Source organism: Neovison vison, chromosome 13 (assembly GCF_020171115.1).
Source record: "Neovison vison isolate M4711 chromosome 13, ASM_NN_V1, whole genome shotgun sequence".
Lineage (NCBI taxonomy): Eukaryota > Metazoa > Chordata > Mammalia > Carnivora > Mustelidae > Neogale > Neogale vison.
In genome coordinates, this window is record NC_058103.1 from 46,304,534 (window position 1) to 46,448,712 (window position 144,179).

The following is a 144,179-nucleotide window of genomic DNA, read 5'->3' on the forward strand; positions in this document are numbered from 1 at the left end:
CAGCACCAAGTTTTGGCAAGTTTGCCTCCTAAATAGCATTCAGATCTGTCCTCTTCTTTTCTGTTCTCATCTTTCCAATCCTTGCAGAGAGCAAAAATCCTCGAATTTGACTCCTGCTGACCAACCCTTTTTGTCTCTTACAATCCATTTTCCACAGAGCAGCCAAAGAGAGCCTTCGGAATGCAAGGTTCCCTGATGGCTCTCAAAGGGTTCCACTGCTCTGAGGATACACGTGTCCCTGCCGACTTAAATCAGACCTCATTTGACCTATATTCCCCTTCATTCTCTCCAACTAGTTCGCTAACCTTCTTTTCAGTTCTCTTCTCTGTATGTCTCCCTTACCATAGGGCCTTTGACCTTCAATCTGGGGATCCTGATCACATCTTGAAGTTCACTTCGATTCATGCTTCAGATCTTGAGTCTTTTCTTTTTTTTTTTTTTCTTTTTTAAAAAGATTTTATTTATTTATTTGACAGAGAGAGACAGTGAGAGAAGGAACACAAGCAGGGAGAGTGGGAGAGGGAGAAGCAGGCTTCCTGCTGAGCAGGGAGCCCGATGCAGGGCTCCATCCCAGAACCCTGGGATCATGACCTGAGCCAAAGGCAGATGCTTCAGGACTGAGCCACCAGGCATCCTGCAGAGCTTGCCTGTCTCTTCCCCGTCGCTTATCCCAAAAATATTTGTTAAATGATACTGGAGCTCGATGAGAGGTATTCATAAGTGAGACTTCCTTTTTCCTAGCCTGGGCTGAGAGCCAGTTGAGACAAGATATGGAGGGAACAATCAGATGGAGATCAAAATATCAGTTTTATGATCAATAGAGTGGTTGAAAAATGTGGTTTAGGTGTGCAGCAACATTGATATCCCCAACACAAAACCCCAAATCAGGCAGCCTCACTCCCCTAGTCTTTGCTGTACACACATGCCCATAGAAAAGCCCCTCTCAGAACTTACCTCCTAGAGGAAGAACAGAATATGAATCCAAGAGAAGAGGGGAAGAAGGAGGGCAGACTATGCCCCATCACCACCCTCAAGAACCTTTCCCAAATTTGCCATCCACGTAAGCCACCTCCACGGGTCAGAATGAAGAATGTGGGAAGAGGCCAAGTGTGCTGGGAAGATCTTTCCCACAGAAATGAGAGTGAGGGAATCAGAAGCAATATGTCCTACCAGGTCAATAACTGGCTGGACATGTGACTGAATGAATGAGTGAACATACACAGACTACACATCTAATTAGTGGTAGGCACAGTTATAAGTACTGGAGATACAGAAAGATAGTAAATGTATCTAACATTAATCAAACATATGCCATATGCATAGCTCTCTTTTAAGAGCTTTGACTGTATCCATTTATTTAATTAATATTAAACACATTTACTCTATTTAATTTTATGTAATATAATTTATCTCATTCTAATATAATTTAACAAGATTATGTTATGTTTTATAATTATAGAATATATATTAAACATAAAAATAATTTAACATATGTTAATATTTGCAGTGTATTAATACATTTAATCCCCATAGCAACTCTCAGAGACAGAAACTATTATTCTCCCTACCCTCATCTTTCTGCACCACAGGGTGAGGCCTGACCAGTGTGACGATGAGTTTTGAAGGCAAGGTGCACACCTGCCTCAGCCACTTCTCTCTTCTTAAGCCTCTACGTGCCCACAGAAAGGATATATTCTCAATTGCTCTGCCTTGTGTGGTAAGCTTACATTTCATGGACCTCATTTGCTTTCTTTCTCAAAAACATCGCAACAGATTAGGGGTTCCTCACTGGCTTAGTTGGGATAGCGTGTGACTCTTGGTCTCGGGGTCATGAGGTCAAGCATCACCACATGGGATATAGAGGCTACTTAAATAAAACTAAAAAATTCCAACAGATCAGTCAAAATTTCAGATTATGCCCACATTAGAGCCATTCCTCGTTAGTATAGTGGTGAGTATCCCTGCCTGTCAGATTATGCCCACAATGAATAAAAATCTCATAGAGCATTAGTTGAACATGATTCTACAAGGTTAGGCCATTAATAAAAAATCAGCTCTGTCCTCTGCATTATTTAGATCTTTAGTAAACAAGCATTATATCTGGTTTTGATAATTATACTTTGAAAACAAAGCAGTGAATGCACTTAGGGTTCTAAGAAAAGTGATAAAGATGATCATCAAAATCAACAGATAATAAATTACTGCAGTGGAAGTTTAAATTAATTCAGGTTGTTAACTTGTAGAAGAAAAGGCTAAGGAATTCTTAGATTCGCCTTACAATAAGTGAAGTATTTCAGTAAGTGGGCTGGTCTCTCTGGCCACAAGAAAAAATAAACAGATGAGATTGGTTTTAGAAATTTTAATTTTTAAAACTTCAGAAAATTGCACCCAATACAACAAAACCATATTTCTTCCACCCCAAACTGGCAACCGTTACCATTTTGTCTTATTTTGTTTCCAGACTTAAAAAAAGAGTCATAGAGTGCATGGTAGAAATTAGTACAGTATCGAAGAGTTTATAGTAAAATAAAATTAAGCTTCCCATCCCCAAGCACCTGATCTTTCCTAGAGGCAACCTTACAAAGATGTTCTGTGTGCATATAATCATACATATGTTATTCTACTTTTTTTCCACAAATGGAAGCACATTATGTACAACATTCTGTGTCTTATTTTTTTTAAGATTTCATTTATTTATTTATTTATTTGACTGAGAGAGAGAATACAAGCAGGGGGAGTGGGAGAGGGAGAAGCAGGCTTTCCACTGAGCAGGGAGCCCGATGCAGGGCTTGATCCCAGAACCCTGGGATCACAACTTGAGCCGAAGGCAGATGCTTCAGGACTGAGCCTCCCAGGCGCCCGTGTGTTTTACTTTTTTCAATTATCTTTGAGACTGTTGAAACAGGAGAGTTTAAATCTAACATGAGAAAGTACTTGTTTGCAGTCATGTGGATAAAATTCTGGAATGAGTCACTAAAACTGATACAAGTTTCAGCTCTCCTAAGCGACCTCTGTCAGCAAAGAGTTTGAGGTTCCTAGGAAGATGACTGAAATAGGAAAATAATATGCAGGAATTTTATTAGGTAGTGCTCTTGGAATCAATACCTATAGAAGGGAATAGGAAGAGAAAAATATAAAGCAGAAATGGGCAGAGAGAAAGCTGCGGCTGCTATGCGGTCTCAACAACATGAACCCTTAGGGAGCTAAAGCTGGAAGGGCCCATCTGAGTTATCTTGGGATAGGAAGGAGTCCAGGCCTTCCTGCCTCCACAGTAATCAATCATGGGATGCAGGTGGCCCTGGGGAGGTGTGATCTTGGGCTACACAGTCTCTTCAACCAAAATAATTTCCAGAGAAGAACAATGGCTAAAAGCTATATGCCACTTCAAAAATACAGGAGAATAAGTTCTTCATCCCTGAAGGGGATCTAGACAAAGAATTGCAGTATCTGTGGGAGGATGAGAAAGGGAAAAAGACAGAGCAAACTTACAAATGCTAACAGGTAGTGAGTCTAAGCAAAGGATTATGGGTGTTCACAGTATTGTTCTTGGAATTTTCCTATGGCACTGGTGACACAGTAAAAAATCGTGCCTGGAACTCAAATGTTAGAACTAGATGTTGTGGGGTGCCTAGGTGGCTTAGTGGGTTGATCCTCAGTCTTTGGCTCAGTCATGGTCTCGGGGCCCTGGGATCGAGCCCCCGCATCAGGCTCTCTGCTCAGCAGGGAGCCTGCTTCCCTCTCCCTCTCTGCTTGCCTCCCTGTCTCCTTGTGATCTCTGTCTGTCAAATAGATAAATAAAATTTAAAAAACAAACAAACAAACAAACTAGATGTCATGACTTGTTAAAGGCAGAATTTGAAACTATCTAAGGCCATTATGCCACAGTTTCAGGGTAACCTTATTAGGGGGTATGAAAAACTCAGTGAGCCTCCACTAAGGTTTTCCCCCAACTTGTTGGACCTCATTCTGGGCAAGAAGAATTTTCCATTAACCCAAACATGTCTTCCAAATGATAGTGGGGAGATTTGAGAAGCCATGTTCTCTGCACATCACTGTAAAGAGACAGTATCCAAAACTTACAAATGAAACAAAGTACTGTGTGCCCTTTTGATATTATACCAGGGCATTATCTAACAAGACTACCTAACAAGTCCGATTTTCTAGGAAATATAATGTTTCATTTACTATTACTGTTGATTAGAGCCTAGACTCAAGAAAGTTAAATAATGCCTTGAAGAAAATCAAAGTGATTTTTATCTAGTCAGTAAGATAAGTTCAAGGCACCTGGGTGGTTCAGTTGGTTAAGCACCAGACTCTGGATTTCGGCTCAGGTCACAATCTCAGGGTCATGACGCTGAGCATGGAGCCTGCTTAAGATTTTCTCTCTCTCTTCCTCCCTCTGCCTCTCCCACCCTGCACCTGTGATTTCTCTTTCTCTCTCTCTAAAAGTAATAAGATAAAACAATGTAAAATATCTCAAAGGCCAAAGCACTGGTCAGGATCTGCTGTTTCATGCATCCACCATCCATCCACTCTGACTGGACCGACCTTTGTTCTAGTTGCCCTGAGTCCCTGCTGTGTCAGCCATTAAATATTTTGAATATCGTCCTTGAATTAATATAGCTATAATAAGGTTATTGTTGTTTGGGGGATCATTTAAAATCACAGCATTTTGAAGTTCAGAGGTGTCGCCTCCTTTAAAAAACAAGAATGGGGGCGCCTGGGTGGCTCAGTGGGTTAAGCCGCTGCCTTCGGCTCAGGTCATGATCTCAGGGTCCTGGGATCGAGTCCCACATCGGGCTCTCTGCTCAGCAGGGAGCCTGCTTCCTCCTCTCTCTCTGTCTGCCTGCCTCTCTGACTACTTGTGATCTCTCTCTCTGTCAAATAAATAAATAAAATATTAAAAAACAAAACAAAACAAAACAAAAAAAAAAACAAGAATGAACTTCTATGAAGTGCCTAAAATAGTCAAATTCATAAAGGCAGAAAGTAAAACACCAGTAACCAGGGACTTTAGTTGGAGAGAAGGGGGAGTTAGTGTTTAATGGAGACAGAGTTTCAGTTTGGGAAGATGAAAAAGTTCTAAAGACAGAGGTTGGTGAGGGTTGGACAACAGTGGAATGTTCTTAATGATACTAAACTGTACTTAAAAATAGCTAAAATGGTAAATTTTGTGTTACATATATTTTACCACAAAAGAGTCATTATTAAAAAAAATATTCAGGGGCGCCTGGGTGGCTCAGTGGGTTAAGCCGCTGCCTTCGGCTCAGGTCATGATCTCGGGGTCCTGGGATCGAGTCCCGCATCGGGCTCTCTGCTCAGCGGGGAGCCTGCTTCCCTCTCTCTCTGCCTGCCTCTCCATCTGCTTGTGATTTCTCTCTGTCAAATGAATAAATTAAATGTTTAAAAAAAAAATTCAGTCCAAAAAAAAACAAAAAACAAAAAACAGAATGAGACCACAGGTAGAAAATAAGTTCAAACAGACAATATAAGGATAGAAAAAATATAGGTGTTCAGAAAAACAATAAAAATAAATGGTTTGGGGGAAGCCTGGGTGGCTCAGTTGGTTAAGCCACTGCCTTTGGCTCAGATCATGATCCCAGGGTCCTACGATTAGTCCCATGTCGGGGCTCCTTGCTCAGCAGGGAACCTGCTTCTCTCTCTCTCTGCCTCTGCCTGCCACTCTGCCTGCTTGAGCTCTCTCTCTCTGACAAATAAATAAATAAAATCTTTTAAAAAAATAAATAAATAGAGGGGTGGGAGGTTGGGGTACCAGGTGGTGGGTATTATAGAGGGCACAGCTTGCATGGAGCACTGGGTGTGTTGAAAAAATAATGAATGCTGTTTTTCTGAAAATAAATAAATTGGAAAAAATAAATAAATAAATAAATAAATAAATAACTGGTTTGGGGCATTGATTTCTTTGAAGGAACTAAATATTGACTACTGGGAAATTATTAGTATACTAATACCATATTTGAAAATTTTAACTTGTCACAGGAAATATCTCCAAGAGAAAATGATGAAAATTTAAAATTTGGGTTGATTACTGGAAACACTCCCTGTCTGAGAGATAAATATTAAATTATGAAATGGTCTCCTCAGGGAAATTGTGAAAGTCATCATTGAAAATATTAAAAATTAAATCAGATAAAACATTAGGCAGGCCTAATGTAGGAAATGATCCTGGTCTGGTTTTGGGGCACAGACTGGAAGGCTTATTGGGGCTTTTCTATTATTTATTTTAAAGATTCTGCCAAAAAGCATAACCCATATGCTCAGTTTCCGGCAGAAGATAGAAATTGTTGTTCAGTGTTCCTAAAGAAACAAGTGGAGGTAAGGTTTGGGTGCCATTTCAAGTGTATTAAACTAGAGACGCAGACGGCCCAGCTCCTACACCACCAAGCATACTCAGTTGGCTTGACCACGTGAAAAGAAAAAGCCAAATGCAAAACAGACTTCTCCTTCCCTAAAAGCTGAGCAAGCATTTCATAGTCCTATAAGGAGGGAGGAGGTCTCTGGCTGGATTGAAGAATGTAGCTTATGTGGAAGGTCTAGGTGAGGTGTCATTTCTTTGACCCAGATAGTAGAGGCCTGAGTCTCTGGAAGCCATGAGGAATGAAAGAGAGAAAGGTGTGAAGCCTGCCCCAGGTGTGTTACAGCTACTACAAAAAAAAAAAAAAAAAAGTGTATATAGGTGCAAACTTTAACGTACAGTAAACTTACCTGTTAACAAAACAGTCCAGACAAATAATCTGGGCTCTAAACTACAAAACAAACTCCTCTCTTGAGGCATGAAGGCAACAGAGATTGGGTAAAGACTTTAGGTGTGGCGAAAGGGGCACGTGTCCTCATCACCAATTTTTCACAGACCAAATGAAATTATTTATGAGGGCTGATTCAATCTCAGAGATGCAAAATTATTTAATATGTGTTCATATGCTCACCTCCTTTAGAAGTGAGAGAAGTCCGATGGAAGCCTTCAGGGAAAAGCCTTTATAGACTTTGAGGATGAATGGTAAGGAATTTTGTGATTTGAAAATTAAAAATCCTACTTAAAATGGAGTCTTTTCTACAGTTAGAATAGAATAACAAATGTTTTTGTTAGAAAGGAAATATTTTAAAAGATAAATCTAAACAAAAGTAATAGAAAGTAGCATTATGTAGAGAATACCATCATCCTAAACAAGAAACGAAAAAAAAAAAAAATAGAACATTATGAAGGGAAAGAGGAGAAACCTACAAGAAGTATAAAGAAAAATATGTTGATATGTAGATGACAGAAAACCCGAGACTTTCTCAGATAGCCCTTTAGCAAGTTATGCATGAAAGGATACTTACTATCCATTTGTTGTTATTCATTCAACAAACATTTACTGTGTGTCTATTTTTGTGCCAGGCATTGGTAGGCATTGATGATGCTCTCGGGGAAATGCTGTGATGCAAAAGAGAAGCGTGAAAAAAAGCAGGTAACAGAGTGAGCTGATCCAGCCTGGATCATCGGAAAGCTTCCTCCACATGGAGTATTCTCACTCTGTCTCTCAGTATGGGTCTCCCCGTAAGCAGATCTGAAGATAAGGATTTGGGCACAAGCGACCTATTGAAGAGTTGGTTCCAGAAAGCTCTATGGATGAGCAAGGAAGTGAGACAAGGAAAGGAAGGAAGGAAGATCATTAATGCACGAGGTAGCACCGTGGGTAACTGGAGCTTGGTCCTACTGGGGACTTTCTGAGAGACTTTGTGGAATGTCCCTTAGAATGTCTTACTAAGGAGTATGGGGCTAGGCCTTTTATCCAGCACCTCCCATCCCTCCATAGTTAAGGGTCACTCCAGGTGTGTTAAATTCCCAGCACTTGAACCTCCCCTCAGGCAGAGAGATAAAGGACATTTATATAAACATTATAAGGCAGGGGTTCCCAAATCTTCAGAATCATCTAGAGGAACCAGATTGCAGGACCCCATCCCAGAGTTTCTGATTCTGTAGGTCTGAAGTGGGGTTGAAGAATGCATTTCTAACAGATTCTCCAGTGATGCTGATGCTGTTGGTTCAGGGATGACACTTCGAAGACCACTGCTCTATGCCAGCTCTGGGCCAGAGCATCAGTAGTATCTGTGACATACTAATATCTAAAGGATAATAGTCATTAAGGAAACAGAGGGTCAGAGGGAAACTAGAGCTGTCTGGGTAGAGGAAACCCTCTATAAAGACCTGAGGCTAGAGGGAGTCTGCCTGGTTAGAGGAACTGCAAGGTAGTGCCGCATGAGACAGAGAGAGAGAAATTAAAGCAAGTGCATGGGGATGAGGTCAGTCAGGACCCTGGAGGCATGGTAAGGGTTTAGGATCTGTTTCCTAAGAGAAAGGCAAAGGTATTGAATAGTTTTACACAGGACAGTGACCTGATCAGATTGCATTGTTTAAACGTTCATTCCTGGGGTGCCTGGGTGGCTCAGTGGGTTAAGCCTCTGCCTTCGGCTGAGGTCATGATCTCAGAGTCCTGGGATCGAGCCCACATCGAGCTCTCTGCTCAGCAGGGAGCCTGCTTCCCCCCCACCCACCCCCTGCCTGCCTCTCTGCCTGCTTGTGATCTCTATCTCTCAAGTAAATAAATCTTCAAATATATACATGTATATACATGTATATACATGTTCATTCCTGCTACAGCACTGAGAACATTGGGAGGGGCCAAGACAGGTATGGAGACCCCCCATAGGTTTCCATTGCAAAGCCAGATAGGAGACCACAGTGGCCTGCACTAAAGCAGTGGCAGTGGAGATGGAGAGAAGTAGATGGGTCTCATAAACACATCGGAGAAAGAATCAACAGGACTTGATGATGGATTAAGAAGAGGAAAGAGGTGAGAATGTATCACGGATGACTCCTAAGTATCTGGTCTGTTCAGTCGGGTTGAGAACTACCTTACAAGGAGAGATCCAGGGTTCAGTTATGTGCACGTTGAGTCTGAGGCTCATGGGGGACACCTAAGTGGAAACCTGCAGTGAGCAATTAGGTATACAGCCCTAGAGCTCATGGAACTGCTTAAAAGCATAAAGTTGACTAAAAGTCAAAATGGCTGCATTAATGCTTCATTGAAGCTCGATTTTAAAGTAAGCTTTTTCGGGGCACCTGGGTGGCTCAGCGGGTTAAAGCCTCTGCCTTTGGCTCAGGTCATGATCTCAGGGTCCTTGGATTGAGCCCCACATCAAACTCTCTGCTCTGAGGGGAGCCTGCTTCCTTCTCTCTCTCTGCCTGCCTCTCTGCCTACTTGTGATCTCTGTCTGTCAAATAAATAAATAAACTCTTTAAATAAATAAATAAATAAATAAATAAAGTAACCTTCTTCCTCTCTTTCATAAACCTTCCCTCTTCCCTTCTCAGCCTTTTGTTTCAGGAACCCAGTACCACCCTGAAGACAGAACAAAGGAGGCCAGCAGCAAGCAGCTAATTCCTGTAAAAACCAGCTAGATCTTGCATTTCCCTATTAAACACCCCCCCCACCTCCCCAGTCCCTGCCTCTGGGGAAGGCTTGCAGGTTTTTTTGAAGGTCATAACTTGCTGCGGCCTCCTTTGCCAGGCAAAGCAATGAAGCTATTGTTCCTCTTTATCCCAAACTGTCTTCATGTGATATTTTGCGCCAAAGCACAGAGGCCAGTTTTTGGTGATTTAAATTTGGGAATTCTTAACATGTAGCTGGTATTCAAGCCATAGGTCTGAGTGAGCCCCCTAAAAAGAGATCTTTGCATGAGAGCAAAAGGAGGCTCAAACAGAACCTCAAGGACTCCAACAAATCATGGTTATGATGAGGAACTTGAGCCAGCAAAAGAGTCTGAGAAGAAGCAAAGGAAGACCAGGAAAATATGGCATGACAGGAGACAAGGGAAGTGTCACAAAGATGAAAGGGTTAAGAACTGCCAAGAAATCAAATCAGGTGAGGGCATTTAATGTATGTATGTTTGTATGTATGTATGCATGCATTTTTAAGGTGAGGGTTTAAAATGCATTTCAACTTTAGGGAAATGGAGGTAATTCATGAGCCCAACATGAGCCACTTTAGTGGAACAGGAGGCAGAAACAAGGATGAAATTTGTTCCATAGAAAGAAAGTGATATGGAAATGGAGACAGTGAGTATAAAAACAATGCTTAAAATACTTTTGAGAAGTTTTGGTATCTACAAAGGGGAAGACAACAACTAAGATGACAGTGAAGTCCGGGTGTACTTCATGACCTACCTGTCCTCCATCCAGTCTTTCAAATGTTGGGGAAGACTGGAGCATATTTAAATGCTGATAGGAAGTTTCTGGGTCAAGAGAGTCTGAAGACACGGGGCATGGATAACTGAGAATTTATGAATTGAGAGTAGGAGGAACTGGAATTCAGGGCACAGGTGGATTAATCTCTGATAAGAACATGGGTGTCTCTTTTGCCTAATGGCAGCAAAGGAGGAGAGAGCACCTTGTGCAGACACAGGCAGGATTAAAGGTTCAGTAACATAAGTCAAGGGGTATCTCCCCAGATGGCTTCAATGTTCAATGGAAATAGGGGATGAAGTCATGGGAGAGGGAGGAGTGCGTCTAGTTTGGAAGGGGCTAAGGTTGACTATTCAAGGGCAGTGGAGGAGACTGGAGAATGATTTTTTTTTGGGGGGTGGGGGTTGGCAGGAGAGGTGGGGTGTGGTGGGAGGCTGAGAATCCCAAGCAGGCTCCACACCCAGTGCAGAGCCTGAGGCGGGAGCTTGATCTTATGACCCTGAGATCACAACCTGAGCCAAAACCAAGAGTTGGACGCTTAATGGACTGAGACACCCAAGTGCCCCTGATTTTTTTTTTTCAATAATGGAAGGAAAAAACAACCTCATGGCTTGAATTCAAACTGATTTTCTCAAGTGGGCTGTTTTTGTTTGAAGATGAGGACAGTAAACATTGATATACTTTACAGCTCAGAGATCAGAGACACCATGCTACTCAATATGCATGTGTCCCTGAGAAACACACCAATATTTATATGTGGTGTTTATACTTTTGGTTCTAATGATCTTCTACAGTTTAAGTTTCTTGGAGGCATGGATCTGGGATGTGCGTCTGGGATCATCTGGCATGCTACATTTCATTCTTTCATTTCACAATTGTTGAGCACTTGCCATGTGACAGGCACTGGGCTGGATGCTGGGGGATATGACTCTGAATGAGGCAGATGAGGGCAGGTTGCCATAAGGACCTCCATTCCCGTGGACTACAACACTGATGGAGCTAGTCAGCACAATGCAATTGGAAGTTCCCTCCCTTCAAGGAGCTTACATTCTAATGGCAGAGGGGAAGACTGGGTGGGATGGAGACAAGCAAAAAAACACACGAGATAATTTCAGGTTTTGGATAAGATTTATGAAAGAAAAAAAAAGCAGATGAGGATATAGAAAGTAACTTGCAGGTGGGGACAAAGATTACTATAAACTGCATGGCCTTTTTGAAGAGGCCTTTTTGGGGCTGAGGAAGACCCCGTCTTGGGAAGAGCCAGGGCAAGGACTGGTTGCAGGGGGAAAGGCAAGTGCTAAGGCAGAAGAGGGAGGAGGCCTCTAGGACCTGAGACAGGGAGCAGGAGCTCAGCAAGGTAGGTTCACCCAGATCCTGGGCTACCTCTTGAGCCGAGTAATGAGTTTGGGTTTTATCCTAGGCTTGACCGGAAACCCTTGATGTTTCTAAAAGAAGAGTAAATGTTGTGATTTGCACATTTAAAGGATAACTCTAGCTACTGTGTAGGAAATGGACTGGATGGAGAGAGAGTAGAGAGGCCACTTAGGAGGCTACTGAATAAATAATCCAAATGAGAAGACAGTGGCTAAGACTAGGGTGGTGATGGTGGAGATGCAGAGAAGTGGATCAATGCTGGACAGATTTCAGAGACAGACTTGGCATTAAATTAGTCACTGGTGGAGGTGTTAAATTAGTCACGGGGTGGGGAGTGATAAAGCTGAAACCTCTTTTTTTGGGGGGTGGTTTTAGGCTGAGCTAATAGATGGATAGTGGTGTTATTTACTGAAATGGAAAATACCGGAGCAGGAATAGATATTGGGGTAGAGCCAGTCTCACATTGCACACGCTAGTTGGAAATGCCCATTACACATGGATCTCCAACTCGGGAGCCCCAAGGACAGGTATGGGCTGGATATTTGGGAATCATCATTGTAGAGGCAGTATTTTATGTCTAGAGGTAGGAGGAGACCAGCTAGAGAGAGAATGCATATCGAGAAGGTAAGAGTGCCCAGACAGGGTCCACACCTGCTGTGCTGAATTTAGACATGGGCTGAGGGGAAGGAGCCAGAAAGGGAGACTGAAAAAGAAAAAGAGAGGTAGAGGAAAAACCAGGATGTGGCAACTTCCAAACTCCAAGCGGAGCGAGCATTTAGAAAGCCAGCACCATGTGTTTTGCAACACAGAGGTCATTAGTGACGGCAAGAACAGTTTCAGGGGAGTGGTGGAAACAGAGCAGTTTATCTTTTAATAGGTGCAGGGATGGGCCTCCTGGGTGGCTCAGTCATTAAGCCTTTGACTCTGGTCCTGATCCCAGACTCCGGGGATCCAGCCCTGCATTGGGCTCCCCGCTTAGCGGGAAGCCTGCTTCTCCCTCTCCCACTTCCCCTGCTTGTGTTCCCTCTCTCGCTATGTCTTTCTCTGTCAAACAAATAAAATCTTAAAAAAAGAAAAAAAAGGTGCAGGGATGCTGTTTCCATTTACTCCCTAAAGTTCTTCATGAATTATTTGTTGGATGCAGGTCAAAGGAGAGACAAGATTTGCAGTGGCACCTCCCAGGCACCAGATGGTGATGTTCAGCTGCAGTCAATTCTCTGTCACCTGAGCACCTTCTCAGGAGCAAGTAGATAAAAGGTACTTTGTCCTTCTCGGTTGGACTGGGTTAGCCCTAGGGCAACTGGAATTGTAGGTGACTTTCTGGTTTGGCTCTTTTAGTGGAACTGCAACTCCTGTTCTGGGAAGAAGAGAAGGTTTACGCATGCAAAGAGGACATTGTGACACAAAGCACAAAGAGAGTAGGGATCATTTCCCAGAATGGGGGTTAGGAGTCAGTAGTTTACCTGCGACTAAAAATTGGGAGGAACCAGCTAGATGCTAAATAACACTGAAAATCAGGGAGGAGACTAGCGTGCTCCTAAACAGGGAAAACACTTGAACAAGTCAGAGTTTCTTGTGTGTTGTTGGAACTGACTGCAGAAGGCAGCGCTGGGGAAATGGCCTCTTGGCCTGTGGCCTTGGAGTCATCTGTGAGTGGTGGCTATACTGTCCAGGCCGGTGGACCCCAGCAGCACCTCTGGGTTGGGCCCGTTGACATCGCTGCTTTCACCACTGGTTCTCCTTTCCGGGCCTTGGAATCTGCCCTAGTTGTACCGAAATAATCTCTTAATCACATCCTTCCTTTCTTACATCCGGGCCCCAATCTGACCTCCTGGAAGGGTGTCCGCTGACCGGCACAATAACCCAGCCAGCCCCACCCTCTTGTTGGCTAATAGGAACAGCATTTATTGAAATATGTTTATGCACGATTTGCTGTATCCTGCCGTGTGCTTCCACTTGTGTAAGATAGAGTCTTCCAATAACCCAATCCTATCCTTGCAAACTGGTGGGTATTTCTTCTGTTGTGGTAAGGGCTGTTCCTATTGCCCCTGAATCTGTGGAATTACCCCCAAATCTCAGAGGCACCTTGGTTTTAGGTTTAAGCAAACTATTTCCCCCTTCTACTTTCCCTAGTCTTTCTGCATGCTCCCATCTCCTTTGTTTTGAAAAAGCGTCTTTGCTCCTGGGTCAGTTCCATATTACCATTCTAGTTCTTGCTTTCCTTTCACTGATATACATCCCTTTCTCTTCAACTCCTTGAAATCTGTCTCCGCCAGCTATGAAATTGTCCCCTGCAGGGTGAGCAATGATTTTTGCCAGTCCTTGTGTTCTTCAATCGCTCTCTTCTCTTGGACTCCTCCGCATCATTTGATATTGATGACCACCTTTCTTCCTTCTCTCTCTTTCCCTCTCTCTTGCTTTTTTTTCCCTTCCTTCCCTTTTTTAAAAAAAATTTTATTTATTTATTTGACAGACAGAGATCACAAGTAGGCAGAGAGGCAGGCAGAGAGAGAGAGAGAGAGAGAGAGAGAGGAGGAAGCAGGTTCCCTGCTGAGCAGAGAGCCCGATGTGGGGCTCGATCCAAGGACCCTGAGATCATGACCCAAGCTAAAGGCAGAGGCTTTAACCCACTGCGCCACCCAGGCACCCGCTTCCTTCCCTTTTTTGGCTAGCTTGACACTGGATTAACCTGATCTTTTTTTCACCTCTGATCCTTTACTCTGTTGCCTTAGAGGACTCTTCTTCCTGCATCTGCCCTTGGGGAGCAATTAGTTACCCCTGGGTCAGGCTCCTTTGAGGGGTGGAGCTTTCTCTTCAGGCTTGCCTCTATGTTAATGATTTCTCTCTGTGATCTGATTGTCTCACAAGATAGGCAGGCTTATTTATCTAAGTACCCTCTAAATGTTTCTACTGGGATATAGGCTCTCACCCCAAGTTGAATATTTCTTTTTTAAAACATCTGTCTTCCCTTTGGTCCCTAACATCGACTCCTCCCTACTTCTGTTTCCCAGTTCAGTAACTCCACTGTTCTTCCTGCCTGGTCACCCAAACTTAAAGAATTTGAAGCATGTATGACCTTCTTTTTTCAAACCTAGGTTTTGTTTGACCATCAGGTAACTCACATTAAATAAGGATAATCCAAATCTCAGGGTTGCTGTGAGGAACATTTAAAGTGTGCTGCACAGCACTTAGAACATCAAAATGCTCAAAAGTTTTTGACAATAACTCTTTTGAAATTTCCTCCCTCTCCCAACCCCTGTTACTTACCTTATCAGCTCTCCACCCCCTAACCCCTATTACTTTTCTTACATCAAAGTTACAAGCAGATTCCAAACCAGCCTTCTGTATTCTAGTCCCTAGCTCTTCCGATCCATCATGCATATTTTTACTGGGTGAATCTCACTTGTACGTTGCTCTCAGGATAATAGCCACCATGTACCAACTTTTTAATGGCTCACCATTTTCTGTCTCAGAATCGAAACCTCTGTCCTACCTACTCTGGCCTCACTCTACACCCACTCTTCCCCAGAGCATCTCCTGGGCATTTCTTCCTTTATTTTCCCTGGTGGTGAGCATGCCACACTCACTTCCGCCTTGTGATTTCACATACTACTCCTCTTGACAGGCCAAACTTCAGATCCAGTTAAAGTTAACTTCTTCGTAAATACGTTCCATGATTTCTCTGATGACCTTCTTTCAGAGGTTAGGTTATCATAATCCTCATAGTGGGTTTGTAGTTCACCATTTACATGTTAGAGTGATAGTTTTTCTCCTTCTTATTTTAATGAAGCATTTCTTTAATTACATGCACACAAATATTAATGCTAGCCAAAAGATGGAAACAACCCAACTTTTGTTCATTTGTCCCTTGAAACACACTTGGGATGTTTCCATCTTTAGGCTAGCATTAAAATTGGTGTACAAGTATTTGTGTGGATATATGTTTTCAGTTCTCCTGGTATATATCTAACAGTATTGTTGGGTTACGTGGTAGCTCTCTAATGTCCTCAGGAATTGCCAAATTGTTTTTCAAAACAGCTGACCTATTTTGCATTCCCACCAGCAATGAAGGAGGGCTACAATTTCTCTACATCTTAGTCAGCACTTGTTATTTTTTATTATGTCATTCTAGTGGATATGAAGTGTTATCTCATTGTGGTCTTGATTCGCATTTTCTTGATGCCTAATGATGTTGAGCATTTTATCATATGCTGACTGTATATCTTCTTTGGATAACTGCCTACTCAGATTATTTGTTCATTTTAATTGAGTTATTTGTCTTGTTGATTTATAATAGCTATATATAATATATATAATAGCTATATATTCTACATATAAGTCCCTTAAAAGATATACAATTTACAATTTTTTTTTCCATTCTGTGGGTTATTTTTTCACATTTTCCTATTTTTTTTTTTTTAAGATTTTATTTATTTATTTGACAGGAATCACAAGTAGGCAGAAAGGCAGGCAGAGAGAGAGGAGGAAGCAGGCTCCCTGCTTCATCCCAGGACTCTGGGATCATGACCTGAGCCAAAGGCAGAGGCCTAGGCGTTACCCCACTGAGCCACCCGGCACCCTTTTTTAATATTTTTCATGCTGTCTTTTGAAATTTAGGTACTTTTTATTTTTATAAAATCCAATTTAGTTTTTCTTTTGTTGCTTTTGCTTTGATGTCTTATCTAAGAAGCTGTTGCCTAATCCAAGGTCACATGTTTTCCTCTGAGAATTTTATAGTTTAGATCTTAAATCTAGGTCTGTGATCTATTTTGAGTTAATTTTTGTGTACAGTGTAGGGTGGGGGTTTAGTTTATTCTTTATGAATGCGGACATTCTTTATGATGTTTTAAATATAAGCCTCCTAACATTAGATAGATGTTCCTTTAAGACCTTGTGACGTGTTGCACATCTACATGTCTCTCAGTACCCTGCACTGTACTGAGCACACAATTAGCTACCTTGCTTGTGTGAGCCTATGTGTGAACACTTCGTATTTTTGTCAAGGACAGAATATCTCACAAGATGACATGACATTCAAAGTTAAACCAAAGAAAAAAAGTTTTTAGAGTATCCCCCAGCATGGTTTCCTGCGAAAAATTTTCTATGCTCTGGAGCAGTAAATACAAGCAGCATATTTCTTTCCCCTTGAAGTAAATTTCATTGCTGTCCCAGATCCTTCTTTAGGTCTGTGTTGAAACATCCCCACCTCCCAGCAAATCTTCCCTGTTTCTAGGTTTGCCAGTCCTTTTCTTGCTGTTTGCAGTGACTACCACTTCTACTCAAAAAAAAAAAGGCCCGAAGGGACCACCTGCACCCATCCTAATCTAATTACTACCCCTTGATTTCTACCTCCTTAGTAGCTTTACCAGTATGTTCCATTTTTGGCAATCCCTGGGACAAAGAATTCTGCTCACCTGGTATTTGACAGGTAATTGATTACATTTCATCTTGCTGGCCTCAGATGTTGGCTTTAAGTGCAGTTTTAACCCCCGTCCCCCCACACACACATTCACATTCACACAAACCTTCTCTTATTTTTTCCTGTCACCCAGCATCTGTTTCTTCTGAACCCAGTGGGTATACTCTGTATTCGCCTTTTAGAAACATAAAAGCGCAGTTTAGGTAAGCTCAGAGAAACAGCTGAAGTCAACCTGTGGATTAGCCAGCCCAAGGGTTGCATTTGATGGCAGATCTGTGAGGTATCATTTGGTCTAAATCTAAGACCAGAGCTTGGTACCTTATTTGGATATTGCTGCTTTCAGTGCTCGGGCTGTTCTTCCAAACACTGGAGTTCTCGGCTACTTTTCAGCATGATGTCAGTACCACAAGTATTGCATTGTCTTCGAGGTTCTAGTGGAGGATTTCAGATAAGATTTCACATCTGAATACACTGGAAAACATTAGGTAGAAGTAAACATTTAAGAAATGCACTTGAAAGACTCACTTGATAAACTGGAAAAAAAAAAAAATACCCCAGTTTCAGCAATTGGAGTCTGACTCCTTTCATCTTCACAACAAGCACCAGCTTGAAATACTCAAAAAGAGGGCCTGAAGGGACCAGCTGCGCCCATCCTAATCTAATTATTCCTCCAATGGTACTTAACAGAGGGTCACTGCCTTCCGGTGCTCTATACTGCTCAAACATAAACTGCTGATTTTCTAAAGATAGGAAAGTCTCATAACGCTAGAACTACGCTATTTCAAAAGTTGAGAAATGGGGCTGTTATTTACAATATTAACCATCCCCTTCTGTCACTAAATGTAGGGAACGTTCACAAACGTGTGCGGTAGTCAGAGCAGTAGGTACTGAGGTGGGAGGTTGTTTAGAAAGGACTCACTGGGAGGTGAGAAAATAACGAAAATGTGGAAACTGAGTGTTAAAAGCGTTTCTGAGACATGACAGTTAGCTTCGACAAATTTGTCTGAAGAAAGGGAATACTGAGAAAGGACATGGATATTTTTGGTTCTATAGAGGAATATTTGAGAAGCAGGAGTTATTCGGAACTTACTGGAACACTTGCAAAGTTCATTAAGGTACAATGCTCATTCCTGGCTCCATTTTATTTTATTTAAAGAATTTTAATTTATTTATTTGACAGAGAGAGAGAGAGAAACAGCAAGAGAGGGAACACAAGCAGGGGGAGTGTGAGAGGGAGAAGCAGACTTCCCACTGGGCAAGGAGCTGGACAAGGGGCTCAATCCTGGGACCTTGGGATCATAATCTAAGCGGAAGGCAGATGCTTAACGGGCTGAGCCACCCAGGCACCCCCTGGCTCCATTTTAAATCTCTGTCCTGCCCCTTCCTGCCTCCCCCTGCTTCTAATTTTGTGGCATTTTTAATGTATGTTATCTCATAGCCTATGCATCCTTAAACATTGCCACAAATCTTTTTGAAAATCCTGCCAAGGAGGCCGGTAGCTTCTCCATCAGCTATGTTCATTATTGTGAATGTAATGGTATGCATAGAGAAATGGAGATGCTGGATGAGATTTAAGGTAGTGACAGAAAAGTCCTAAATCCAAAGCTTTGGAGTTTGTACAAAAGAAGAGGGGCACCTGGGTGGCTCAGTCGTTGAGCATCTACCTTCAGCTCAGGTCATGAGGCCAGGCTCCCGGGTTGGAGCCCCACATTCTGCTCCCTTCTCCGCAGGAAGCCTGCTTCTCCTTCTCACACTTCCCCTGCTTGTGTTTCCTCTCTTGCTATGTGTCTCTCTGTCAAATAAATAAATAAAATTTTTAAAAATAAAATAAAGAAAATGAAGGAAAAAAAAAAAAAACCTCCCGTGATCTCAACACAAAGACAGCTTCTTATCATTTTGGTGTATTTCCTTCCAGTCTTTTTTCTCTGAATATTTGAGGATAAGCTTGTGATGTTACAGCCACATGTACAGTTTTGAACAGCTTTTTACCCTAACAAGCAATTCCCTATTTTATTAAGACCGTTTTCATGTATATTTTCAGCACTATAATTTACACAAATATCCCTTCCTCTCAGGACATTCATACTGCTTCCAAGAGAACTATCTGGAACCTTCATGAGTAGAAGTAATTGGAGAGTAGAGAGATGACAGACTGGAGGCATCAGTTTCTCCATGATGACTAGCTGAAAATACTGTAGTGGTTTTCCTTTTTTTTTTTTTTTTTGTGCCAGACCTCTGTCATCTGAATTTCGCTGCTCTCCTTTCGCTCTTTTATGGGTCCCACCCTTTCTTGAGGCCTCTAACCTCATTTCCCAAGTGCGTTGATGAACTAAGGGTTATTTACCCAGTATGTTCCTTTTCAAAGTAATGACACAGTTTAAAAACCGGGGTCTTTTAGGGGACCCGACACATCTTGGTCTTTCTGACCTAAACTTTTTGGGTCATGCGTTTGCCAGCGAGGCAGGTTCCCTGGCTAGCTGTTTCTGAATTGAGTGCCACAGTAATGGGTGAAGTGGAAGTCAGGTGGGAAGCAGGAGGACCATTTTCTATCACTAGTCTCAACAGAGTTCTTCAGCTCTTCTCTGTACCTGCTGGCACCATTCCAGGGGTATTAAAATTCTTTCAAGGTGTGGCTGAGGGTGGGGTAGAGGATATTTAGCCATCTGAAAGCCTTAGTAGACTGTTAGTTCTAAGCTGCATATAAAAATACACAAATACGCAAAGAGTTGGAGCGGCTGGAAAAACAGTTTTTGAGTAAAACTCATTCTACTGCATTTCCTCCCCCCTCGAACAAGAGCATCGTAGGGCGTGTTTGACTCGCTGCGGGTCGGAGCTTCCGAGCGGGTTAAGAGCGCAAGCGAATTCTTGGGAGTGCAGTAGGAGTTGCTGGTTGTGCCGGACATTGCTTGCAAAGCAATTTTTGTGGTTCACCTCCCTCTGGGTTTTCTCATTCTTTTGTGGGATGTTCATGGAGCTGGCCCGGGCATTTATTTTCTAAAGTTTTAACGTCCCAAACCCCTCTCTCCAGCTCCCGGAGTGCGGCACCTCTTCCTGCCCCGAGACTTCTGGACTTGCTCCAGGCGTGGGGAGGGGGCGGGGGACTTTGTTCCCAGAAAACGACCTTGCCCTGGGAATTTCCTGTGACCATTTCTCACGGACAAGCCCCCTTCTCCCGCCGGAAGCACAGACACCCACCGCCGAGCGCTCCCGCAAAGTCGGAGACCCGAGCACAGAACGCAGCTCCCCCGCGGGAGGCCGCCCGCCTTCCCCTCGCTCCCCCTCCTCAGGTCCCGCCGCCGAGAGCCCGGATGTTGGATTCAATCCCTACGCCCGGTCCTTCATTTCCATAAAAGGGCAGTGGCTCGGCGGGGCTGAGATTGCTGCGCCGCGGGCGCCCCCCGCCTCCCCCGCACAGCTCCCACCCCCGCCGCGCGCGCCGCCCCGCCCCCAGCCCGGGAGTGTGCGCGGCCCTCAGCCCACAGCGCGGCCGCCGGGGATAGTGTGGGACGTCGGTGAGGCGGCCCGACCCGCTCCGGGCGGCTCCCTGGGGCAGAGGAGGAGGGAGCCGGCGCGCCCTCCCAGAACCGGACTCCGACTGAGGGGGCGGGGAGAGAGGGGTGGAGCGCTGGGAGAGAGGCGAGGGGCCGCGACGACAGGACTCCATTAAGTCGCTCCAGCCGGGAGGTAGCGCTTCGCCGGCTGAGGAGGGGGACCGAAGCCGCCGCCCCGCGAGCCGCCGCCCCCGCGCCTATTGCCTCGCGAACCCCCGGCCGGGAGCGCGAGGAGCCTGCGGTGAGGGGCCGGGATCCGGGCTGGGACCTGAGAGGGAGCGCGGGTGGGGAGGAGGAATGTGAAGCCCGCGGGGCTGCGTCTCTTTGGGCCGGGGTGCGGTCTGCAGGCCGGCAGGTGAAGCCCGTCGCGGTCCGCTAGGCGAGGGCCGCTAGGCTGGGGCCGCGCGGGGCGGACGGGCGGCGCCGTGTCCGCCGGGGGTTGCGGCGGGCGGGAGTGCTGGGCGGTCGCCGGGAAGGGCGCGGGGGCGCAGAATCCCGCCAGCGGTCCCGCCCCACCGCTGCTCTCCCGAGTTCGTGCGGAAACCTTCGGGTCTTCCACCTTCTCCCGCTCCGCGGCGGACTCTGCGAGTTCGGTGGGATTTGCCTTCCTTTGGGGGAGTGACGCTTACGAGAGCCATTTCCTCCGTGCTCGCAGGAAGGAGCCATGGCTCTGGACGGGATAAGGATGCCAGATGGCTGCTACGCGGATGGGACGTGGGAACTGAGTGTTCATGTGACGGACCTGAACCGCGATGTCACCTTAAGAGTGACCGGGGAGGTGCACATTGGAGGGGTGATGCTCAAGTTGGTGGAAAAACTTGGTGAGTAGCATCCCAGCCGCGTCTAGATAGATAAACGACCTCCAGACCGAGGCGGCGGGCGGGTGGTGGGGGGTGGTTAAGGATGGGGGAGGGGAGGCTTTTGGAAATCTTGCTTGGCATCCCGCAAATACTTTTCAAAATTTTAAGATCTTTCAGTATTTAAGCAGAAAGACTTTTTTCATATTTGTATCTTGTTTTGCTATGTTACTGTTTGAAATTTTCTTAATGTGGTGATTCCAGCCTCCCAGTTAATAAACGTAATTGTGTAGTGACTGGCGAGAACGCCTTCAGCGACTTCACGTTAGAAGAAAAGAGAAAAGTGCGCGTTTATGTGGAGAGGGGAAAATTACAGGGCTTGTGGTTATCAGTCACTTCAGTGTACCTGAATGTTGGTGACATCTGGTATTGAGGATGATGCAAAGAATTTTTAAAGTATAAATTGCACTGGAAAATGTGCAACTTGCGACGCCAGTATGCAGGTTCTATAGCTGTACTACTGTGTGATGGGGCGTATTAAAATGTTCCAGTCATCCTCTGTTAACGAGGGGTGGGGCAGTGTTTGTCTGTAGTATGTGCTTTAAATACGCTATTTCGAGTGTTCAGTTGTATAATATTAAGCTCATGAAAGAATGTTGTGCTAAAAAAAAAGGCATAATTAAATCGAGATTCATAGTATTTGCTTGGGTACAAATACTACTGCATTGATGTAAAACTGACTCAATTTTAAATAATAGGGTATCCAACAGTATGGACTGTAAGAAAATTCTGCAGTATGTATTTTGGTTCTGATACATTAAATAATTTGCAGTTTTAAGAATCAACTAAAATGATCATATAGATAATTTTATCCCAAGTGAAATGCTCGGGGCTCTGTCTTTCTGACTTAACATACCTTTTTTATGTCATGCAGTTCTGGTAAGGTGATGTGTGGCACTGCCTTTTTTTTGGGGGGGGGGGATCTTTTTTAATTGAAACACAGCATTCATTCCTGAAACTACTGTGGAAAAATAGAAAAGTGTTTATCAGGAAACGTATTCCTTAACCATGGGATTGTTGTATACCTGCCATGTAAATCTATGAAACTAGAGTTCCAGTGGTATTTGCAAAATAAGGCAGAATTCATTTAGGTAGATCTTTGTATCTCTACAGGAAGTTTAATTATTGAAGGACCAAAAAGAAGCTCCTTACAAGGTAGACTCTTCTTTGGTCTATGTGTTGTTTGCCTCTCTGAGACATGGCCCAGGAAAGCAAGCCCCCCCCAGTAATCCTTTGAAAATGAGATTTTGCTTATTGTTAATCCAGTTAACTGTTGGTTAACATTGCTCTTACCTGATTAGACTACATCAGTCACTGCAAAATACCTGTGAATCTTTTTTATCCAGCATTAGTGTGGGATTAAGGAAGAAAATAACATAAAATTTTTGATGTTTCCTTTGTTTTCAGAGGAAACAAGCATTTGCATCAGAACTTACTTATATATGCTGAATGGACCTTATTAATACACTGGTTTCAATAAGAGATACTTCTTACTGTGAGAAAGGAGCTGTTGAAGGTGATTGAGACAACTTAACAGTTCTTGAAAGCCAGTCTTTATCTGATGAATAAGTAATGACTTCTATATTTATATTGCATTGATTAGAACTGTTTATTACAGAATCACAGGCATAAATAGAAATAAAGAGAATAAACGATTTGCAGACAGAACTGATGTTAATTTTAAGTGACTATAACCTGAATCTTTTAATGTTGATACATTTTAAATTTTTTATGCAGTGAGAAAGAAGCCCACAAGCCCTGTACGTGGAAACCTTGCATTTTTCTTGAACTGAACCAGTACTGATCTCTTATATTTTGACTTCCAAATAGAAAGTGCTTTTCATCATATTCTGATTTATCTGTTTGGTACAAGGAGAGCTAAATGATTTTTTCCTTCTGATTTTAGGATTAGGTACTTTGAATGGTAAGCTGTTTTCTTAACTATTGGTAAGTGAAAAGAGGAGAAATTCAGTAGGGCAGCATTTAAAGTTTAGGTAGGCCAATTAGAAAGCAATTTTATAATTTTTTTTTTCTTAAAGATTTTATTTATTTATTTGACACAGGTCACAAGTAGGCAGAAAGGCAGGCAGATGGAGAGGGGGACTCAATCCCATGACCCTAAGATCGTGACCAAAGCCAAAGGCAGAGGCTTAACACACTGAGCCACCCAGGCACCCCAAGAACTTTATAATTCTTGAGAGTAGCCTAAAACTGCAGTGGCCTGCCTTTTGAAACACTGAGCTGTGTCACTGAAGGTATTAAAGGGTGGACTGGGTGGCTGGCTGCTTGTCAGCAACTACAGTAGATCAGAATAGTTTGCAGGATCTTGAGGATTGGAGGTGTCCATGGCAGAAGATCTTGTAATTTGGGATTGCAGAGCAGGGATGGACAATTGGCAGAATTGGCAGAATGGAAGCTATGGCCTTGGAACAATTATGGTAACTGTGGAACAGAAGGTATCACAGGTTTCTTCTTGTTCTGATGAGAATCTGTATGAAAACCAAAAGCGCTGAGTTTTAAGGCTTTCTTCCTATGTAATCAGTGATAATTATTTCCTGGGGATTGATGGATCTATGGTGACTCCTCCTTTCAAGACTGTATTAAAATTTTGTATGTAGGGCACTTAGTTGTTTCAGTCATAAGAGTGTGTGACTCTTGATCTCAGAGTCTTCAGTTTAGAGTTCCACACTGGGTGTAGAGATTACTTAAGTAAATATTTAAAAAATAAATAAAATTTTGTAAGTATGTACATATATGGGGTTTTCTGAGAAGAGGCTTTCTAGCTTTCATTAGATTCTCAAAGAAGCCTGTGATTTAAAAAAAAAAAAAAAAAGAAAAAGGTTATGACACAGCCTGTGGGTTTGACCCCTGAAGGTCACCCTTACTGTGAAGCGTATAGCGGTCAGATCAGACGTAGGCACTTTAATTAAGCAAGCTTAAAAAATAAATAATGCTTCCTTAGTATGTGTCAGCAACATTATTGTATTTAGTTAGAATTTTATAAAGAATTTTTGCACTTCAGTTAAGGTCATTAAATAATTCTTTGATTCATGACTTTGAGTCAAAGATCTGAAAGGCCTCCTTTAAATCTTAGTGTAAAATTCATGTCATTCTGCACTAACCTTTTAAAAGAAAATAGAGTGTATGCTATGAAGAAGTGGGCCTTAAAGGAATTATATCCTGATGTCGCAGAAAACTTGTTGCATCTGTGACTTAGTTTAGGCTGATATTAGACATTATCTCAAGATTTGTTCCCTCAATGTTTATACCTCATTCTAAAAATGAAAAGTTGAAAAAAAATGAAAAGTTGTTTTCACCTTTTTTATTTTTAAAAATTCAAGTTGAAAGCTTGAAATCAAACTTGAAAAATTTATTGTAGTTTTTGTTAAAAATAATTTCCAAACCTGTATAGTGTTTTTTGTTTAGTGCTTTTTTATTTCAAAGTAAAGAGTTAATATATAAAACATCAGGGATAAAGATTATAAAAATAAGGGGCACCTTGGTGCCTCAGTGGGTTAAGCCTCTGCCTTCTGCTCAGGTCATGATCTCAGACTCCTGAGATCAGCCCTGCATCCGGCTCTGCTTAGCAGGGAGCCTGCTTCCGGGCCACCCCCCCCCCTTCTGCTTGCTTGTGATCTCTGTCAAATAAATAAATAAAGTCTTTAACAAAAATTATAAACTAAGTATATTCAAAAATTTTGTATGGAAGAGGCCCAATTTTATGGGATTCCCTTATGTTCTGGAGATCACCTAATATTCAGAACTAAGTATTGAGGATTCTAAATGCCAAGGAGATGCTTTGTTTCACTGCATTTTGTGCTTTATAAATGTCTTCTGAAGTTTTTCTTTTTTCTTTTCTGAACTGTGTACAATAAAATATTCCCTTTCTGTAGAAATTCCTATTAGAGGATAAGGAATTTATTGTTACATGGTACTCACTGGAGTCTCCAGCCGGTAGCTCTCTATAAGCTTGGAGGGAGGAATAGACTGATTTCTGAGTTTCTTTTCACCTCTGTCTATGAGTAGGAAGAGTATAGAAGTCGGGTTAAATAATAATCCAGAGGAAAAAGTACAAATTGGGGGATTCAGGAGTAACTAAAAAGAAAGGTATGGAGTTGACCTAGAAAGTTTAGGGAATGTTTCTGAATGTAGCTTTTATAAAGATATTCTTCTGGCATTGAAGTGTGTTAGTTCTTGCTACAACTAATGAAATAGAGTACATTTATGTTGGAATTGCATGTTCAGATGCAGTTAGGTTGTGAGGTTGGCACACATGACAAAAAAAGTAGATTTTAGTTAAAATAACCCCCTAAAATCCCTTAAAGTATTTATGAATTATAATATACATTCATTCCATTTCCCAGGAGTGCAAAAGAGCTTCAGAAACTTTAAAAACCAATTTCTTTAGTTGAGCACCACATGAAGAGGTTGGCTTGTGTTAGGGGATTTGTTGCACAAAAATACTTTAAATACTAGGAATAAAGCTTGGCAAGATGAACACAGAGAAAAGCATGTGTAACTGGATAGCTCCCTTCTAGTGGTGCTTAGTGATCCTTGGGGAAGTCATGTTTATTTAGTGAAATGGTGTCTGTGCTATTGAAATCCTGTTTTTTTTTTTTCTCCTGAAGTCTTTATGGTTTAATTCATGGAAATATCTACATGGTGCACATTCACAGCACTTACTTTGAAATATATCAAGATTATAAAAACATTTTTTTAAATCTTTTGGAGTGGGATGGGAGAAAAATTCAGTGGTAAGATCATATAAAAATGGGATGGGGCGCCTGGGTGGCTAACTCATTAAGCGCCTGCCTTTGGCTCAGGTCATGATCCCCAGGGTCTTGGGATTGAGCCCCGCATCAGGCTCCCTGCTCAGTGGAAAGCCTGCGTCTGTCTCCCTCTCCCACTCCCCCTGTTTGTGTTCCCTCTCTTGCTGTGTCTCTCTTTGTCAAATAAACAAAAAAATCTTTTAAAAAAGTGGGTTGAATTTAGTTAGGTATGTACTTTCTGATAGGAGATTTACTCTAATATCCTATTAATGAACTATAAGAACTGGACATTGGATTTTATGTGCTCTTAGCAAATATTAAGCTTCTTAAAAATAGGGGACAGTAGGAATGTCTGGGTGGCTAAGTGGGTTATGGGTTAAGCGTCTGCCTTCAGCTCAGGTCATGATCCCCGGGGGCCTGGGATAGAGCCCCACATTGGGCTCCTCATCCGTGGGGATCCTGCTTCTCCCTCTCCCCCTGCCTGCTGCTAACCCTGCTTGTGTGTGCATGCACGTGCGTGCTCTCGCTCTCTTTCTCTGTCTCTCTCTCAAATAAATAAGGAACAGTATGTAAATTTTACTAAAATTCTCGTAGTACTAAAAAAGTATGAGCTGTTCCTTGGATATATTACTGTATGGTTTGCTGTCATGTCTTGTACCGTTTTTTTTTTCTTTTAATCAACAAATAACTGATTGCAACTAGTGTTAAATAAGTTAGTCACTAAAAAATAATATAGGCACTGAAAAGAATATCTTTTAAAATTCAGTTTCTTGGGGTACCTGGGTGGCTTGTTGTTAAGCGTCTGCCTTTGGCTCAGGTCATGATCCCAGGGTCCTAGAATCAAGCCCTGTGTAGGGCTCCCTGTTTAGCGGGAAGCCTGCTTTTCCCTCTCCCACTCTCCCTGCTTGTGTTCCCTCTCTCGCAGTGTCTCTCTCTGTCAGATAAAATCTTTAAAAAAATAAAAAGTAGAGATACTTGGGTGGCTCAGTTGGTTAAGCCTCTGCCTTCAGCTTAGGTCATGATCTCAGGGTCCTGGGATCCAGCCCTGCGTCAGGCTCTCTGCTCAGCAGGGAGCCTATTTCCCCTTCTTGCTCTGCCTGCTGTTCTACTTAACGATATCTCTCTCTCTGTTAAATAAATAAAATCTTTAAAAAAATAAAATTCAATTTCTTTTCTTTTCCCTTTTTTTTTTTTTTTTTTTTTAAGATTTCTTTCCTTATTCATTTGACAGAGAGCACAAGTAAGGGGAGTGGCAGGCAGAGGGAAAAGGAGAGGCAGACTCCCCAATGACCAGGGAGCCCAATGTGGGGCTTGATCCCAGGACCCTGGGATCAGGACCTGAGCCAAAGGCAGATGCTTAACTGACTGAGCCACCCAGATGCTCCCCCACCACTTTTTTTGGTTTTATTTATTTGTTAGAGCATGTGTGCACACATAAGCTTGTCGGGGGACAGTGGGCAGAAGGAGAAGCAAGCTCGCCACTGAGCAAGGAGCCTGACATGGGACTTCATCCCAGGACCCCTGGGTTCATGACCTGAGCGGAAGGTAGACGCTTAATGGACTGAGCCACCCAGGTGTCCCTTTTATTCAGTTGCTTAACAAAAGATCTCTTTGGAGATGTGTAATAGCTATTGAAGAAAAGTGAAAGAAAATTAATGTTTTTTTATCTTCAGCTCTATTTTTTGAAATTTCAGTCTTACAAATTCAGTAGTAAAAGTAACCATGAGGGGTGCCTGGGTGGCTCAGTCAGTTAAGTGTCTTCCTTCAGTGCAGATCATGATCCCAGGGTCTTCCAGTCAAGCCCCACATCAGGCTCCCTGCTCAACAGGGAGCCTGCTTCTCCCACTGCCCCTCCCCCTGCTCATGCTTTTACTCTCTCTCTCAAATAAATAAAATCTTAGGAAAAAAAAAAGTAACTGTGAGCACTGTATAGTTTTCACCTAGGTCACCAGTTAGCATTTTTAGCATAAATTTTTTTGAACCACTTTCAGTAAGTTGCAGACATCATAACCCTTCATCCCTGAATACTTAAAATAGGTATTACCTAAAAATGAGGACTTTCTCTTAAGTATTATATTACAGTTATCAAATTCAGGAAATCGTTGATTCAATAGTATTGTGTAATATGCATCTGTGTTCAAATTTACCACTTGTTCAAGTAATGGCCTTTGATTTTTTTTTCCTTCCAGGATTCCATTCCACATTTAGTTGTCACTAAACTGCTCTTTACTCAGTATCCTTTAATATACATAATGGGTACCAAGTATTGCTAATATTTTTAAACATTGTTAGGTATAGCTTTCCCATAATGTTGTCTTCAGACTAGTAGTAGATGCTGATGGGTACACAGAATAATACGAAACAACATCCTGTCTCTAACACTTAACTGGTTTGTATGATCTTTGGACAACTAATCTAACCTTCTGAATGGGTTTTGGCATTTACAAAATGGAAATTAAAAACAACAGCACACTTTCTCATAGGTCTTGGTGAGAAAAGAGATAATATGTGTAAAAATATATTTATAAACTGTTAGTGCTATAAAAATGAAAGTGGCTGTTTTCTTGGTGGCATTGAGAGTCCCTGTGTATAATGTACTGGGGGGAAATAAAAGAACTGCTTTTGGGATGCTTGGGTGGCTCGGTTGGTTGGACCACTGCCTTCGGCTCAGGTCGTGATCCTGGAGTCCCGGGATCGAGTCCCACATCAGGCTCCCAGCTCCATGGGGAGTCTGCTTCGCTCTCTGACCTTCTCCTCGCTCATGCTCTCTCTCACTGTCTCTCTCTCTCAAATAAATAAATAAAATCTTAAAAAAAAAAAAAAAGAACTGCTTTTAAAAGGAATTAAAATGTTATCTCAACTATTTAACTTTAATAGGTTCCACCTTTGAAACAGAAATGTACTCAGAAGGGAGTCAGAAGGGGTTTAGTTTGGGACTGCTTTGTGTTCTCACCCCCTAAGCAACAAGAAAAAGAGCTATCATTTCAGCTTTCTCACTTCCAAACACACACCTACCTCTTTAACATAATAAAAGCTATTTAACTGCTGTATTCACAGGATTTCTGAAGTTGAATGGACCAGTAAGAGGATGATGGTATTAAAGGGATTTGAAAAATTTATAACCATGAAGGCTTTAGTAGTAAATTAATTCTTTTTATTAGAGTGGTTTGTTTTTTCAGTTATAACAAAGGAATGATATAAAATTGTTTTTTTGGCACATGAAAACATTGAGCCCATGTAGGAACTAGGGGAAGTGGTTAGTGTATATGGTATTTTTATTTAAATAATTATTTTAGTGAAATAAAAATTAGTGTTAATGACATGATATGTTACAAAATGGTATATATGCCTAGTGTGAGTTAAATGAATATTCTAAAGGAAAATTTAAAAATTTTTTAATAGGGATGGGGTGATGTTCTACACTTGGATTTGTGGTTATAAATTCATATCCATTATAATTCATTGCAACAAATTATTTGTGTAACTGTATTTTGACTAGTTTTTTTCTTAATACCTAGCTTACTAAGATACAATTTATGTACATTAACATTCATCCTTCTTGGTATAATGTGCTGAGTTTTTTTTTTTTTTTAAGGTTTTATTTATTCATTTGAGAGACAAAAGGTGGGGGTGGGGAGCCAAGGGAGAAGCAGACTCCCTGCCGAGTAGGGAGCCAGCTGTGGGACTTGATCCCCAGACTCCAGGATTATAACCGGAGCTGAAGGCACTTGCCCAACCAACTGAGCCATCCAGGCACCTGTTAGGTGCTGAGTTTTAACAAATGTATACCATCATGTTAAACTACCATAATTAAAGGGCGTCTGGGTGGCTCAGTTGTTTAAGCATCTGCTTTTGGCTCAGGTCATAGAGCCCCTCATCATGCTTTCTGCTCAGTGGATAGTCTGCTTCTTCCTCTCCCTCTGCTGTTCCCCCTGCTGCTCCCTCTGCTATGCCCTCTCTCTCTGTCAAATAATTGAAATGTTTAAAAAAAAAAACAAAACCCTACCATAATTAAGATATAGAACTGATCCAGCACCTGGAGGAATTTGTTTTCCTTTATAATCAGCCTATCCCCTTAACCCCACCTCTTGAAAAACATTGATAGTCTTTACTAGAATGTCCTCTAAATGTAACCATAGAGTCTGTAGCTTTGAGTCTGGTGTCTTTCGCTTAGCATAATATATTTAGAAAAAAATTTTTTTAGCATAATACATTTAGATTTATCTATGTATCATGAATATAAAAGTAGTTTTTTCTGTTGCTGTGTTTTCATTGTATGAATTGTATCAGTTTATCCATTCACCAGTTGAAGGGCATTTGTAGTGTTTCCAGCTTGGAGAGATTATGAGTAGGGCTGCTGTAAATATTTTCATTTCTCTTGGATAACAATTGAGGAGTTGGGATTCCTGGATAGTATTCTAGGTATATGTTTATATTTATAAGAAGCTGTCAAGTTTTCCAGAGTGGCCACATTATTTTGCATGCCTGTCAGTGTTGTATGAGAACTGGAAAAAAAAAACAACTTTGAGAGTCCAGTTGTTCTGGGTCCTTCCCCAACATTGATACTGTCAGGTCGTGTTTATATTTTTGTTCAATTTTAGTCAGTCTAATAAAGTTTGTAGAGGTATCTCATTATGATTTTAATTCACATTTTCTTAATGATTAGTGATGGGGAGCTTTATACATACATACATGTATGTATGACATCTGTATATCCTTTTAGTGAAATGTCTTCATATATTTTGCCTGTTTTTTTTTTTTTTTCCTTTCTTTCCCACCCTACCTCTTTTCCCTGTTTTTTGTTTTGTTTTGTTTTGTTTTAGACCGCTGGGCCACGCTACCACCCTGTTTTGTTTTGTTTTAAATCTGTGTTTCTTACTGAGTTTTGGGTATTTTTTTTTTAAGATTTTATTTATTTATTTGACAGAGATTGAGATCACAAGTAGGCAGAGAGGTGGGCAGAGAGAGAGGGGGAAGCGGGCTCTCTGCTCATTCAGGGCTCAATTCCAGGACCCTGGGATCATGACCTGAGCTGAAGGCAGAGGCTTATTAACCCACTGTGCCACCCAGGCACCTGAGTTTTGGGTATTCTTTATATATGTTTTAGATATAAGTCTTTTTTATCGGATACATATTTTGCAGTACTTCCTTCTAGTCTATGGCTTGTTATTTCATTTTCTTCACACAGTGTATTTCAAAGAGCAGAAGTTCTTAATTTGGATGAAGTCCATTTTACCAATTTTTTTTCCTTCTGGATTGCCCTTTTTATTAAGAAACTTGCCTAATCTGAGATGTCCAATGAAAACCAATTTGTTACTAATCTTCTAAAAAACTTAGATTTTTAGAACTTTAGTCGTAACAATTGACAATAATGAAGCATATTTGAATAATAAAAGAAAATTTTCAGGGTTTATTTTATTTATTTTCTAAAAGATGTTGTTTATTTGAGAGCGAGAGACCGAGATAGCAAGAAAGAGCATGAGCAAGAAGAGGGAGAAACCGGTTCCTTGCTGAGCAGGGAGCCTGATGGAGGGCTCCATCCCAGGACCCCAGGATCATGATCTGAGCCAAAAGAAGACACTTAATGTACTGAGCCACCCAGGTGCCCCAAGTTTTGGGGTTTAATGTTACAGGAATGTTACAGAAAGAATTAGGTCTGGGTTCTAATCCTGCCCTACCACTGAGTAGCTGTGTGATCTTTTTTTTTCTTTTTTCTTTTTTTAAGTCAGAGTTTTCAGTGTTCAGAATCTCAATTTCCTTATCTGTATAGTATAGATAAACACAGAGTAAGACTTCCTTTAAATTTGTTTTCTTCTCTATGTAATTTTATTAGAGTTCTTCAAATACTGCTTATGTGGTAACTTTTCAAACTAGATGATACAACATTCTAAGATAGTCCTGTTGTGGATGGTCTACTTTCCTTCCCTGAGACTATTATACTGTTTATTTGTTGTAACACTCCTGGAGTGACCTGGTAAAATGTTTTGAAAACTAAATCATCTGGTATTTTCTCTCATTTCAATACTTCTTATATATGCAAATTCACGAATAAGTGAATTCGTATAAATAAAAGACGAAGAAAAGCAGTAAATGATTAAAATGTGAAGTTTGCATTTGGATTTTCTTTCATGATTCATGTTTTTGGAGTTGATTTTCTACTATCGAGTTGTATAAGAACCAGCAGCACTCAGTATTTTCTTGGACAACCTGTATACACTTTTCAGTATTAGGAAGCTGGTAACCTCAAGCACAGAGGAGGTGAAATCTGCTTTAGAATCTCTTGTGAACCTTTTCTCAGATATTTATCTTATTTTTATATTATGCTGTAACTAAAAACTATATCAGGTATTTTAATTATTGTGATTTCAAAGCATCAGTGTAATGATGATTTAAACATCTTTTTCATAGTGGAACGCTCAGAATTGTGAATAAAACACCAATAAAGGGCCAGCATTATTGATGATAGATAAAGCTTTCTATTGGAAAAGTACCTCCCAGCTTCATATTCCCTAACTTTTGAAATTAAAAAGCAGATGGTTGCTATTAACCAATTTACAGTTTCAGGCAGGGTGTTGAATTCTGTGGCTGTGAGAGAATGCTCTTGTTGGGGAGAATGACTGGGATGGGGGACAACAGCCTATTGGTGTGACAGCCCTGACTTTATTCTAGTTGTACAGCCTTGTGCTGGGTGACCTACCTGGTCTGTACCTCTGGTTGCTTGGCTATGAATTAGGGATAATAATAGTAACTTTGGGGCGCCTGGGTGGCTCAGTGGGTTAAGCCGCTGCCTTCGGCTCAGGTCATGATCTCAGAGTCCTGGGATCGAGTCCCGCATCGGGCTCTCTGCTCAGCAGGGAGCCTGCTTCCCTCTCTCTCTCTCTGCCTGCCTCTCTGCCTACTTGTGATTTCTCTCTGTCAAATAAATAAATAAAATCTTTAAAAAAAAATAGTAACTTTATCATAGCATTATTAGAGGATTAAGTTAGTTGATAAATATGAAATGTTTCAGAATAGCCTTTGTAAATGTACTGATGATGATTATAGTCTGGACTATTTTAGTGGTGAGTAAATTTTTCCCTTTTACTGAACTAGAGAAATAAGGCTATTTTATAAAAGACTGAGAAAGTATCTTTTATAAAGGGAGGCCAAATAGTACTAACTTATTCACTACAATATTAGGAATGTATTTTGACTTTATTGTGCTACCTTGTATCACTGTAGTAATATTATAAAGTTATGACAAGAATGTATAAGAAGCAGTAGATTTTATGCTCTAATATATACAAAATTATAGATAAACTATGCTGCAGCGAAGGTATTTCCAGTAAATTTAATTTCTGGTTTAGGCAGATGCTTTCTTTAAAAGGTAAATTTTGGTAGTGTTTAAGAACTTAGTCTAAGACATGGCTACTCATGGTTATGTTGTGACCTTGGTAGTTCTTTAACTTCTGATTATTTAGTGTTACTTAACCTTAGTTTATTTATCTGTTTCTTGGAGTTAATTATAAAAACTAAGATGTTAAGAGGATTAACAGAATCTCTGGTAATCAGCAGAATGGTTAGGAGGAGCTCAATAAAATATTATCTTCAGTTATACTTCAAATACTATGTAAACTTAAATAAAATGTAAACTTGATTTGTAGAATGAAGCAGTCTAATTTGTTTTCATTGTATTTATGTAGTATTTAACCAGAAACCCCTTCTTATTTTCTTGCTTTTGTAAATTTTGTTGAATGGTTCTAAACTCTCTGAATACATTACCTGAAGCCAGACTATTTGGGTTTGAATACCAGCTTTACTCCCTGTAAGCTTTGTGACAGTGTGCCAAATTATTTAACACTGCTGTGGCTTGGTTTCCCTACAAGTAAAACAGGGGTAATAATATATTTACCTTAAGGGTTTGAGGGTTAAATGAATGTATATGTGTAAAGTACTTAGAACAGTTTTTGGCACATACTAGTTGTTATAATGTTATTTTATTGAGGATCCTAATGGACCTCTGGAATATCTGTCTACTAAGTAGCTTATCTCATGGGTTTGAGGAATAAATAAAATGCCTTAAGTCAGACTAGGAAAGAAACACTTTAGAGTGAGATGGGACATTTGTGTGTAAACATTCCTGTATAAAAACAGTTCTGTATACTCACACTGTATTTTTGATAGGTTATAGAGGTATATAGCAGGACACTTCTATGGGGATAGAAAAGTTAGATGGACTTGATCTCACCAAGAGCAGCAGCAGCAAATGTTTATGGAGGGCCAAGCATTGTATTAAGTAATGGGGCATAGTCCCTGTTAAAATGTGAGCAGCTTTCTAGTACCAAAATGAAAACAGAAGATTGCTTTGAGTTAATGGTTTAGTTGTGAAGTGCCAAAGAAAAGTGTAGGAAGATGATGGAGATTTAGAAGAATGAGCAGTGACTGGTCTTATTTGAAGAGGGCCAGGGTAAAAAGTTAGGAAGAAAGACATTCCAGATTGCAATTGCATTGTTTATAGTGCATTGGATAATAGCGTGGAGAAGTAAAAGATAAGATTGTAGAGAGGAAGGGTGAAAGTTCAGTAAGTGAGGAGATGATATTCTATTATTCCTTCACTTACCTACTTAATATTTTTATTTTTTAATTTTTTTTTAATTTTTAAAAGATTTTTATCTTATTTATTTGACAGAGAGAGACCTAGCGAGAGAGGGAACACAAGCAGGGACTGTGGGAGAGGGAGGAGCAGGCTTCGCAGGGAGCTGATGTGGGGCTAGATCCCAGGGCCCTGGGATTATGACCCCAGAGAAGGCAAGGCGCTTAATGACTGAGCCACCCAGGTGCCCCCCCTTAGTATTTTTAAATGAAAAACTGCTGAATGCTATACAGTGTACTATGAATGGGAGAGACAGGAAGTGAACAAAATTCATTCCTTATTCTCATCGTACAGTCATAGGGACAAGACAGTCTTTAAATATGTAATTGCTATAATGTGATGAGTATCATAATTGAAATAGTTACAGAAGTATCTCCTGGGGAATGAGACCTGGTATATAGGGAAGGATTTTTGGAGGAAATTACTTTAAACTTGAGAGTTCAAAGCGGAGTAGGAATTAGCCAGACGTAGGCAAAGGATGTTAGCTTATTAGGGCATGGGATGGAAGAACAACATGTTGGGGAAATTGAGAAGCCCCAGCTTGAGAGGTAGAGCAAGGGAGAGTGGCCATTCAAGAAACTGAAAGAAATCTAATGAAGAGCAGTCCTAGGGAATCAGTGGCTTGATAGGCTTAAGAAATGAGCTTAAGAAGTGAGTGCTTAAGGGCGCCTGGGTGGCTCAGTTTGTTGAGCAACTGCCTTCGGCTCAGGTCATGATCCCGGACTTCCAGGATCGAGTTCCGCATGGGGCTCCCAGCTCCTTGGGGAGTCTGCTTCTCTCTCTCAAAAAAAAAAAAAAAAAAAAAAAAAAGAATTAAGTGCTTAAAATGCTTTATAAACCAGGTTTAAAAGATTTAGCGTTACATATACTAAGAGCTACCAGACACCAGTAAAAGATTTAAATAGGGAGAGACATCAGATTTTTACAAATTTGAAGCTCATCAAGTATGTGTAAGTCAGTAACATAAGATGTTAGCTATAATAAGCCTCTTGGATTCCAAGAAATATTTATTTCAGTAGTCAGTACTTCTGTCCTGTATTAAGATATATAAGTACTTTCTGAGATAAGTTTACCATGCCAAAACTAATACAGTATTCTCACTAAATTACTTCTTTTTTGAATTATAGAATAGTTAGTGCTTTGATCACCTTTTTTTTTTTTTTTTTTTAAAGATTTATTTCAGAGAAAGCAAGAGCTTGTGCATGGGATGGGGCGGGCGGGGGAGTAGAGGAAGAGGGAGAGAGAATCTGAAGCAGACTCCCCCATTGACTGTGGAGCCCAACATGGGGTTCAATCTCCTGACCCTGAGATTAGACCTGAGCTGAAAGCAAGGGTCAGAAGCTTAACTGACTGCTTTACCCATGTGTCCTGATCACCTTTAAAAGACAAATCCAGTTAGTACTATCTGAGTCAAATACTAATTGGTGAGTTCAACCCTGATGTTACTTTTTGGTATTTCATGGACTTCTAAGTCCAATCTCCTAGGAACTAAGCCAAGTTGAACCAAATTAGTATTATGTCTCCTGGATTGGATAGAAAGTTATCCACCCTCTGGAAATGAATAATTGGCATACCTTCTGTGTGTGGGCATTCTGTAATTTGAATGCATGGTTTATGTGATCTGATAAAGCTTATCAACTACTTTGGGTTAGTCTATTTTGTAGTATCAAATAACAAATTGAAATTGACAGATATTATTATTTTGGTCTTGTGAATAACTTCATAAGGGGATTTGTAAGTTAATTGATTTTTTTTTTCTTTTTTAAAGATTTAATTGTTTTTTTAGAACATGTACAAGCAGGGGGCGGGCAGAAGGTGAGGGAGAGAGAGAAACTCAGGCGGAGTTCCCACTGAGCACGGAGCCCATAACGGGCTTGATCTCACTACCCTAAGATCATGACTTGAGCTGAAATCAAGAATTGGATGCTCAACTAGCTGAGCGCTGCAATTTTGTTTTGTTTTGATGAACGAATTCCTAAATTTTCAATAATGAGCTATATCAAAGATACACTAATTTGTCACTTTTGATCAGTTTAGGTTCTAAATGTTTCCTATAAACGTTCAATCCATCTGCTTTAGTCAGTCATTGAAGCCTTAATGTCAGAATAGTTGTTTAAGTTAAAAATTGAATGGGGTACTTCAATGGAAAGATATGGCAATTTAAAAAAATTTTTATTTATTCATTTGACAGAGATCACAAGTAGGCAGAGAGGCAGGGAGAGAGAGAGAGAGAGGAAGGGAAGCAGGCTCCCTGCTGAGCAGAGAGCCTGACTCGGGGCTTGATCCCAGGACCCCGAGATCATGACCTGAGCAGAAGGCAGAGGCTTTAACCCACTGAGCCACCCAGGCGCTCCGAAATATATGGCAGTTTGAATGATGTACAAACTTTGAAGCAGTTTACAGCATCTGCTAACAGATTAAAAATATTTTTAAGGGTTTATTTATTTATTTTTTAAAAGATTTTATTTACTTATTTGATAGAGATCACAAGTAGGCAGAGAGGCAGGCAGAGAGAGGAGAAGCAGGCTCCCCGCGGAGCAGAGAGCCCGATGTGGGGCTCGATCCCAGGACCCTGAGACCATTACCTGAGCTGAAGGCAGAGGCTTAACCCTCTGAGCCACCCAGGCGCCCCAAGGGTTTATTTTTTAATTTTTTTAAAGATTTTATTTATTTGAGAGAGAGAAAGAGAACAGAGAAGGGGGGAAGCAGACTCCCTGTTGAGGAGAGAGCCCGATGCAGGGCTTGAGATGACCTGAGCCAAAGGCAGATGCTCAACTGACTGAGCCACCCAGGTGCCCCCAGATTAAAAAATTTTAAAAAGGGGGCGCCTGGGTGGCTCAGTGGATTAAAGCCTTTGCCTTCAGCTCAGGTTGTGATCTCAGGGTCCTGGGATTGAGCCCCACATTGGGCTCTCTGCTGGGCAGGGAGCCTGCTTCCTCCTCTCTCTCTGCCTGCCTCTCTGCCTACTTGTGATCTCTGTCAAATAAATAAATAAAATCTTTAAAAAAATTTTTTTTAGAAAGAATATGACATACCAGATAGATTTTTGGAAATCATCAGTGCTTTGCACACTTTAAGTATACACATTTCAGTTAGCACAGTTTAGTTAAGTAGCATCAGTCATCCAACAATAGGATTTATATTTTAGTTACCACCATACTTGATGAATAATTGCATGAAGTGAAAACTCATTTTTCAGTCCCTAGTTCATTATGTAAGTTACAGATGTGCATCATGACTAGTGACCAGTCATGTCACTTATTTCAGAGTCTGTCCATGATTTGTCACTTGTGTATTTGTTACACAGTTCATACATAGACAAAGTGTAGCTGTGTTGCCTCTGTCTCCCGCTGATAAACTCATGAGCTATTTAAAAAAACAAAAAACAGATGATTGGAAGAGGAAATTGCCAACAAAGATAAATGTGCAGCAAAGAAACAAAAAATGGTAATACCAAATGTAAAATTTGAATCTAACGTAGATGGGGAGTTACAGAAGAAATAACTCACTATGGCTGTTGTCATTGGAGAGACTAGGTATGCAGCCAAAAGGATTTAGTAAAGGCAGACTTATTGACATAAGTGAGGAAAATGGTGTGACAAAAAGGATGAACATGTCTCCCAGAAAGTGATACCAGGGCATGCCTGGGTGGTTCAGTGGGTTGAGCCTCTGCCTTGGGCTCAGGTCATGATCTCAGGGTCCTGGGATAGAGCCTTGCATTGGGCTCTCTGCTCAGTGGGGAGCCTGTTTCCCCCTCTCTCTCTGCCTGCCTCTCTGCCTACTTGTGATAGCTCTCTCTGTCAAATAAATAAATAAAATCTTTAAAAAAAAAAAAAAGTGAGGGGTGCCTGGGTGGCTCAGTGGGTTAAGCCTCTGCCTTTGGCTCAGGTCATGGTGTCAAGGGTCCTGGGATCGAGCCCTCTGCACAGTGGGTAGCCTGCTTCCCCCTCTCTCTCTGCCTGCCTCTCTGCCTACTTGTGATCTCTCTCTCTCTGTGTCAAATAAATAAATAAAATCTTAAAAAAAAAAAATGTGGGACGCCAGGGTGGCTCAGTTGGTTGGACGACTGCCTTCGGCTCAGGTCATGATCCCGGAATCCCGGGATCGAGTCCCACATCAGGCGCCCAGCTCCATGGGGAGTCTGCTTCTCCCTCTGACTTTCTCCTCACTCATGCTCTTTCTCACTGTCTCTCTCTCAAATAAATAAATTTTAAAAAAATGTGATGCCAGAAAAAAGAAATTGTGAAGAAACTCTCAGGGATATTTCATGACACCGAAAGTGCAAAGGATAAAATGGGAGTCACCCCAAATTTAGGAGTACAACTTGCCAAGGCATAAGTAAGCACTATTTAAACTACTCTTGATTATACTTTTTTTTTTTTTTAAAGCTTAAGGGACTGAGCCACCTAGGGGTCCCACCAAATTTACATTTTAAAAGATAACTTAGTTTTGCAAAAATGCCAAGTAGTCTAGGAAGGAGATGTTGAGGACATGAAGTAAGGCAGTGTTAAAAGGAGAGGAAATGACAAATTCAGCAGCTGCTTGAAAGGTAAATTACAAGAAAAACTGGAGAGGAAGAAACAGAATAGGACTTGAGATACATTCTACTTCAAAGATTTAAAGGGTACGCCAATATAATTTTTATGTACATGATCTTAGTGTAGTCTTCCCTTAATTTGCTGGATGGGGTGGGGTGGGATGAGGGACAGTTTCTGAGTTATGAGATATTTGCGTGCTTCAAATACCAGTGGGTTGTTGTTTTGTTTTCCATTTTATTGATTACGAAAAGAATATGTTCACTAAGTCAGTGTTGGGACTTTCTTTAAGCAGTCTGTTTCTGGTTTTCATAGCTTGGAAAATCAGGAATATTCTTCTGTATAGTATGTATGATGCCTATATTATAGAAGTTTTTGTAAGTCTTAGTTGATGTAGTATATTTGTAGAATGCACTGCTCAGAATTCTGTTGTTAAAGGGTAGTTCTGGTAGTGGGGAGGGTCATCCTTCTAAAATAAGATTAAGAATGATTTAGACTCTTGAGTTTTAAGAGAGGAAATGACTTAGAAGGTATTCCAATTATTTTTAGATGATAGACTTCATTTTATAGTAATATAAATCTAAAATATGAAACAAAAAGTTGTTAAATTATTTTTCTAGGGACGCCTGGGTGACTCAGTTAAGTGTCCAGTTATTCAGCTCAGGTCATGATCTCGGGGTTGTAAGATCATGCCCCAAATTGGGCTCCATGCCGGATGTGGAGCCTGCTTAAGATTCTCTCTCTCCTCCCTCTGTCTGTCCCCACCCCACCCTCACTCACGTTTGTTCTCTTAAATGAAAAAAATTATTTTTCTGTATTGTTTCTTTGCAGTTTATATGTTAGTGTTTTTCACTTGTTTTAAGCTCATATTAATTTTCCTTACTAGTATATGCATTCTTGAAATACTTATATAGCTGCTAACAGTAACTGTTTTGAATTTTACAGGAATATCTCAAAGATAATTGCTGGCCTGGTTCCAGACCACTGCAATAAAGCAAATATTTCAATAAAGCAAGTCAAATGAATTTTTTTTTGTTTCCCAGCGCATAGAAAAGTTATGTTTACATTATACTGAAGCCAAGTGTGCAATAATAGCATTATGTCTTACAAAACAATATACTTACCTTAATTTTTTTTTAATTTATCTATTTGACAGACCGAGATCACAAGCAGGCAGAGAGGCAGGCAGAGAGAGAGAGGGGGAAGCAGGCTCCCCGCTGAGCAGATAGCCCTATGTGGGGCTTGATCCCAGGACCCTGAGATCATGACCAGAGCCAAAGGCAAAGGCTTTAACCCATTGAGCCACCCAGGCGCCCCTACATACCTTAATTTAAAAATACTTTTATTTCTAAAAATGCTAACCATCATCTGAGCTTTCAGGAAGTCATGATCTTTTTTGCTGGGGGAGGGTCTTGCCTTGATATTGATGGCTACTGACTGATCAAGGTGATGATTGCTGAAGGTTGTGGTGGTTGTGACCACATTTAATTTCTTAATATAAGACAGTGAAGTTTGCCTCATTGATTGGCCCTTCCTTTCATGAACGATTTCTCTGTAGCATGCAAATACTACTTGATAGTATTTTATTCATAGTAGAACTTCTTTCAAAATTGGAGTCTGTCCTCCCAAGCCCTCCTGCTTTATCAACTGAGCTTACTTCATGTTTTAAATACCTTGTTGTCATTTCATCTTCACAGCATCTTCAGGAGTAAATTTCACATCGGAAAACCACTTTCTTTGCTCCTGCTTAAGAAATAGCTCCTCCTCTGTTCAGGTTTTATCCTAAGGTTGCAGCAACTCAGTCCCATCTTCATGCTCCACTTCTAATTCTATTCTCCTGCTGTTTCCACTACATCTTCAGTTACTTCCTCCACTGAAGTCTTAAACTCCTCAAAGTCATCTGTGAGGGTTAGAATTCACTTTTTCCAAACTCCATGTTTATACTTTGACTTCTTCCCGTGAATCAGGAATGTTCTTAATGGCATCCAGAATGATGAATTCTCTCTAGAAGATTTTCAGTTAACCTTGCCTACATCCATCAGAAGAATCACTGTCCATGGCAACATTAGCCCTATGAGATGTATTTGTTAAATAATAAGACTTGAGAGATAAAATTACTCCTCCCTTGATTCATGGACTACAGAGTGGATGTTGTATTAACAGGCTTGAAAATAACATTAATCTCATTCTACTTCTCTATCAGAGCTCTTGGGTGACCAGGTATATTTTCATTGAGCAGTAATATTTTGAAAGGAATCTCTTTCTGAACAGTATGTCTCAATAGTGGGCTTAAAATATTCATTAAACCATGTTGTAAATGGATGTGCTGTCGTCCAGGCTTTTGTTGTGCCATTTATAGAGCACAGGCAGAGTGGAGTTAGGGTAATTCTTGAGAGCCCTGGGGATTTTTGGAGTAGGCTATGAGCACTGGCTTCCACTAAAAGTCACCAGTTACATTATGTAGCCCCTAACAAGAAAGTCTGTCTGTCCTTTGAAGCTTTGAAGCTAGGCATTGACTTGTCTCTAGCTATGGAAGTTTTAGAAGGCATCTTCTAATATAAGGCTGTTTTGTCTATGTTGAAAATTTGTTTAGTGTAGCCACCTTAATTAGTGATCTTGCCTAGATCTTCTTGGTAATTTGCTACAGCTTCTACATCAGCACTTGCTGCTTCACTTTGTACTTTCATGTTCTAGAGATGGCTTCTTTCCTCAAACCTCTTGAACTAACCTCTGCTAGCCTTAAACTTTGGGGCTGCTTCCTCACCTCTTTCAGCTTTAGAATAAAAGAGTTAGGGCCTTACTCTGAATTAGGATTTGGCTTAAGGGAATGCTGCAGTTGGTTTGGTCTTATATCTAGACCACTAAAACTTTCTTCTTATCAGCAATAAACTTGTTTCACTTTCTCTTCATTCATTCCTGTGTTCACTGGAGTAGCACTTTTCTTTCAAGAACTTTTCTTCTGCGTTACAAGTTGGCTGTGTGTGCAAGAGGCCTAGTTTTCAGCCTGTCTCAGCTTTCAACACTAGGCTTTTGATTTAAACTGGGAGATGTGCAACTCCTTCTTTCACTTGGATACTTAGAGGCCATAACAGGGTGGTTAATTGGCCTAATTTCAATATTTTGTCTCAGGGAATAGGGAGGCTGGAGGAGAAGGAAGGAGATGGGGAAATGGCCAGCCAGTGGAGCAGTCAGAACACACACCGGCCACCTTTATCAATCAAGTTTGCCATCATATGGGCATCATTGTGGTATCCCAAAATAATTATACAGTAGTAACATAGGAGGTCACTGATCACAGATCTCCGTAACAAATATAATGAGAAATTTTGGAAATATTGCAGAAATTTACTGAAATGTGACACAGAAACATAAAGTGGGCAATGCTATTGGAAAAATGATGCAGATAGACTTGCTTGATACAAGGTTACCATAAAACTTCAATCTGGGGGCGCCTGGGTGGCTCAGCGGGTTAAAGCCTCTGCCTTCTGCTCAGGTCATGATCTCAGGGTCCTGGGATCTAGCCCCGCGTTGGGCTCTCTGCTCAGTGGGGTGCCTGCTTCCCCCTCTCTCTCCCCGCCTGCCTCTCTGCCTACTTGTGATTCCTCTCTCTCTGTCAAATAAATAAATAAAATCTTAAAAAAAAAAAAAACCCACAAACTTCAACCTGTAAAAAAAAATGTAGTGTCTGCAAAGAGCTGTAAAGCAGAGTACAATAAAATGAGGTATGCTTGTAGTTGCTATTATTAAATCAGTTAAAGACATGCATATTTTAAATATTCCTTCATTCACATTTGGTGTTTGGAGAGTGACCTGATGAGAGAGACCTGTAGTTTTGGCTCGTTCTGGGCAGGACCTCTTAAGATGAGCTCCTCCCTCAGTTGAATTATGGTTTCCATGGTGTAGTTCATAAATTTCTGGTGTAATTTATCTTTCTTAGTATACGTCTTGAATTGATTAGCTTAGGGATGAACTGGTAAATGTGTGGTAGGAGATGGAGTCCATTTTATATTAATAAATTTATATTCCACTATATGGATAATATTGGAGCAAAGAAATGGAATTGTTTGAATGATTGTTTCAACATAGGTCTTGGAGACCCAAATGAAATTGCAGTCTGGTGACAAGATTTCTTCTGTGTTTGCCAGGCAGGGTTTATTTTGGGCAGAGCTGGATGAATATAAATACAGTCTGTGAACCCATTTTTTTGTGCTGGTCACTTACTCAGTCGACAGATATCTGTGCGAACTCTGATCTCACCTCTGCCACTGAGGCACTGTGGGGGCTCAAGCAAATCACTAGCCCCACTGGACCTGGATTCCTTATCTAGAGGAAGAATTTACATTCCTTATCTAGAGGAAGTATATTTTCAGGTCCCAGTTCACACAGCCTTCATAGCATCCCTCTATGGTGGGATGTGCACAGACTAAGCAAGTTGCACTAAGATCTGGTGAAGTCAGACTCAGTGGAAAGTTTGTTGAAACTCTCACCAGAATATTAGTCTCTGCTGCAGCCCTTTGCCTTTGAGATTTCTTGAAATTGGGGCACCTGGCTGGCTCAAACGATGGAGCTTGAAACTCTTGATCTCAGGGTTGTGAGTTGAATGACACCTCACCTTTGACATAGAGCCTTTAAAAACAACAACAACAAAGATTTCTTGAAATCTACTACATAATAGTGCTCTTACCAGTGCAGGTCACTTAGCTTTGAGGTAGGAAAGGCAGGTGCTAAGGAAGGGAAGGGAGGAAATAAAATCCTCATGTGAAAGCGTATCTCACTTCTCATTGCTCCCTCTGGCAAGACCTAGTATTTCCACTCTGGGTTGGTTTTTGTTTTGTTTTGTTTTTAATTTTTAAAAATATTTTTATTTATTTGAGAGAGAGAGAGCATGAGAGAGAGAGAGAGCTAGATCACAAGAAGGGGGAGGAGTAAAGGGAGAAGCAGACTCCCTACTGAGCAGGGACTCCGCTGTGGGGTTCCATCCCAGGATTCTGCGATCATGACCTGAGCTAAAGGCAGATGCTTAATCTATTGAGCCACCCAGGTGCCCCAGATCTTAGTGCTCTTGTTGCTCTCCATTTAATTTTCAAGCTAGGAACTTCCTAGCTTTCCATTTCACCTACAGCTGTCTTCTCTCATCTATAGTCAGTATCGTTAAGACCTGTGATTCCTAGACATATTCCTTGTATTTGGCTCCTTCTCTTCAGCTTCTGCCTTAGGTCGGGTCCTTTTTCCAGAGTGTTGCAGTAAATTTCTTGCTATCAGGCACTTCCTTTTCCTGATTTATTCTCCATAATCCCATCATAATTATCTTCATTAAAAAATCTGATTTAGAGACTCCTTTGTCTATAGGATAGTTCCTCTGAGCACATGTTGGAAATCCCATATCTCTTAAGAATCAGGTAAAAATTTTTTTAAAAGGGGGGGTGCCTGGGTGGCTCAGTGGGTTAAGCCTCTGCCTTTAACTCAGGTCATGATCTCAGGGTCCTGGGATCGAGCCCCACATTGGGCTCTCTGCTCGGCGGGGAGCCTGCTTCCCTCTTTCTCTCTCTGCCTGCCTCTCTGCCTACTTGTGATCTCTCTCTGTCCAATAAATAAATAAAATCTTTTTTAAAAAATCAGGTAAAATACCATCTCTTCTTCAGAGCCCAATTCCTCTTTTACATTAAAATTGGTTGGTTCTGATCAGACAACAAAAAGAAAGAAAAGGAATCCGAATTGACAAAAAAGTCAAACCCTCATTCTTTGCAGGTGATATGATACTTTTTGTGGAAAATCCAAAAGCCTCCAATCCAAAACTGCTAGAACTAGTACAAGAATTCAGTAAAGTGGCAGGATATAAAAACAGTGAACAGAACAGAAATCAGTTGCATTTCTGTACACCAACAAGAAGAATTTGTACTCAGGAAACTGTACAATACCCATGAAAGAAAATGAGGAAGACACAAAGAAATGGAAAAACGGGAGTCTGGGTGGCTCAGTAGGTTAAAGCCTCTGTCTTCAGCTCAGGTCATGATCCCAGGCTCCTGGGATGGAGCCCTGCATCGGCTCTCTGCTCAGCAGGGAAGCTCTTGTCTCTCTGACAACTTACCAGCAGTGTTCTTTCTTCCCTCTCTAACCCAGACTTTACAGGTGCCACTGCTAGCACTTTTCATTCTTTCTCAGATTGAAGCATTGACCATATATTTTGCAAAAAATCTTGTGATATATGTTTAGTGTGGTATAATACTGTTAATAATATGCTTTGGGTTATTTTAGATTTGGGCAACAATCTGATTTGGAACCTACCTATTATTTATTACTATTTCTTTGTGGCAAATCTGAATTCTAAGACCTAAAAATGAATTTTTGGAATATAATCATTTCATATTATAGGGCTTGTCTTAGACAAAGTAATTTGTCCTTTTTAGAAGATGCGAGCAGGAAGAGGAAATCCATTCAGTTTGATTTCCCCACATCTAGGAAAATCTCTTTTGTGCTTCTGGTTAGTATGGAAGCATGTTTTAATTCTGAAGTTGAAAACAAAATGGATTTTTTAAAACCTGTATCTAAAATTAATCCTTGTCCGGGATAATATTTTCTTGGGATAGTAATGAAGGATGTTTAAATTTTTCAATATGAGGATTTATTCATTTATCAGTTACTGTGTGCAGTCACTGTGCTAGCAATATAATGGTGATTGAAATAGAACTTGTGTTTGTTTTAGAGAGTATAGTCCAGTAGGGAAGAAAGACATTTACCCCACGCATGAACAACAATGAATACAAATTTTGAGCAATACCACAGTGTACTGAAATAGAGAATAATGAAGGGACACAGGACATTGGAAGGTTTATCTTAGGGTGATTGAGAAGACTTCCCTGGGAGCATGAAATTTAAACTAGAATTTGAGAAAGAGGGAACTCGATATTCAGAGTGGAATAGCATGTTCAAAGCCACTAAGGCAGGAAAGAACTTACTTATATATATATTAGTTCCTGGAATAAAGAGAAGGAAAAAGTATGGTTGAGGCAGAGGAAGAGTAGCGTAAGATAAATTCAGAGGAGTGGATGGGCCATAGTGTGTGGGGTTTTGTAGACTATGATAAGGCATTTGGATTTTATTTTGAGTGCATTTGGAAGCTGTTAAAGTATTTTCATCAGGGAAATGACAAGAGTCAACGTAGAGTAGATCACCTTGGGATGTTGTTTGTAAAGTGCTGAACGGAATCAGTAGACTTGTCAGGGGGCTGTTGGAGAAATCAGCAGAAGAGGTGCTGGTGACCTGAACAGTATGGGCTCATGCCAGTGGAAATTGGAGATTTTTGGAAGCTAAATAGAAAGGTTGCTGATAGATGTGGGGAATGGTGGGAAGAGAAGAATCCATTACTTCTAGATTCAGGTTTGGCCAACTGGGTTGATGGTTAGTGCTATTTAGTAATAGTTGAGATAGAAAATTGGGTTAAGTTTTGGATATATTAAGTTTGAGATGCCTGTGAGATATCTAGATGGAGATGTGGGATAGGCAGTAGGATATGTAAGCAGGTGCTCTAAGCAGAAGGTTGGGCTGAAGATAAAGCTTAGCAATGTGAGTATATAGATGCCTTTTAAAGCCATGGAAATGGATGAGATCCCTAGGGAGTCAATGTAAGAAGTGTGTGGTTCCTAGAAGGTGAGAAGGGCAGCACAGCATAGTTAACAGGATTGGTTTGAGATAAATAGACAATTATTTTATCATAACTCAAAGGCAGGGACCCATACAGGTAGAATAAATACAAGAAAGTTTATAAATTTGGTTGGCATGTAGGTGAAATAGTTCCAATCTGATAGCCTCTGTATTTTCTGAAGTAGAATCTGTCATTGTCTACTTAGAAAGAGGGAGGATAGTTAGCAATTTGAGAATGGCTATGAAGTTTGAAATACAGTGGTGGACTAAAGAAACATCAGACCATGTTGATCATAAAATTTATAGTGCAGGCATACTTTTAAAAAATTTATAGTGCAGGCAGGAGATACTTTTTTTTTTTTTAAGATTTAATTTAATTAATTAATTTATGTGACACAGAGAGAGAGATCACAAGTAGGCAGAGAGGCAGGCAGAGAGAGAGGAGGAAGCAGGCTCCCCGCTGAGCAGAGAGCCCAATGCATGGCTCCATCCCAGGACCCTGAGGTCAAGACCTGAGCCGAAGGCAGAGGCTTTAACCCACTGAGCCACCCAGGTCCTCCCGGAGATACTTTGAATTTAGTTCCCAACCACCATAAAATGAACGTCCCAGTAAAATAACGTCAAATGAAATTTTGGTTTTCTAGTGCATATAAACATTACATTTACACTGTAGTCTTAGGTGGCAATAGCATTGTCTAAAAAACAATACACATACCTTAATTTAAAAACATTTTTTTAAAGATTTTATTTATTTGACAGATCGAGCACAAGCAAGGGGAGCAGCAGAGAGAGAGAAGCAGGCTCCCCAATGAGCAGGGCCTGATGTGGGGGCTCAGTCATGACGTGAGCCAAAGGCAGACGCTAACGACTGAGCCACCCAGGCAGCCCTTTAAAAGTACTGTATTGCTAAAAAGTGCTATTATCTGAGCTTTTAGCAAGTCATATGAGTGATCACAGATCACCATAAAAAATAATAATAAAGTTCAAAATATTGCAAGAATTACCAAAATGTGACACAAATATGATGTGAGCAAATGCCATTGGAAAATGGCACCAGCACACTTGCTCAAAGCTGGGTTGCTACAATCCCTTCAATTTGTAAACAAAAAACCCCCACAGTATCTGTGAAGTACAATAAAAGGAGGTGTGCCTATAATTGTTTCAATCCGGTTGTGAAATGAATGAGGGAAAATCCTCTTTTAAATTTGGTAGATAGGTGACTAGGTGGTATAAGTAAATGGTGTGATGGGGGCGTCTTATTTTGGAGGTCTTATTTTGGAGGTCAAGGGGACACTGTCTTATGATGTCTGGTCAGTTTGCCTGGCTTGCTCACAGTGGTGTCAGAACTATTTGCTTAGTAGCTTTGTTAATAGCTTACGAGGACTGAAGTATTTTGCTGTCATTAAAGAGAGGGTAAATTCTTGACATGTAATAGTTATATACTACCTAATTTGGTTGTTTTGTTTTTTGTTTTTTTTCCTAATTTGGAGTTTTAAGAGGAATCTAAAAGGAAACAGAGGAAACACAACAGAAAAATCTATGTACAAAAATAAGGCATGTACCCAGAAGGTATTTGTATACTTAAAATTTAAAATAAAATGTTGGGGCACCTGGGTGGCTCAGTTGGTTTAGTGACTGCCTTTAGCTCAGGTCCTGATCTGAGGTCCAGCCCCACAGCAGGCTCCTTGTTCAGAGGGGAGCCTGCTTCTCCCTCTCTCTGCCTCTTAGACTGCCTGCTTGTGCGCTCTACCTCTCTCTGTCAAATAAATAAAATTTAAAAATAAAATAAAATTTTGACTTGTCAAAGATTGTCTAATATAAACTTTGCTTTTGGTTTATGGAAGTTACGAGAATGCTAAACAAATTCTGTATTTCCTTCCTGAATGACTATTATTTCTTAAATATGCAAACAGAAATCTAAGCCACTTTAAAGTAACATTTTGTTTCCTGTTTATTTCAAATTGTTATTAATAAGTTACTTATTTTTGAAATGTGGGTACTTAAGTTAATTCAGTTAACTATTTATTTTATTTATTTATTTATTTTTACTTTTTAAGCAATTAAGATTGTTTAAAAATGGAAGTAAATAACTGCATTTTAGAATTGCATATCAAAATGGTCAAGGAGGAATTGTGGCCCTATAAGGAAAGGATTAAATAGGGTGTTAATAGTATATCTTCTTTCTCTGTGCTCATATTTTCTAGAGTCTAAGGTAGCTATCCTTGCATAAAGATGGACATAGTATTTTCCTTAGCAGGAAGCTTTTTGAAATACTTGATTCTTTTGTGACTGATGAAGCGGGTGTATGCTCCAAAAGCCATTTGGTAGAATAAGCAATGTTTGTGTACTCAGCCTCCCAATAATGAAAGTCCTAAGCCTTCTTTTCCTTAAAATACACACTTGGTGTCTTTGAGGATAAATACTCTACTACTTTTTGAATTTGAAGAGCATTCTATTATAGTCAAATGAGAAGACTTTTATTGATACAGCTAATGTTTTAGCCATTTGAAATTTTAGTGATATGAATTTGAGTGTCTGTCAGGTAGTAGTAGTTTTATGTGAAACAGAGCACAACATAATTGGGTGTATTAAATATGGGAGGAACACAGGAATAATTCTTTCCAGAATTCTGGCAGATTTTAAAAATTAATTTTAAAAGTTAATTTATAAATTCCAGCATAATTAACATATAGTGTTATATTAGTTTCAGGTGTACAAAATAGTGATTCAACAATTCTGCACATTACTCAGTGTTGGCAAAATGTTTTGAGAAATTTACACATATTACTGAAACTTATTATAAATTTTATTGGGTATATGGAACCATAATCTAAATAATTCTTGACTTCTAAAAAGTTACTAAAAAAGGCTAAATTTATGAGAAGGAAAACCATGACTTTATAGTAGTACATTTTCCCCCTTAGGTTTCCTTTCTGAGAAGGTTTATGTTTATGGTATGTTGCTTCTTAAAAATCTGGATACAAGATTTTAACGTCACAGTATACCAAATACAAGAAGGTGGTTACACTGTACCTGGAGCACAACTGAAATCCTGACATTGGACAAACTATCAGAACATGTTGAGCATGATCTACCCCTTGAATGGTTATATGATATTGATGGAGCAAGTCCCCTTTGTGCTGATGCTTGCTAATAAGTTCTACCATAGCAAGTGGCAAGGTGATTATTGTTGTTGTTGTTGTTATTGTTGTTGTTACTATTTTGAGAGAGTGGGGAGGCAGGTAGAGAGAGAGAGAATCTTAAGCAATCTTAACCAGGCTCCTCCGTAGCCATTGAAGAGCCTGACATCTGGTTCAGTCTCATGATCCTGAAATCCTGACCTGAAATGAAATTGAGAGTCAAGTCTTTTTTTTTTTTTTTAAGATTTTATTCATTTATTTGACAGAGAGAAAGATCACAAGTAGGCAGAGAGAGATGGGGGGGAAGCAGGCTCCCTGCTGAGCCGAGACCCTGATGCGGGGCTCTATCCCAGGACCCTGAGATCATGACCTGAGCTGAAGGCAGAGGCTTAACCCACTAAGCCACCCAGGCACTCTAGGCCGGTTATTCTTATGAGTGAGAGTGTGTGTGTGTTGCATTCAGTTGTCCAGTGCTACATTTGGAACACCAAGATTACCATTCTGAAAAATCAGAAATATTTGTTTATTAGAACATGGTGTAGGGCTCAGATTTTGATGTGGAAGGGAGTTAAATACATGGAAAGTTGTTCCAAAGCTTTTTGATTATGCAAATGTAGGGAATTTCAGTAACTTTATAAATCTTCTTACGATTTATAAAGAAAATAAACCATTATTTTAAAAGAAATACACAAAGAAAAACCATTGTTTTACAAATAAGTAGCATTATCATTTGCTTTTCATTTATTCATAATTATTTTATAGATGGCCATTACTTTTATTTATTTATTTCAGAGATTTTATTTATTTATTTGACAGAGAGAGACACAGCGAGAGAGGGAACACAAACAGGGGGAGTGGAAGAGGGAGAAGCAGGCTCCTCACTGAACAGGGAGCCCAATGTGGGGCTTGATCGCAGAACCCTGGGATCATGACCTGAGCTGAAGGCAGACGCTTAAGAACTGAGCCACCCAGGTGCCCTGACCATTTTACTTTTAAAATCAAAGTTTTTTATGCCTCTATTCAGTTTTTAATGGGAGGAATATGTAAATATATATGTTGATATCGGAAATCTACTCTTGTAGATTTATGCGTTGTAGATTATATAAATCTGCTCTTGTGGATTTGTATTTTGTTTATACCAGTTACAGTTGCACTGTAGAGACAAGCTGCACTGTAGTGTACTAGATAACTTAAGTACCAAGTGTCATTACATTAAGATATACTGCTTTACACATAAACACAAAATTCATTAAGCATTTTTGATTTACAGTTGGTTCTTGTACTTGCCTCGGTGAATGATTCTCAACTGATACACCATCATTTTTCTTAGGATTTTGATCAGTGTTTAAAATAAGTTTTTGTTGCATCTGAATAGAACAACTATATTCTTATGATATCCTGGGTGAAGCCAGTTGTGGGTCTTCATGTGTAAGTATTAGTTTCAAAGTAGCACCAGAGGAAGATTTCCTAGAAACCAAGAAAACATTGTTTTGCGTATTTAAGAGAGCTCAGTCAAGTCTCTAAAAAGTTTTGAAGTGAAACTGTGACACAATGACTCTGCTGAGAAGCGGATTAAAGAGTAATTACTATAAATGTGTTTTGAGCTTTATAGAATCATTCCAGTCACTGTTTAATTGATATTGTAGGGACACCTGGGTGGCTCAGTTGGTTAAGCATCTGACTTGATCTCAGCGTCATGAGTTCAGGCTGGGCAGGGAGCCTACTTAAAAAAAAAATGATACTCTAGGACCTCTCGGTGGCTCAGTTGGTTAAGTGTCCCAACTCTTGGTTAGGGCTCAGGTTTCTAGGATAAGGCCCTGTGCGGGGCTGCACTCCCCTGTTTATTCTTGCTGGATACGGGTGTGCTGTTCCTTTGTTGTGAGAAAGGGAAGTGGAATTGATGGGGAGGGTCAGATTTTTAAAAAGGAAAATCAGGTGAGGTGCTTGTTTCTGAGGTTAGAATTTGAAGTCTAATTGATGTGAAGTTGAGATTGTCATTTGTCAGGGGCCCACAAAGTTTTTCTGTAAATGTCCTGATACAAATATTTGGGACTTTGTGAGTTTCCTCTGCCTGAGTGAAGGGTGGTCAACTACATGCATGACATCCAGAAAGCAGTAGGAATTTAATGGCCTTGGGGACAACCTTTAACCAAGGAAGTGGATAGCTTCTCTTTCCTTAGGTGGGCCAAGTGTTTGGCATGTTCCACATAATTAGTCTAGAGGGTCTTTAGCAGGACTGAACTCCAGTTATAAACAGCAGTCCATCTCACTGTCCCTAATCCCCTCAAGTATGCTTCCCCTCAAAGTTTTTATTTCAGGTTTACCCTTGGAGGAATTCAAATGATAGTCGGTTGTTGACAGACTTTTGGTGGTGGTAGTAGTAGTCATAGTATACAGCTTTTTCTTCCCTTCTCCCCGCACTGGAGAGATATAGCTTCCTTAGTGATTGACCCTCGCACGGGAGTACAGCAGAGTGAATGGACTGAGGAATGGGGAAGAAAATATTTTATGCCTACCTACCATTAATTCAGTTCAGCTCAGCCTTACTCAAATTGGTACATTCTTTGTACCAATCTTTTCTGTCTTGGGTTTTTTAGTCATGAAGAAAAAAGTAAATCACCTAACTTGTGTGACCATTTACCTCAGAATAAATGAAAAGGTCCCAACTTTGTTTTTCTGTGAGCAAGATTAGATTTTCTGTGTTTAAAGGTTAATTGACATTTTCTGTGCTGGAAAATAACTTAAGATTCAGGGTACTATACACATTGTGTCACATAATGATGTGAGTAGTTATAAAATAGTAGTTATATGTATTTCTACAGCCAAACTTCAAATAACATGATTGACTGGGTTTTCCCAAAACAAATAATAAAATTTCAAAATGGCAGTGTAATCACAAGTAACTACAGTTCTCCCATTAAAGTACTTGATTAGGAACGCCTGGGTGGCTCAGTCGTTAAGCATTTGGCTCAGGTCATGATCCCAGGGTCCTGGGATGGAGTCAGGCATCAGGCTCCTTGGTCAGCAGGGAGCCTGCTTCTCCCTCTGCCTGCGGCTCCCTCTGCTTGTGCTCTGTCTCTCTCTCTCTAAAATAAATAAAATCTAAAAAGAAAAAAATACTTACTGATTAAATTTCTTTTAACGTCTAGGGAATTGAAAGGGTTTCTCCACTTGTGATGTGTTTCTTCTACAATGAGAAGTTCAAATCGTATGATGTAAGTTTCACCATTAGAGAGGGGTTTCCAGGCACATAATCAGCGCAAAAGTTTTACTTTTTACTATATGAGGCTTTCAGGTATACAAGTTGTGTTTTTAAAAAATTTCATATTAGCATATGCTTTTGAGCTCATTTTCTGAAAGTTGACCAGTGCTTTTAAAATCTCTATTAAAATTGGGATGCCTGGGTGGCTCAGTTGGTTAAGCAGCTGCCTTTGGCTCAGGTCATGATCCCAGCAGCCTGGGATCGAGTCCCACAGCAGGCTCTTTGCTCGGCAGGGAGCCTGCTTCTTCCTCTGCCTCTGCCTGCCATTCTTTCTGCTTGTGCTCACTCTCTCTCCCTCTCTCTCTCTCTGACAAATAAATAAATAAATAATCTTTTTAAAAATCTGTATTAAAATTAGCTTTTTATCAGAATCATGATAATTGGTTTTTTTATTTGTAAGAATGCTGTTTTCCAGGTTTGTTTGTTTGTTTGTTTGTTTTTCCTTTTCCCTGGAAGGCTTTGGCCAATCTTTAAGGATTTATTTATTTATTTATAATAATAAATAATAAATCCTTAAGGATTTATTTATTTATTTATTTATTTTAGAGAGTATGTTCAGAGGAAAGTGGGAGGAGGGTCAGAGGGAGAGAGAGAATCCTCTAGCAGGATTCAGAGCTGAGTTCAGAGTCCCACTCCAGGCTCAATCCCAGTACCCTGAGATCATGACCTGAGCTGAAACCAAGAGTCGGTCACTCAACCAGTTGAGCCACCTGGGTGCCCTATTTTTTCTTTCTTTCTTTCTTTCTTTTTTTTTTTTTTTTTGTTTAAGATTTTATTTATTTATTAGAGAGACCGCAAGAGAGGGAACAGAAGCACAGGGAATGGGAGAGTGGGAAGCAGGCTTTCTGCAGAGCAGGGAGCCCGATGTGGGGCTCTGGGACCCTGGATCCCAGACCCTGATCCCAGGACCCTGGGATCATGACCTGAGCGGAAGGCAGACGCTTAATGACTGAGCCACCCAGGTGCCCCACCCTGCCTATTCTTTTTTTGAAATATCATATCCCCTTTTTTGGTTCTTAGTTTAATGCATACTTATCTAAAAAGTCTTCACTTTTATTGCTACTTTAAAAAAATAGCTGAAGTTGCATTTTATTTTGCAAGTTTATGTTATGATCTGTTTACTGAGGTAAGCCAGATCTTGTGTTTATTCTTTTATTTGGTTTCATTTAATTTAATTGCATAAGGCTGTCAAATAGTTTAACAGGTAATAACATTTTCTTTTACACTTGTATCAGAATATGTTGGGGAAAAAGTTGGGTTGATGTAACTTTTAAGTTACTTCTCTGGAAATGTATTTGGGACAGCTTGTATATTTGGGATGTAGTGTTTTGCTTTGTTTTGTTTCTCTTACTCGTGGACGTTTTTCTCCATACTCTTCACCTAGGATATTGGTTTTTGTTCATTTGGATTCCCCATCTTCGTTTTCACTATTCCTTGTACACCTCAACAACATCTGCAGCCTTAAAAACAAACCTCAGCCTTCTCACCAGCTTTATCAGAATATTGTCTTTTCCTTAAGGCTGGGCTTAGAACCCACTGACTCCACTTCATTATTAATTTTTCCGAGTTTAGTTCCCAGGGTTCCCTTTGTTTTCTGAGTGACTACAGTGTATTCTCTTTTCATCCTTGTGCCCTATATTGTACCTGATGATTAGTTACACTGTGTACTCTGCCTCAGCCACGTTATGTATAGCTTTCAAGGGCACAGTGTTTTCTCAGCTCTTGAGGATTTCTTTTTTTATCTATCACATAACAGACACTTCGTATTTTAATTAGTTGCTTGTATTAAATACTCAATTTAGCTTTCTTCTTATAATTTCTCTCTAGGTAATCTTAGTGATTTTTAAGTGTTTTGTTTATTGCTTGTTTTTTAATAGATGTAAAAAAGGATTGGTCTGACCATGCTCTCTGGTGGGAAAAGAAGAGAACTTGGCTTCTTAAAACACATTGGACCTTGGATAAGTATGGCATTCAGGCAGATGCTAAGCTTCAGTTCACCCCCCAGCACAAACTGCTCCGCCTGCAGCTTCCCAACATGAAGTATGTGAAGGTGAAAGTGAATTTCTCTGATAGAGTCTTCAAAGCTGTTTCTGACATCTGTAAGACTTTTAGTAAGTATCAAATTCTTCATGAAAGTATTAGTGGTGTGATGTATATATGACTGATGATTAACAGCTTATTTCAAAGAGTAGGTTGGGGTGAGCTATGTCTGTATGTATATGTCAGTTTTTTACTTTATTCTTGAAAGTTTTTTTATTACTTTAAGATAAAGAAATATTGAGGTAAGATGGAACAGGATTCTTTCCTTACTAGAAGTGTTATGTAATACTTCATTCTGATGACTTAATTTTTATTTCTTGGGAAGGAAAAGTAAAAAGGCATTATTTTCAGGATATAGGTTTTGCAATGTTTCCTTCACATAAATCACTATTTGATTTTGGTGATTCAGGCACATAGTGTCACTTCCTTCACTGAAGGCCTGACATAGCTCCTAAGGAAATGACCGTGAGTGTTACCTTCCTTAAGCAACTTAAAGTTCACCTACAACTTGAATGCTCTTGTAGTGATTCTGTTTATGCTTTCTGAAATGAAATGTGGACTACTTTTGGCTGACCTAGTTATGTCATATGACAGGAAGTATTCAACTATCAGAGAAAATGAACTGTTGCCATTATCACTAGTACATAATTCTTTTATACCATAGATTTAGGGGAGATGTAGAACATTACTGTTTTTTTTAATGATTTTGTTTTTTGTTTTTAAAAGATTTATTTATTTATTTATTAGAGAGAGAGGGAGAGAGAGCAAGCACAGGCAGACAGAATGGCAGGCAAAGGCAAAGGGAGAAGCAGGCTCCCTGCCGAGCAAGGAGCCCAATGTGGGACTCGATCCCAGGACGCTGGGATCATGACCTGAGCCGAAGGCAGCTGCTTAACCAACTGAGCCACCCAGGCGTCCCAGAACATTACTGTTTTGATCTAATGACTGAAATTATAGTGTTTTTTATGCTTAATGGGGTTTTTAGGAAAAAATAAAGTTACAGAAAAGTAGAAGGAATTATATGAAAATTACCTAATTCCTGTTAGCTTGGAATTAATAACTGATATTTTGCAAAACTTTTTTAAAGTCACAATAATAAAGTTCTTGAGTCACATTCTTACAATTTCCTTTCACAAAGCAACCACTGTCATAAGTCAGTGTGTATATCCTTCTAGTACTTTTAAAAAATACATCAGCACACACATACGTACACATGCATTTCTTCATATTTGTGTGTTTAGATATCCATAAACAGTATGCTGCATAACTCTTTGGGTATTTTTCTTTTTGCAGTTTGTATTTGTATGCAGGAGTTTCTTAAGTGGTTATACAGTAGTCCCCTACTTCTCTGTGAGGGATATATTCCAAGACCCCTGGTAGATGGTTGAAACCACAGATAGCACCCCTATATCTATTGTTTTTTTTCCTATATATACATATCTATGATAAAGTTTAATTTACAAATCAGGTATAATAAGAGATTAACAATAATAAACAAAATAGGTCAATTATAATAATACACTATGATAAAAGTCATGTGAATGTGGTCTGTTCCTCAAAATATCCTCTTATACTGACTCAGACTTCTTTATCTTATAATGATGTGAGATGATAAAATGCCTACGGGATGAGATGAAGTGAGCTGAAGGATATAGGCACTGCTACACAGCATTAGGCTGGATGGTACATCAGAGGAAGTATCATCTGCTTCTAGATCACAATTAACTGAAACCATGGAAAATGAAATAATGGATAAGCGGGGACTGCTGTACCAATTTACATTACGGGCAGCAACATATGAAAACTCATTGTCCCAAATCATCACTAACATTTGAATATTGTCCGTTTTTAGTGTTTACTTTTTTGAGTGAAAAAATACAGTATTTCATTTTAGCTCATAAAGGTAAGTATATTTCTGTATCTCTTAGTCATTTAAGGTTTTTGGTTTTTTTTTGTTTTTGTTTTTACTTACCCGTTTTTATCATTTATCTATTTCTTTAGTTCATAAACTTTATAAACAAAATTGAACAGGAAGTACAGAGAGTCCCACGAACAGTCTGTGGGTTTGGACAAAGACATGACATGTATCCATCATTATAGTATCATACAGAGCAGTTTCACTGCCCTAAAAATCTGTGCTCTTCCCTCTTCCCTACCTCCTGGCAGTCACTGATCTCTTTACTGTCTCTGTAGTTTTGGTTTTTCCAGAATATCGTACAATTGGAGTCATACAGTATGTAGTCTCTTCCGATGGTTTCTTTTGCACAGTAATATGCATTTAAGTTTCTTTCATGTCTTCTCATGGCTTGATAGCTCAGTTCACTTTAGCACTGAATAATATCCCATTGTTTGGATGTACCAGTTTGTTTATCCTACATAGCTACAGAACCTACATCGCTAGTTTTCTCCAAGTTTTGCAGTAACAAGTAAAGATACTATAAACATCTGTGTGGAGGCTTTTGTATGGGCATTTGTTTTCAGTTCCTTTAGGTAAATACTAAGGAATGTGGTTGTTGAACATAGGAAAAAAATATGTTTAATTCTTTAAGAAACCGCCAAACTGTCTTCTGAAGTAGCCGTGACATTTGGCATTCATACTGGCAGTGAATGAAAGTTCTTGCTCTGAATCCTCACAAGCATTTGATGCTGTTATGTTCTGGATTGTGGCCATTCTAATAAATGCGCCATGACATTTCATTGTTACTTTAATTTGTATTTCTTGGATGACATAGGATGTGGAGCATCTTTTCATATGGTCATTTGCTATCTGTACATCTTTTTTATGGAGGTGTCTGTTAAGGTCTTCAGTCTTTTTTTTTTTTTTTTTTTTTTTTTTAAATAGGCTCTAATGCACAATGTGGAGCTCAGTATGGGAACTTGAACTTATGACGCTGAGATCAAGAGTCAGATGCTTAACCAACTGAGCCATCTAGGTGTCCCTTTTGGCCCATTTTGTTAACCAGGTTGTTTGTTTTCTTACTGTCAGATTTTTAGAGTTCCTAGTATAGTGTTTTGGAAAATAGTGCTATATTAGATATTCCTTTAGCAAATATTTTATTCCAGTGTCTGGCTTGTCTTTTCATTCTCTGACAATTTCTTTCAGAGAGCAGAAAGTTTTAATTTTAATGAAGTCTAGCTTTCAGTTACTTCTTTTGTGGATCACATCTTTATTTTCATATCTAAAATGCCATCACTAAACCCAAGATCATCATGATTTTTTTTTTTTTTCTGTGTTATCTAGGGTTTTTATCATTTTGTGTTTTACATTTAGGTCTGTGATCCATTTTGAGTTAATTTTTGTGAAGCTTGTAAGGCCTGGGTCTAGATTCCTTTTTTTGCATGGGATGTGCAGTTGTTCTAACATCATATATTTAAAAATTATCTTTTGTTATATTGCCTTTGTTCTTTTGTCAAAGATCACTCGACTGTACTTATATTGGTTTATTTCTGGGTACTACATTCTGTTCCATTGATCTTTTTTTTTTTTTTTTTTTTTTTTCCAGTAGCACCCTGTCTTGATTATGATAGCTTATATAAGTCTTGAGGTCATGTATCATCAGTCCTTCAACTTTGATTTTCTCCTTCAGTATGATTTGGCTATTCTGGGTCTTTTACCTTTCCATATAAACCTTAGAATCAGTTTGTTGGTATCCATAAAATAACTTGCTGGGATTTTGATTACATTGAATCCGTAGATTAAATTGAGAAGAACCGATATCTTAATAATATTGAATTTTCATATACTTGAATGTGGAACATCTCTGCATTTATTTTTTGATTCTTTCATCATAGTTTTATAGTTTTCCTCATTAAGATCTTATACATATTTGTTAGATTTATATTTAAGTATTTTTTTATGTGTTAATGGAAGCAGTATTGTGTATTACATTTCAAATTCCACTTGTCGTTGCTGGAATATTGGAAAGTAATATACTTTTATAAATTTACTATGTATCCTGCAACCTTCCTATGATTATTTGTTAGGGGAGTTTTTGTTGATTCTTCTGAATTTTCTGTAGGAATGATGATTATATTTGTGAATGAAGACCATCTTCTTCCTTCCCAACCTATATACTTTTTTTTTCCCTTTTCTTTTCTTACTGCATTAGCTAGTAGTTGGAGTAAGATGTTGAATAGTCGTGGTAAGAGAGGACATCCTTACGTTGTTCTTGATCTTAGTGGGAAAGCTTCAAGTTTATCATTGTTAGGTATGTCCTTTGCTAAAGGGTTTTGTAGGGGTTTTGGGTTGGGGTGTTTGTAAGTATTTTTTATCAAGCTAAGAACGCTTGCTAGCTTACTGAGTTCTTAATCATGAACTTGGAATTGGATTTTGTCATGCTTTCTTTATTTATATCTTTTGATGTGATCGTGTGAGTTTTCGTTAGTCTTTTTTGTTTAGTCTTTTGATGAGATGGATTATGTTGATTTTTGGATCTTGAACCACCCTTGTATAGTTCGCATAAATCTCACTTGGTCACGGTGTGTGATTCTTTTTATGCATTGTTGAAGTCTATTTGCTAATACTTTGAAGATTTTGCATAATATTGGTCTGTAGTTTTTTTTATAAAGCTTTTGATTTTGGTATTAGAGTAATGCTGGCTTCATGGAATGAATTAGGAAGTATTCCCTCCACTTTATCTTCCAAAAGAGATTTTAGAGAATTAATATAATTTCTTCCTTAAGTGTTTGTTAGATAGGAAAAAAGCTCCTTGACATGGGTCCTGACAGTGACGTTTGGTTATAACACATAAAACACAAGCAAATATAAATAAGTAGGATTGTATCAAACCAAAAAATTTCTGCACAGCAAAGGAAGGGTCAGCAGAATGAAAATCTCTGAATAAGAAAAAATACTTACAAATCCTATAACTGAGAAGGGGTAAATATCTAAAATATAGAAAGACCTCATACAGTTTAGTAGAAACAAACAAACAAACAAACAAAAATCCAATTAAAAATGGGTAAAGGACCTGAATAGACATTTTCCCAAAGAAGATATACAAATAGTCAACAGATACATGAAAAAGTGTTCAATATCACTAATCATTAGAGAAATACAAACCAAAACCACAATGCAGTGTCACCTCATACCTGTTAGAATGGCTGTTGTCAAAAAGATAAATACTGGCAAGGATATGGAGAAAAAGGAACCCAGCCACAATGGAAACAGTATGGAAATTTTTCAGAAAATTAAAAATAGAACTACCATACAACCCAGCAATTCTACTTTTGGAATATAACTGAAGGAAATGAAACCACTGTTGTGAAGAGATATCTGCATCCCCATGTTCATAGCAGCATTATTTGCAATGGCCAAGACAAGGAAACAGTGTAAGTATTCACTGACGGATGAATGGATAAAAAAGTTGTGATACACATACACAGTTATTATTCAGCCATAAAAAAGAAGGAAATCCTGCTATTTGTGACAACACTATGGACCTTGAAGGCATTATGCTAAATGAAGAAAAGTCTGAGAAAATACTGTATAATCTTGGTTATATGTGGAACCCAAAACAAAAACAAAAAAGCTAAAAGATCATTTTTGTGGTTACCAGAGGCAGAAGATGGAGAGTGGGGGGGAATTGGATGAAAGTGGTCAAAGGTACACACTTCAGTTGTAAGATAAGTAAGTACTGGGGATGTGATGAATGTCATGAAGACTAGAGTTAATGCTGGTATGGCATATTGGAAAGTTAAGAGTTCTAGTCACAAAGATTTTGTGTGTGTGCATGTGTGTATTTACTTATATTAAAGAGTGGTTGTTAACTTACTGTGGTGGTTACTTCACAGTGTACATAAGTCAAGTTACTATGCTATATACCTTAATTGTATAAAGGTATCTCAGTATCTCAATAGAACCAGAAAGGTGTTTGGTAGAATTCACCAGTAAACCAGTCTGGCCCTAGTGCTTTCTGTTTTGCAAGGTTATTAATTATTGATTCAATTTCATTAATAGACAGAGGTCTCTTCAGATTATTTCTTATGTGAGTTTCGGCAGATTGGCTTTCAAGTGTTTTATTTAGTAAAAATTATATTGGCTTTCTTTTAAGTTTTCAATTAGCAATAATTGCGCCTCGGATAAACCTCATTGGCTACGATGTGCAAAGCTTATTGGCTTTCTTTTAAAATTTAACTTAAGAAAATACTTTTATGTAATGATTGAGGTTTTTAGTTACACTCCCTTTTTTTTTTTTTTTTTTTTGAAAGAACCACTTTTGGCTAGGCACAAGTACTTTAAGCTCTTTGATGTAACGTGTGTTTGGAGGTGTAGGCTCTACATTTGTAGAGCCTTATTAAGAAGAAATGAAAATTCTCCCAAAGTTTAACTGATAATTACATGGAGGCACTATGCTGCCATTTCATATCATCAGTACATAAACAATTTGAGTCTTGACCAATACTAATACGTTCATACTTTTTCCTTTCTGTTCTAACAAAGTTCTCTATTTGGTAGGGATAGTAGTAGTGGATGGTAGTAGACAGTAGTAGTGGAACAGAACTCTAACTCAAATTCAGTTGTGTTTAAAAACATTTTTTAAAAAAATTTGAGTAATTTCATTTTGGTAGCCTAATTGTACATAAAGATTCTAATGCAAGGGCTTGTTTTAGGAGTAATGATGATTACTTTTTCTATAATGACAAAGATGAAAAAGAAATGAAGAATTGCTTAAAACTTCTAGCAGCATTTTCTAGTTTTAGCTGTTAGAGTAGTAAGTGCTGGTGACTTTAATTTGTATTATGCTAAAGACTAGTGATGTTGAGGATCTTTTTACATGATTACCCATATGTATTTTTTTGGTAAAGTATCTGTTTAAATCCTTTGCCTCCCCTTTTTAAAAGAAAAAAAATTATGTTGTTGTCATCTTACTGAATTGTAAGCACTTTTTAGATATTCTGGATATAGAAAATTTATTAGATTTATGTTTTGCAAGTACTTTTTGACTGTGGTTTATTTTTTAATTTTTAAGTTTTTTTGAAGAACATAAATTTTAATTTTGATGAAGAAAGACAAGTCTATGATCTCTTTTATGATTTTTATTCATAGACATAAAAATCATTAACAAAATTTTAAATAGGGCCTAGTAATAAAAGATTAACACATCATTGTCAAGTGAGGCTTATCCTCAAACAGGAAACTTTCTGTGTGCATGTGGAAAGAATGTATATTATCATTGGGTGGCGATGCTTTATAAAATGACAGGCAAAGTTGGTTGAAAAGCAAAGGGATGTTGCAGTCTTCAGCTATAATTGTTGGTTTGTTCTTGCTCCTTTCATATCTGTCAGTTTTATCAAAGTAGTATTAATAGGGGCGCCTGGATGGCTCAGTGGGTTGAGCCTCTGCCTTCAGCACAGGTCTTGATCTCAGGGTCCTGGGATTGAGCCCCGCATCAGGCTCTCTGCTCAGCAGGGAGTCCGCTTTCCCCCTCTTTCTCTGCCTGCCTTTCTGCCTACTTGTGATCTCTGTCACAAAATTGTTTTGTCCTCTTTATGAATTTTCTCTGTTAACAATGAAATGACCTGTATTTCTGATAATATTAGCTTTGAAATATACCTTGTCTGTATTTAAAAAGTGCTGCAGCTATCTTTTGGTTGGTATTAGTATTTTTTATTATCCTGTTTCTTTTAATTTATGGCTTTAAATTAGGTTTCTTGTAAACAACGTATAGCTAGAACTTGCTTTTTCCATTTATTCTGACAATCCCTGCCCTTTTATAAACTTAGGCCATTTATATTTAATGTGATTATCACTGTGGTTAGGTTTAAGTCTGCCATGTGTATTTGTTTTACTTACAGTATTTTATTTTTAAATTTCTACATGTTCTATTTTTTTGTTTTGTTTTGATGGACGGGAGGTTTGTTAAAGTTATATTTATTTCTACCCATGACTTGAGTCGATTTTACTGCTTTTTTTTTTTTTTGCCTTTTAATATTCTAGAATTTATAGTATATGACTAACTTAACCACAGCAAATGCTCAAATGGTATAGCATTACATGTACAAAGTATAATAATCTTTCAGTAATAAGTTCTATATCCCCTTTCCTTTCCTTTTTGGTACTATTCTATATTTTACTTCCACATATTGTGAAAGTCACCATATATTGTTCTTTTCCTGTGAAGCAGTAATTGTCTTTTCAAAGTCATATAAAGTAAGGAAATTTTTTTTTTTTAAGATTTTATTTGACAGAGTATGTGCATGTGCAAGCAGAAGGGGAGAGGCAGAAAAAGAGGGAAAGAATCTCAGATTGACTCCATGCTTAGTGCAGAGCCTGACTTGAGGCTCAGTCTCATGACCTGAGCCAAAACCAAGAGTTGAATGTGTGCCCCAGAAAAGTGGTCTTTTTAATTGCTCACACATTTACCATTTTTAAATGGTCTTTCAGAATACTTTTCATTTGGTATCCTTTTTCTTCTATCTAAAAACTTTATATAACCCAATTATAGTTCACGTCTGCTGGTGATACTTTTCACCTTTTGTTTGCCTATAGAAGTCTGGATTTTTATCTTCATTTTTATAAGATATTGCAGCTGGGTAAAAAATCCTAAATTTGTCCCCCCTCCAGTAATTTTCTCATGTCTTTCTGTTGTCTTCTGGTTCATGTAATTTCTGAGAAGTCTTTTATTATTATTTTATTTTTTCTTCTGTGTGCTTTCTCTGTTAGTCTTTCAGGAATTTATTCTTACTCTGCCCTTTTTTTTTTTTTTAGCAATTTAATTTTATGGTCCTGGCATAGTTTTCTTTAGGTTTATTTTATTCTAGGTTCATTGCATTTCTTAGATCTGTGGGTTTATGGTTTTCATCAAACTTGGATAGTTTAATGTTTCTTTCTTTTTTTTTTTTAAGTAGGCTCCATATCCAATTGGAGCCTGACATGGTGCTTGAACTCACGACGCTGAGATCAAGAGTTGGATGCTTAATGGACTTAGCCACCCAGGGTGCCCCAAACGTGGATAGTTTATCAGTTCTTCAAATAATTTTTAGTGTCCATTCCCACAACTCCCATCCTTTGCGGGACTCTAGTTTCATGTATGTTAGGGTGATTATTATTGTTTTCCTTTTTTCCCGAGTCTTCATTCTCTGTGTTTTCATTTTGGATAGTGCCCATTTTTATCTTCATGTTCACTGATACCTTGCTAATCTGCTGTCAACCCCATCCATTGTAGTTTTCATTTCATATGTATTTTCATGACCAGAAGTTTGATTTTGGCCTTTAAAAAATCTAGAAATCTTTCATTTTTCTCATTATGTTTATGCTTTCCTCTATTATATAGAATATATTTCTGATAGCTGTTTTAATATCTTTGATTACTGATTCTATCATCATAGATAGTTACTTCTGTTACTTTATTTTTTTCCTTAATGCTGGCAATGGGTTGTATTTTCCTGCCTCTTTTATATCTGGTAATGTTTGATCAAATGCCAAAATTGTATATTTTGGTGGCTGGGTATCTTTTTGTATTCCTTTTAAGTAATGTTGGCTTGCTTTCTTTTTGGGGGGGAGGGGTCAATAGTTAAACTACTGGGCTGCCTGAGTGGCTCAGTGAGTTAGGCCTCTTCCTTTGGCTCAGGTCATGGTTTCAGGGTCCTAGGATCGAGCCCTGCGTTGGGCTCTCTGCTCAGCTGGGAGCCTGCCTCCCCATCTCTCTGCCTGCCTCTCTGCCTACTTGTGATCTCTCTCTCTGTCAAATAAAATCTTTTTTTAAAAAAAAGTTAAATTACTTGGAATCATTTGGACCCTTTTGATACTTTTAACCACCATTAGCTCTGGACCTTTTCTGAGGATTCTTTTCAATACCCTGTGTTTCAGGAGGCCCTTCCCCCATATAAATACACAGATCAGTATTCAGACAGACTTCAGTGGGTAACAGCAGCTCTTCAGTGTTCTCTCCCTGGTTTTCCCTTTTCTTTAGTATTCTGACTCACAGATTATGTGTCTTGACCTTGAATTCCTGGCTCTGTGTGCCCCTTCCCTGCCCTGAATTACTGCTAAGGAGCGAGCTGGTGTACTGTAAGGACTCATCCTGGTTTTGTTTTGTGTTGTTTTGTTTTTTCTCTTCTGTCCTGTGCTCCTTGTTGTCTAATGTCTGAAAAGTGATTTTCCCCCTCCTTACTGTTTAAATAAAGCAGGAGGGTAAATAAAGTTCCTATTATTCCCATCTTATTTGAGACCTTTCATTCTTTATTTTCTTCCAGCATTATACCTCTCTAGAAAGCCATCATTTGCTCATTGTATTGAATAACAATTTCCTCCCACAGAAATTTCAAGTTAACTATGTTCAGAACTAATACTGTTCCTTCTGAAATCTCTGTACTTCTCCACACTGACCCTCAGAAGTCTCCACAGTAGTAAAAAACACCACTATCCCAGATAAATATACCAGAAACTTGGGTGTCATTCATCTTTAGCACCACTGTCTTTCTCACCTACTCATCTCATCTCATCACCTAGAAGTGCTATTTTGGCTCTTGGACAGATCTTAAATCTTTGCACATCTTTCTGTCTCTGCCATCCCCACTACTGTAATAGACCACATCACTACCATCTCTCCCCTAGACTGTTCAGCAGCTTCTTCTATTCATCTTGTTCCTTACAATACATACTTCATAGAGTAAGCACCAAGATTTTGATTTTTTTAAAAATCAGAGCAGCAGATGCAAAGTTAAAGTTAAAAGGGCTTATGACAGGGGCACCTGGGTGGCTTAGTTGGTTGAGTATCTAACTTCTTTGGCTCAGGTCAAGATCTCGGGATCCCAGGATCAAGCCCTGCTGTGGGGGTGGGGAGGTCCATGCTCAACAGGAGTCTGCTTGTGCCTCTCCCCTTCCTCCACCCCCACTTGTGCATGCTCTCTCTCAAATAAAATCTTTCGTTTTTGTTTTTTTAAAAAAGGTTTTATTTATTTACCTGACAGCACAAGCAGGGGAAGCAGCAGAGGGAGAGAGAGAAGCAGGCTCCCTGCTGAACAGGAAGCACAATCTGGGGCTCGATCCCCAGTCTTAGATCATGACCACAGCCAAAGGCAGATGCTTAACTGAGCACCCAGGTGTCCCTTAGATAAATAAAATCTTTTAAAAAGAGGGGGTGGTGCCCGAGTGGCTCAGTTGGTTAAACACCCACCTCTTGATTTTGGCCATGACCTCAGGGTTGTGGAATCGAGCCCTGCATTGGGCTCCATGTTCAGTGGGGAATCTGCTTGAGATTCTCTCTCTCCTACCTCTGCCCCTCTCTTCCCACCTTGCTCTCGTGTACTCTCTCTATTAAATAAACAAATCTTTTTTTTTTTTTTAAGATTTTATTTATTTATTTGACAGAGAGAAATCACAAGTAGTCGGAGAGGCAGGCAGAGAGAGAGAGAGGGAAGCAGGCTCCCCGCTGAGCAGAGAGCCTGATGCGGGACTCGATCCCAGGACCCTGAGATCATGACCCGAGCCGCAGGCAGCGGCTCAACCCACTTAGCCACCCAGGCGCCCCTAAATATACAAATCTTTAAAAAGGGAGGGCAGCTTATGACATAGGGTGTGGGGGGAGTTAAATAAGTGATGGGCATCAAGGAGGGCACTTGTGACGAGCACTGGGTGTTGTATGTAAGTGATGAATCTCTAAATTCTACACCTGAAACTATTATACCTCATGTTAAGTAACTGGAATTTAAAACTTGAAAAAAAAGAGGGACCTAAAACATTAAAAAACCGCTTTTCTGCCCTCTTTCTCCCCAGCTCTTAATCACATTAGTTCCATTTTCCACTATTTTGTTTGACTTTTATTTCCATAATTCCAAATAATGTACTTTTATTTATTAGTTTTAGATATCTGCTCATTGCTTTTTACCCAAATGTTTCTTTTTCCTCTTCTTACAATTATTAAAATATTTGATTAAATAATTATTGTTTACATTATTTCAATAAAGTTAATCTTTTTACTTGGTGAACCAAGATTTATACTTTATCATCTCATTTGCATATTTATCATTTACTTAGTTTTCAACCTATATCCAGTGCTGATTCTTATGCATTCTCTGTAGTAATCTTCTCCCTGCCCCCTTTTTTTATTCCTAGACAGTCTGAAGCCCCTCCATCCTCCTGCTCCAGTCTGAAGTGGATGCTTTCTAGGCTAAGCTGTGTAGTTGTAGCTCCAGGACAGCCCTTCATTACTCTCCAAGCAAAATGTCTTCTCCTGTCTCCTATTTGATCCTTGCATTTTCCCAGTATTGATTTGCTCACTTATTTTGGTGGACTAGATCCTCCATCAGCATAGTAGGAAAAAGGTGAATGAGATAGAAGTTTTTGAGGTGTTAACCATTTTGTCCTTTGATAGAATTGTTGGGTTGAAAAGTATTTTTCCTCAAAATTGGGAAGTCATTGTTACATAGTGTTTTGCTTTCAGCATTGCTATGAATAGTCCTGATAGTGGTTTTTTTTTTTTTTTTTTTTTTAAGATTTTATTTATTTGACAAGGACATAGAGAGGGAACACAAGCAGAGGGAGTGGGGGAGGGAGAAGCAGGCCTCTCGCTGAGCAGAGAGTCTGGTGTGGGGTTCAATCCCAGGACTCTGGGATCAGGACCCAAGCCAAAGGCAGAGGCTCAATGACTGAGCCACCCAGGCACCCCCTGCTAGTGTTGTTAATTTTGTTTTCATCCTTTTGTAGGCTGCTTTTTTCCTTTGGAAATTAGTTTCAGGATCTTTTCTTTTCCCTACCATGTTGAAATTTCATGGTAATATGCCCTAATTCTTCCCTTCTGTTTTCTCTGTTCTCTCCATAACTAGTAATTAGTCAGATGTTGTTGTTGGATTGGTCCTTTTACCTGACTTAATGTCTCCATTGGATTTTTTTATTGTGGTTATCAAATTTAAATTTCCATCATTCTGTATTTTTATCTGGAGGTTTGTTACCCAAGTATTGATGAATACATTTGATATTTGTGGATTTTATATAAATTCAAACCTCAACCAAAAAGAAAAAAAGAAATTGAAGAAAAAGGACCCTTCTTTCTCTCTCTCATTAATACATAAATAAATTCTTCAAAAAGGGGGATTGGAGGGGAGTGCCTAGGTGGTTCAGCCAGTTAGGCATCTGCCTTTGGTTCAGGTCATGATCCCAGGGTCCTGGGATTGAGCCTCATGGTGGACTCCCTGCTTAACAGAGAGCCTGTTTCTCCCTCTGCCCCTCCCCCTGTTCATTCTCTCTCTCCTTCTCAAATAAATAAAATCTTAAAAAAAAAAAAAAGACCCTCTTTCCCCATTGTTAATATCCAAGATCTTTTTTTTATTATTATTATAGTGGATACAATATTACATTAGTTTCAGGTGTACAACTTAGAGATCTAACAAGTTTATACATCATGTTGTGATCACAAGAGTAGCTACCATATGTTACCATACATGCTATTTCATTATCATTGACTATATTTCTACACTGCCTTTTATTCCCACAACTTAGTATTCATCCACATAACTGGAAACCTGTATCTCCTACTCCTTTTCACCCGTTTTGTCCATCCCCCCAAACCCCTCACCTCCAGCAACCATCAGTTCTTTGTATTTATAGATCTGATTCTGCTTTTTGTTAATTCATTTTTTTTTTTTTTTTTTAGATTCCACAAATGAGTGATATTATATAGTATTTGTCTTTCTCAGTCTCATTTCACTGAGCATAGTACCCTCTAGGTCCATCCATGTTGTTGCAAATAGAAGATTTCTTCCTTTTTATGGCTGCATAACATTCGTATACGTGTGCACCCATGCACACTCCACATTTCCTATCCGTTCATCTATCACTGGAAACCGATTGCTTCCATATCTTGGCTATAGTAAATAATGCTCCAAATAAACAGTGGTGCATGTATCTTTTTGAATTTATGTTTTCATTTTCTTTGGGTAAGTACCCAGTAGTGGAATTACTGGATCATATGGTAGTTCTGTTATTTTTTAAGGAAACGCCATACTGATTTCTGTAGTGGGTATACTGATTTACATTCCGACCAAAAGTACATGAGGGTTCCTTGTTCTCCACAGCCTTGCTAACACTTGTTATTTGTCTTTTTTATTTTAGCTGTTCGGACGAGGTGTTAGGTGGTATCTCACTGTGATTTTGATTTTCATTTCCCTGAAGATTAGTGGTATTGAGCATCTTTCCATGTGTCTTTTGGCTATCTGAATTTTGGGAAAATATCTGTTAGGGTTCTCTGCCCATTTTTTAATTGGATTGTTTTTTGATGTTGAGTTGTATGAGTTCTTTATATATATTGGCTATTAACCTCTTATTGGATATATCATTTGCAAATATCTTCTTCCATTCTGTAGGTGGCCTTTTGTTGATGGTTTTCTTTGCTATGCAATTGCTTTTTATTTTGGTATATAGTCTCAGTTTACTTTTGCTTTTGTCTCCCTTGCCTCAGGAGACATAGAAAAATGTTGCTATGGTCACTGTTAGAGAATGCCTGTGATCTCTTCTAGAGTTTTTATGGTTTCAGGTCTTATGTTTAAGTCTTTAATCCATTTTGAGTTCATTTTTGTATACGGTGTTAGAAAGTAATCCAGTTTCATTATTTTTTTCATGTAGCTGTTCAGTTTTCCTGGCCCATTTATTGAAGGGACTGTCTTTTCCATATACATTTATTTTTGTTTATATTTTTTTGCTTCCATTGTCAAAATTAATTGACCATATAAGCATGGGTTTATTTCTGAGCTCTATTTGTTCCATTAATCAGTGCATCTATTTTTATGCCAATGCCTCTATTTTTATGCCATTTTCATGCTATCTTATGTTTTGATTACTAGAGCTTTATAATAGTATATTTTGAACTGAGGAATTATGACTCCTTTAGCTTTGTTTTCCTTTATCAAGATTGCTTTGGCTATTCAGGGTCTTTTGTAGTTATATAAAAATTTTAGTATTTGTCCCATTTTTGTGGAAATGATGTTGGTATTTTGATAGAGATTGCTTTGAATCCGTAGTTTGCTTTGGGTAGAATGGGCATTTTAGCAGTATAACTTCTAATCCATGAGCATGGAATATCTTTCCATTTGTTTGTGTCTTCAGTTTCTTTCATCTGTTTTATAGTACAGGTCTTTTTCCTCATAAGTTTATTCTTGGGTATTTTATTCTTTTTGGTGCAATTATAAGCAGAGTTTTCTTAATAACTGTCCATTGTTTCTCTTTCTGCTACTTTGTTACTAGTATATAGAAATGCTACTGATTCTGGTTATTTTATATACTGTAATTTTACTGTCTACTTCTAGTAGTTATTTGGCAAAGTCATTAGGATTTTTTATGTATAGTATCATGTCATCTGCAAATAGTGAAGTTTAACTTTTTCTTTACCAATATGGATGCCTCTTATTTGTGACTGTTGTTTCTAGTACTTGCAGTACTATGTTGAATATCTTGTTCCTGATCTTAGAAGCAAAGCTCTCAGTTTTTTATCACTGAGTATACTATTAGTTATGGGTTTTTCATAGTTGGCCTTTATTATGTTGGGGTATGTTCTGTCTACACCCACTTTTTTGAGAATCTTATCAGGAATGGGTGTTGAATTTTATCAAATGCTTTTTCTGCATCAATTGAAATGATTATGTAACTTTTATCCTTCATTTTGTTGATAAGGTGTATTGTGTTGATTAGTGAATGTTGAACCATCCTTGCATCCCCAGAATAAATCCCACTTGATTGTGGTGAATGATGTTTTTAATGTATTGTTGAAAGTGATTTACTAAGATTTTCTTCAGGATTTTTGCATCCATTCATCAGAGATGTTAGCTTGTAGTTTTCTTCTTTTTGTTGTATCCTTTTCTGGTTTTTGTAGCTGGATAATGCTGGTCTCATGATACATGTTTGGAACCTTTCCTTTCTCTTATGTTTTTTGGAATACTTGGAGGAGAATAGGTGTGAACTCTAAATATAGAATTTACTCATGAATCCATCTGGTCCTGGACTTTGGTAAGTTTTTTATTACCTATTTAGTTATGAGTAGTCTGCTCAGATTTTCTATTCCTGATTCAGTTTTAGAAGATAATATTTTTCTAGAAATTTGTGTTTTTCTAGGTTGTTCAGTTTGTTGGTATATCATTTTTCATAGTATTCTCTTGAATCCTTTATTTCCGTGAGGTCAGTTTTTACTTCTCTTCCGTTTCTGATTTCCTTTATTTGGGTCCTTTTTTTTTTTTTTTGTGATGAGTCTTTCTAAGTGTTTATCAATTTTGTTTATCTTTACATAGAACCTCCTCTTCATTTCTTTTATCTTTGTTCTGTCTTGGGTTTTTTGGTCTCTATGTCAGTTATTTCTGCTCTAACTTTTATTATTTTCCTCTTTGTATTTACCTTGGGCTTCATTCTTTTTCTAGTTCCTTTATGTATGAGATTAGCTTGTTCCTTTGACCTTTTTTGTTCCTTGATGTAGGCCTATATAATACTGTATATTTCCCTCTTAGAACTTTTTTTTTTTTTTAAGATATTATTTACTTGACAGAGAAAGACAGGGAACACAAGTAGGGGAGAACTGGTGAGGGGGAAGCGAGGAGAAGCTCCCTAATCAGCAGGGACCCTGATGATACAACAGCATGGGGCTTGATCCTAGGACACTGGAATCGTGACCTGAGTTGAAGTCAAGATGCCCAACAACTGAGCCACCCAGGTGGCCCAAGAACTGCTTTTGTTTTAATTTTTGCCCTTGATTTTGTTTTAAAAGATTTTTATTTATTTATTTATTTGACAGAGAGAGATCACAAGCAGGCAGAGAGGCAGGCAGAGAGGGCGAGGAGGGGAAGCAGGCTTCCTGCTGAGCAGGGAGCCTGATGTAGGACTGGATCCCAGGACACTGGGATCATGACCTGAGCCCAGGTGCCCCTGTTTTGTTTTGTTTTGTTTTTTTTCAAAAAAAGTTTCTAAGTAATCTCCACACCCAGTGTGGGTCTTGAACTTAGAACCCAAGATCAAGAGTCATGTGCTTTACCAACTGAGCCGGGCATTCCTTAGAACTGTTTCCACTGTATCTCCAAAGATCTCTTTGTTAATCTCTGGTTATTCTTTATAACATCCTATTCATCTGTCATAGACTTTTAAACTACATGAACAGTGACATAACAAATTTGTGTTGTTTTAAGCTGCTAAATTTATGGTAAAATTTGCTATGGCAGCAATGGAATGAACGCACAGAGTTTCTAACATGAAAAAGAAAAACGACGTGGGGAGCCAGCAATACTACAAGAAACAGAAGAACAAAAACCAAAACCTTCTTAAATACAATTCTCAGAAAGCCACCCAGGCGCCCCTTTCTTCCTTTTTTTAATGTGATAATTTCTCCTATTTTTTTTTCTTTATTTAGTATCATTTTGGGGAGGATTGAAAATAAATGCACAAGTTCAGTGTACATGTTTAATAAGAAATTCTCTAGACAGAATTTATTTATTTATTTTTAAAAATATTTTATTTAGGGGCACCTGGGTGGCTCAGTGGGTTAAGCCTCTGCCTTCGGCGCAGGTCATGATCTCAGGGTCCTGGGATCGAGCCCCCCATCGGGCTCTCTGCTCAGCGGGGAGCCTGCTTCCTCCTCTCTCTCTCTCTGCCTGCCTCTCTGCCTACTTGTGTTCTCTCTCTGTGTCAAATAAATAAATAAAATCTTTAAAAAAAAATAAAAATATTTTATTTATTTGACAGAGAGGAAGTATAAAATTTAGTATGAATGAAAGACAGCACTGCATTTTGGTAAATCCATTTAAAAATAGTTGTCCAGGTGTATTTTAATTAAGTATAAATTTTAATTACTTTTGCTCTTCACCAGGCCCACTTTTATATTTGATTCAGATTTCTAAATTCACCGTTTAATTCTTTCTTGATACAAAACACAGTAAGTAAATCAGTCCTAAATTCCTGTATGAATGAAATAATCAGTGTTTTATGTGGAGGTGTAGGTTTACTTTACTTTTTGGTTGTAATAAAATGAAAACTTATTCACGAGCTTCATGTATAGTCAGTGGCTACCTTGTTCCAATGTAGAACTGCCTATCATTTGAGAAATAAGATGTCATTCTTCCCCTCCCCCCACCCCCCTTATTCTTTACTTAAGCTACTAGTTATCAAGAAGAAGTTGGAATCAGAATTACCTATGAAGCTTTTTTTTTTTTTGAGATATAATTGACATATTAGTTTCAGGTATATAAAATAATGATTTTATATATGTATACATTATGAAATGTTCACCACAGTAAATCTAGTTAACATCCATCACTAGGGCTTTTATAAAAACAAGCTGCTGGAAGCCCTGAGTCAGTTAGAGTATATGGGGGTATGACTGAAGTATATATTTTTAGTAGTATTTTTAACTTCACAAGCAATTCTCCTGGACACTTATGGTTAATAACTTTTTTATATGCTTATGACTGACCCAAAAGCTAGTTACATTTAGCAATATTCATTCTTCTGATAACATTAATAGCTGGTTTGTGAGCTGGACAGGAAATGACCGGGGAACAAAAATCTCAAAAGGATGAATCATTTAGTATAGTGATTCTCAAGCAGAAGGGACATGCCAGAAACATTTGGGATGGTTTTTCAAATTAAACATGCTTTCTTTCCCCTCTCCCAGTAAACCTGCCTATGATGAACTGTGATAGAAGCATGTCCTATATTTCAGGCATGATTCATTATATGTCCTTTTATACTTCTTTAGATTTTTCACCCTGTACCAGTACATGCTATAGTTTGAACAGAGGAGAGATAGACTACTACCACCACCCTACCTGACACTTGATACTGAAGTAGTGATTATTCAGAAGCTTGGGATTTTGTAATGCCTTTTGGATCTCCCAACCTGGCAGTAATGGCATTTAAAGGCGAGGGTATACTGAGCATTGAAAGTTTAACTCATAAGTGATTAGGTCTCTTAGAACGTTAAATCTTGTTTATTTTAAAAGTACATTGGGAAAGGGGTGCCTGGGTTGCTGAGTGGTTTAGCCTCTGCTTTTGGCTCAGGTCATGATCTCAGGGTCCTGGGATTGACCCCGCATTGGGCTCTCTGTTCAGCAAGGAGCCTGCTTCCCCCCACCCTCTGTCAAATAAATAAATAAAATCTTTAAAAAAAAAAAAAAGTACACTGGGAAATAATGGCTCAGTTCTACTAATTAAATATGGGTCAAAAAATACACTTCGTTAATCTACATAAAGCAGTTAATCCTAATGAATTAAACTTCAAAAATTACATTTGAGGATAAGTTGGTTAACTTCTTTTTATCTGGAATATACAAGAATGAAGAGAATCTTTGATTTAATTAGGGAACTTTAGTTAAAGAGTATGCTACACTATTTTTAACTTTAAAAAGAAATCAAGGGGTGCCTGGGTGTCTTAGTTGGTTAAGTGTCCAGCTCTTGATTTTGGCTCAGGTCATGATCTCGGGGTTCTGGGATTGAGCCCTGCGTTGGGCTCTGGGCTTACCATGAAGTCTGCCTGGGATTTTCTCCTGGTCTCCCTCTGCCGCAACCCTCCCCCTGCTCGTTTTCTCTCTCTCTTTCAGATAAATATATAAATCTTCTAAATTTTTTTTTAAAAAAAATCAGACATCCCTGGAAGCTTTTTAAGAAAGTGACAATTTAAGGAGCAAGAATTTATTTTTAATGTGATTTCTGCTGCTTAGTACTTAAAATATACATACCTCAAATTTATTAATAATTAAAGAGCAGTTATATTATCTGTCCTCTGTTAACATGTCTCTTCAGGACAGTTTTTCTGGTAATTCCATTTTTGCATTTCAGAAAAATATTCCCCAGAAAATAGCCTGTAGAATATGGGACAAAACAAAAACCTGACTTGTACCAGAGTAGTAAAATTCAAATAACCAACAGAAAAACAGAAAAAAACATACGGTTACTAAAAGGTTTTTTCGGACTTATTTTTTAAACTGGGCTGAGGTGTACATAAAATAGGTTTTTAAAAGAAGATTGTATTCAAGAGAGAGAGATTCAAGAGAAAGAGAAAGAGCATGAGTAGGGGGAAGGGCAGAGGGGGAGGGAGAAGCAGACTGCTTGCTGAGTGGGGAGACAGGCACAGGGCTTCCATCCCAGGACCCTGGGATCACGACCTGAACCCAAGGGAGATGCTTAACGGACTAGCCACCCAGGTGCCCCTAAGATAATTTTTTTTTTAAGATTTTATTTATTTATTTGATAGGCAGAGATCACAAGTAGGCAGAAAGGCAGGCAGAGAGAGAGGAGGAAGCAGGCTCCCCACTGAGCAGAAAGCCCGATGTGGGGCTCGATCCCAGAACCCTGGGATCACGACCTGAGTAACCCACTGAGCCACCCAGGCACCCCCATTTTTTTTTTTTTAAAAGAAACTCCAGTGTGGTTTGCAGTGATTGCTACCATGCACTCTGCATGAAAATTAACTCTGACTTGAAGAAACCTAATAAGGGAAAAAAAAAAAGAAGAAACCCAATAGAAAAATTAGTGAAGGAAATATGAATGTCTAAAAACTTTTGAAATGTAAATTAAAGAAAATAAACATATGTTTTTCAAGTAAGTAAAGCTTTAAAAAACACATGTGCCCAACTTGCTCCGCTTTTGTCTAAAAATTATTATAACCTTTGATCTAGTAATTCCACTCCAGTGAATTCTTGAAGAAATGAAAAATATGTGCATGGATAGATGTTTGTAAAATCATTATAATGGGTTCAGTATTAGAAGAATGGTTAAATTATGCTACATTTACACAGAATTTTACTTATTTTTTAAAGATTTTATTTATTTATTTGACAGAGATCACAAGTAGGCAGAGAGGCAGGCAGAGGTAGAGGGGGAAGCCGGCTCCCTGCTGAGCAGAGAGCCCGATGCAGGGCTCTATCCCAGAACCCTAAGACCATGACCTGAGCCAAAGGCAGAGGCTTAACCGAGTGAGCCACTGAGCCACTTAGGTATCCCTCCCCCCCAGTACATCTATTTGTACATCTATTAACGTAATCCCTTATTTACATAGCCATATTCCATTTTTCAGGAATGGGTTTTAAATGACTTAACTATTTATACTTTTGTAATTTCCAAATTTATACCATAATCACATATTTTTTAATTAGAGAAAAACATTAATACCTAGTACTTAATGAAGTACTTATTACATGCCAGGCCTTGTTTAGAGAACAGTACCCATATTAATCATTTAATTTTCACAACAACCTCCTGAGGTACTATTATTCTCATTTTATGGATGAGAAAACTCAGACGCTGGCATGCAGAGTAGCTTGTCCAGACTCCCAGTTACTAAGTAGTGGAGCTGTGTGATCTGAATTACAGCTGGTTTGGCTGTGTGCTTCAGCCTCAGAACGGGTCTCAGCAGCTCTACAGCAGTCTGCTCCGTCCTGCTCTCAGGTCCCCTAGAAACAAAAAGCTTCCTGCGTTTGTAATACTAGATTGAATCTAGGGGAAACTGTGAGCTTCTGAAGACACAAACTGCCCCTTGTAAAACTCCATCTGATCCAGTAATTTTCAGCAATCTATAGCATTACAGATTATGCGGTGGTTTGCATTTTGTGGTCTATTCTACTTAAACCCTGACAGTGAGGGTAGTGCTGCCGAATAAAAATACAGACCTAGTCCTCCTCCTTTCCGCTGTATTTTTCATTTTTGGTTTTTCTTGGCTCTCCTCTCTACACTAATTTTTAAAATATTTTTAAAATATATATATTTATTTATTTATTTGACAGAGAGAGAGAGAGAGATCACAAGTAGGCAAAGCAGGCAGAAGAAGAGAGAGAAGCAGGCTTTCTACTGAGCAGAGAGCCTGATGTGGGGCTTGATCCCAGGATCCTGAGACCATGACCCAAGCCGAAGGCAGAGGCTTAACCCACTGGGCACCCAGATGCTCCTACGCTGTCTTTAAATCAACCTAATTTTAATATAATTGGTGTATAATAAACTGCACCTTTTTAAAGTGTACAGTGTGATGAGTTTTCACAGCTGTTTACATCTGTGATTCTGTACCACAGGATAGAGAATATTTCTATTAGCCCTCAAACTTTAGTCAGACAACCATATTTATTTGCTCTGTCACTACAGATTTGTCATTTTCTGGAATTTTTGAACAGAATTATATAGGGTATACGCTTTTCTTTTTTTTATTTTTTTAATATGCTTTTCTAATTGGTGTCTTCCACTTAATGTAATGATTTTGTGATAAATTCATGTTATTGTATGTATCAGTTTCTATTTACTGATGACTTGTGTTCCATCGTGATTAGTATTCCACTGATATGAAAATACCACATTTGGTTTATCAGTTTGGGTTATTTCTAGTTTTGGCTTCTGTGAGTAAAGCTATTTACTTAGGTGCTGTTCATTTTCTTAAGTAAATTAAGTAGAAGTAGAATGGTGAAGTTGTATGTTTAACTTTATAAGAGACTGCCAAACTTAAATTGTCTCATTTCCCATTTCCACTGGCTGGGTATGAGAGTTCCATTTCCTCCTCCATGTCCTCACCAACATCAGCTGTTACCAGTCCTACTAATGTTGGCTACTCTGATGAGTACATAATACTTTCTCATAGTTTTAACTTGCATTTCCCTGATGCTTAACCCACTAAGCCAGGTGTCCTTGTTAATTTTTTTTTTTTTTTTAAGATTTTATTTATTTGACAGAGAGAGGTCACAAGTAGGCAGAGAGGCAGGCAGAGAGAGAGGAGGAAGCAGGCTCCCTGCTGAGCAGAGAGCCCGATGTGGGACTCGATCCCAGGACCCTGAGATCATGACCTGAGCCGAAGGCAGCGGCTCAACCCACTGAGCCACCCAGGCGCCCTAATTTGTTTTTTAATAAAGGATAGTTTTTTTGTGGAGTGTGTTTTATGTAAAAAATCTTTGTCTACTTATATTCTCTTTTAGGTCTATGATCCATTTAGAATTATTTTTTGTATATTATGTTACATAAGGGCTAATGTGTTTTTTAAAAATCTGTGAATCTCTCATTTAGCACCATTTATTGGTAAGATTTTCCTTTCCTCTTGAATTGCCACGGCACCTTTGTCCAGAATAATTGACCACCTATATTTGGGTCTGCTTCTAGGTCCTCTTCATATATATATGTCTTATCATTTAGCTAATAATAGCACTTTTTTCTTAAGATTTTATTTATTTATTTGTCAGACAGAGATCAGAAGTAGGCAGGGAGGCAGACAGAGAGGGGGGGGGAACCAGGCTCCCTGCTGAGCAGAGAGCCCGAGGTGGGGCTCGATCCCAGGACCTTGAGATAGTGACCTGAGCCACTCAGGCACCCCTAATTGCACTGTCTCGATTGCTATAGCTATATACGTGATGTCAAGTAGTCTAAGTCCTCCAACTTCAGTCGTCTTTTAAAAAATTGCTTGGACTATTCTAGGTTTGTTTTCATTCCACATGAATTTTACAATCAGCTTGTCATCTTGTATAAAAGAGCAAGCTGGAATTTTAACTTGGATTCTATTGAATCTTTAGCTCAATTTAGGGAAAACTGACTTGTTAACAATTCCTGCAATTCATGGACATGGTATGTAATTTAAATATGTTATATAGCTATTCATATAGGTCATTGTTAAATCTTTTTGTTACTTTTACTTAACATTTTTGCCTCTTACCAGATTCTTCATATGTAAATGATTAAGATAAACACAGAAACTTGTCATTTTATATAAGACAGAAGAGATTGAATCAATTAAAACTTGGAGATTTGATAATGTTATGAAAGTACTTACATTTACTTCATGTATCATGTGTAACTTACAACATACAGGTTGAATGAGGGATACCGAATAATCTAAAGCTTTTTAAAAAAAATTGAGGTATAATTGACATATAATAGTATAAAGTGTATAGCATAGTGAATCAGTACTTAATATACATTTCAAAATGACCACCATATTCATTCTGCTTACTGTCTGTCACCATACAGAATTAATACAGTATTATTGACTATATTTCCCATGGCTGCATATCACATCCCTGTGGCTTATCTATTTTATAACTGGGAACTTGTACTTAAAAAAATTTTTTTTTGTAAGGTTTTTGTCAGACACCGAGAACGTGTGCATGCGCACAAGTAGGGGGAGCCACAGGCAGAGGGAAAAGCAAGGAAGCCCTGTGTTGGAACTCCATTCCAGGTCCCTGGAATCATGACCTGAGCCAAAGGCAGAGCCACCCAGGCATGCGGAACTTGTACTTCTTCTTCTTTTTTTTTTTTTAAACATTTGGTGGTTTCTTTTTTTTTAACAGATTTTTTTTTTTTTTTTTTGACAGACAGAGATTACAAGTAGAGAGGCAGGCAGAGAGAGAGGAGGAAGCAGGCTCCCCACTGAGCAGAGAGCCCAATGTGGGGCTTGATCCCAGGATCCTGGGATCGTGACCTGAGCTGAAGGCAGAGGCTTTAACCCACTGAGCCACCGAGGTGCCCCAGAACTTGTACTTCTTGATTCCCCTCTAACCATTGCACCTGCCTCCTCACAACTCCCTTCTCTGCTAGCAAACACCAGTTTGTTCTGTGTATCTATGCCTTATGTTTTTGTTTTTTTAAAACATTCCACAAATAAAATTGTGGTACTTGTCTTTCTCTGACTCATTTCACTTAGCATTATATTCTCTGGGTCCATCCATGTTGCTGCGAATGGCAAGAATTCATTCTTTTTTTGTGGCTGAATAATATGTGTGTGGGTGTGTGTGTTGTGTGTGTGTACACACTACATCTTTTCTTTTTTTTTTAAGATTTTACTTATTTATTGGACAGAGAGATCACAAGTAGGCAGAGAGACAGGCAGAGAGAGAGAGGAAGCAGGCTCCCTGCTGAGCAGAGAGCCCGATGCGGGGTCGATCCCAGCACCCTGGGATCATGACCTGAGCCGAAGGCAGAGGCTTAACCCACTGAGTCACCCAGGCGCACACTACATCTTCTTTATCCATTCATCTATCAGGGCACCCTGAGGTTGCTTCCATATCTTGGCTATTACAAATAATGCTTCAACAAACATATGCCTTTTTGGATTAGTGTTTTTGTTACCTTTGGATAGATGTCCAGTAATGGAACTGTTAGATCATAATCTTAGTTCTAGTTTTAAGTTTTTGAGGGACCTCCATACTGTTTTCCATAGTGGATGCACCAGTTTACATTGCTAAACAGTGCACAAAATTTCCCTTTTCTGGGGAGCCTGGGTGGCTCAGTTGTTAAGTGCCTACCTTCAGCTCAGGTCGTGATCCTAGGGTTCTGGGATCAAGCCCCACATTGGGCTCCCTGCTCAGCGGAAAGCCTGCTTCTCCTTCTTCCTTTGCCTTCTGCTCTGCCTAATTGTGCGTGCGCTTGCCCACGCGCTGTCTCTCTCTCTCTGAGGTTATTTAAACCTTTATTTAAATAAAGGTTTAAATAAAACCTTTAAAAAAAAAGATATCCCTTTTCTCCATATTCTAACACTATTTTTTTTTATAATAGTCATTCTGACAGGTGTAAGATGATAATTTCATTGTGGTTTTGATTTGCATTTCCCCGGTGATTAGTGATTTGGAACCGTCTTCATGTGTGTGTTGGCCTTCTGTGTGTCTTCTTTGGGAAAATGTCTTCAGATTCTCTGATTGGATTGTTTACTTTCCTGTTACTGAGTTCTATGAATTGTTTACTTATTTTGGATATTAACCTGTTACTGGTTATATGATTTGCACATATCTTCTATTCAGTGGGTTGCCTTTTGATTCTGTTGGTTTTCTTTGCTGTGTAGAAGCTTTTTAGTTTGATGTGGTCTCATTTGTTTATTTTGTTTCCCTTGTCATTGGAGTCAGATCCAAAAAAAATTTTTTTTTTCTAAAACTGATGTCAAAGAACTTACCACATGTTTTCTTCTAGGAGTTTTATGCTTTCAGGTCTTAGATTCAAGTCTTTAATCCATTTTGAGTCAGTTTTTGTATATGGTCCAGTTTCATTCTTTTGAATACAGCTGTCCAATTTTCCCAGCATCATTTACTGAGGAGACCGTCCTTTTCCCATTGTATATTCTTAGCTCCTTTGTCATAAATTGACCACATAGGTATATGTGAACTCTCAGGCTCTTTATTCTCTTCCATTGATTTATATGTGTTTTTATGCAAATACTGTACAGTTTTGATTACTACAGCTTTGTAGTTTAGTTTAAAATCAAGCGGTGTATACCTTCAACTTTGTTCTTTATCAGGATTGTTTTGGCTGGTCAGGGTCTTCTTTGGTTCCATACAAATTTAGAATTATTTGTTCTAGTTCTGTGAAAAATATCAGTAGAATTATTAGAATTTCAATAGGGATTGCATTAAATTTGTAGATTGCTTTGGGTAATACGGTCATTTTATTAATATTGGTTCTTTCAAACCGGAAACACGGAATACCTCTCCATTTGTTTCTGTCTTTTTTTTTTTTTCCCATCAACTCCAAATAGTGTTCAGTGTACAGTACAGGTCTTTTACTTCCTTGGTTAAATTTATTCTTAGAAGGGTGCCTTGGTAGCTCAGTAGAACATCTGACTCTTGGTTTTGGCTTAGGTCATGATCTCAGGGTCTTGAGATCCAGCCCCGCAATGGGCTCTGTGCTCATCGCAGAGTCTGCTTGTCCTTCTTCCTCCCCCTCTGCCCTTCCCCATGCTCATGCTCCCACACATGCATGCACGCTCTCTCTCTCTCTTATAAATAAATAAGTCTTTTTAAAACAGTTTAAAAAAAACAGGGGCCCCTGGGTGGCTCAATCGTTAAGCATCTACCTTTGACTCAGGTCATGATCCTGGGGTCCTGGGATCGAGCCCTGCCTGCATTAGGCTCCCTGCTTGGTGGAGAGCCTGCTTCTCCCTTTCCCACTCCCCCTGCTTGTGTTCCCTCTTTGGCTGTCTCTTCCTGTCAAATAAATTTGAAAAATCTTAAAATAAATTAAAAAATTAAAAAAAATGTATTCCTGGGTATTTTACTTTTTTGATGTAGTTGTAAATGGGATTGGTTTTCTCAACTTCTGTTTTGCATAGTTTATTATGTATAAAAATATAACAGGTGGGTTTTTTTTTTTTTAATTTTATTTTTTTGAGAGAGAGCGAGAGAGAACATGGGGGGGGGTAGGAATCATGACCTGAGCCGAAGGCAGATGCTTAACTAACTGAGCCACCCACATGCCCCAGAAAGAACACAACAGGTTTTGCATAGTGATTTGTTTTACCTTCCGACTTCACTGAGTTTTACTGGTTTATTAGTTCCGGTGGTTTTTGATGGGAGTAGTTAAGTTTCTATATATCGTATCATGTCATCTGCAAATAGTGACGGTTTTACTTCTTATTTTCTAATTGGTATGTTTTTATTTTTCTTGCTTAGTTGCTGTGGCTAAGATATAAATCTTAACTTTTTTATGGTTTTAGTTAAACAAATATATAAATGAGTTCTAATATTTTTTCTCTGTATCCTAGCAGATTGTTCTCTCTCTACTTCAAGGCTACTACATTCATTAGATGGTATTGAATACTTCGGGAGATTATTTGTAGAAGTGCCATACTTCATTCTTTTGCATGGCATTAACGTCTGGCAAAACAAACACATACATATATAGAAGGAAACTATGAGTTCTTGCATTGGAATGGATTAATAGATGAATTTTCCAGATGTAAAGTGCTTAAATTTTCCATTATGCTACTAAAATAATCTTTCTTCTTATTTTAACAGATATCAGACACCCTGAAGAACTTTCTCTATTGAAAAAACCCAGAGATCCAACTAAGAAAAAAAAGAAAAAGCTAGATGACCAGTCTGAAGATGAGGCCCTTGAATTAGAGGGGCCTCTTATCACTCCTGGATCAGGTAAGACTTTGCAGAGGCATAGTGTCCTAACTGTGGATGTGTCTCTGTGTTTGTGTTTTTTTGACAAATGGTATATATAGGTCCAGAGAGTGATCAACTTTAAAAAACTCTCTTTCAGCACTTTTTCCCCTCAGTTATCATGAAATCACCACTATGGTCTGTCATGTACAAAGCATTGTGTCAGGTGTTAGTAGCCATCAATAAAAAAGGAAGGCTGGTTCTCTGCTCAGGAAGAATCAGAAAGGGGCAATCGATACTTTAACTGGGCTCAGTTTTTTGCATTGCAAAAATTGGACAGTTTTCTTAGTATTTAGTTCCTTTTTTCTGTATTCTGTGAAAACCACAATTACTTAGTTAAGACATGATTACTTCTGTGGGTTACTTAAAATCTCTGCTTTGCATATACTGGTCCCTTTTCACCTTTTTCCTTTAAGGTTTTGCCCCTTAAAGAAGCTTCCTCACATTTCCTTTCAATACCTCCCCAACCTGAATTAGGTATCCTTCTATCTTAAGTTACCAGACTTCTCTGTGTTACATTATATTGCATGTTCTTACCTAATAAATTGTGAGGTCCTGGCGTGATGAAACTGTCTCTCACATTTTTGTTAACCAGAACCTGACTCAGCATGTGGCATCCAGCAGGAGCATAGGCAGTGTCTTTTGGGTAGCTAGATGATTAATTAGATGACATGGTTATTTTGTCCTGGGCATACACAGGGACTGGATGTTACAGTTTCCCATGTGTCTCAGCCACACATTGATAAATCCATTTCTTAGGAAATAGGTTCCTCAGTCAGTAAGTAAACTAATTTAACTAATTCAATTTGTTCTTGGTTTTTTACATTCTGGGGTAATGATGATAATGGAAACAGTTTAGTGCTTACTGTATACCCATTTTACACATTATACTCATGGGAATTCACTTTAGCATATTTTACTTGTGGAAATCACTTAATTCTCACTACAGCCCATTGTAGATTATGTTATTATATTCCTTTTAAGGTTGAAGAAATGGCACAGTAAGGTTAGAACATCTAACAGCTCATACCTTGTAACTTTTATACCCTTACTCATGTACTGATTGGACTTGGGAAATACCAAAAAACAAGACAATCCTAGCTCATAAGAAGTTTTTAGGCTAATTGAAAAACAGTTATTTTATTTATAAATCATATTTATACTATATAAATGCTAAATGAAAGTTGTAGAAAGTAATGTTCCAGGAATTCGGAAGACAAAACAATTCCAAACAGGGTATATTTATTTTATAGGTTGGGGAGTTGAATTTGTGAATTAAGCATTCAAAAAGTTCCAATGTTTTAGTGATAAACTCATCTTCTGATAAGTTGGATACTTTCCCTGTACTGGCATTTTGTTTATAATTTTGTGGTCTTTTTTACTGTTTGAAAATTTTATGTTTTTATGTAGTCAAATCCATTATTTATAGTTCTGGGCCTTCATCCTTGGTTAAGAAAATTTTCACAAATATTAGTAAAATTATTCTGTATTTCCTTTTTACACTTTTCTATAATTATTTCATATTTACATACTTCAACTCATCTGTAATATCAACATTTGTTATTTTTAATTCACCTGAAATTTGTTTATTAAGTATGGTATGAGGTGATATTTTTGTGGGAAATTTTCTGAAATGTATTAAATACTTGAGCGCTCTTTTAAAAAAAATGTATGAGACTATAGTATCCAGGTTATCAGGCAGGTTGTAAAGTTACATGAGGTTTTTAATATTTGTAGTAGGTGGCTCAAGACTGTAGTGCTTGTTGAATTTTCTTTCTCCTCCGTAACAGTTTTTGTTATTGTTCCGTATAGTTGAGCGAGCTCCTATTTTGTTGCTAAGTATGTTACTTCATTGTACCTACTTTCTACTTTAAATATGTTGTAAATTTGGCAACCAGGAATACAAGGTAGTTGGGATTGTCACTGAACTGAGACTTGGAAGGAATGTAAAATGTACACACCCTCCGTCCCAGCAGTGCTGCTAGAATTAGGAAATACGTACAAACATACTGGGTGGAAGGCATTTGCTGCATCATACGGTGGAAGTACGTTTGTTAGGAAATACGTACAAACATACCTGGTGGAAGGCGTATTTGCAGCAGCAGTGAAGTCCACAAAATTCTAAACAAATGAATGCACACGAATCGGGAATGGCTTAAATAAGTTATGGTACCCAGAAGGTGGTGTGTGTAGTAGCTTCAGGCAGAATGGCTGATCTATAGCTTGGCTCTGAAATGTAATAGCTTTTGGCACTGGACAACTTACTTAGACCCCTTGGTTTTCTTCTCTAAAATGAGAATAATAGGATTGTTGGAAACACTAAGTTACTACTGTGGAGCACCTAACAAAATAAGAATAGAAGCAATGAAGTGTAGAATATACAAAGTAGAGGAAATTGAGAGGGCAGAGAAGTGATTGGGTAGCTGATTCTATTAAATGTTGTGTAATTTAGGGGAATATGTTTTAGAAACTTCATAAAGAAAATTGTCAGTTCTAACGGCATTTAATTCTGAATAGTAATTATAGCCCATCATACTAGGAACAAAATTTCAATATTCTGACGTTCCTAGTAAAAGACTTGTTTGCTAGATCTTTGAAATACACAATGAGAAGATTTTGCCCAGAAGATAATGTTTTTCTGTCCCTCATTTACATATGTACTCTCTATAGCAGGATTATTCTTTGCCCACCTGAGCTGGAGTAATGTTTTCAGCCCTTTTAATTATTACAGGGTGCCCAAGTAACCCTTTCACAAAAATGTCTTTGTAATTTTAAAGTTCTAACTTTTAAGGATATCACTGACTATCACAATACCCTTTAAAGCTAAGAAAGGAGAACTGGGGGCGCCTGGGTGGCTCAGTGGGTTAAGCCTCTGCCTTCGACTCAGGTCATGATCCCAGGGTCCTGGGATCGAGCCCCGCATCAAGCTCTCTGCTCTGCAGGGAGCCTGCTTCCTCCTCTCTCTCTGCCTGCCTCTCTGCCTACTTGTGATCTCTGTCAGATAAATAAAGAAAAAATCTTTAAAAAAAAAAAAAGAAAGAAAGGAGAACTGACAGCTTTATTTATTTATTTAACATATAATGTATTATAGTTTCAGGGGTACAGGTCTGTGATTCATCAATCTTAACACACTCCACAGTGCTCACCATAGCGCATACCCTCCCCAGTGTCCACCCCCCAGCCACCCCATCCCTCTCACCCACTCTCCACTCCAGCAACCCTCAGTTTGTCTTCTGAGATCAAGAGTCTCTTACAGTTTGTCTCCCTCTCTGGTTTCGCCCCGTTTCATTTTTCCCTTCCCTTCCCCTATGATCTTGTTTCTCAAATCCCTCATATTAGTGAGATCGTATGATAGTTGTCTTTCTCTAATTGACTTATTTCGCTTAGCATAATACCCTCTAGTTCCATCCACATCCTTGTAAATAGCAAAATTTCAAATTTTTTATGGCTGCATAATATTCCATTGTATATGTATACCATATCTTCTTTATCCATTCATCTGTTGATGGACATCTAGACTCTTTCCATAGTTTGGCTATTGTGGACACTGCTGCTATAAACATTGGGGTGCAGGTATACCTTCATATCACTACCTTTGTATCTTTAGGGTAAATACCCAGTAGTGCAATTGCTGGATTGTTGTAGGGTAGGTCTCTTTTCAACTTTTTGAGGAACCTCCATACTGTTTTCCAGAGTGGCTACACCAGCTTGCATTTCCACAAACAATGCAGGAGGGTTCCTCTTTCTCTGTTTCCTTGTCAACATATGTCGTTTCTGACTTGTTAATTTCAGCCATTCTGACTGATGTGAGGTGGTATCTCATTGAGGTTTTGATATATATTTCCCTGATGCCAAGTGATAACGAGCACTTTTTCATGTGTCTTTGGCTATGTGGATGTCATCTTTGCAGAAAGGTCTGTTCATGTCTTCTGCCCATTTCTTGATTGGACTGTTTGTTCTTTGGGTATTGAATTTGATAAGTTCTCTATAGATTTTGGATAGTAGTCCTTTATCTGATATATCATTTGCTAATATCTTCTCCCATTCTGTCTTTTAGTTTTGTTTACTGTTTCCTTTGCTACGCAAAAGCTTTTTTGATGAAGTCCCTATAGTTCATTTTTGCCCTTGCTTCTCTTGATTTGGCATTGTTGTGAGGAAGAGATTGCTGCCTGTTTTCTTCTCAAGGATTTTGATGAATTTCTGTCTCACATTGAGGTCTTTCATCCATTTTGAGTCTATTTTTGTGCATGGTGTAAAGAAATGGCCCAGTTTCATTCTTCTGCATGTGGCTGTCCAGTTTTCCAACACCATTTGTTGAAGAGACTTTTTTCCATTGGACATTCTTTCCTGCTTTGTCAAAGATTAGTTGACCACGGAGTTTTGACGGTTCATTTCTGGGCTCTCTATTCTGTTCCATTGATCTATGTGTCTGTTTTTGCACCAGTACCATAATGTCTTGATGATTACAGCTTTGTAATAGAGCTTGAAGTCTGCAATTGTGATGCCACCAGCTTTGTTGTTCTTTTTCAACATTCTTCTGGTTATTCAGGGTCTTTTCTGGTTCTATATAAATTTAGGATTATTTGTTCCATTTCTGTGAAAAAAGTTGATGGTATTTTAATAGGGATTGCATTAAGTATGTAGATTGCTCTAAGTAGCATAGAGATTTTCCACAGTATTTGTTCTTCCAGTCCATGATCATGGAACATTTTCCCATTTCTTTGTGTCTTCCTCGATTTCTTTCATGAGTATTCTCTGAGTATAGATTCTTTACATATTTGGTTAGATTTATTCCTAGGTATCTTATGGTTTTGGGTGCAATTATAAATGGGATCAACTCCTTAATTTTCCTTTCTTTGAACTAACAGCTTTCTTTGTTGCTTATTTAACAACGTTAGATACTGCATATTGCTTTAGTTACTAACACTGGAAGATACATACCAAGAACATCAAATCAGATACCCTGTGGCTAGCAAGTTTTGTTTTTTTTTTTTTTTTTTTTTTTTTTACTTTGTGTTTTCTTCCTAGACTAGATCATGACAACTACAAAAATCTCTAGCACGATCACCACTTTTTCATAGGTTAATATTCTGTCATTGCATTGAGTGAGATAGTGGGGAAGGGGTTGTTAGAGTGAAAAGGAAATTCCTAAGCATATTCCTTAATTAGGTAAGGGAAACAGCCATTCTCTTCCCATCATCCGTTAACAGTGTGATGCCCATTTACGCATTTTCTTTTGGAAAAATTATGACTGAAGACAAATACAATTAACAGAGTTAGGACTTCTAGGGGAGATGCTTTTACTTAACATTATTCTGAATTCTAAGTCTTAATTTAAACCAATTTCTTGTAGTTTAAATGATGGGGGATGTATTTTCAGTTTACTAAGTCAACAAGTGTTTATTTATTTGCCTCTATTATGTGTCTAGTTCTGTTGAACACTGGGGAATTGGAAGAGAAGATATATATCCCTTCCTTCAGGGGCTTAATTATAAGATATATCTTTGTTAGCAAAATTTTATCTACCCATTTGCTTTAATACTTTATTTGTAAATCTGTTGGAACCAGTTTAGCTATTCAGTGAGAAAACATTAATGTAAAATTGTTCTCAATTTATATGCATTTATTCAGTTACATTGAGCTGTCTTAAAACTGTATGGATTTCAAAGGGTGATAAATGTGGATGTGTCTTTCACTGGACATTTGACTAGAGCACAACTTTTTTCTTTTGAATTGAACAAAAAAATCTTAGTTTATGGTTTCTAAGATTCTTTACTCTTAAGTTCACTTGAAATATTTACTTAAGTTTATGATGCACATTAGGAAAAGTCTTTTTTTTTCTTTTTCCATTTCCTTTTCCTTTTCATTCTTTTGTTTCTATCTTCTATTGTTACCTTTCCTTTACCTTCTGAATTCCTTTCTCTCCTTTCCTATAGGCACTGATGTTCTTTACATTGGCCCTCTGAAAGGTGAGCCTTGCCACAATTAAAAACAAAAACTTGGCCTGTCTGCTTCAGCTATATCCTTAACTTATCTTCTAATTCCCTTGAACTGATCCCCCCCCCCCAGAATTTCTGCCAACTTCTATTCTTTTGACCTTGTTATTATATGTTCTAATGTTATACAAATAGAGTTAAAGTTAATTTTACATGTTTTCAAGAGAGGTAAAATAATGTACTAAAGCTTTCCTTCCAGAATGAAGCTTTTCACTTCATTGTGAAAAGAAGTGTGAAACTATTTCACAATTTGCTTTATGTAGCATGTATTTTTGAAAACCAAGATTCTGTACTTTTTATTCATACTTACTACCCATTTTTTGTATTATTTATTAGGAAGTATATATTCAAGCCCAGGACTTTATAGTAAAACAATGACCCCCACTTACGATGCTCATGATGGAAGCCCCTTGTCACCAACTTCTGCTTGGTTCGGTGACAGTGCTTTGTCAGAAGGCAACCCTGGTATACTTGCTGTCAGTCAGCCAATCACATCACCGGAAATTTTGGCGAAAATGTTCAAGCCTCAGGCACTTCTTGACAAAGCGAAAATCAACCAAGGGTAAGTTTTAAAATAGAGATACATTGAGGGGTACCTGGGTGTGGTTCAGTTGGTTAAGTGTCTGAGTTTTGAGTTTGGCTTGGGTCGGGATCTCTTTGGTTGTGGGATCAAGCCCTTTGTTGGACACTGTGCTCAGTGCCTAGTCTGCTTGAGATGCTCTCCCTTGGTCCTCTGCCCCTCCCCCTGCTTGTGTATGTGCTCTGTCTCTCACTAAATAAATAAATCTTTTAAAAAGATAAAATATAGATACATTGAAGAATTTCTTTCCCCAACTAGAGGTAGAAATATTTTATTAATTTTTTTTCTTGCGTTGTTCCACTGCTCTTGTTAATTTGTCTAGGTGGCTTGATTCCTCAAGATCTCTTATGGAACAAGATGTGAAGGAAAATGAGGCCCTCCTTCTCCGATTCAAGTATTACAGCTTTTTTGATTTGAATCCAAAGGTACCGAGGGTTTAGAGGGATCTCTTCTTTTTTTCCTTTTTGTTTTGTTCATTTGGATGTTGTTATCTGGAGTTGGGATAAGGAATCATTTGTATATAGCAAGTCTGAATAATATTAAAACCCCAAGCTTTAGACAAAGGCATCTGTATTTGAAATAAGTCTATTGTGTTAATAGGTTGAAAGCATAATTTTGTGTTAAAATAATTGAATTTTTGGTTGATTTGTATTTTAAATGCACTAGGTTGGTACTATAGAATTGGTAAAGTTAATTTTAGCAATTTTTTTAAACCTCTCTTTAGTTGTGTTTTTGGTAAAAGAAGAGTTCTATGAAATAGTACCTTTTCGATGACTTTCACATTTCTAATTATAAATCAGATGTGGCTTCAAAGAAAAATTCTTCTAAGTCTACATTTCTTCATATTTAATAGGCAAACATTATGTTTTTATCAAATGACTGCATCATCTGTGCTTTTCTGAGAAGAGTTAAATTTGCTGTGAAATAGAGTATATTCCCTAGAAAACACATGGCACAGAGATTTCGATCTTTTGCTTCCTTATTTATCATCCTTGGGGGGTAAACCTCTCTTAACTGATTCTTACCCTTTTCATGTCTAGATTATAGTATAGATTTTAATGTATATACTTAACATTTTTATTATGTACTTAGGTTATTCTTTTTGTAACAGTAAAATGTGTAATTTAGAACTACAGAAAATAATCTTAATACCTTTCAGGCCATATCATGTCTCATTTTAGTAAAACCAGTGCTGGTTTGGGAACATAGTTACATTTGCTGGGGAAGGGAGATGCTGTATGTTTTGTTAACAGTCTAAAATAGTATTGTTAAGACATTACTATTAATTTTTATTAATAACTAAATGGATAATTCAGTAACATAAATAAATCTTTACAAGTACATATATATGTACTTCGTATTTCAGATTCTTAAAATAATTACTGTTTGCAAGGACCTAACTCTTGGTAGTATGTTTTTCCATGGGGGGGGCAAGATGTTCCCTGAAATAATTAACTCTCTGATCATAACATTTTAGTGTGACAGGTTGCAATAAGAAACTGAAAAGCAGGGACGCCTGGGTGGCTCAGTTGGTTAAGCAGCTGCCTTCGGCTCGGGTCATGATCCCAGCGTTCTGGGATCGAGTCCCATATCGGGCTCCTTGCTCTGCAGGGAGCCTGCTTCTCACTCTGACTCTGCCTTCCACTCTGTCTGCCTGTGCTCACTCTCGCTCGTGCTCTCTCTCTCTCTCTCTCTCTGACAAATAAATAAATAAATAAAATCTTTAAAAAAAAAAAAAAGAAAAGAAACTGAAAAGCAGTCACTCTTTCCTTATTTTAAATGTCTTTCATGTTTCATTTTGTTACAAGCTCTGTAATATCTAATGATTATTTTCCTGTAAAATAACATACAGAATCTTATTTCTAATACTGAATAATAATAATAATTTAGTTTTAACTGTCATTTTTAATGGAAAATTAGATGTGGGTATATATACATATACCAAACCCTGTAGGTATCTTTATTATTGAGTATTTGATACTGAATAAAAATCCCAGAAAAAATGTATATTAGAACTTTGTCAGGCTTTGAAAGTGAGTATTCAGTTTTCAAACCTTATGTTAAAGGTAATGTATTACAAAAGGATTGTGTCTCTTTTGCTGCAGTATGATGCAATCAGAATCAATCAGCTTTATGAGCAGGCCAAATGGGCTATTCTCCTAGAAGAAATTGAGTGCACAGAAGAAGAAATGATGATGTTTGCAGCCTTGCAGGTAGTAAGAGTATTGGTAAATGGGACTTTTCAAGGGAAAGGGTAGGGGATTATTTCTAAATAGTAAAGTAGCACTGTAATTTCAGTAGCATTTTGATAGTGTTTACTGTTTTGCTTTGTAGAAATTGAATACACTTACAAGACAAAATAAGTACATGAATTTTTTTTTTTAATCTGAGAGTTTAGTGGTATACTTGATAGTTATTTTTCTGTATCCCATAGCAGAAAAATATCCTCCCATCCCCAGATATGTAATAGCTTAAAACTACCCAGTTTTCCCTTTGAAATAAGATCTTTATTACAAATCAGATTTCTAAAATGAAGCTTTTAATTGCATAATTTCCTAAGTAGTTGTGGATGATAATATTTTTTAAATGGCTATAACAAAAATAATACATTTTAAAGGTGATAAAATCTTAAGTTTACTGAAACTAAACAAATTTTTAGAATAATCCTTAAGAAGTAGGTAGCTAAAGTTTTCCTTACATTAAACCAGTGTTATCCCAGAAGTGATTCTTGCATATCAGCTTTTCCAGAATAACAGTAGTGGTTATTAAAAGACTGTCATTTCATTATTGCTGGCCCCTTTAGTAAAATAACATAGGGTGGGGCCCACAAGTCTGCATTTTTAGAGACACTGTGATGCATGCAGCTGACCACTACAACAATCATTTCTTGTTTAGTGAGATTTTAGTGAATGTTCTCAGATTATGGTAGAATTCTGGTGTTAAGTACAGGAAGCAGAGTTGCCAGTTATGAAAGGCTTTTACTGTTGGGGCTCCTGGTGGCCCAGTCGGTTAAGGGGCTGCCTTTGGCTCAGATCATGATCTCTAGGTCCTGGGATTGAGCCTCACTGGGCTCCCTGCTCAGCAGGGAGCCAGGGAGCCACCTCCTCCTCTTCCTGAGCCCCACTCCACCCCACTCCTGCTCTTTCTTCCCTTCCCTCTCCAATAAATAAAATCTTTAAAAAAAGAAAAGAGGGGAAAAAAAAGCTTTCACTGTAAAAATGATTTTATAAATATAGTACAGAAGATGTATTTTCCTTACGATTTTCCTAACAATTTTCTTTTCTCTAGATTTATTGTAAGAATGAATATAACACATATGGAATATATGTGTTAATTGACTGTTTATGTTTTCCTTAAACCATGTTATCCCAAAAGTGGTTCTTGTGTATCAGCCTTTTCAGAATTACGGTAGTGCTTATTAAAAAATTGTCCACAAGGGCGCCTGGGTGGCTTAGTGGTTAAAGACTGCTTTCAGCTCGGGTCGTGATCCTGGGGTCTTCGGATCGAGCCCTGCATCTGGCTCTCTGCTTGTTGGGGAGCCTGCTTCCTCCTTTCTCTCTGTCTGCCTGCCTCTCTGCCTACTTGTGATCTCTATCTGTCAAATGAATAAATAAAATCTTTTAAAAAAAAATTGTCCACTTCATTACTGCTGTCCCCTCTAGTAAAATAACATAGGTTTCTAGTCAAGAGCAGGCAATTAGTAAAGTTTTAGTCAGCACCCCTAACCCCCATCTTGTCCAAGGGTCAAATATACACATAATTGTATTTTTACAGAAATGGATTATTTTGTAGCTTTCCCCCACCCAGTGTATTGTAGGTATTCCATTTTAGGACAGTAGAAAACGCCTCAGAAACCATGTATTTTAATCTGTGGAAACTGAATGTCCCAAAACATAACTTTACCGAACCATTTTAGAATCTAGATTTAGTGAGAGAATTCTGAACTAATCCCCTGAGTTCTTAGAAGCCTTCCCAGAGACTGACCCGAAGGCTCTAGAAATCCATCTAGTACCATAAGGGGTGGGGGTGGGGGTGGAGTTTGAAAAGGTGGCATGGAAAAGCCTGGTATTTTTATCTCTGGCATAACCTACACTGAATTATTTTCTCCTTGGGGCTTCTGTTTCCTTGTGTGACATAAATCTACAATAGTAAAAAGAAACAAATAATCAAAAGTAAGAAGGTATGGATAAAAAAATAGAAAGGTTAAGAACACTGTTTTTAAAGCAGTTACGTCTAAGTCTGTATTGTAACATTTCATAGATGTCCCATGCACCTCTGAAAGCAGAGCTGGATTTTAAGACCAGTCCAATTCATAGTCAGGTTTTTCCTGGATAACTTCTAAGGACTTTGCATCACAATCACCTGAGTCACTTAATAAAAATGCAGACTGTGGGCTAGACCTCAGATGTACTGAATCAAAATCTCTGGGGATGAACCTAAGAATCTGTATTTTAAACAACCCTCTTCATGATTCTTTTCTTTCTTTTTTTTTTTTAAGATTTTATTTATTTACTTGACAGAGATCACAAGCAGGCAGAGAAGCAGGCTCTCTGGGACCCTGAGATCATGACCCAAGCCAAAAGCAGACTTTAACCCACTGAGCCACCTAGGCGTCCCTCTCTTCATGATTCTTAATGTTATTACTCTGACATTTGAGGCGACTAAGGGTCTCAGCCTACCTCGTTCTCCATGATTGGTGAACATGGAAGTTTCTGTCACTTTAACACAACTGAAGGTTTAGCTAGAGACTATTCATTACCAATTCACTAAGTCTTAAAGTATAGAGGAACGCTGACAGTTGGCCCCAGATTAGTTGATTCAGTGTTCCCCATGAATAGACTGTATTCAGTGAATGAATACTTCAGAAATTTGGAATGCTGTTTAATGCTTTGAAAGGTAACTGATTAAGTGATTTAAAAGTTCTGCTTACGGGGCGCCTGGGTGGCTCAGTGGGTTAAAGCCTCTGCCTTCAGTTCAGGTCATGATCCCACGGTCCTGGGATCGAGCCCCATATCGGGCTCTCTGCTCAGTAGGGAGCCTGCTTCCTCCTCTCTCTCTGCGTGCCTCTCTGCCTACTTCTGATCTCTGTCAAATAAATAAATAAAATATTAAAAAAAAAAGTTATGCTTACCTTTGTGTGAAACCTCTGTAAGGTTTAGCATCAAACTCTCATTATTAATTATTACTAATTATTAGTATTTATTCTAAGTGACTTTAAACTAAGTATATTTAAAATCATTATTCTATATGCAAAGATTTTTTCTATCTGCAGGTAGGAGTGTTTATCACTACTCATCATGTATACATACACATGTTAATATAGGAGTGTATATACATATAAATGTAATCAGTTTTATTCTTATGTAACTGAGAATATAAATATCTTCCTCTGGTTATGTTTTCAGCATTGAATTGAGGTGGGGATGGGGGGTGGTGGAGAGGGGAGCTTTAGCCTAACACTAAAAACTAATTTTCCTCTCCTGGGTAGTAGTAGTAATTAACATAAGGTAATCAGTGTTAATCCATTTTTACAAAAGACCTTTTGCATATTCTGTTAATTCAGTCAGTATTCATTGCTTTTAGGACCTGTTCTAGACACAGGGAATGCTGTGTGGGGCCAGGAGGGGACCAGTAAAAAGAGTCACTGATTTCAGATGCCATTTATTTTCCTATCATTTTAATTCGTTCCTTTCATGTCTAGTTCTTTCATCTTCTCAAGTTAGGTGATGGAAAGCATTCAGTATAGATGTAGGTAGTAATCTCATTTTATAGGTTTACTAAAGTTAGAACAGTCATTTAAATAAAATATCATTTCTTTTTTCAGTATCACATCAATAAGCTGTCAATCATGACATCAGAGAATCATTTGAACAACAGTGACAAAGAAGTGGACGAAGTTGATGCTGCCCTTTCAGACCTGGAGATCACTTTGGAAGGGGGGAAAACATCAACAATTTTGGTAGGGTAAATCTAATTCCTACTAGTTTAGTTGGAATTGATGCTTACCTTTTTGTGGATTTAGCTTCTCATAAATTTTGTGTGGATATGGAGAAATATTTCATGCTTTAGAGAATACAGGTATTGACTTTTCAGAAACTTTTCAGGGAAAATTGTAAAATTAGTATTGTTCTAGTCTCCAGTGCTTCCAATACAGTAAAGTTAGAGCTTGTGATATGTACCCATTCTCTCAGTGAGCAGTGGGAAAACATTTCTGCAGAGTGAAAGGTAGTTTCAAGTCATAGTAAAATTGATTTAGTGAGCTGCATATTTGAAATATTATAGAAAGAAAAGAAAAATAGATCTCAGGAAAAATTTTGAATACTAAGTTTGGTTTTAAAGCTTAGGAATTAGTTATTACAGAGGAAACACCTCAGGGCTGTTAGGATTTTGCAGAGTTTCCATAAGCAGATACAAACAGTTTTAGCTGAATTAGAATCAATAATATGTTCTTAAAGTTTATATGAACTGCCATTTTGATCACATCTTTTATTAGTTTTTTTATGCCATTTGAAAATGCTTTGCAATTTATGACCATATGATTATAACTTTAAAACCTTCATAATCTGTGTTTTATATAATTTTGCTTATTGAATAAGCTGATACTTGGTATTAGATATTAAACATTAGAGTTTTGAATTTCAAGAAAAATCAGGAAAAACTGGTTTAATTCTTTCCCTAGGGTGACATCACTTCTATTCCGGAACTTGCTGACTATATTAAAGTTTTTAAGTAAGTACAAAATGGGGAGGGATTCCAGATATTAATGAATGATAAATATCAATTTTATAATCTTGTTCACATTATTGAAATTTATTGTAAATTTAGGAAATGCATCTGTAAAAGTATTTACCAATTAGAGAAACACTAAATTATAAGAGAAAACAACGATCTTTACCAAATTAAAACTGCAGTATTCATGAACTTGTTTTTATCTGATAAACAGTTTTCTTAAAGGGTAAAAACAAAGACTGTGTAGCCTAGATTGCATTGCGTAGATTGAGTTGTACAGTGGCATTTCAGGGGCTTTCATCCCCTCTCGGTGAATGAAAGCAGGACATAATGAACTGTTATTGCCAGCGGTTATTTCCTTGTTCAGAGCCCCAGATTCTATTGCATTTTATTCATTTGTTCATGGGACATTTTATAATAAGGTTCCAGTGTATCTTATCTAGACTTTTATCAATGTAGGCATAATCCAGTCGAGAACTAGGCATTAAAGCAGAGAGGGCAAAAAGGAGAGGAGGTGACTTAGAGTATAAGATGAAAAGCCATTATGGAATAAACCATATACCGTAGCTAAACCTAGAACAGCTCCCCATACAGACCATTTCTGAGATAGGGGCAACATTTCAGATGCAGCTCCCTACCACTTTCTCCTCCCATTACATACGTTTCCTTACCTGCCCTCCATTATGACTGCCCTGTTTTCTTTGTGTTTGGCATCAGGGTGGCAAGATGAAGCACCATTCAGATACACCCGAGACAAAAAAGCACTTTGCACACTTTAGTTATGCTAGGTGCACCTGCCTGTCCAGAGAGGCCCCAAAGGCAGCCCTGCACACACCCAATAACCTGCTGGTGATTATAGGACCTAGGAGCCTTCCCATTGGTGACATTTACTTCACCTTTCTTGTCCTTTCCATTTGACCTGCTAGTGATAGAGATGGCTGCCACTGACAGAAATACTAGAATGTGGCCCTCCTGTCTTTGTCCTCGGCCCACTCATTCTTTGTGAGAGATTCTTGAGTAGATTGATCACGAAGAGGCAAATCCAGTAACAGCAATGTTGAGTGAAATATGGTGGCCCCAGGGAACTGAGTTCAGCATACATACAACTTGGCCATAGACTTAATGATGTGAAACTTCGCTGCTGATACTATTGATAAAGCTATTTCAAAATTTTTTTCTGTTAATTCTGTTTGACACGTAGGCCAAAAAAGCTGACTCTAAAAGGCTACAAGCAATATTGGTGCACCTTTAAAGATACATCTATTTCTTGCTATAAGAGCAAAGAAGAATCCAGCGGCACACCAGCTCATCAGATGAACCTAAGAGGTAAGGAAAGCCTTGGAATTACTAGTGTTGATGGAGAAATTTCTCTTGGCTAATAGTCAATAAACTTCATTTTGCTGGGCGGGGGGTAGTTTTTCAGCAGATTCATTACTTCTTCAGTTACTATTTTCAGTCTAGATTCTTCACTTTTCTCTTATACGTTTTTTTCATAATTTGGAATATTAATTTCACATGAATATTTTGGTGTAATGTCTTTGTGGCATCCTCATTTGAAGTGATACCACTTTTCTTCTCAGGTAAATTTATGGTTCTCTTTTCTCATCTTCAGCATTGGGACATTCATGTTTTCTTCAATTTCACCCGTGTTGTATCCTCTCCTCTGTTTTTCCCGGCTTCTCCCTTCCTCATCAGCATCCTACTCTTTTTGACTTTCTGACTTCCCCTGATGACAAACTGGTCCTTCTCATGTTCCCCAGCCTCTTTTTTGGCTCAACACTAGGGTAGGAGGCACCTGTGGGGTTTGGCTAAGTTCTTCCTCTCCCGCAATAACTCTTCCCTGCACGTTATTGTTCAACATTCAGCTCTTGGTCCGGCCTCTGCGGTAGCCCCAGGATGCCCCTCGGAGGCTCCTCCTAGCTGACAACCTGAATGTCATTGGTTCCTCTTGTCTCTTCAAATCTAGAGCTGTCACTAGGGGCACATTTCCACTCCCTTATGGCAAACTTGCTTCCTGTGGCCTGGGCTGTGGCTAGGGCCTCAGAGCTGCTGGCTCTGGTCTTTTATTGTTTCCCCATTTCATTTGCCATTTGGGTGACTTCATTGGTTCTTCACACTGCTCCTTCACGTCCTTTATCTGATTGATGGAGTGTTCAGGCAGAGGGAGAATTTCCTGCCCAGGTTGGTCTGGTTCTTCTTCAGCTAAAGGACATCTTGCTGCTTCCTGCCGCAGTTTTTCTACAGGGTCTTGCAGAGTGTTGATGAGCCCTTCACTTGTGGGCATATTCACTAAAAGCACCTGGCTCACTTGCAGTGAGAAGTACACTCCCTACACCCTTGGCACCGCCATGCTAGATGGAGGATGCAGTAGATTGGCATCTCACCGTTCACACTCTTTACAGCAAAGACCAGAAATGGAAATAACATTTTCTGGACTGATTTCCAGTGAGATTTTGATTCCAATCAGATAAACGTTCATGTTGAGACTTGAATCCTGATTAAGTTAAGGGGCTGGAGAGACAGAATTGAGAAAGGAACAAGGCGCTTCTGGGCTCTGGAGCTGTAGGGGCAGCCTCTGGGTTTCCCAGCCTCTCGGTGGTAGCGAGGTTTGCACTTCCTTTGGCAGGCCAGGCATGAGGGGGTGTTCAGGGAGTTAATTCCTATCGGCCCAGCCCGTTTCTCCTTTGGGTTACATTTTGCATGTACATTTATGATTATATGTAAAGCAATATGTCTAACTAAAAAGATCCCTATTTAAAGTACCCAAAAAGGGGACCCCTGATTCATTCACAAAAATGATTCCCAAAATAATTTAATTTCTTGCTTAAAATACAGGGATGCTTTCCTTGATCTGTTTAATTCTCCTTTCTACATAGTACATTAGGATATTTTTAGTTTATTTCAACAAAATGTCCAAATCTGTATTCTGCCCAGTAGTCCTCTGAATTGTTGTTTTAAAAAATGGGAAATCTCTGTCCTGGGTAGAAGATTGATATGCCCATGTGTTAGAATTCTGTAATTTTCCTAAAAATTTCAATTGGGTTCACTGCCTTTCTTTCATAAGACCCATGGGTTTAATTTTTGGAGCTCTCTCATTATCTGTTACTGTTAGAATCCATTGCAGCTTTGTTCTTGCTTCTCTTTTAAGTTGTCCAGGACCAGCCCAGGTTATCTACTCTTGATCTATAGACTAGATCTGTCTTCTGGGCCCTGTCTTTCCTGTCTGTCCCTATTACATCCTTAATCTTCTCTCTTGTGACTGAGAAGTCAAGTCCTGGTATGGAGAATGGCTTGTGATGTGCCGCCTCTTCCAGGTCCTCCCGAAAGAGCACTTTTGCTCTGCTATTAAATAAGCCCTATGATTTCCAAGCTGTTGGACCTCAGTAACTTCCCCTAAAAAATGAGAGTGTCGGACTAGATGTTCTCTATGGCCTTTGGACATCTAAAATGCAAAGTTGTAAAAAATTCAGTTTAGCAAATACTGAGTGAATTCCTGTGCTGTGAACTGTGCTGGATACTAGAGACTTGAGCAAGAACAGATGACAGTCCCACTCCTCAAGGGGTTTAGAGTATGTTGGGGGAGATAGAGAGTTACAATTTGGACAATAGTACTTTAAAAAGTAAATGATAGGTCTAAGGAAGAGCAAAGTGGGTAAGGGTGCTTGCTCTGTCAGTGTTCAGTGACTATGGAGAGAATTAGGATAGACTTTGTGAGGGAAGTAATGCCAGAGTTAGATCCAAGCTCTAACTCGAGGTCCATGGAAGGAAGGTGAGTCCAGGCAGAGACTGTTGTGGAGAAAAGCCTGAAGAAAAGCATGAGCAAATGGGGTTTGTGCTGCTGGAATGTAGAGTTCAAGGGGGAGGATGAATACTTCTGTAGTGGGTGTTGAATCTGATTCTTATTAAGATGAATGATAATAGCAGAAGAAATTGGCAGGAAGTAAGAGGATAAAAATATTAAGGAGATTGTTTATTACACTGGCAGCAATGAAGTGCCACTAAGATTATTAACATGAAAATGATAGGATCCATCCTATTTATATTGGCTACGGTATAGAGGAGTAATTTAGATTACTCTAAACTGTGATCCAGATTAAGGAGGTCAATATAGGTAGGGAAAGGGTACCTATTCAGAGGGCCCTGAGGAAGCACAGTCAGCAGCCTGGGTGATTGACTTGGGAGAGGCTAATGGGGAGGGACTTATTTCTGGCTTGTGCAGTTGGGTGAATAGGGTTGAGAATGTAGAAGAGCTGAGTTTGGGGAGAAAGATGATGAGTTTAATTTTGGGTTATTTTAAAGATGAGGTACCTGTGGGATTTCTGTGGAAGATACTCTGTAGGCCTTTGGATCATGGGAGATCCGCACTGCTGATAATGATGGTAGCTGTTTCAGGATTAATAGTAAATGCAGCCTAAGAACAGTTGTCTGTAATATGAAAAGGCTAAGAATAGAACCCTGTAGGACACCCATGTTTGAGGTACAGGGCAGATGAGAGGAAGAGGAGCTTGCAAGGGAAACAGCAAATGCTTATGAAGACCATGGAAGTGAGGTATGGTGGGAGCCAAGGTAAAAGTTGTTTCTAAAAAGACAGTAGTCAACAGCGACAGGTACTATAGAAATATAAAGAGTGTTAAGCCTCCATAGCGTTTAGCCCCATTGGAGGTGTTGAGTGGCCGTGATGAAGAACAGATTCAGCAGATACCAGTGGCCTTTTGAATATGGGAGCCAAAGTACAGTCACTGAGAAGTAAATAGGAAACAAAGATAGCTTTTTGTTGAACCTTACTGTGACAAGGAAGGAGGAAAGAGGGCAGTAATAGCAGAGAGAGCTATAAACCACTTTGTGGTTTAAGATGGAAGAAACTCAAGGAAGTTAAATGCTGATGGAAACATCACAATAGAAATAGAAAGGAAGAAAGAAATCTAGTATCCAGGAGAGGAAGATCTTTTTAATGGAGCAAGGCTCCTGGGATGGCAGAAAACTCAGCTTGCTTGGACAGGAGAGCCTTAAGAGGAGAGATCCCTCTCCACTGTGTAGAAGTTGAGGGGAGCTAGCTTTATTAGTTATGGTAGCAGGAAGCTCTGTGACTCATGGCTTTTTTTGAAAAAAGAGATGAAGTTGTCCACTGAGAGGGGATGGCATCAGAAGCCTGAGAAGATTGAAATAAATGTTGTTGAGAATGTCTGAAAACACAGAGAGACTGCAAGTGTCAAGGGCTCAGTTGAAGTTGGGAATCCGTGAATTTCTAGTGAGATCTATCTGCTTGGTTTTGTGATTTTTTTTTTTCCTTCCCTCTCCTCCTTTTGAGTGCTCAGCAGCCTAATATAGACAAGTAAAAGATAGATGATTCATTGATCCCTGGTTAAGGTTTTGGTAAATGAGTATAGTGGAAAGACCGTGAATCTAGGGAATTGGAGGTTGATACCTGGTTAATGGTGTGCAGGCTGAACTCAGGAAAAGAGGTGAGAACATATTGCTGGTGGGGAGAAAGTTGTGGGGCTGCAGAAAGGGTCCCTCAGATGGTTTGAAGAGAGGACTGAAGGTTGTGATTAGAGTGGGCTATTTACATTGAACATTTCAAAGGAAGTGTAATTGGGTTACAGTGAAGTATGGCATATTGCCATTGAAGTAGGCAGCCCAGGTGGCATGGAGTGAATATGGCCTGAGATGTGGACTTGTAAGTGCCTCTGCCACCTACACTAGCACCCGAGTTACCCACTCACTTTGCCTCTCCGAGCTTTTTAGGGTTTTTTTGGTTTTACTTTACTTTTTTTTAAGTTTATTTATTTAAACAATCTTCTCACCCAACATTGAGCTCAAACTCATGACCCTGAGATCAAGAGTCACACATTCCTGCAGTTGAGTCAGCCAGGCACCCAGTATGTTTTTTTTTTTTTAAAGAGGCCTAATTATTATGGATTGTACACATTAAATCCATTTGAATGATTAATGAAGTCCATAAAAGATCATATATCTTCAAACATCTCATTTTAACTTTGCAGATTAAATGCATTGCCACACAACTTCTGATAGTTTGTAACCCTTGCACAGAAAGAGTTAAATGCTGTAACTAATTTTTTTATAAAAGATTTTATTTGTTTATTTAACAGAGAGTGAGAGAGTACAGGCCGAGAAGGAGAAGCAGGCTCCCTGCTGAGGAGGGAGACTGATCCAGGACTCTGGACTCCATCCAGGACCCTGAGATCATGACCTAAGCCAAAGGCAGCTGCTTAACCAACTGAGCCACCCAGGCACCCCTGTAGCTAATATTTTTTAAAGAAAGCAAAGGGGGAGAAAGTCTACCGAATTCATGATGGATATATAGACATTTATTATCTTGTTCCTTATACTCTCTGTGCAGAGAGAAGTTGCTCCAGTACAAAGAGCAAAACAACCACAGACCCTAACAGTTTACAAGCCTACTTGATGGTCTTAAGACCTATTGAGGGTGACAATTGGAATACCCTTTAAAGAGCCTGACATGGTACATTATCTTATTTGTCCTTACAGCATTCCAGTGAGGTAGAGTTTATGGTCAGGAAATTTTGGGGGGAGATGTTAAATAAATTGGCAGTAATTATGAAGTGACAGAGAAAGGTGTGAAGCCTAAATCAGATGGCAGAGCCGCACTGCATTACTCTGGTTACTGCTTGTTTATGACAGCCATTCTCCCGCCATGTTCAGTCCAACTGTGTTCGCTACTGTGAAGCTACGAGCTAATGCTTAACTGGGTTGATAATGTGGCTTTTTGTAGCCCATATCTGTGTGTTGCTGAAAACTTACCCGTGGAGTGAAATTCTGAATACCAGTTATTTTCATACTGACTTCCCCAGTATGTAAGTGTAGATTACCTTCTGTAGATGTGCTTCTAAAATATTGCGCGTACAGTTAACTTGTGAATTGAGTCAAATCTATGAAGAAACTGTAGTTTTAAAGAAACCATTTTTGTGCAGATGCTCACCCTCTGAATTGAAGTTATTGTAAGTGTGAATATTTAAGTGTTTCAGCACTCTGGAATTTTGGAAAGAGGCACGTGCCCAGGAGTGTTTAGTTGGATCCTGAGAGCCTCTGTTTCTCTTCTCCCTGCCATTAGGTTTCTTCCTGCCATGGAGGATAGGAGGGCCTTGAGAATCCTGTATAGGACTCCAGCTCAAATAGGAATCCCATGGACACAATGCCTTTTCTTTCTTTTTTTTTTTTTTAAAGGCATCATAAGTCATTTATTCTTGGGGTATCTGGCCAGTAGAGCATGTGACTCTGATGGGGTCATGAGTTCAAGCCCCATGTTGGGTGGAGGGATTACTTTAAAAAAAAAAAAAAAAAAGTCACCTATTCTTATCAAAACATGAATTACAGAAAGACACTTTAATATCCCTATACATCTAAAAACTTAAAAACCCCAGATAATTTAAGGTTCAAGGAACTGAGTGTGATATTTCAAGAATATCAGGGCACCTGCCCAGCTCAGTCAGTTGAGCATCCAACTCGGTTTCAGGTTGGGTCATGATCTCAGGGTTGTGGTGCAGGCTTTTTGTTTCTCTCTCTCTCTCTCTCAAATAAATCTTTAAAAAACAAAAACAAAAACCCACAATATCAAATTTGTGGGATGGTGTTTTTGGGTAATATCCTTTTTAATAGTACCCTTTCCTTCTCTTTTCAATTAAGTTTTATGAAGGCCCCAAATTGTTTTAGATGTGACTCTTTGTTGTGCCTCAAAGTTATTGGGCAGAAAAATTTCTTCCCAATTAATCGATTACAAAACAGCAAAATTCAGCATGTTAACATAAAATGAGGGCTGTCTGTATTGGCTTGGGATTTCTTAAAAGTAAATTTGACCGTTATAATATTTTTTTTATTCTAGGATGTGAAGTTACCCCAGATGTAAACATTTCAGGGCAGAAATTCAATATTAAACTCCTGATTCCAGTTGCAGAAGGCATGAATGAAATCTGGCTTCGTTGTGACAATGTAAGTTTTCCATTTAAAAATATAAACCTCAATTTTTCTTTGATTCCTTAGTGAGTAGACCAGCCATCCTTACATTTTATACTCATAGGACCCATCATGTGATACATTTCATATTTCAGTATTTTTTTTCAACAGGAAAAACAGTATGCGCACTGGATGGCAGCCTGCAGATTAGCCTCCAAAGGCAAGACCATGGCAGACAGTTCATATAACTTAGAAGTTCAAAATATTCTTTCCTTTCTGAAGATGCAGCATTTAAACCCAGATCCTCAGTTAATACCAGAGCAGATCACAACGGATATAAATCCTGAATGTTTGGTATCCCCTCGCTATCTAAAAAAGTACAAGAACAAGCAGGTATTTGATTCATTTTACTTCATCGGTTTTCCCCTGGTTTTATGATTTTGTACATACTTTAAATTTAGTTTCCCCTCTTAAATAAAACTTTTAGTCATAATTTCTTATTTGGTGGTCAGAGTATAAAATAAGCTGCAGATAGCCTTTAGTCCATTTGAAAATTGGTCATTTAAAAAAAAGTTTCTCATTTTATAGGACAGATAATGAGGTAAAATAGTTGGGAGCATTTACTCACAACAACGTAAGGAAATCACCCTATGAATGAGGTGTTCTTTCAGGGAATTGAATATGGTGTGGATGCTTTGGGTTTCATTTCTTTTATAATTGTGGTATAAAGCACAGTCAGCATTTCCCAACAAAATCTCTAACAGCTCTCCCTGCTGCTGAAATTGACTTTTCCAGCTTTGGAAATAAACTTTATGAGGGTAGAAATAGTCTACAGTTCAGCATTGTTTTTTTCTTAACAGTAAAAAACCTAAACCAACATTTGCATGATGTGACAGAGTTCGGTAAATTTTCATTGACATTCACTGCTTTTGTTCACTCTGTTTAGAATTCCTTTCCTGGAAATTAATACCATAAAAGGATTGCTATTTAGGAAAATGGTTCTTCGGTACAACATGAAAGGTTCTTTGCAGGGGAATTTCACTTGGGATAGCCCCCAGTATTCGCTACACCAAACATCATGCCATAAAAGGCAAAGGCTTCAGTATGAGGTGGGGGATGAAGAAGACCTTTCATTTCTATCTAGTTTCATTTTTATCTCTGTTAAAGAATAATTTTGAAACATTACTGAAAGGACCCAATGAAATACCTAGAATGCTTATTAATTCTTAACTTTAAATATAATGTTTATCATATGGGTCTGAAATCACTTAGCTAGAAATAGATATTCAGAAGTTTTAATTGCCAAGTATTTGTCTTTAAGTTTCAGAGATTGTGTAAGCTCTACACAATTTCTCTACATAGAAACTGTTTATCCCATAGTCCTATGATGTGGGAGTAGTAAGGAATGGAGGAAATGCTGCCCTGGGGAGCTTTGTGGAATGTAGATTGTAAGTTAAAAAGGGAAAGTGAATCAAGTACTAATTTAATTTTTTTTTAATTCTTAGTTATTTCATTTAAAAATTGTTAAAGGAAAAAACTTGTTTCCAAAAGTGGATTCATTTGCCTTCAAAGGCAAGGAACAAGCTATCATTTCCCTTTCGGGTATCAGGAAAAAAAGATCTTAAAATGTAACTGAAGATTGCCAAATGTTGGTTTAGTTGTCAGAGGTCCTGAGTTTTTTTCTCATAAGCCTTTCAAATGGTAGTTTTCACTTTTAAAAAAGATAGTTTTCTATCCCTCATTTCTCAGCTAGATTGTCAAGTGGAAAATTGTCTTGCGGACAGAAGCAGTGAATATTTGACTGGCAGGATAACAGAATCTAAGGACTCTTCCAGCCTTGCCTTCCATGTTGACATCTTATCAAAAGCATATTCTTTCTTAATCTTGCCTTCCCTGACTAGATTTATGAGTTGTTCCCAGGACGTAGAGACCGCAGATTGCCCTGACACCTAGGAAGTGCTGATAGGCAGAAGTATAGTTGCTATTGTGTGTCAGGTGCTGTACTGGTCATTGGATGTAGTGCTCAGTAATTGTTAAACTATCTAATATAGTGGCATTCAGGAGTCCACTAGGAACAAAGGTGGGCCATGGGCTCTTTCATTCCTACCAGGGCCCATCAATACACATTTTGTTACATTTAATCTACTTTAAATCCCCAAAACCATATGTTATTCAAACTTACTATATATATATATCTTAACATGACTGTGACTCCCAAACTAGTTTTTTGCATTTTAGAGAAAAAAGTTGTTCTCTGCTTTATCCATGTGAATACAAATTGAGATAGACTAATGTTTACAGCTGCCATTCCTAGTGTAGTGTATAGCATCTCTCCATTTTCCCTTCCAGGAAAAAGGATGCAAAAAACAGATGGTAATTGAGGGGTTTGCTTTTCTTGTGTAAATAAAGAAACAGTATGGTCACTGCACTTACCTTATACGTTCAACTTATTTCTGAAAAGTGGTGCATGGATCATATTATTGGTCTCGATCTCAAAATATTAAAGGTTTTTGAACATTAATTCTGATTTTGCTACTAAAATCATTAGGCCTACCCTAACCAGTAAGAACTGGTAAATGAGCAGGGAAACATTATTTGCTCTTTGTTTTTCCCTACAAATTTCTATCATAATTTTAGTAACACTTAACAATCTAAAATAATGAAGTGTTTCTCAGTATTCTAAATGGAAAGTAATCGCTGCTTCCTTGTTTTCATTTTCATGCTTGCATTACTTTGCTTGGTTTCCACCTAAAGTAATTTTTTTTGCATGGTTTTTGGCTGGAATTTTGGTTTGCAGGTTACCGCAACTTTTTCTTTGCTTCATTGCCATTTTTTCTGATTGCCTTTTTTTTTCTTTCTGCTTCCTTTTTCTTTCTTCGCATTGCCATCTACAGCCAGGCTATATAAGAGATTTGGTAAGTTCTCCATATTAACCAAAAAAAGAAAAGAAAAATATTTAAAGCTTTAGACACAGTCCCCTCTTACAGATTAATTTCCTTCCACTCTTAGTGGGAACAGTAATCCCAAAGGGAGTATAATTTAAAAGTTAACTTTTCTATGATTCCTTTAGAAAAAATTATTAAATTATTATGGTTGTTTCAAGTACTTTAAAGGTGATAGTAAATACTCCTGCTAGAAATTTATATTCCAGGTGCTCATTCTGATATTGTGTCTTGGTGCTAATTTAAAAACTCGTGTATAGGATTAGAATGTGCCCTTTTATAAAAAGCAGTGACATATATGTGTATACTTGGAATATATCTCAAGAGTGGCAGTTATGTGCTCCTAATAGTACTTGTTGTTTCTGGATATATGGAAACTGAAATTAAGAAGAAACATACCAAGGGTTATTTATTTATTTGACAGAGATCACAAGTAGACAGAGAGGCAGGTGGGGGTGGGGGAGTAGGCTCCCCACTGAGCAGAGAGCCTGATGTGGGGCTCGATCTCAGGACCCTAGGATCATGACCTGAGCCCACTGAGCCACCTAGGCGCCCCTACCAAGGGTTATTTTGAAGAGTCATCATTTCACTAAAATACCCAAATGTAACTGCAGAAATTTCCCAGTTCCAACTCTTATGATATATGATTGTGGGGTGGGGCACATAGTTTAATTTTTTACTTTTTGTCTTGATCCTCCTATGAAAGACTGTTGTTTGATGGTAAAGATGTTGTTTAATCATGTTTAGATAACAGCAAGAATCTTGGAGGCCCATCAGAATGTAGCTCAGATGAGTCTAATTGAAGCCAAGATGAGATTTATTCAAGCTTGGCAGTCCTTACCAGAATTTGGCATCACACACTTTATTGCAAGGTCAGTGGTTCTCCTAAATACCTGTGTATAAATATTAATCTGTGCTTTTTTACTTAATCTACTTCAATTAAACATTTAAAATACCTGCTGCGATGCTTCAAGCAATTTTACAGTAACATGTAAAGAATATTTTAATGTATTTTCTATACTCGTAATTTTTACATTAAAAATTAAAAATGATTTCTATTTTTACTTATGTGAAAATATTACACTCATGAGTTAAAGAGCACGTCTTAAAACCAGAACAACATGTCCTCCTATCCCCAACATGTTTTTAAACATTTTTTATGTTTTTAATATTCTAGGTTCCAGGGAGGAAAAAAAGAAGAACTTATTGGAATTGCATACAACAGACTGATTCGGATGGATGCCAGCACAGGAGACGCAATTAAAACATGGCGTTTCAGTAACATGAAACAGTGGAACGTAAACTGGGAAATAAAAATGGTAAGCTCAATGTTAACTTTGAGTGCGTGTAGAGCACTAATTTCTGCTAAGAATCAGTAAATTAAGAATAAAAAGGGAGATAAATTTCTTAGATTATTTGTACCATCACCTCTTACAGTATAAAACCTGGTTGGTTATTCATTTCCCACTTAAACTTTCCTATTTCATGACTAACCCAGTTATTGAACTCTAAGAACACAATCTCTGGAACTGGTACATCCCTGTCTATCACTGTAGCAGCTACTGTTTATTGAATGCCTACTCTGTGCCCGTCATGATGGCTAGATGTTTCTATATTCATACCCTGCTTCTAATCTCACCACAGCCTTGTGGGTGGTTGGATTGTCCCTGCTTTACAAATGAGGACACTCACATTTAGAGACCTGATGGCCATGATTACCATGACCACACACTAGGTAATGGAATCAGGATTCAAACTCAGATGCTCAGGGCTCTAAAAGTTGGCACAGCTCCTACTATATATCATGCTGTCCCTAACCTTGAAGTACAGTGAATATCATTTAAAATAAACAGTCTTTTACTGATAAGCCATGTGTTTTAGGTTCTTCAGGTTTGTTGTATCGGTTCCTATTACTGCGTAGAATCTCATTTTTCTGAAATACAGTAGTGTCCCTCCTTATCTGTGGTTAACCACAGTCTAGAAGCAGAAGATGCATTCTCCTCCTGACCTGTTGTTAGAAGGTCCATAGTGGCCTAACCCTATGTCACAGTGCCTGCTGTGTCTTTACCTTCATCCTGTCATGCTGGCATTTTATCATTTCCCATTATCACAGGGGTGAGTACAGTACAATAAGATATGTTGAGAGAGACCATATTCACATAACTTTGATTATAATATACTGTTATAATTCTATTGTTAATCTCTTACAGTATCTAATTGGTAAAGCTTATCATCTGTATGTATGTAAAGGGAAAAAAGCAGAGCACATACAAAGTTCAGTACTACCCATGGTTTCAGGCATCCACTGGGGTTCCAGAGATTTCCCATGGATATGGGGCTGGTGGCTCCTGTATTCAAACATAATACCTAAAGGTTAAATGTCTTGAGCAAGTATAAAATTAAATGCAGGAAGTGGGTTTTCTCCCAGGCCTTGAAGAGAGACCTTCTCACTAATTGAATCACCAGAGACCATTGAGAACATAATGACTTAAACCCCTTGCATTCAGTCTTTTCAGAATGAAAAACTAAAAAAGAGTGGTGGAGGGGCTAATAAACTTAATCTTCTGGAATTGAAGGCACTATTTAGGATTTTTTTTTTAAATTTGAGGATCAGCAAGTACTTTGTGAGAGGGCAGACATTAATAGCACATTAGCTTCGCTTGTACCCAACCATATAGAGTTTTCCTGGGACTGACAGCTCTTGGTCTTTGTTTCCAGGTCACGGTAGAGTTTGCAGATGAAGTACGATTGTCCTTCATTTGTACTGAAGTAGATTGCAAAGTGGTTCATGAATTCATCGGTGGCTACATATTTCTCTCAACACGTGCAAAAGACCAAAATGAGAGTTTAGATGAAGAGATGTTCTACAAACTCACTAGTGGTTGGGTGTGAATAGAGCTACGGTGTAATGAAACTCCATGGCCGTAACAATATTTAACTTTGAAAGCTGTTGTTTGTTATATGCTGCTTAATAAAGTAAGCTTGAAATTTATCATTTTATCATGAAAACTTTTTTGCCTTACCAGACCAGTTAATAAGTGCACTAACAAGCACGACTATTAATCTGCTATCATGATACAATATGTGGACTTGAATGTGGCACACATTCCTTAGGGCCAGGAATTGAAAACTAAAGTAGTGGACAAGTCAGGAATAAAACATCACTGATTTAATTTAAGCTAGCCAAACCAAGAAACTCAAGCCATATACTTTAAAGCTATCCAGGGCTTAAACTACATGAAGTCTATTTATCATGTTGAATGCACGTGTTTTAATGTATGTTTAATTTGATCTTGTGTTTTAAAAATACCAACTTCTGGTAGCCTTTGATGCTCCATCTCCCACTCTCATCCCCAAATAAATCAGGCCTACAAAAGATGCCTGATACTTAATAATGATGTCATTGTTCGACTTTGAAGGAAAATGCTATCAGTGCGTTAGGCTTGGTTTATTTTTGTCCTTGAATAAGCATGTATGTATAATGTCTTGTGATTTTATTTTTACACCCTATTGTATTACAACACCTGTATTCACCAGCATATTCACGTCTGCCTAAAATATGCAACTTTTGCATTACAATATGAAGTAAAGGTCTATGAAGTATGCATTTTGTGTAACTAATGTACAAACACAAATTTTATAAAATTGTACAGTTTTTTAAAAAAACTCACAACTAGCAAATGGCTTAGATGTAGCATCTTTGCATTAATTAAATGCTTTTATAAGTATAATGTGCAGTTTTCGTACCTGCTAAATTAAGAATGACTTCGTTATAGTCATGATTTGCCACAGTGTCCTTAACTCTGATGCCTGGACTGGCCATGTTCTTGTCCGCCGCGCTGTTACAGTCCCCATTGGTGCTAGTCAGAAAATTCCTAGCTCACACAACCCAAAAGGGTGCCAGGAGGGGTGTTACCAGTATTGTCCAATAATCCATGGTTTAAAGACTGTATAAATGCATTTTATTTTAAATAAAAGCAAAATCTTTTATTTAAGTTTCTTTTTGTACTTCTTGTCTTTACTGTTTACATAGAATTAACTGATGAACTTTGGCCTTTTGGATACATTTTGCCTGTACCTTTTGTTGGAAGGACAGCTTGCTGGTATTCCAGAGTATCACCACAGAGTGACACTTAATCTCTAGGATCGATTTTTCCACCCTCCCCCTCACTTTTCATATTTAAATATTAGAAATATAAACAGAAATAGGACATTGAACAGACATTATTGACTTGGACCGAATTTGTTTAAAACTGCAAACTGACTCCTAGTCTAAAAAAACAGAACTCACATGTATGAACTCACTCCCTGTTAGTACTATTACACCCTCATTCTGTCGCAAAACTTCAGTCCTGGACATTTTCTCCTTTAGCTCTGGCATTTAATCAAGCCAGGTCTTGTTGATTTTTCCCTCAGGCAAACTTTTGTCATTGCTGTCACTGTTACCTGAATTCAGGTTCTTGTCCTGTGCCTGCCATGATGCCACAGCCTCTAAACACAAAGCAGATCACATTCTCCATGGCTTTTCTTTGTACTCTAAGGTCAAGTCCTAACAAACTTCACTCCAAAATATAAGGGCTTCTTCCACTAATAAATAAATAAAAACTAAACAATATATTCCCTTTCCTCACTTTAAATACAGGTTACCCACTGTCACAGAGCCCGAAAACATATTTATGTTTAAGATTTTATGTATTTGAGAGAGAGCATGAGTGGGGGAAGGAGCAGAGGGAGAAGCAGACTCTGCTGAGCAGGGAGCCCAATGTGGGGTTCCATCCCAGGATCCCCAGTTCATGACCTGAGCCAGGGGCAGACACCTAACCAACTGATCCATCCAGGCACCTCAGCTCTAAAATATATTTAGATGAAGGCACACTCAAGTCCTGTAGAGTCTCATAGCCACTCTGCTGATTTCTCGGTGTACAGCCACTTGCTGTACTGGCGATTTTGGTAATTAATTCAGCCCCAGCATATCACTGGCTTTAGTCAGCTCTGGTGACCCTGGTTGACTACAGCATAACAGCCAAAGCCCCAGGCAGGAGCTAAGAAGTCTTCTCTGGTCCGGATGCCAGCCTGCATTCTCCTTCTCTCTCAAACTGGGCGGCCCACATTCTCCAGATGCGGTTTGCACTCGCCTACCACCATGATATTCTGTAGCCTTTCTTCCAGTCTCCCACCTGTCCCAAATCCCAGCTTTCTGGCGTTTTAGAAATTTTATAAAGAGCTCAAGGGTTCTTTCTTCCATGAATACTTCAAGTTTCCTCATAGCCCCCAAATTTCTATTCCAGTGAACAGCTACTAAATTTAGTCTTTTTGGAACTTAAGAACAATCATCCTTAACGGTTATTGTCTGTAATAATTTATTATTCCCTTGAGGACAAGATCTGAGCCTCATGGTCTCTACCTGGGATCACTTAACACATATTTGTTCATTGAACATGGCTATTTTAGAAATCAAGGAATTAATTACAAATTAGAATTTTTACAATCAAAGCATAGTTTAATAGGGAGGAAATAGACATGGTTTTTGCACACCAGCTATGCACTGAGAGGTGTGCTGGGTGCTTTCATATACGTGACCTCTTCTAAAGATTTATACAATCAATCCGTCCTCATTTTCTAGACTCAGACCAAGTGACCTGTTCAAACTAAAAAAGCTGTAATTAATATATTTATATCTATCTATATATATAAAATTAAAAGCTATAAAATAGCCAAGGCAGAGTTCGAAAGTTGAACCCAGATTTCCTTCTCCTACCCAGTAGTGTTAAAAACAAACCCTTCACAAATCGTGAGGAATCCCATTGGTAGTGGTCTCTCTACAAGACAACATCAGTCCATGAAAAGGACTGGCCTGAGCCTCCAGAGACCCATTTTCAGGTTTCTGTTTTGTGACTCAGTTTCATGTGAACATGAAGGCACTGGGCACAAGAGATCAACCAAGCTTTCTTCCAACTCTGTTTCTCATATCAGCAAGTTAGAGACCTGCTGATGTAGTTAATCAGTAATTTTAACTTGGTACAAATTATTTTTTACAAAACCTTGAACTTCCAAGGTCAGGGACCTAAAGACATGAACTTACTTTCTTTTTCAGCTTTACCAAGGTATAGCTGACAAAGTTGTAAGATATTTAAAGTGTAGGGCGCCTGGGTGGCATAGTCAGTTAAATATCTAACTCTTGGTTTAGGTTTAGTTTGTAATCTCAGAGTTGTGAGATCAAGACTTCACACTCAGCACAGTCTCCTTGAGATTCCCTCTCCTCCCTTTACCCCTTCTGATTGTGGTCGCTCAATCTTTTTCAAGTAAATGATCTCAAAAGAAATAAAGCATACATCATGGTAATTTGATATATGTATATATTCTGAAAGGATTTCTACCATCTAGTTAACACATCCATCCCCTAGAGATACAAACTTTATAGAAGAAAAGCCACTTGCAGTTCTTAACCCTCTGCTCTTACACAAGCCAAAAAACAAGTATGGCAGATTATACTTTTTGCATTCTGTATACCATAGTTTTTGTTCCTTTTTTAAGTTAAAAGTCTTTGCAAATCAAAACCACAACAAAATAGTATCTCACACCTCTCAGAATGGCTAGACTCAAAAAGACAAGGAAACAAGTGTTGGCGAGGATTTGGAGAAAAAGGAATCCTCATACACTATTGGTGACAAAGCTAACTGGAGGGTCCTCAAAAATTGAATAATAGAAATCCTGTATGGTCCAGTAAATTCACTACTGGGTATTTACCCAAAGAAAACAAAAACATTAATTCTAAAAGATATATGCACCCTGTAATGGTTGCAGCGTTATTTACAACAGCCAAATCTGGAAACAACCCAAGTATCCATCGATAAGTAAATGGAGAAAGAAGATGTGTATACACACCTACACACACACACAGTGGAGTATCACTGAGCCATAAAAAAGGATGGCACCTTGCCATTTGCAACAGCACGGATGAACCTAGAGAATCTTATGCGAACAGACTGAGAAAGACAAATACCATACAATTCCACTTACAAGTGGAACCTAAAAACCGAAGGAAATGTATAAACAAGCAGAAACAGACCCATAAATACAGAGAACAAACTGATGGTTGCCAGAGGGGAGGAGGGTAGTGAGATGGGCAAAATGGATGAAGGGGTGTGGGGGGTATAGGCTTCCCATTATGGGATGAATCACAGGGATAGAGTGCAGCACAGGGAACAGTCAATGATGCTGGCTGGAACCGTGCTGTATGGTGAAGATAGCAGCTGCACCTGTGGGGAGCATGGCATAATGTATAGACCTGACAAATCACTATGTTGCATATGTGAAACGAACATTGCGTGTCAACCACACTACAAAAAAAAGGCAGCGATGTGGTGGGATCAGACCAACCTGGGTTTCTGACCTTAATTCATCTGCAAAAAATGCCACACTGTTAAAGGACATGGTTTAAAGTGCCCAACACTCCACTTACATTGAATAAATATAGTAGTTTCTCAATGAAATGTTAGGGTTTTTTAATGTGAAACTTTTTTTTTGATCCTATAAGACACATTCCTATCCTATTCCTTTCATAACTCTTTCTACCCCCATAATTAAGTTTGACAAGCTCTGCTGCTGGTTTTAGACTAATCACTTAGAACAAGGCAACATCTTCACCACCTTGATAATTCATAAGAGAACAGGGCTTTTGGAATTCAACCCTTTGGGCCAGAACTGTCACTGATACTGATACTTTCCTACACTCATAACCCTACGCAGCTGCCATCGGTGTGCTGCTTTATTCCAAAATTGTAGACTGATTAAAAAAACTCCTGGCACCCCCCCCCCCGCCAAAAAAACTGTTTTTGCAGCTGCTGAGGTCGTTCCCTCTTTCTGTAGCTCTGCAGTTGTGAAAAGGCAAGGAGGAGCTGCAGCGTTACTTAAGGGCAGAGCCAGTAGACGTGGATGATGATAAGTTGGTCAATTCTAAATCTGCTGATAAGGGTCCAGTCATCTCACACAATTATCCAGGAAGAAGTTGTTTACTGAGAGCTCTGTGCTCTTCAACAAATTAACTGTGTCTTTATCTGTTTGAATTGCTTTGGTTTGGCAGCTCAAGAATGGGGGAGGTAGTAGAGAGTGACAGGAAATGGGAAATTTTCGATCTGGGTAAAAGGAATGAAATTCTCAAAGTGGATTGCAGAGCCACCCAGAACAGGAAACAGGGTAGCAAAAAAAGCCTTATCTGGTGACCTTATTTCCCACTGTGCTGATTCCTCTCTTGCCTTCTCTGCTTTATTTAATAAACAATACAGATTTTCCCAGGCTGAATGTGTACATTAAAATTCTCTATTGCCTTAGTAAACAGTTACCAGCACACATACATTTCTAGTTGAGTTTCTCTTTCAATATTTGTGCATGGGCCAGCATATTACTAAAAATTATAAGCACTTAAAGTAATTTGAGACCCTTTATTTCATGAAATCTAATTAGAATCTCATGTGGCTTCACTGTCCAGGCATTATCTGTATTACTGCTCAGGGAAGTGGTCCAAGTCCAATGTTAATTAAATTTGTGATAAAAACAGCACAACCAATTGACAAGTTTAACATACCTGTATTAATATGGTTTGTGGATACAGCACAATAAAGAAAACACTTTTTATGAGCATAAATTCTCATCTCAATTTTCATCTAAATTCTCATCTAAATTTTGTGAATTTAGTTTTTATGACCAAATAAAATTTAGGTAAACATATTTACTCTCAGGTTTAGTGATCAGAATACCTAAACTTCGTTTCTAACTTCCTTGCCTAATTATAAATTCAGTTAACTCTTTGAAGAAACATTTGGAAAACACGTTTCTCTATTTCAGGAGAACAAAGGGCCAAGTATAGCCAAAACACTCCTAAAGACCAAAAGGTGAGGGGACGAACCTCACCAGATGGCAAGAAGTCAGATCGCACTGTACTCAAAGTGCAGCGTTGGCACCGGGGTAGGATAACCAGAGTTCAAACAGAGATTGCAGAAACAGACATGCACACATATGGAAACTTGATTTCTGAAAGCCAGCCTTGCAGATCAGCACGAAACAGGATAACTTCCCAATGAATGATGCTGGTGTTTATCTTTGTGAAACAAAGGAATCTGGACCACTGCTTCATACATATGTGTAGTAGTCCAAATCAATTCCACACAAATTTCAGACTTAAATATGAAAAGAAAAACTAAAACAGAAGAAAGCATATTTATGTTACACTGAGGAAAGATTTTGTGTTATTAATAAGGCACAAGAAGTACAAATTAATTACATTAGAATGAGAACTACAGAGATATTATAAAGCATAAAAAGGCAAGCCAAATTGGGAGAAGATATTTGCAACACATAATGGACAGAGGATCAGCATCTAGAATAGAAATATGCACACCTGCTCAGTGATCGAGCCAAAAGAAAAATGGACAAAACACTGGAATGGGTACTCCTTGAAAGAGGAAAACTGAATGGCCAATCTACAAAAGCTGTTCGATTTCATAAGTATTCTAGAAAATGGGGAAAAAACACAAATTTTAAATAAGATTAAAATGAAGTTTCACACATACCATATTAGTACAAGTTTTGAAGTCTGATAAGAGTTGGTACTGACTAGGATGTGGAACCTACTACCAGGATACTTACTGTTGGTGTGAATACAAACTGGAACTGAGCACTTAAGAAATACTTTGACATCAGCTGGTAAAATTAGAGATCTCTCCTACGACCCTGCAGTTCCACTCCTAGGTGTATATATACCCTGCAGAAACTCTTGTATGTGCATACCAGGAGACATGCACAATAATATGCCTAGCAGAACTACTTATAATAACAAAAAATGAAATAATCAAATGTCCATCAGAGTAGGTTGAATTATAATACAGTCATAAAATGGAATCAAAATAGCAGTGAATAAATTCCAACACAAACAGCATGGATGGATCTCAACCCAATGCTGAACCAAAAATGTAGCTGCGGAACACAGTTTGATTAAAGTTGAAAAAATGTACAAGATTTCTGAAACACACACACAAAAAAGGAAGTGGCAAATATTTTCCTCTTCTATTGGAGAGTAAAAGTTGCATTTGTAAAAGATAGTTTGTTGGTGATTCTAAAGTTCAGTGTGAAACAGTATGATGCTAAGAATCACTGTGGCCTAAGGGGTATGGGGGTCTGCTCTTGACAGCTGCCGCTCTGCCTCTGACATACTTTCTTGGGTCTGGACTAGATCAGCACATGAGTCTGGTCCCCACTGTCCAGTGAATCACTAATTGGCTGACTGTTTGGCTGCCCTAGTTTCAGAATGGAGCTAATGAGCCCAGGGTCAGGGGTTCAGTCCCCTTGCGGTCAAGCTGGCTCTGCTCTGTTTCATGCTTACAGGCCACACCATTATTCTGTAAATGTGCATGGTTAGTAGGAGGGACCGGATAAGAAGGGAAGAACAGATCCATCAGCTCAACCAGAAAAACAACTTTAAGCTCAAGGCTCCGGTCAGTATACAAATGACAGCATTGTTACTCAAGCAATTGTGAAGATGTCAACCCAAATCTTATTAAACCATCCCAGTCATAGCAGAGGAGCCAGGGAAATTACTTGATACTTTCTTTTGCTGCCTGGATTAGTATAAAAGGCATTCTTATACTTGAGAATGCACCTCCTACAGAGGCTAACTTTATGAGAGAGGAATTCTGAATAAGATGTAACTCTCGGGATGCCTGGGTGGCTCAGTTGGTTGGGCAGCTGCCTTCGGCTCAGGTCATGGTCCCGGGGTCCTGGGATCGAGTCCCACATCGGGCTCCTTGCTCGGCGGGGAGCCTGCTTCCCCCTCTGCCTCTGCCTGCCATTCTGTCTGCCTGTGCTCGGTCTCTCTCCCTCTCTCTCTCTGATGGATAGATAAAATCTTTAAAAAAAAAAAAAGATGTAATTCTCAAGAAATTAGTCTTTCGATTTGAAAATGCCTCATAAATGTATGAGCATGAAATCAGCAGGATGGGGCAATGCCAATAAAAACCACTGCTATGGGGATGCCTGGGTGGCTCAGTGGGTTAAAGCCTCTGCCTTTGGCTCAGGTCATGATCCCAGGGTCCTAGGATCAAGCCCTGCATTGGGCTTTCTGCTCAGTGGGGAGCCTGCTTTCCTCTCTCTGCCTGCCTCTCTGCTTACTTATAATCTCTGTCAAATAAATAAAAATAAAATCTTTTAAAAAACATACAAACAAAAAACCCACTGCTATGTAGCAGAACAATCTCAAAAATGCCTGGAGCCTCTTTTGATTTGTTTGTTTTGAAAATGTCCCTAGTTCATATAGAAAGTACCCGAGTAGGGAGTGATTACAGGCAGGTGAAATTATTAGAAGGCTTTTTTTGAAAAAATCAGTAAGGCTAATTCAGGGCAGCTTCAGTGAGAATGGAAAAGACACCGTATCATGGACAAAGTGGCACCTGTAAATATGTTTTCCTACAAGGGGACATTTTAAAAAGCCACTGCTTGTTGGTGGGGGTGGGAGGTGGGCAGTACCAGTTGATCTGTACCAAAGATGGGGAAAAGGAAGCTAGCTCTTCACAAACAGCCTCAACAGGAAAGAAACTTAGCTAATGAGAGCACAGAATAGGCAGAAAATTGGAGACTGTTTTGAGGTCATCTTTGTCACTCAGGTTTGAGTTTTATTTCTGAATCTCCAACTCAAGAAATAATTTTGTAAAAACAGCCTATGTCTTCAAAGTTTTTTGAAGTTTTACAAATGCTTTGGTTTCCAACCCTTGGAAACAATGCTTCAGTTTCAGGTATTCTCAAAAGAGGCCTGTCTTGTCCTAAATGTGTTATCTTTTTTGATTGGGTTTTTAGCCTCCTTTCATTGCTCCAAGTACTTGCCATCTGACAGTAGTTTAGAAACTTCTTTTTGCTTTCTCATAAATTTTGTTGAAAGCAACCACATAATGAAGAGTAAATACCTTCTACTTAGTCTTAGCAGGAAGCTGGAACTAAGTTCCTTGTGACACCCCGTCTAGATCCTGCTGCCCTAGAGAGAGGTTTATACCGTCAACTTGCCTCTTCACATACCCAGAATTCCTGCTATGAAGAGCTCTAAAAAGGGAAGTGGACAGATGTTTTCTTTAATCATCACTGGTTAAGGCAAATCTGTGGAATGCAGGCGTTCGAGTTTTGTTTGCTTTTTTTTTTTAAGGCAAACAACATGAATTAACAATGTTTCCTCTAGTTCCAAGAACCGCCTGAGATCAAACCATGTTGATCTCTAAACAAAAATGACTTCTAAACCTATGAGATTTGAATATAAACCTTGCCCTTGATTTATATTCTAGGAAATTACAGTAAGAGGGTGCCTGGGTGGCTCAATTGGTTGAGCCTCTGCCTTCGGCTCAGGCCATGATCTCAGGGTCCCGGGATTGAGCCCAGTGTGGGGCTCTCTGCTCAACGGGGAGTCTGCTTCTCCCTCTCCCTCTCTATCTCAAATAATTAAATAAAAACTTAAAAAGAAAAGAAAAGAAAAAAGAAAGAAATTACACTAAGAAGTTGTGTTCCATAAAAGCCCGGGGTATAATCTTTTGCAATCTGTCAGGCAACTATTTTTTAAAGTGGGTGGGGGAGGGGAGATGTGTATGATAACTGTTAGGCACAAAATTAATTGAGTTCTGTCTCCAAGTACAAGGTCACAGATCACTGGAGGCTGGTCAGCTCATTTTGTTCTAGGAGATCTACTCATTCAGATGTATTTCCTCAGTGAGGCAGGTAAAGCTGCATGGTTGGCAATTGTTTTGAGAAAGGGAAGAAACACGTCTGGAGAGGTTAAAACCAAAGTAGGTTGCTGAAGCTGAAGATGGAGCAGTAGAGGCAAGGAGCTATTATCTTTTTAATAAATCTAATATTCTGAGCACTGAATCAGGGCCCAGAGACGAGAAGAGTCATAACCACGTCAGGCAGCACAAGTACGCAAGAAGTTTGGTACATGCGCGCAGCCGTTTATGACTAACTGCCAAGGGGCTGATGGAGGTGATAAGTGCTCATGAGTCACAGAGCACTGGGTGTCAGAGCAACCCCACGAACTGCCTGACTAGGGGGTACCCCAGCAGCAGGCCTTTGAAGGATGCGGAGAAAAGTGCAGGGGAAGGGCAGGAAGGCAGGAGGGTTGGAAACAAGGATCCAGGTCAGTGGGAAAATCCCAATCTTAACATGAGGAAACAGCAGGAGCTCAAAAAATTTTTTTGAAAACACTTACTCCCTAACCATGTTTAAATATTTAATCCCTAAGTATTTTATCCCTAAAAGATTTTTTTTCTTTAAAAAGAAACTTATGGAAATACTCAAGATAGATCCTGTGAAGTAATTGAGTATGTGTTTGAGTTACTCAAGTGAAGCAAAATTAAGCCAACTGTTTCAGAAGTACAGATGGGGAAGCCAGAATGTGAGGGAGACAAACTACGGAAAATCACCCTAAAGAAACCAGAAAATAATATGCACATGTGAAGCATCAGCTATCACTTTCATTAGCATAAATTCTTGTATTATCAAGAAGAGTGGAGGAACAAAGATGAGAAAGCAACAAAAAAGTTTTACAGAAATACAAGATAAAGGAATAAAACACATTGAAGCTTCCAAAAATGAGAAGTCACAGAAGACCCATGGGAAGGCCAATGTCCATTTTAAAAGATGCTCCTTACATTTCAGGAGAGGAGGGAAAGGGCCAGAAACAGACATGAGCACGTGAGCATGTCCTCAGGGGAGGTCTGAAGGGAAGGAGAGAAATCACCCCATCCAGCAAGGCTGCTGAAGCGTGGGAATCTCGGCAACACAGTAGAGGGTGTGTGGAGAACTTCGACCCTGAGCAGATGTGCCTAAATCTGCTTTTCTGAAACAAAACATATTGTGGTACTCAGAGAGATCTCTGTAAGGGATTTGGAAACATGATCGCCACAATTAAGTCTTCAAAGCCAGACCTTTCTGGCAAATTCCATTTAGGTTCTCTAAAGAAAAATGACACCAAAAACCTAACACTATAACCAACACTCGGTAAAGCAAGAAAAATGGACCAGTTGGGCCCTTCTCATCCACCAGGGCCTGTGCTCAAGACGTCTTAGAGAGGCCTTTCCAGGCAGCCCTCTGTGTCCCCACAAGCTACTTATTATTTCCCAAGTGTCTCCCAGCCCTGGAACTAAGAGGGCAAAGCTTATCCTTACCTCCCAGTGCCTCTGATGCATTCCCTGAGTAAATGAGGGAAAGAGTTGCAGCCACAAAGAAAAGGATTAGCCTTTAACAATGTGAAAACATGGAGGGGACAGTCCTGAAGGGAAGAAAGTCAAGGATGTGTACTCCAGGCCTGAGATTGAGTATAGTTACATGCTTGCTTTTTTATTAGCCAGCTGGGGATTATTTATTTTGCTATTTTTAGATCCAAAAATCTTAGCTTTCTTTCCCTACCACTAGCTGTTTTGAAGTTAGAAAACAGAGCCAATTTAAATACTAGTCTAAGCGAAACATCCCAGAGACAGGTGCCCTTAAAAGAAAACAGTAAGCACAAATTCAAAAAACAAACAAACAAGAAAAAAAATTTTAGGGTTGTCTGTGTTATTATTTTCCATGTTTTATGTTAGGATTTGAAGATGGTCTGAGGGAGACAGTGTTTAGGTGTTGATTGTCAAGTTAAACTTGAAGCGGAAGGGTTCACTACGAGGGCAGGCACCCTTGTGTGCCACCTTAGGCCACCTTCCCTGTCCATTCCCTAAACAGTGGGCACAGTCCCACTCAAATTAAACAGAAAACAAACTAAATAAGAGTACATTTTTTTAACATGAGCTCTGCCACATTTTCCCTCCACTAGTGGTAATAACCAACATTTATTGAGCAAGAACTTGGCAAAGCCCTTTATGTGTATTTCATCTCACTGAAGCCTCACAAAGGGAGCTAGCTGGACTATGGGGAAACCAAGGAATTTTCTTAAATCCATGCAGCTAATCAGTGGTTCCAAAGCTCGTGATCTTAAAGTTCTATACCATTAATATGGACAATACCCAAGGAAAGTACAGCAACAAGGGCAATCCATTATCCATCCATCCAGTTAACTTCTTATATTTCATAACACTTTTTAAAAGTTTTATTATAAAGAATTCAGACACAGATAAAAGTAAATGAGATAGAACGTCCATGTACCCACCACATAATTCTAACAATTACCAATATCCTGCCATTCCTGTATCATCTTTACCTCAACCTACTCCTCATTATTTTTTTGCCTGTTCTTGAGGTAAAAATAAACATACACGGAAATACACAAATCTCAGATGTACCATTTAACAAATGGATACCTGCATGTAATCTACACTTCTCTTATAATTCAGAACATTTCCAAATCCCAGAAAGTGCCGCCTCATCCATCCCCAGTCAAATTCCTCCCCCAGGGATGACCACTGCTTTCATTTTTTTGTTTTTTCCACCTCATTTTTGCCTCTTCTAGAATTTCTATAAGTGGAATCACACAAAATGTCCTCTGGAGTCTAGATTTTGCTCAGCATATTTTTGAGATCTATCCCATGTTGTTGAATGTATCACTGGTTCATTCCTTGTATGAATACAACACAATGTGTCTATCCAATCTTCTATTGATCCACGTTTGGGATGTTCCCATTCTGAGCTATTATAAATAGCTCATAGGGGAAGACAGGAAAAAATAAAACAAGACAAAACCAGAGAGGGAAACAACCCATAAGAAGCTCTTAATCTCAGGAAACAAACAGGATTGCTGGAGTGGAGGGGGTGGGAGGCATAGGGTGGCTGGATGCAGACTTTGGGGAGGGTATGTGCTATGATGAGCACTGTGAATTGTGTAAGACTGATGAATCACAGACCTATACCTGTATCCCTGAAGCAAATAATACATTATATGTTAATTTAAAAAAAGATTCTCTCTCTGCCTTTCCCTCTGACCCTCTGCTCACACGAATGCACATACTCTCTTTAAAAAGAAAAAAATAGGGGCACCTTGGTGGTTCAGTGGGTTAAAGCCTCTGCCTTTGGCTCAGGTCATGATCTCAGGGTCCTGGGATAGAGCCCCGCATCAGTCTGTCTGCTCAGCGGGGAGCCTGCTTCCCTTCCTCTCTCTCTGCCTGCCTCTCTGCCTACTTGTGATCTGTCTGTCAAATGAATAAATAAAATCTTTGATCCTCTGTCTTGGTTCTTAAATTCCACATAGGAGTGAGATCATATAATAATTGTCTTTCTCGGAATTATTCTGCTTAGCATAATAACCTCTAGTTCCAACCATGTTGTTGCAAGTGGCAAAATTTTTTTGATGGCTGAGTAATATTCCACTGTGTATATGTGTGTACATCTATATCCATATATATCTATATCTGTATCTATAGCTATATCTATATACATCTATATCTCACATCTTCTTTACCCATTCATCTGTCGATGAACATGTGGGCTCTGTCCACACTTCGGCTATTGTGGACAATGCTGCTATAAACATTGGGATGCAGGTGACCCTTTGGATCATAACATTTGTATCCTTAGGGATACCCATTAGTGCGATTGCTGGGTCGTAGGGTAGCTCTATTTTCAACTTATTTGAGGAACCTCCATGCTGTTGTCCCGGGTAGCTACACCAACTTGCATTCCCAGCAACAGTGTAGGAGGGTTCCCCTTTCTCCGCATCCTCGCCAACACCTGTTGTTTCCTGACTTGTTAATTTTAGCCATTCTGACTGGTATGAGGTGGCATCTCATTGTGGTTTTGATTTGTATTTCCCTGATGCCAAGAGATATTGAGCACTTTTTCATGTGTCTGTTGGCTATTTGGATGTGTTCTTTACAGAAATGTCTGTTCATGTCTTCTGTCCATTTCTCAATGGATTATTTGTTCTTTGGGTGTTGTGTTTGATAAGTTCTTTATAGATTTTGGATAGTAGCCCTTTATCTGATATGTCATTTGGCATATATCTTGGGAAAGAGAGAATCTTAAGCAGGCTCCACTCCCAGTGCAGAGCCGCCATGGGGCTGAATCTCCTGACCCTGAGATCATGACCTGGGTTGAAGTCAAAACCTGAATGCTTAACTGATGGAGCCACCCACATGCGTGAAAAGTGGATTGTTTCTATTACTGCATTATATAGTTCTTTATATGTATATGTATGTATACACACACACCCACACAACACACACACACATATTCAGGATACAAGTCCTTTATTATATATACATTTTGCCACACCTTCAGGCTATTGATTGCTTATTTATTTTCTTAATAGTGTTTTTGATAAAAAACATTTAATTTTGAAGAAATATAATTTGTAAATTTTTCTTTTGTGGCAATTGCTTTCTGAATCCAATCTAAAAAACAGTTGCCTATCCCTACTTCACGAATGTACTCTCTTACGTTCTCTTTCTAAAACTTATACGTTTTTTTTTAAATTTTAACTTTTACGGTTAGGTCCAGGCTCTATCTTAAATGAAGTTATATATATAATGTGAGGTATTGATCTAAGTTCATTTTTTAAATGGTAAATTTAAGTGGTAATCCAGTTATTCCATCTTAAATGAAGTTATATATATATATAATGTGAGGTATTGGTCTAAGTTCATTTTTTAAATGGTAAATTTAAGTGGTAATCCAGTTATTCCAGTTATGCACCATTTGTTGAAAACATTATTGTTTCCTCATTGAATTACCCTGCCCATTTGACAAAAATCAATTGCCCAATAAGTGAGGATCTATTTCTATCCTTCTACCACACTTTTCTCTCTTCTGACATTATCACACTGTTCAGGTTATTGTACTTTGTACTGTAAATCTTGAGTCAGATAACTTACATCCTCTACTTTTATTCTTCTTAAAAAGCTGTTTTGGCAAGTCTAGATCCTTTGCATTTCTATATAGAGTTTAGAAACATCTTGCCAATTTCTACATTAAAAAGCCTGCTGGAATTAAGACTGTGATTGTATTCAGCCTCTACACAACTTGGGGAACACTGACATTTTGATAATACTGAGTCTTCCAATCCATGAATATGCTATCTCTTTCCATTTACTAGAATCTTTTTTTCAGAGAGGGGGAGCAAGACTGAGCCTATGTTTATTTGACAGAAACAAAGTTGTTATTATTACTATTATTAAAGATTTATTTATTTATTTGAGAGAGAGAGAGCACAGGGTGGGGAGGGCAGAGAAAGAGGCAGAGAGTTTTAAGCAGACTCCCTGCTGAGCGGGGAGCCCGACACACAGGGCTCAATCTCACAACCCTGAGATCATGACCTGAGAGGAAACCAAGAGTCAGACACTTAACCAACTGTGCCACCCAGGGGCCCCCAGAATTATTATTTTTTAAATAAACAATTATGCTTAGACATAATTTATACCAAAAAAACTCCACATACTTAATGCATACAATTTCATAAGTTTGGACATATCCATATTCCCATACTACCAAACTGGAATCATTAAAAGGAAAATGTTTCCTGAGATATCTTATCCCAAAGTTAAAGATGTTTTCCAATCCATTCTACCCTACTAAAAAAGTTATTAGCTATTGTATTATTTTAGTCAGAGATTACCTCAAATAATAGTAACAATTCCAAACAGGGAAAAATGCATTCTTCAAAATGTAAATAAAGGAACTATATAAGCTAATCAAGCAAGACGACCACTACTGTGTTAAAGCATATTTCTTGTTGTATACTTTTTTAAAAAGTAGCATGTTAAGGGGATGGTCATATTGGCTATCTAAGAGTAAGGGAAATTAGTCACGAGATTTGAGGTCCTGGAGTTGGACAATGTAAGTTAAAAAAAAAAAAAAGAAAGAAAGTAGATGTTGGCTAAAAGATAATCAAAAGTGGAAACCCCCACTTCCTCATGATAACACAAGACAGCCTCTCTCATTAACTTCTGAAACAGAGTGAAGTGTGAATTGTTAGACAAAAAGCATTGGCTAGAGTGATATGTGGTATCTTATACTCTAGTGTCACAAGTCAACTCTTATAACAAAGACGAAGAAGTGACAGTAGAAGTAGTTCTGTAATAGAAGAGGGAAAAGTCTTAGCAGAGAACTAAGAAAGGATGGCTTTGACCTCAGTGGTACTTTTTCTCAGACTAACATCCAGCAATGGCCAAGTCTCCTGAGGCCACATTAATGAGACTACGAAGGTATCAATGACATACAAACTTTGTGATCTAGGCAAATCTTTTCCTTTGTGAATAAAAAGTGCTTCAGAGATAAATGAAGCAAGTTTTAAAACTCCTTTTTCTACTGTGTCGTAGAGATTTTGACTAGACACAGAAGCTTATAGGACAGAACGTCAGTCTTTAATAATTTAAAAAAACACCCTATTTCTTGAAATGTATCAGTGTAACTATTAAAAATATCCAGTGCTCATCAGAGGTATCTCAGCTTCAATGGTATAGCGTACATTTTAAATGTATCTGCTATTTAATGCATAATCACCTCAAATTACAATAATTACAAAATCATGACAAATCCTAAAGAGAGGTGTGTGTGTGTGTGTGTGTGTGTGTGTGTTGGAGGAAGAGGTGAGGTGAGGGTCACAGAGAGAAAATCCTCTGTGAGGTGTTTTTTAGCACTGTAGTCTTCTCATGTTTTCCCTAAAAGAAGGACTGTGAGAAAATAAGCACAAGAAGTACTTCCAAGTCTAGAGAAACATAGGCTATTGCTTTGCTTTAAAATGAATATGAAAGAGATGGGTCTGGGTCACACACTTCACATCTATGGATTACTCATGCTCACTTCCAGAGCCTATCCCTGACACAGCTGTGAAGCAGGAAAAATTTATCTTTAGATTCTCCTACTTCCCCTTCTGGGTCACAGTTTTCTCTTCTGCTTAGTGCCTCATGCAGTCCACAGTAGCACCAAACCTAGGCCTGCCCTCCTTGGAATGTGGCCTTTTCCTTAAAGCAGTGTTCTTCCTTTCTCCTCTTGCTCTACTTCTCTTCAATTTTCCAATAAAGTTGAAGTTAAAATTCCCTTCTTCTCAGTTAATCAGTGTAAGGAATGTAATGTTGTAAATGAATTCACACTGGCATGTAAATGACTAGTGTTTTTTATTCCTCCCATGTGTACTAGTGTTTTAAAGGTTCATTAAACTAAAGGAATATATTCCTTAGAAGGAAAGCTCAATCTGTAGGCTACCTAAAGAAGAAAATTTGAAAAGGTCTGGGTTTCCTCAAACCATACAAGTATCATCAGACTGGCAGAATCCTTCATAGGCCCAGTCCTTGTCACCCCTAGTAAAGGTAAAGTCATACACCCATTGATTAGCAGAGGGCTGGTGAAAAACTTTGGTGGATGCATAGATTTTGAAAAATTATTAAAAGTGAAATTCTAGAAATAGTGGTGAATGTGAATGTGCTTTCATGGCACTGAACTATATACTCAAAAAAAGTTGAAATAAAAAAACTTTTTTTAAGTTAAAATGATAAATTTTATGCTTACCACACACACAAAATTAAACAAGCTTTTGAGGTGATTACCACATAAGATTGTTTATAATCTAAAACACAGTTCCAATTTTTGAAAAATACATAATAGTAATAAAACGTGATCTGATTCTTCGATTTTGACTCTGAGACATGCAGTAATAAGGACTTCCCAGTCTCCCAGGATCTAGTTTTGTTGTTGTTTAAGTAGAACTAATATACAGTGTGATAATAGTTTCAGATGTAGAATATAATCATCCAAAACTTTTACACATTGGGGCAGTTGGATGGCTCAGTCAGTGGAGCATCAGACTCTTGATCATAGGGTTTTAAGTTTGAGCCCCATTTTGGGTGGAGAGTTTACTTAAAAAAACAAAATCTAAAAACAACAACAACAACAACACTTCTACACATTACTCAGTGCTCATCTTGATCGTGCTATCTATTTCATTCATTTCCCCCACCCACCTCCCCTCTGGTAACCACCAGTTTCTTCTCTGTATTTAAAAGTCTGGTTTTTTCCTATCTTTTTTCTTTGTTTTGTTTCTTAAATTCCACCTATGAGTGAAAGCATATGGTATTATTTCACTTAACACTATAACTTCCAGGTCCATCTATGTTATTACAAATGACAAGATCTCATTCTTTCTTATGTTTGAGTAATACTTCATTGTGTGTGTGTGTGTGTGTGTACGTACGTGTGTATACATGTATACCACGTCTTTATCCATTCATCTATCAATGGATAGAGAATGCTTCTGTATCTTGGCTATTGTAAATAACACTACAATGAACATATGAGTGCATATATCTTTTCAAATTAGTGTTTTTGGTTTTTTGGGGGGCAAATAGCCTGGGATGGAATTAGTGGATCATATGCTAATTCTATTTTTAATTTTTTGAGAAACCTTCATACTGTTTTCCACAGTAGCTGCATTAATTTACATTCCCACCAACAGTGCATGAGGGTTCCTTTTTCTCTACATCTTTGCCAACATTTGTTATTTCTTGTCTTTTTTGTTCTAGCTGTTCTGACAGTTGTAAGATGATATCTCACTGTGATTTTGATTTGCATTTCCCTGGTGATTAGTAATGCTGAGTATCTTTTCGTGTGTCTGTTAGCCTTCTATTTATATGTCTTTCTCTGAAAAATATCTATTCAGGTCCTCTGCCCATTTATAATCAGATTATTTGTTTTTTTGGTGTTGAGTTGTACATTATATATTTTAACCCCTTATTGGATGTACATTTGCAAAAATTTTCTCCTCTTCAGTACATTGTCTTTTTGTTGATGGTTTCCTTTGCTGTGCAAAAGGCTTTTTATTTTGGTGTAATCTCAATAGTTTAATTTTGCTTCTGTTTCCCTTGCTTGAAGAGACATATCTAGAAAAATGTGTCCATGGCCAATGCCAAAGAAAATACTTCCCATGTTTTCTTCTAGGAGTTTTATGATTTCAGGTCTCACATCTAGGTCTCCAATCCATTTTGAGTTTATTTTGTGTATGGTGTAAGAAAGTGGTCCAGCTGCTGGACAGGTACATGCAAAAGAATCAAACTATATTACTTTCTTACACCATGTACAACAAATAATCCTTGGATCTAGTTTAACAGCAGTTTGTTTGGTTGGACTAGCTGGGGAGGGCCACAGTGAGAAGGTCTGTAAGCTCTGGCTGGCCCAACTGCTGATACTGCTGGCCCTCTGGCAGCATTTGAGGCCACCCTTCAGAAGAGACACACTGGGTCCTCACATAGCAACCCTGTATTAATTACTTCCAAGCACAAGTCTGAGAAAGGCTTTGCCCCATTTCTGATTAACTGTACCACAGTCTCCACTGCCCCAACTTTTTAAAGATTTTATTAATTTGAGAGAGAGAGAGAGTACAAGCAGAGAGAGAGGAAGAAGCAGACTCCCCATAGAGCAGGGAGCCAGACGTGGGACCCTGGGATCATGACCCAAGCCAAAGGCAGAAGTTTAACCAACTGAGCCACCTAGGTGCCCCACTGCACTCTCCTTTCTGCAGTGGACAACAAGATTTAGTACATATGACAAGGATTCTCTTTGACCAAACTTCAGTCAGGTTCCTCGGAAACCTTTTCTTGACTGGGCCTCAGCCATGGCCCTCATCCTTGCTGGCATAGAATTCCTCATGCCCCAACTTTGATGTCTATGTCTTTGTCCTGTCTTTGTCAAGAATCCTGTTAGGGGGTTTGGCAAGTTCCCCCATCTTTGATGCCTCCTCTTGGTAATCTTCCATCCACTGACACCTTCTCTCTCTTAAGATACCAGCTTTATTGTATTTGGAGTTGAGCACCATCTCTCTCCCCTGCTGCAATGCTCTTACTACAAGGGTCCTGAATAGAGAATTCTTTACTATTTTAACAAAAATAAATCTTGGGGCACATGGGTGACTTAGTCAGTTGAACACCTGGCTCTTGATTTCAGCTCAGGTCATGATCTTGGGGTCCTGGGATTGAGTCCTGCATCAGGCTCCCTGCTCAGTGGGGAGTCTGCCTCGCTCTCACTATCTCAAATAAACAAATCTTTAAAATAAATAAAATCTCAAAATAATTTTAAATTATTTTATAATACATAATTTTATATATTATATATTTATACATTTTATTATATTAGTAAATATTAATATACATAAATATATAATATACTTACATTATATATTATATATTTAAAATATAGTTTTAAAAATTATAATTTATTTTAAGTAAGCTAAATTTTTTTTTTAAGATTTTTATTTATTTGACAGACAGTGATCACAGGCAGGCAGAGAGGCAGGCAGAGAGAGAGGAAGGGAAGCAGGCTCCCTGCTGAGCAGAGAGCCCCATGCAGGGCTCAATCCTAGGACCCTGGGATCATGACCTGAGCTGAAGGCAGAGGCTTTAACCCACTGAGACACCCAGGTGCCCCAGAAAGCTGAAATTTTAAAATTTAGAATAATTCTTCAGAGTAATTTTTAACACATATCAGCAGTAATCTTAGAAGTTTAAAAAAAAATAGTGTTTCAAAAGTAATAATCCCACAGGAGTCACAGTTACTGACAAAGTCACCAATAATTTATCTAATCATTTCATCGCATTCTGGTAAATAAAATCTAACAGTGGTTGAGCCCTAGGTTCATAATCTTCTAAAAGAAAATGTAATGATCATACTTGAGCTCTCTTGGGAGAATGGAAAAGAAATTATAGGTGGTGATTTAAAAGCAATACCCAAGGCCTGAAATGCTGTGGTAGGCGATCCAAAATCCTAGACCCATTTACCATCTCCATCAGTCCACCTCACACTTCTACCCACCCTATACCCGCTTTTCCCTCCCACTCTGTAGGATCCACAGCATGGTTTCTCAGGGCTGTGGTACTAGGTTGTGGCACTCAGAGAAAGTGGAGGAGACTGCTGAAGTGTAGGCGACATGGGATGTTGGTGCAATGTAATCCTGCCTCTGCTTAGCAGAGAAAATGCCCTAGATATCAGAGTGTGTGTGCATGCCTCACTGGAGGAGCTGTCTCTTTGGGAGGATGTCGGGAGCAGCCTCTCTGAATTCCATTTAGTGCATTAAGGGATGGAAAACCACTTGGAAGAAGCAGAAAGCCAAGGGCCAGAACTTATTCCTGGCACATAACTGCTTTCTGCATTCAGTGGTACAGACTCATTCAGAAGGAAACAATTCATCCTCTTTACCCGGTGAGAAAGAAGTATGTCTATGTCCTTTGTCAAGATGTCCCAGGGAAGCCTGTGTGGCTCTCACTAACAGAGAGCAGTGCCTTTCTAGCCTCCCATATGGTCAATAACAGAAAATACTGCAGAAATATTTCTGGAAACATCTGTTTCATCAGAGATGCTTTACACTTAGTATTAGGAGATCTTCCTTGGACCCAAGGTCATTTGGATTTCCCAAGCAAGTGAGTCATTTGTCTTAATAAACTTCATTATTAACTTCCTGACCTTGGTTATAGGCCCCACAATTAGATGGTTTCTAAATGAGAATGGTATTCATTTTTTAAAAAATGGCAATCATTTGATTCATCAAGTTTTCTAAGTAAGACAAAAAAAAAATCTTTCTTGGGGTGCCTGAGTGGCTCAGCGGGTTAAGCCTCTGCCTTCGGCTCAGGTCATGATCTCCGGGTCCTTGGATCAAGCCCCACATCGGGCTCTCTGCTCAGCAGGGAGCCTCCTTCCCCCACCCTCTCTGCCTACTTGTGATCTCTCTCTCTGTCAAATAAATAAATAAATAATCCTTTAAAAAAAAAAAGATTGCCCTCTTTATTAAAAAAAATATCTTTCTCTCAAGTACTAGTACTAGAAAAGTACTATCTACTACTTGGGGATTTCTGACTGGTAATCAGCTAACTGTTAATCACCTAAACATATACTCCCATCAAATTCTAATTTAAAATTTTTCCTGTTTAAAAAAAACTAAGTTATTTGCATTGCTCACAGAATATGCCTTTAAATAAATTGTACTTCAAAAAATCTAATAATTCAGAAGTCTCCCAAACTGTGTTCTTTCTGTTCTATTGTCCAAAGAGTTTTCTCAAGTATGACATGAACCATCTCTATATATATCTGCAGCAAAAACAATGCCAAAACAGTGAGTCAGCCAAAGTGAAGACGTTACATGACACCCTATATGACTTCTGTTTTTGGACCAAAAGGTACCATGACAATGATTTTAACTAAACCATATGACATTGCATAAAAATGTATTTCAAAATGAAGAATTTTTTCTTAGTTAACTGTACTACATCATGCAATTTTTTGTTCCTGATTAATTAATGTTATCTGTCTTTATATATCTACTGGGTTATTCCCATTGACTAGTATTTTTTGATGACTAGTAATTAATCAAATGTTGCCCTCTGTTTAGAAAAAAAAAATAAGGAAGAAAAGAGAAGAAAAGAAAAAAGAAAAAGCCAAGGTTGCCATAGGCTAAACCTAGCTCAGTTAGTTGTTTTGGTTTTTGATTTTTTTTTAAAGATTTTATTTATTTATTTGACAGAGAGAGATCACAAGTAGGCAGAGAGTCAGGCAGAGAGAGAAGGGGAAGCAGGCTCCCTGCTGAGCAGAGAGCCCAATGCGGGGCTCAATCCCAGGACACTGAGTGGCTTAATCCACTGAGTGGATTAATCCACTGAGCCACCCAGGCACTCCTGGTTTTTTATTTTTTTAACATTTATTTATTTGAGGAGGGGACAGAGGGAGAGAGAGAATCTTAAGCAGAGTCCCCGCTGAGCATGGAGCCCAATGCAGGGCTCCATGCAGGGCTTGATCTCACCACCCTGAGATCATAACCTGAGCTGAAATCAAGAGTCAGATGCTGACCTAACTAAGCCATCCAAGTGCCCCTAGCTTAATTAATTTTTTAGAAAATATATTAAGCTGAAGGAAACATAATTTAGAAAAGCCTATTCCCAGTGACCTTAATGTCTTCTCATTAACTTTTTAAAAAACTCGAGCTCTTAGTGTTCTTTTATGTTATGAACTAATTAACTGAAAAGGATATCTGGTTTTAATTGCCAGGCCCAGCTCAATTCAGAAAACCTCTTAGTCACAGAACTTCAGATGCAGGGTCTGTCTTGCCCACTGACTGTGCCCACGGCAAAGATTAGGAAAGTGTATTACAGAAGACTGGACCATAAACTGATTTAGTCAGGCATTATTAGGGTATGTGTTTCCTATCCAGAAATTTGTGTGATCCTAATTAAGTCCCAGGAGGAAAATTACATCTTGTATTGATTTATCTCTGACTCTAAGTTTTGTTAAAGCCAACATTAGCTGGACAATTTTCCTAGAAATTTTGCATTAAATTGGTGGCACCTATCTCATACAAGACAAAGAAAGGCTATGGAAACGTTCCAGAATAGAGAAACATGATAACTTGATCCTCTACTAAAGAAAAAAATGCTTTATAGGACAATATTAGACCAATGACTATAACTGGAATACAGACTATGGAATAGATGCAAATATTATATCAATATTAAATTTATTTTAGTTGATAATTAGATTAGTAAGACACTCTACCTAGTCTTACGAAATACACACTGATGTATTTTGAAGAGTTATGGTACATACAAGTTACTCTCAGATGGTTCAGAAAAAGAAATTGTGTGTGTGTGTATATAGGAAGAGAGACAATGTGTGCACAATGATAAAGTTAAATGGGTAAAGCAGATGAAGCCCAGTAGAGGGTATATGGGTTTTCTCTGTACTATTCTTTTTTCGAAGATTTTATTTATTTATCTGAGAAAGAAAGTAAGCAAGAGAGAGAGAGAACACAAGCAGTGAGAGGCAGAGGGAGAGAGAAAAAGCAGACTCCCCACTGAGCAGGAAGCCTGAGATGGGTCTCGACATAGGTCTTGACATGGGCTCAATCCTAGATCGACCAGGATCATGACCTGAGCCAAAGGCAGACAGATGCTTAAAAGACTGAACCACCCAGGTGCCCCTTCTCTGTACTTTGTTTGTTTTTTTACTATTCTTTTTCTTGCAACATTTCTGTAAGTTTGAAATTATTTCCAAGTAAAATGTTTTTAAAAATCAATGAAGCATGGGGCACCTGGGTGGCTCAGTGGGTTAAAAATCAATGAAGCATGAGTTTAATATGGTTTGGAGAGAAGGCCAATGGCTGACTGATTAATTCTTTAAGGTTCCTCTAAGGAGTTATCACTTGCAAATTGGTAGCTAGATATTTTCTTCAAAGGATTACTGTAAGAATGACATAGCCCACTAAAATCTCTTATAATCATATCTATCCTTTAATGCAGATTTTTCATACTCATATTAGAGTTTTCCAGAACAACAGAACCAGTAGGACAGAATGCAATTTTAAGGAATTGGCTCATGTGACAGTGGGGGGGTGACAAGTCCAAAATCTGCAGGGTGGAGGGTTGGGCAGGCAGAAAGGCTAGAAATTTAGGGGAGTTGCTACTGTAGTCTTAAGTCTGATGTACAGGGCAGCAAGCTGGAAATCCTGGCAGGGCTTCTAAGTTGCAGTTGGGGAGTTTCAGTCTGTCTCTTGGGCCTTCAGCTAACTGGATGAGGTTCTCCCACATAATCTGTTTCATTCCATAATCTACTGATTTAAGTGTTGATTACCTCTAAAAAATAGTTTCACAGAAACATCCTAACGGTTGTTTGATCGAACAACTGGATCCCATAGCCTAACCACACTGACACATAAATTAACCATCACAGTACTGGAAACAGGATTTCCAATGATCATCATTGTTTAAGCCACTGTGGGAAAATGGAGCTAAAACCTGGAAGAAAGGCAAACTGTAAAGACCAACCAGTTCTAAGAACCCATGAAATGACTATAAAATAACATCAAATGACAGAACGAAAGCCTCAGTGCCCAGCTTCAGAGCCTTGGATTCAAGGCAGGTGAGAAGGACCTGGGAAAGAGTTGGGCACAGAGACAAAGGAGTATGGCAGGATTTAAGGGTAAGAAGGGTTAGGGTGGGGGATGAGATGGGAGTTCATCCAGATGAACTCAATTAACTCTTTTCTCTTCCTGGTCTTTTTTACTTTTGGGGAATTTTAAAACGAAGAAAACAAGCCCTCAGTAAGTTGCATTATGTTATGTTTAATGCCCTAGCAAATGAGCATCCGCAGTTAATAAACCCAGCAGATTTATAGCAGAACTTTCGTACTATAAAGAGCTACAGCACTGAAAGCTTGGTTTAAAGTTTTCTAACTGTTTTAATTATTTAAATATGTGGGAAATTTTGTTTGCCTTTCATATGAAATCCACAGAATTTAATTTTTTAAATTCAGTATTTTTTAGTCTGTGAAAGTTTTTGGACTTTTGGAACTATATTACGGACTTACTATTTTATGACTTGCATGGTTTTCTTGATTGAAAATCCAAGCATAATTTTAAAAGAGAAAACTAATCACTATATCTAATTACAAAAAAGGTTTAAGCACTGACATTATTTCATTGAACTGAAATACAACTTTTAAAAATAAGATAGACAGGAAGTTACCATTAGAACAGCTGGAGGTGAAAGAAGCTCATGTCTTTAAAGAAGCCCTTTTAAAGATCTCAGCTTAATCCATGTTAACTTTCCAAACTGCGTCTATAAACTCAATCTTAAAATATCAGGAAAAATCTTGGAATCCCAGGCCTTTGACTTTTTATTATTATTATTATTGTTGTTGTTAACACTAATGAGAGAGAAATAAAGAGAAATAAAATTTTGTGTCTCTGTAGCAAACATCAAACCCTCATTAGCATCTGCATGTGGCTGCTTACGTGAGTCCATGGGACTCATCAAGAGGTCCTCTTCTATTACTTCTGCATGTGCAAACAGAGTAAAGCCTCGTTCTGCCCAGGGCCTTGCATGTATTAATAAGCGTTTACTCACCTAACAGTCATTTAGTACATGCCTACCGGATGCTACACTCTGCATAAATGTGGAATCTGAACGAGCCTGGTAAGCACACGAGCGCAGACTAGGTGCACACATGAAGTTCACTGGGAGGCTTGTGAGATGCCTGAGGGCTCTGTGCAGAAGCTTCTCTGCAGGGTGCTCTTTCAAGTGACAGGCCTAACAGTCACTGGCCACATTTCACAGACTCATAAAGTGGCATTTGTCATAAAACAAGGCTGTATTTGACACCTTAATGGTATTCCCTCTACCCTGGGCTCTTCAGATGCCCTGGTTCTCCCTTCTCTGGCTTCTCTCTCCCTGGGGAGCGCTCTCTTCCCCTCATTGCACACACTCTCCCAGGGTGCAGTCATCCACGCTGTCCCTTCAGCAGCCTCTGAAGGCAGGCTGGTGACCCCCAAGTCCCCACTTCAATTCAGACCTCTCCTCTGCAGTGCCAGTCCAGTGCAGACACCTCGCAAGAGTCTGTTAAATGTCTCAAAGACCTCTCAAAGGCACCATGTCCAAGGCAGAACTCATTGGGATCCTCTCCCACTCTCCCACCGGCTGCCAACATCCCCTCCCTCCCTCACCCGCTGGAGCAACAGGAATGACTCAGTTCTGAAAGTCCCTCTACCACCCCCTCCTGCCCTCTCACAGGCCAGCGCCAAAGACATTTTGTCAGCCACCTAGGAGTGTCTCAAGTCTACTTCCTAGACACTTCTTGAACCTGTCTAACCCTCCCCTCCCCTTTTTAAAAGATTTTATTTATTTGTCTGAGAGAGAAAGAGAGGGAGAGAGAGCACAAGCAGGGGAAACAGCAGGCAGAGGGAGAAATGGCTCCCAGGCAGCAGGGAGCCTGATGTGGGAGTCTAACCCAGGACCCTGGGATCATGACCTGAGCCAAATGCTTAACCAGCTGAGCCACCCAGGCGTTCCAATCTAACCCTTCTATCTTATGCCTTAGTCCAGGACCTCACCATTCTCTGTCTGGATTATTTCCATTACCTGACACTCTTCTAACTCCAGTTGTGGCCCCTTATAATCAGGCCTCAACACCAAAGGGTCTTTCTAAAACTTACTAAAACTCAGTTGCTTTCAGTGGTTCACTCCTACTATCAAGATAAAGTCCGAAAGAAAGAAAGAAAAAGAAAGAAAGAAAGAAAGAAAGAAAGAAAGAAAGAAAGAAAGAAAAGAAACAGCAAGAAAAAAAGTATGTGCGTGCATACACGTGTGTGTGTGTGTGTTAACACTGGATTAGGACCCCACCTACTTTTCAAGGCAGGAATTTATAGGTCAACTCTGGAGTTGAAATGTATGGGTTCAAATTTCAAATTTGTAATTTATGAGTTATGTGACCTTGAATATGTTGCTGTCTCTTAGTATACAAAAGTTATCTCCTACTGCGTAACAAATCACCTCAAAGTGTAATAGCTTAAAAACAATGAACACTTATTGTGCTAGAGGTCTTATGAGGTCAAGAATTTGGGAGGGATTTAGCTAGGCAGTTTTGCCTCAGGATTTCTCATGAGTTTGCAGAGGAGGCTGGTGCTACAGTCATTTGAAGGCTTGACTGGGACTAGAAGATCTTTCCAAATGGCTCCTGATATAGCCAATGCTTAAGAGTTCTCTTCTTATGGCAGCTGGCTTCCTCCAGGGTAAAGGATCTGAGAGAGAGCAAGGAGGCCATAATGCTTATTATGACTTAGTCTCAGAAGTCACAAATCATCACTTCTGCCATATTTTATTAGGTGGAAGCAAGTGATTAACCTACAATCAAGGGGAGAGGAATTAGGATCTACATCTTAAAGGGAACAGTATTAAAAAATCTGAGGACACGTCCTCCTCCATAAATGTCCTCCTCTATAAAATGGAGATAATGTTAACTATTTCATGGAGTTAGATGAGGATTAAATGAGCTAATACATGCCAAATGTTCAGCATGGTGCATCACACATGGCATTCCTGAATTTACTTTCTCTCACTCTTCCCTTATCAACTCCCTCACAAATTCTGTCTCCTGACCTTTCTGAATACTTGCCATTCCCTGAACAAGTTAAGCCCACAACTCTGCTCTGTCTTTCTGAAAGACTCTCCTACTCCATATCTTTCCTCCAACTCTCAGTGGGTCCATCTCCAAGCAGCTTCCTGGAATCTCTCAGGCTGGCTAAGTACCCTGGACTCAGCCAGCACTTCTACCTACACCTACCTTCTTTCTCACTCGATTATGATCATGATGGCAGGTGTATATTTCTCCAGGAATCATCCCCCTCTTCAGGCAGGTCTTCCTTGACATTCCCAGGCAGAACCAGGAGCTCCCTTCCATGAGACTTCTTGAAACTTCAAACATATATTTGTTTGGGCATCTTTTGTTGCAACTGTTTTTGTCTTCCACTGAGTTTTGTCTTACTCAAGCTGTGGCCAAAGTCATGCTATACTATCTATCCGGGATGCTCAGAATTCTGTTTTCTTAGAATCTACTTTTTTTTTTTTTCCTTAGAATCTACTTTTGTCTTCATAACTAATTAATATAAGGCTGTTTAAAATGATAAATTTATGTTATAAGCTAAAACCATCACTATGTTTATAAACTATGAATAGGTCTAAGAACTCTGAGATAAAATAAAGCCTGTTCATTGTTTATAGTTTACAATGCCAAGGCATAGAAATATCCCCTATACTTAATACATTTTCATAATCTCTTATTTAAAAATTTAGTTATTGCCTTTATATGTAGTTGTTTAATAAGGCACCAAGAGATAAATATAAGTTTCCTTATAAACACACTTATGGCCAAAAATGGAATATGATTCAGATAAAAAATAATTTTATTTTTAAAAAGATTTTATTTATTTATTTGACAGCAAGAGAGAGATCACACGCAGTCAGAGAGGCAGGCAGAGAGGGGGAGGGAAGCAGGCGCCCTGCTGAGCAGAGAGCCCAATGCGGGTCTCGATCCCAGGACCCTGAGATCATGAGCTGAGCCAAAGGCAGGGTTGAACCCACTGAGCCACTCAGGTGCCCCCCAAAAATCATTTTAAGAAAGGGCACAAAGTAAAGCTTAACCTGAAGTCTATTTTTCAACAGCAACTCAAACATGAACAGACAAATTGAGAGAGGACTTCTTAGAGAGAGAGAGAGAGAGAGCGCATGCAAGTAGGGGAGGAGGAGCAGAGGGAGAAAGAGAATCTAAAGCAGGCCCCACAGTCAGCACAGAGTCCCATGAGGGGTTCGATCCTCCAACTCTGAGATCAGGACCTGAGCCAAAATCGAGAGTCAGACATTTAAACAACTGAGCCACCCAGGCACCCCTGTGACTTACATTAAAGCATGGTACACTTGATAACATAGGAATGACTAAAGAGAATGTGAAATGGGAAGATGCAAATGTGTCATTCATGGTGTTTTCGTTTGAACTTGACCTATTATAGCCCTATGAGTGCTCCTTGTCCTCCTAAGGTTAGATTTATCTCCATTTTTTTGAGAGGTGTGTTTTTAAAGCATTTGTGGCAGCTTTCAAAAGACAAAGGAAGCTCAATAAAACTGGACTAAAAGCAGTGGAGTAGATGTTTTTGGATGAAGCACCCTGGCTGGCATGCCCTCAAATCATAATTTGTGCAGGTAGCCAGCTATTTATTCCATCTACATTAAAGCAGGCCCTGGTTGAAGAGGATTAGAGGATTGTTACACACTAGAGTTTCTGCTAATATTTCCCTGCGCAGACATCTCCGCCGAGAGTCGCCGCGGGTTCCTGCTTCAACAGTGCTTGGATGGAACCCGGCGCTCGTCCCCTCGCCCCGGCCGGCCGCTCAGAGCCAGCCCTCCGCCATCTCCTCACAGCGTCCTCGGACCGCTCCAAGGCCCCCCGTCGCCGCTCCAGCGCCGCGCAGCCGCTGCCCGCCGCCGCCTCTCCTCAGCCGCCGCCATGACGACCGCGTCCCCTTCGCAGGTGCGCCAGAACTACCACCAGGACTCGGGAGGCCGCCATCAACCGCCAGATCAACCTGGACGCCAGATCAACCTGGAGCTCTACGCCTCTTACGTCTACCTGTCCATGTCTTACTACTTTGACCGTGATGATGTGGCTTTGAAGAACTTCGCCAAATATTTTCTCCACCAATCTCATGAGGAGAGGGAACATGCTGAGAAATTGATGAAGCTGCAGAACCAACGAGGTGGCCGAATCTTCCTTCAGGATATCAAGAAACCAGACCGTGATGATTGGGAGAATGGGCTGAATGCAATGGAGTGTGCATTACACTTGGAAAAGGGTGTGAATCAGTCACTACTGGAACTGCACAAACTGGCCACTGATAAAAATGACCCCCATTTGTGTGACTTCATTGAGACTCATTACCTGAATGAGCAGGTGAAATCCATCAAAGAATTGGGTGACCACGTAACCAACCTGCGCAAGATGGGGGCCCCCGAATCTGGCATGGCAGAGTATCTCTTTGACAAGCACACCTTGGGAAACAGTGATAGTGAGAGCTAAGCCTTAGGCTGTCTTCCCAGAGCCACCTGGTCCCTGAGGCCATGCATGCATGTTGGGGTTACCTTACCTTTTCTATAAGTTGTACCAAAACATCTACTTAACTTCTTTTCATTTGTACCATTCCTTCAAATAAAGTAATTTGGTACCCAAAAAAAAAAAAAAAATTTCCCTGCGCAAAACAAAAATGTACAAACATCTGTGCATGTGGTTGCTATCCTCTCCCAGATGTGTTCATGGCTGTGGCTGACACACAGCATTATTTTAGGAGTTTGGTAGCAGCTTCTATGCCTCTGGCTCCAACGATTAAGCACTGCCTTATCCGAGTAACTAAGAAAACAGAAGTCAGCAGTGCCTCTAAATTATGGGATCTGGGATCAAGCTTGAGAGGCAAGGGTCCAGAATGTTCCTTGCTAAAGATGCTGTTATGAAAGTACATTGTGAGCAGAAAAGCTTGTCAAAATCAGAAGGGATCTTAAATGGGTGGGAGTCATATGTCCCAGATTTTCCAATGTAAGCGCAATTTCAAATATTCTGCTCCTATGTCAGGTCACGAGTCATGGGTCATCTGGCCATTACCTTAATTTTATAGGTAAAGAAACTGAGGATAAATAATTTGCCAAAGATCACACACATAATTAGTGCCAAAGGGAGATGCTAAACCATTCATTCTTCACTGTCCTGATAACCAATCCCCAGGAGAAAAGTCAAGGTCTCTTGCAGTTTAATTCTAGACTTTTTTCACTACCTAATACGGAATATACTTTTCATGAGTTGCATCATTACAAGACAATTTGAATTACAAAATGAAGTTTCAGATGAGCCAACATTTTTTCCTAGAACAAGAAAGAATCATTTTTAAGTTGGGAATTGGGAGCTAGCAAGCAGCTCTTTGAATTAAACTGAGCACTTTTCAGTAACCAATTCAACAATGAACTAAGGAGCATCTAGCAAGACATCTGAATGTGTGAACTTTGTACTAGTTAGAAAACTTAATATGAATTATAATGCACAAAAACGGATTTTAAAAATTGAGTCATAGAATAAAATAAAGTAGGGAGAAGGAAAATCTTGAAGAAGATAAGTCGACAGCATATATTCAGGGAGGTATGTTCAGCCCTGTTTAAAGATTTTTTTTTTTTTTTTTAAATCTGACAGAGATCATAAGTAGGCAGAGAGGCAGGCAGAGAGAGAGGAGGAAGCAGGCTCCCTGCAGAGCAGAGAGCCCAATGCGGTGCTCGATCCCAGGACCCTGGGATCAGGGCCTGAGCTGAAGGCAGAGGCTTAACCCACTGAGCCACCCAGGCGCCCCTGTTCAGCCCTGTTTAAAATGAACTTTAGACTTTGAGGTTTAGAGATTTTTCTCAAAGAGATAAAAGGGAAAGCAAATCAGACAGTTTTTCTGCCTCTGGGAAATAATACTGTAGGGTTTCCTCATTCTGACTACCAGTACAAGGGAGCAAACCAGGAAGACAGAGAATCTCCCAGCCTCACATGATTCACAGAGTGACAGGTTTCAAAATCATTTCAAATGCTACTTACTGGTGTGCCTGGCTGGCTCAGTTGGAAGAGCATGTGACTTTTGATCTTGGGGTTGTGAGTTCAAGCCCCATGTTGGGCACAGAGATTACTTTAAATAAATGAATGAATGAATGCCAACTATTTCTTTTTTTTTTCCCAACTATTTCTTTTAAAAAAAAAAAAAAAGTCTGTCCATAATTCTTAGTATAAAAGTATATTTTGTAGGAAACTTGAAAAGTAGGGAGAAAACAGAAAGAAGTATTCATTCTTATATCTAGATAACCTCTGATTAATGTTTTTCATTCTTTTTCTCCCAAGTACAGTAATGTTTTTATAGAACTGAGGCAGTAGCAGGTTTACAGATTTTAACCTCCTCTTTAATTCAATAAAATATTTTGAACATTTTCTTATGTCATTTAAAATTATTTGCAAGCAGTCTGTAAATGGCTGCCTGATATCATAACCATACCCTAATTTATAAAATGATTTTCTTATTTAAAAGTATTATAAATAATGCTGTGATCAGTACCTTTGTATATAAATCACTGTCCACATTTCTGATTATTCCTACAGAGAAGAGCCTAACGGCTGAAATATTATATCAGAGTTTGAACAATTTAAAGTCCCTCATAGTATCTGTCAAATTAGCTTTCAGAGAAGTTGTACCAATTTATACTCCCACTGACAGGAGGCTAGGTGCCTATTTTATCATTGCCTCAGTATCCCTAAGGATAATCATAGAATTTTGCTGATCTGGAAGGAATAAGGAGCACCACACTGATGTTTTAGTTTTGATTTGATTGTTACTGAATTTTAATATATTTTTATATAATTATTGACAGTTTGTGTTTCCTTTTTAATGAATCATCTCTTTAAACATGTTCTTTCATAACTGAGAGTTCCTTTTTGGTAAAGTAATTTAGATGTATACAAAATTATATCCTATCATTTTTCTTTACAATCTATTATTTTTAAATATTTTATTTATTTATCTAACAGATACCGTGAGAGAGGGAACACAAGTAGGAGGAGTGGGAGAGGGAAAAGCAGACTCCCCACTTAGCAGAGAACCCGATGCTGGACTCCATCCCAGGACCCTGGGATCATGACGTGAGCCAAAGGCAGACATCTAAACACTGAGCCACCCAGGCACCCCTATATTTTCATATAAGTTAGGCAAATGTTCTTTTAGAATTTTCTAAAGAAAACTTTATGAATTAGTAAAAGTAAACTCTTAAATCTGTCATGACAATATAATATTGTTTGAAATAATTATGGAATGACTAATTTTTTCTTGAATAAATCATACAGTAAACATTTTACAAAAAGAGGCCCTAGTCCTGGATCTGCCTCTAACCAGATTTCTTATCTTAAATGGGACAAAATTTCAATGAATGTCAGTTCGTTCTTCTGTAAAATAATATGCATAATCTTTAGGAATTTTTCCAATTTCAAAACTAGGCAATGTTGTGCTTGCATAAAATACATAGCACCACCTAGAGGCCAAAAGAAACACTTTTCTACATTTTCCTTTCAAAATGAATCTTCTGTCTTCAGCAAATTATCAAGTTGATAAATTTTATATTAGCAGAAGTTGCCTGAGCAAATATATCAGAATTTTTAATATTCTCCATTGGACAGGATAAACATTTTTAATGAATCTGTCACAGAACCTGCATAAGTTCTTCGTGCCTGTTATAAATTGAGCTCATTTTTTCCTACCAACACTTTTTTAGGAGATCCATCATTTCCTCTGGCACTGCCTGAGAAAATCAATGACATCCTCTTAAGTCTGACTCTAAGGACATCGATGTCATGATTACTTAATAATGTGCTATGTTGCAGTAAACAATATATATTCGGCATGCTACACATATTCTTTTCTCTTTGG

The 144,179-nt window shown here is 38.8% G+C and overlaps 2 protein-coding genes and 1 non-coding gene across 6 annotated transcripts; all 3 read left to right on the forward strand.

Moving 5' to 3' along the window:
• The first annotated feature begins 20,676 nt into the window (after positions 1-20,676).
• FERMT2 (FERM domain containing kindlin 2) lies at positions 20,677-111,447 on the forward strand. Of its 4 annotated transcripts, XM_044231384.1 has the most exons (17): positions 20,677-20,831; positions 21,246-21,411; positions 55,304-55,537; positions 83,121-83,255; positions 89,210-89,242; positions 89,606-89,831; positions 90,172-90,274; positions 91,955-92,062; positions 95,674-95,808; positions 96,529-96,578; positions 97,780-97,904; positions 104,440-104,546; positions 104,682-104,903; positions 107,405-107,425; positions 108,200-108,324; positions 108,630-108,771; positions 110,171-111,447. In XM_044231384.1, the coding sequence occupies exons 2-17, from the start codon at positions 21,255-21,257 to the stop codon at positions 110,342-110,344; spliced, it is 2,097 nt and encodes a 698-aa protein (XP_044087319.1). In that variant the 5' UTR covers positions 20,677-20,831; positions 21,246-21,254; the 3' UTR covers positions 110,345-111,447. The 4 variants fall into 4 exon arrangements, with proteins under 4 accessions (XP_044087319.1, XP_044087321.1, XP_044087322.1 ...); XM_044231386.1 differs by lacking the exon at positions 107,405-107,425 and having other exon boundaries at positions 20,679-20,831; XM_044231387.1 differs by lacking the exon at positions 89,210-89,242 and having other exon boundaries at positions 20,681-20,831.
• A 28,590-nt stretch (positions 111,448-140,037) lies between these two features.
• On the forward strand, positions 140,038-140,934 carry LOC122894046 (ferritin heavy chain-like). The gene has a single exon (XM_044231389.1). It carries the CDS (start codon positions 140,201-140,203, stop codon positions 140,768-140,770), a length of 570 nt encoding a protein of 189 aa, XP_044087324.1. The 5' UTR covers positions 140,038-140,200; the 3' UTR covers positions 140,771-140,934.
• Positions 140,935-142,315: 1,381 nt separating this feature from the next.
• Positions 142,316-142,388, forward strand: TRNAK-UUU. The gene has a single exon. It is a non-coding gene; the product is annotated as a tRNA-Lys (tRNA).
• The last annotated feature ends 1,791 nt before the right edge of the window (positions 142,389-144,179 follow it).

Coding starts and splice junctions, on each gene's coding strand:
- FERMT2 (XM_044231384.1), top strand. CDS start 21,255: ATGGCTCTGGACGGGATAAGGATGCCAGATGGCTGCTACGCGGATGGG. Junction 89,832..90,171: donor AAAGCGAAAATCAACCAAGG/GTAAGTTTTAAA, acceptor TAATTTGTCTAG/GTGGCTTGATTCCTCAAGAT. Junction 108,325..108,629: donor ATCACACACTTTATTGCAAG/GTCAGTGGTTCT, acceptor TTAATATTCTAG/GTTCCAGGGAGGAAAAAAAG.
- LOC122894046 (XM_044231389.1), top strand. CDS start 140,201: ATGACGACCGCGTCCCCTTCGCAGGTGCGCCAGAACTACCACCAGGAC.